Here is a 144179-nt window from a genome sequence, read left to right as displayed (position 1 = left end):
ACGTTCTTTTAATTTGTGATTTCTTATTGTAAAATGCTTAAATCTAAAAATTTTCTCAGATAACTATTTGCCCAAGGATCTATGCTATAGGATATAAATGTTTTTTAAATCGTTTTCACAGTATTTTTATAAAAATTTCAGCTTGTAAACTGACGCTAAAGTGGAAATTTACAAAACCTGTGTGGACTTATCTTGATAGAATTCTTAAATACTAAACTAATCGCAATATTTTCTCAATTAACTATTTAGACGACGAAATTGCCTAACTATTTATGCCTATAACATATTTGTAGTATTACTGGTTAATGATTGTAACGAGTTGAAAAAGTACTGATTTTGCGCCAAACGGCGTAAACGCTCTTAATGTTTTAGCTTCCCTTCAGTAGGATATTTAAATTCATAATGGTTGTCACTCGAGAAGGTATATAGAAATGTTTAATGTTGGATAGTCATAATTGGCCTACAAAATCTACTAAAAAACATTGTTATTAGATACAGATTTATATTGTGCTGTGTACTATCCTTAAATAAATAAATAAAATAAAATAAAATAAAATATATACATATATGGATGGAGTCGAAAATAAGCATATCTACTACTTTCTATATTTCGCTTCTCCTACTCTCTAATAGTAATAATGCTTTGTCGATTTTTTTTTCATTTAATTTAATTTTCAGTTGAAATCCACAAACAAACACCACAAGTGCCTATGTTTGTAAACAGTTTGAACGCGATTGACTAAAATATGTAAGACATTTATTTTACTATTTCTAATGCTGTAAGTTCTTACGGCTGAAGTAGGTACTTTCATAGCGAAAATAGGATATTATGATATCGTTTCATTTCCATAAATTATATTGATAAACTTTTATAAAAAAATATCCTGATTTCAATACATTCACTTATACCAAACATCTTTTTACATTCTAAAATAAAACGTGCAAAACTTCGGAAGGGTTAAACGAAGCTAAAAAACCATTGAAAAATGTATGGGCAAGGTGTTTCATGATTCACAAAGAATGTTGATTTTTCCGTAGGTGTGTCTGCTATGTATTATTCATTATTTCGGCGCTGTATTTACATAAGCAAATTGGTGGCTGCGTCAGGATTATGGCACAATGTAAAATAATGCAGTAGGCTAACTATCTTACACTGTTAACTAAAAGTCAGTAAGTCAACATAGTAATTTCAGTGAAAAACGGAATCTACACGTATAATCTACACTTTACTTCTAACCCAACTAAATAACATTTACCTAAACCTAGACCTCCTTGTATCGTTCGTTTCAGCCGAAAGACGTCCACTGCTGGACAAAGGCCTGCCCCAAGGATTTCCACAAAGACCGGTCCTGCGCCACTTGCATCCAGGTACCTCCCGCGACCTTCACCAGATCGTCGGTCCACCTAGTGGGAGGCCTGCCCACGCTACGTCTTCCAGCTCGTGGTCGGCACTCAAGAACTTTCCTGCCCCAGCGGCCATCAGCTCTTCGAGCTATGTGCCCCGCCCACTGCCACTTGATTTTAGCGATTCTGCGGGCTATGTCAATCACTCTGGTTCTCCTACGGATCTCCTCCTTGTATAACAGATTTAAAAAAACAGAGATACCTTAAATGAACTATTTAAAAAAAATCGAATTCCGAAATTCGATATTCCCGCTCGATTTGAAACAAAAGACACGAGACCAGACAGAAGTTCATTTAACGTTGAACCTTACTGATTGTATTATAGTTAAGCACTTAACATCATAATAATTACTATAGCATAATTTAAGTAAATAACGGATGTTATTTTATCCCAAACAAGTTAAATGTTCATTGTCTATAACCGAGTACTTTTAGGCTGAGTTGCACCACCTAACTTTGACCGTAACTATAACGATAACCGGTGTTTTTTGTATGGAGTTTGACAGATTTTAGACGTTTGTCAAAGTAAAAGTAAGATGGTGCAACCTAGCCTAAAAAAGTAAAGTTGGCTTCTAAAACTTTTGGGGGAAATTGAGTAATAATATTTTTTTATCGAGCGGATCTTCTGAATATTCGTTCATTGTACTCATAGTGTGGAATTAGTTTTTTGCCTTTGAGCCTTTTGGGGGAGTAACCGCGCGAGTGCGATTGCAGCTCTCGGGCCTGCGGAATATAATTATGTAAACGTTTCTTTCTCTTTCTGATAATGATTTATTTTCATTTCAATACCGGTTATTAAAAAGTTAGTAAAAATTTATATTACGGGTTTAGAACATTTGCAGCTTGAATGTTTTATTTAGAAACGTGTAATCATGATGTTACGCCAAAAACATTGGTCCGTGTTTGGCGTTTGATGATTTATGAAACTTGAGCTTTGTATTTACAAAGTCAGACCATAATAGTATAAGATTCATGAGTAAGTATGGAAATGACGTCATAATACTATGATACTATGTCTTAATGGAAAGAAGTAATAATTATCTTTACATCATTAAAGCTATAATTACTATGGTTTTGTCATCAATTATGATGAACTAATATGTACGAGTGCCTATAAATGTGACCAAATGAATATTATTAATTGAAAAACATAATGTGCTTACGAATCGCAACTTACATCCGATCAAAGCTATTGTTTCAACATCAGTAAAGTGCTTCCAGTCCCAATCATACGGCATTGAGTAGAGCCAGCAAATTGGATAGCCCGTCAAAAGACTATCGTTTCAATTGGTCAGATTTTGCAACTACAAGCAATTTGTTCCTATTCAGAGCAATTTTTCGCACAAAGACGGGAATCGAGTGAATTTGAATCGCGTTTAAAACAAAACGGTGAGCGGCGGTGATTTGGAAAGCACGAGTTTTTAATATTATTGCCATTCGATTTTTGAATCGAGTAAATTGTTGCTAGAATGCAACGTGATTTTGAAAACACATTTTATAAAATACCTAATGGTTAACCTTTATGACATCGCCGTATTTTGAGATAGGTGTACCTAAGTAAATTAACCAATAAACCGTTTTTATTTACTCAAACAAACATATTCTTCAGCAAGCTTTAGTACGCCGTAGGGTATGTAACAAAAGTCAATACGTGAATAGCTTCAGAGAAAAAAGCTTGTGGCGGTCGACATCAACAAGAGTGATCTTATAAGAGTTATAATTTTTGAAAAATAACCCTACAAACAGGGTAATCTCTTTACCTATAGCTGTTATTTATTTATCTATTATTTATTATTACTATGTAATGAATCATTGTATTTCAATTAGTAGTTAGTAATGAAAACTAAACAGTTTTTATTTCTTCCTGCAAAGTTTGCACAAATGTAGATAAGCAGTTTGAAAATTAGGCTTACGATAATGCTACCTACGTTCATGAAATTTATTTTGGCATAAAAGTTTAAATAAATAAATGATATTATTATTATCACAGACATGTAGTGAAACTGAGTAGTAGGGCGGTGCAGTGGCGCGGGTGGGGTGACATGTGACGTAACAGAGATGTCACGGTAAATGTCTGAAGCATTCGGAGGTCTCTGACGTTTTGAAATAGCAAAATCACTCTCCCACATCGTTCTGTAGGAATTCACTCAGTTATACGCTATACCTGTAATGGCTCTACCGTATATACCCCCAAGCCGCTTTCGGCTGCAGTGATTACCAGAAATTTCTTTAGTCCGCAGTAAGAGGACGTTGGCCTAATATGGCTACAGTAGCCAATCTTTATAGAAAACGTGTGCGAACAATGACGACACGTTAGACACCGTTTATGTAGTTTTAAAAGATAGCCGCTGGTGGTCTGGCTTTAAGAGCATCGCGCTTTAAATCCAGATCAGATTTTCGCTTCTTCGAAATCGTCAACTTTTTTCTGCACCAGCTCTACATTACCGTTATAAAGACTTCAGCTGTGTGTCATAGTCTTATTTATTTATTTATTTAATTAATTAACAACAATCGAGTAGATTAATCAGTACTTATTATCTAATAATTTAAATTGCCGCTATCGCTATAACATAGAATAAAATTATGTTACCTTGGAGAATTCAGTCAAAGAACAGCAGGAATATGTAAACGGTTCTATCTACTACATTATGTGTACGCAACGTTCTGGTAATTGGCATATTGGTTCTTGCATTCGGAATTGCGAACAGAGGAGGTTGCCGGCACCGCCATACGTACCGGTCCGGCACACAAAGCGTCATTGACTGCAGCACGACCTGGTTGTCCACGTAATAATTTGAACAAATACGTAGCTAGGCTTAGATCTCGTCTAACTTCTAGTTTGGTGTACCCCACCATCCTTATAGCACCAGACTACACAGAACCATATCAAAACACAAAATCGATTCAGGGCTTAGGAATCGGAATGAATTATTCAACGCGTCCTATTTATAAAGTGGGCGCATAAAGTTGTTACGTGACGAACTGGAATTCAGGATGTCCTGGCTTTTCAGTTTTGTTACACGGTTAGCAACCATTAACGCACTTCGGGTTCTATGATGGCACTTCGTACGCGTGGATCCCGTTTTACCCCCTTCATCTATCTTACGCGGTTTAGATTTTTTCATACAAATGTTTTTTCCCGCTAACTCTCGTTCCCGTGGGAATTTTGCAATATCCTGTTGTAACTAAGCTTTAAGTTTACTAAGGTACCTGCATGCCTCAAGCGTCTAACTTAAGCGGTTTAGATTTTTCATACAAAAGAATTTTCCCGCAAATTCCGGTTCCCGTGGGAATTCCTAAGTATACTATAACCTGCCCAGGAGTATGAAGAATAATTGTACCAAGTTTCGTTAAAATCCGTAGAGTAGTTTTTGTTTCTATAAGGAACATACAGACAGACAGACAGACAGACAGACAGACAGACAGACAGACAGACAGACAAAAATTTTACTGATTGCATTTTTGGCATCAGTGTCGATCACTAATCACCCCCTGATAGTTATTTTGAAAATATATTTAATGTACAGAATTGACCTCTCTCTCTACAGATTTATTATAAGTATAGATTTAAAAAAAAAAGTATGGTTGAGATTTATGGCCAAGCTGATTTTTTATGCTTGGTACAATAAAAAAAACTATGCTGTGCTTACTCAAATTCCACTGAGTGTCAAAGGCCTAAATTATCATTTACAAATTGCTACCAAACCAAGAGAGATTTAGTACTTTAAAGTTTTCATAGATAAACAAAACAAATTGTTGATGTCATTTTCTTAAACCTTTTTATCATAAGAGTTTTAAAGAACTTTAAGGTACTTTATTTCTCCGCTGCCCTGCGGGACGACTTAAAACTCACTTTTGATTTAAGCGTCCAGAATAAACTAGAATAACTTTAGATTTCACCTAGTGTAGTTTTAAAAACGTATCTCCATAATGCCCCACGTGAGCTCATTAGTCAAGCTAGAGGCGCCCAAAGTGACGGATTCCACTTTGAGCACCCACCCAAATAGCGCCTGCGGGAATAGCACCTGGCCTATTTTACTTAGAGCACCCATCGACCCAAAAATAAATTTAATTCCATTTATTTATGTAAAAATCAATTTAATTCCATTTACTTTCATAAAAATCAATTTGATTCCATTTATTTTTATAAAAATCAATTTATTTCCATTTATTTTTATAAAAATCAATTTAATTCCATTTGTTTTTATAAAAATCAAATTAATTCCATTTTTTACAAAAAAGAATTTAGTTGCATTTGGAATTCCATTTATTTTTATATCGATAGATGCTCTAAGCGAAATAGGCCAGGTGCTATTCTTGCAGGTGCTATTTGGACGGGTGCTCAAAGTGGAATACGTGCCCAAAGTTTGGAGCCGCTTGGTATGCGCAGCCCGCCGCAACTTGTCCCGGGCTGGAGCCCTACTTGTCTCGTGTTTAGAGTTTTTGTTTTGAAAGTTTCCAGCCGATTTATGGAGTTGGAGGGATTTGTGATAAAGGCCATGCTTGGGATTTACTTTGACCTCGATTGTGAATAAAAGAAAGAGAAAAAAAATATAAGCAAAATAAAGTAGGTACTTATAATAATAAATAATAATAAATCTTTGGACAATTTCACACAGCGCCAGCTAGCCCCAAAGTAAGCAACTTAATGCTTGTGTTATGGGTGCTAGCTTAACGGATATACTACTTATACATATACTTTTTTTTTTAAATACATAAATATTATACATAGTCACACCCAGACCCGTCACAGAAATTAAAATTCATCATTTCAATTTCTGCCCGGCCGGGAATCGAACCCGGGACCTCTCGGCATAGTAGTCCGTTCTGAACCACTACACCAAACGGCCGGCAATTATATTATTATTATTACTTTATTGTTAAGAGCATTTGACGATTTGTAAGTACTAATCCCATCAAAAACAATACTTGTCAAAAAAACCAAGTCTCGCAACTCAGTTGTTCTACGGTAAAAAGTTGTGAGATCCATGTAATACCAAGTCCAGGCCAGGAAATCTTTAACGTTTTACATAAATTATTGACTTGGCCATCGCACTAAATAATTTAATTTACACGTGTTTTCATGCGATGGCCAAGTCAATATATTTATGTAAAACGTTAAAGATTTCCTGGCCTGGACTTGGTATTACATGGATCTCACAACTTTTTACCGTAGAACAACTGAGTTGCGAGACTTGGTTTTTTTGACAAGTATTGTTTTTGATGGGATCTCATTTCTTTTTGTATTTTGTAGACAGCAGTTATGTATCTAGAAAACTGGACCGAAATTGAAAAATTTTACTCGACTTGGCGGTTGCACTACCATGCCCCCAAATATCATTTCTTTTTGTATTTTGTAGACAGCAGTTATGTATCTAGAAAACTGGACCGAAATTGAAAAATTTTACTCGACTTGGCGGTTGCACTACCGTGCCCCCAAATATTTTAGTTTTTCCTTGATTCATACACCAAACACTACTTATATTCCAAATTTGAAGCTTCTAGGTCTGCTAGAAGTGCCTTAGAGTTTTGATGATCGGTGAGTCAGTGAGTCAGTGAGTCAGTGAGTCAGTGAGTCAGTGAGTCAGTCAGTGAGTGACAAAATTAAGTAACTTTGACCCGTTATAATTCTTAAACTACTGGTTCAAATTGAATGAAATTTTAAATATACCGTGTCTTTACAATGCCTGCATAGCTAATGAAAATTCAGCCTTCTAGTTTTATCCACAACGAAGTTACAGGCGGTCGAAAATGGCCTGAATTGCTTCGAGAAAAGGATGGTACGGCCGTGCCGCTTTTTTGCTCGACTTGGTGGGGGCACTGCCGTGCCCCCAGATTTATTAAGTCTAAACAAATAAAGATAATTTTGATTTTGACTTTTTGTTACTTTTTTTTTAGCTAAATAGGATCTCAAGTTGAAGACAGATTTAATATTTGTATGCAAGTACCTCAGTTTGTATAGAAAACACGAGCGGCACTTCACACTGACAACGCGTCGGCGCGCGTGATTTTTTATATGAAAATCACGCGCTCCGCGGCGGAGCGCGGCGCAGTGTGATAACCGCCTAATGTGCACATAACGATAGTGTAATGTCTATCAAAACTTTTGAAAAACACGTGTAAAGCTCACCTTCCCGATATGCAACAACTTTAATTTGGCGACTAAAACTGTTTTTTTTTTTAAGTTTCTGCGAATCTTTTTTATTATTATATTTCGAAAAAAAAAATATCTTGTTTGTCAAGATAATTCGAACAATCGTAAACTAATATTTACATCAATGATACGAGTAAGTAAATGCAGGAAGATTTATATCGAGTGTCAGATTAAAACTTAACCTCGTTCAATTTCGATTATCTGGGGGCACGGCAGTGCCCCCGCCAAGTCGAGCGCGAAGCAAACACTGCCGTACCATCCTTTACTGGAACCATTTCGCCGCATTTTCAGGCCCCTATTTGAGAACCTCTGGATAAGACCACAACGCAGAAATTTTCGTCATCTAGTAAGCTATAATCACATACTTCAAATCCAAAATTTCAAGCCTGTAGGTCATTTAGTTCCGAAGTTAAGCGAAAGCAAAGTTTCGTATTTACGACACTCACTCACTGATAAATCATCAAAATAGAACTAGTACTTCCCGTAAACTCAGAGAGCACAGAGTTAGGGTTTAATGGCCACATAAAGGGAAAACTATAAAAACTAGGAAAATCGAAGATCTGGAGTAACACCACATTCATAATCAATACTACTCCGGCACCGTGGTGTTCGCATGTATCGCTCGCCACTAGATGGCGCTAGCACTAGCAAGCGGTGTCCAGAGCCCCGATTACGGTAACTTTTAACGTCTCCAATCCAGACACGCTTCTCGATTCTGCGATACGATTGGTTGTTTAACAGCGTACGTCAGCTGTTTTGACCAATCGTATCGCAGAATCGATGAAGCGCGTCTGGATTGGAAACGTGAAAAGTTACCGTAATCGGGGCTCTGATTTTTTTCCTTTCTAGAGTCCCCCGTCGATTAAGTTGAATGTTATGTAATTTGCATTTCGTTAATTCCGTTTATTATATTATAAGGTTCGCTAAGGTTATGTTATTTAAATAATTGTTCATTCGTTGTTCGTTGTCCATTTTAAGGGTCGTTCGTTGTCCATTTTAAGGGTCGTTGAGTTTATTTGTGTTTAATATCGTAAAAAATGTCGATAAAACGACGACGTTAAATAATTTTGCCACTTTCTACAAAAAGAAGTGAAATCCCACCAAAAACATTCTGTAAAAAACTAGCCAAGTCTCGGTGGAGCTGCTTGTTTATCTCTAAAAAGTAATGAAATCTAGACAAAGTCGTGCCAAGTCTATGGTTCCTTACTGCGATTTCTTTATTATTATACACTCGACATCAAATAAATCGCACCTCCCGCGACAAGCATTTTCAAACGTATGCATCCCCGCTTCCACCAATATTGGCACCATTTAAAAGCCTAGTTCTAACCTTCATTTCATTAAAGGAAAGGTTTTTACCCCAAAAATGTGTCTTTAGAAGGATCCAGAGTCACTTCTTCAAAAAATAGGTAGTTACGCTAGAGCCAACTTTTATGGCTATAAAACTGTTAAGTTGGGATTAATCGCTATCCATCTGTTAAAGAGGACACGTGAGATCATTATTTGGTTTTATAAGCATAAAAATTGGTCTCATTGATCCCATAGGTGGGCCCAAAGTGAGGTCTCTTTTCAAGTCACATTTATGGTATATGATAATGATTTATTTAGAAATTCAATGTGTTTTTCTTTAAGGATATTTATTGGGCTTTCAAATAACACCAATATTGTTGGGGCACCATGATTGTGTCAGAAGAAAATCTTTAAAGTTCGCGTCGCGGAAGGTGCGGTTTATTTGATGTTGAGTGTAGTTAATGTTGTGTGACTTGGCCGTTGAAGGGTACAAAACGAGGTGCTCTATGACACAATTGCACCAATCGGTCGCTAGAACCGCTACCTACCGCGCCACTTGGAAAACGTTGATTCAACAATAACCAGTCAATTGTAGGTTAATAAAGCTGCGTATTTCAATAATACTTATGTAATTATCTTAATAAAGATTGTTCAACGGCCAAGTCACACAACATTAACTATAATAATAAAGAAATCGCAGTAAGGAACCATAGACTTGGCACGACTTTGTCTAGATTTCATTACTTTTTAGAGATAAACAAGCAGCTCCACCGAGACTTGGCTAGTTTTTTACAGAATGTTTTTTCGATTATCTGGGGGCACGGCAGTGCCCCCGCCAAGTCGAGCGCGAAGCAAACACTGCCGTACCATCCTTTACTGGAACCATTTCGCCGCATTTTCAGGCCCCTATTTGAGAACCTCTGGATAAGACCACAACGCAGAAATTTTCGTCATCTAGTAAGCTATAATCACATACTTCAAATCCAAAATTTCAAGCCTGTAGGTCATTTAGTTCCGAAGTTAAGCGAAAGCAAAGTTTCGTATTTACGACACTCACTCACTGATAAATCATCAAAATAGAACTAGTACTTCCCGTAAACTCAGAGAGCTGAAATTTGGTACAGAGTTAGGGTTTAATGGCCACATAAAGGGAAAACTATAAAAACTAGGAAAATCGAAGATCTGGAGTAACACCACATTCATAATCAATACTACTCCGGCACCGTGGTGTTCGCATGTATCGCTCGCCACTAGATGGCGCTAGCACTAGCAAGCGGTGTCCAGAGCCCCGATTACGGTAACTTTTAACGTCTCCAATCCAGACACGCTTCTCGATTCTGCGATACGATTGGTTGTTTAACAGCGTACGTCAGCTGTTTTGACCAATCGTATCGCAGAATCGATGAAGCGCGTCTGGATTGGAAACGTGAAAAGTTACCGTAATCGGGGCTCTGATTTTTTTCCTTTCTAGAGTCCCCCGTCGATTAAGTTGAATGTTATGTAATTTGCATTTCGTTAATTCCGTTTATTATATTATAAGGTTCGCTAAGGTTATGTTATTTAAATAATTGTTCATTCGTTGTTCGTTGTCCATTTTAAGGGTCGTTGAGTTTATTTGTGTTTAATATCGTAAAAAATGTCGATAAAACGACGACGTTAAATAATTTTGCCACTTTCTACAAAAAGAAGTGAAATCCCACCAAAAACATTCTGTAAAAAACTAGCCAAGTCTCGGTGGAGCTGCTTGTTTATCTCTAAAAAGTAATGAAATCTAGACAAAGTCGTGCCAAGTCTATGGTTCCTTACTGCGATTTCTTTATTATTATACACTCGACATCAAATAAATCGCACCTCCCGCGACAAGCATTTTCAAACGTATGCATCCCCGCTTCCACCAATATTGGCACCATTTAAAAGCCTAGTTCTAACCTTCATTTCATTAAAGGAAAGGTTTTTACCCCAAAAATGTGTCTTTAGAAGGATCCAGAGTCACTTCTTCAAAAAATAGGTAGTTACGCTAGAGCCAACTTTTATGGCTATAAAACTGTTAAGTTGGGATTAATCGCTATCCATCTGTTAAAGAGGACACGTGAGATCATTATTTGGTTTTATAAGCATAAAAATTGGTCTCATTGATCCCATAGGTGGGCCCAAAGTGAGGTCTCTTTTCAAGTCACATTTATGGTATATGATAATGATTTATTTAGAAATTCAATGTGTTTTTCTTTAAGGATATTTATTGGGCTTTCAAATAACACCAATATTGTTGGGGCACCATGATTGTGTCAGAAGAAAATCTTTAAAGTTCGCGTCGCGGAAGGTGCGGTTTATTTGATGTTGAGTGTAGTTAATGTTGTGTGACTTGGCCGTTGAAGGGTACAAAACGAGGTGCTCTATGACACAATTGCACCAATCGGTCGCTAGAACCGCTACCTACCGCGCCACTTGGAAAACGTTGATTCAACAATAACCAGTCAATTGTAGGTTAATAAAGCTGCGTATTTCAATAATACTTATGTAATTATCTTAATAAAGATTGTTCAACGGCCAAGTCACACAACATTAACTATAATAATAAAGAAATCGCAGTAAGGAACCATAGACTTGGCACGACTTTGTCTAGATTTCATTACTTTTTAGAGATAAACAAGCAGCTCCACCGAGACTTGGCTAGTTTTTTACAGAATGTTTTTGGTGGGATTGAACGTTTCTGAGAATGTTTCTGAAAATGTTTACTATGAAATGTTTTCAGAGTTCCTATTAAATTAATTAGCGTTAGATATTACAAGGAATAGATAATAGGATTTGTTACGCAGAATTTAGGATAAGTTTCTTAAATAAATAACACTTGTTTTCGTCCGTTTGAAGAAGGATAAAGAGCTTCGAAGAAATTCGAGCTTAGTTGATGAATATTATGATTGGGAACACTTATCTCTGTTTTGTTTATATTTTATAAAAAATGGCGTGTCGTCGTCAATCAATGTTCATCATCATTATCATTTACAGGACGCCCATTGCTGAACATAGGCCATTCGAACCTTTACCTATTTGTGTTAAAGTAAAGTACTTAGACCATATGAGAAAATATGAGTTATTGCCAAAAAGTAGATAACATTGTTGGTGGTCACGTCGAGACTAAATCTAGGCCATTGAAACATCTCCTTGCTTGATGGACTGATGATCTCACAAAATAGCTGAAGGTTGGATGAGAAACGAGAGATCGTTTTACACTCTTCTTTCTTTGCTTGTGCATATTAAGGTGTTTTGTTTTGCCCACAATCTATTTTATGTTCTAAACCCAGTATATACTTTGAAAGATTTATACTAACTATCATACAAACGACCGCTTATATACCTAATTCAAACATAATAATAAACCTTTTGAAGTCGGTAAAAAGCCGAAAACATAGCTTAAACCGACCTTTACGAGGTCTGCTCAAACGCTGATAAGCCGATATAAATACGGTGCTTTTGGTAATATTCTATTTTTTCCCACAATCCATATTTTGTAGATCCATTGAATAACATTATTGAAGGGTACGGTTTTTAGAAGGGATTTTGGTGTGATATTTTTTTTCTTCTAACATCTAAATAATAATCTTACTGTAGATTCAACAAACACGGCTCTGTAGAAAACATTATTCAAAACTATTCAAGCTTTTTTGCCATATAATTGGTACACATCTATCATGATCTCTAAAGATAGCTTTAAGACGTTATATTTCGACTTAAACATTGCTTTAAGCAAGGCGAAGTTAATGCCACATTCTATGCATTCTCTGCCACATTAGCTTTTAATTAAATTTTTGATTTGAGAAAATTTTCAAACCTTACAGAGCTGCAAAATGGCAGCAGTCTGACAACCAATTTGCTGTCAGAATACACAAAAGTCTACACCAAGCCCGTTCATCTGGCCAAATCGTCGAATTCGCGTGGATTAAGGCCCACGCTGGATTCGACGGCAATGAGGAAGCAGATTCGGCAGCTAAGGCCGCTGGAAGACTGCAAAAAACACCTGACTTTCAAGCAGTACCCATCAGCCTCGTAAAACACCAAAACAGGCAAAAATGCAAAGAGTCGGCTGAAACTTTATATATGGACCCGAACACCTGTATCCATACCCGATCTCTCCTGCCAACTTTTAACACCTTGCAGCAGTTCTTAAAGATCATTCGGCCGGACTTTGCCATTACCCAATTGCTAACCAACCATGGTTACCACAAGGCATACCTAAACCGTTTCCATATCGTCGCAGATGACCGCTGTCCCTGCGACGACCAAACCCCGCAAACCTGGGAACACCTACTTACTCATTGCCCTAGATTCACCACACAAAGATTCGCACACGAAACCACTTCCCGCCCTATAATCTCGAAGAAATTACCAGTAAAGAAGACAGTACTCCAATTGCAAGTGCATTCCAATAGCACTTACTTACAAAAAAAAAAAAAAAAAAAAAAAATACTACATAGCTTTGAAATATTGCATAGTTTTTTTAAGCTGAAAAGCTTTGCCGACTCATTACTGAAATTAGATCGCATTGCTTGAAATAAAAGGTTCAAAATGCTTATTAAATGCAAATTGAGATTCTGATTAAGAAGTTGTTTAGCATTCTTGTGGCTTGTAAACATTAAAACAGTTTATATTATGGTCCAAATAACCTAACACTTCAAGCAAAAAACAGGGCCGTAATAAGAAATAAAAGTTAATTTCGTCCACGCGGCGAAAAGTAATCAATCATGAATACGTATAAAATGATTTATAACAACGCCAGCTGCATGGTTTAGCCTTAACAACTCTTTTCTCACGAACTTTATGAATAACTTTCGTCTTTGTTTGGCATTTAAATACACTGTATAACAACAATGTGTTTATGCGTGAGTCACTATAAAAATAGAGATTGGACTATTTTAATTTGTCAAAACAAGTTATTTTTGAGGCTTCAACAACAACGACAACAAAACACTGAGTTGCGATCCCATCGAGTAATCGTTCTATTAAAATGACCCTTGTGAATACGGATTTAGAACTGTTTTTTAATGGTATGACTTCTGAACGTCAGCGAGATCTTGACTGTCAAAATACGTGAATTAGGCCACTGTACAGCCGTGAGATTGTAGGAGGGTAGAACAGGACCACTGATTCTCATTTTTCGGATGTCGTAAGAGGAGAGAGAGGCAAAAATTGAATCATCAGGCCTCCTCGGCCTGTCTGCTGGCCTTTGCCTCTAGTAAATTAAAACAAACGTATTACTGAACCACATTAATGATCATCATCGTTTCAGCCAAAGGACGTCCACTGCTGAACATAGGCATCCCCCAATGACTTCCACCATCCCCTAATGACATAAATTCTGCGTACTATGTGCCCTGCTCATTGCCACCTCAGCTTGCTTATCCATCGGGCTATGTCAGCGACTGCAGTTCGTTTACGGATCTCCTCATTTTTTTATTCAATCTCGTAAAGAAACACCGAGCATAGCCCCTCTACAGCACGCTGTGCAGCTTTGAACCACAATAAGAAAGTAAAATGATTTCTCTATTAAAATCTTTAAAAGCACAGATACAACCATCACTTCAGTTTTAATCCGTAAATTGTCCCGTACTTATTTTACTATACATCGAACAGAAATTACATCAAGTATTTACCGAATAAAATTACACGTCGAACAAAGCGTAATAAAGTTGGTGTGTGCAAAAAGAAAATTGTCCAGTGAATTTCCAGTGAAATTACACGAATGTTTATAGACGGTTGGAAGGCAAAGTGAAATTATGCATACAGAATGGTAGAGTCGGACCGGTCAATTATTATGTTTGTATTAAAGCAGCATAAAAAGAATACCGTTATTTCGATGAGGTGAACTGGCAGTTCGTTCGTTCGTTCGTTTCAGCCGAAAGACGTCCACTGCTGGACAAAGGCCTCCCCCAACTGGCAGTATTTATCGGTAATTATTTGAAATACGATCATTAACATTTTCTTTTGTGACTGTCGAATATTGAGAGAAGACAGATGTTTTATTTGCTAAAATACAAAGGTATGAGTTATCTAAGCTGGAATATTTTAATTGGAACTTATCAGAAAATTAGGTCATGTCTCTGGTATAGGTACATTGTCATATCCAAGCGAAATAATTAAATTACCTTTTCTGTTTAGTGAGGGACATTACTTTACTCACATTGTTCAATATTCAAATTGAATTATACCTCATCAATATTACTTAGAAGGCATGATCACTTGCTGACTGCTTGACTTGTAAAAGCCTTTTGAAAATTATCAGTCAGATAAACTACAACAGATAAACCTATAGATCTCGGATAGACAGATCAGGCAAGCAAAATCAGCGTAACCAGCAACCCATAAACGTAGCATTTTATATCGAATAGTTATCAATGTCTCTGAGCTCGGACAGACAGATTTCGTAGACGAAATCATTACCAGCAACTTAACTTTATCGCTCTAACTGGCCCTTAGCAAAATTCAAAAAACCAAATACCTTTTCAAGGGTGCTTTAAACTCGGATATTACTAAAAACACCACTCAACCTAAGTCACGAGAGATAAACCTCGCCGAGCATCAAAATCTCCAAAGGCGCCTCAATCTCTTGCTCCTAATTACACAGGGAGGCGCCCGCGATCTCGGGAACAATGTTCTCATTCACTTAATAGTACCCATTACTCCCCTGAACAAGACATTACAATTATGTAGTTAAAAGGCTAACGTTTGTCGGGCGAATTCTGTAGCGTGCATAGTTCCTTGGTATATTTTCAGTGATACGCTAAACGGTAGTCATTTATACAGAAGTACTTAGAGGATGGTCACGTTTTATGATGCTATACAGGATGTGATCGATGATGTACGAGTATTAAGAATAACTGAGCCTACGATAGAAGAATAGAATACGCCTTATTTGTCATAGAACAAAAATAACAACAAAAAATAGCGATAATAAGAATAACAAAAATCTTGTGACAAAAAGGACGCCCGCTTAGTATATCCAGCCAGCTAAGTGCGTGCCTTTACACTGATTTTTGGGCGCCTTGGGCATACAAAAGAACGATGTTTTATTAATACGACGATTGTTAAATAAAGATATATGATTATGACAGTATAATAGCACCTAATTTGAACAGGTAAGTTTACATTTTGAAAAATTTTGGCAATCTCTAAAAATTTGCGAAAATCGAGATAAACATTTAATTTCACTTTCTATTTTCCCATAATGTTAAAATCACAGCTAACAGTTACTTTGCTTTCCAGTTTTTCTTTACCAGACATGAAAGCCTAGGATGCGCACCGCGATAAGCGATTATCACGGAATTTTATCGATTTTATGCATTTTGACGTCGATAAGAGTATATCACGGCGTGCATGCTGAAGGAAACTTTAGAGTGGTAGGAAATGCGAAGTAAGACTAGCAAATCTCGTGATGAAAGGTAGTTAGAGCTCTACTGCATTACCATTGTTTGCTGTACGGTTGTTGATAATTTGCTTGCGCGGGCTCTAGCAGTATGCTTTTAAAATAATAATAGATGTACCAAACCAGCTTTTATAATTAGCTAATCAGTAGGAAAAAAATCGTCTAAAAATAAACCTAAACTCTGTAGTATTTAGGTAGGTCGTTGTAGTAAGTAGGTGTTCATTTACAATAGCAATGTTTAGTCTCATCATCATCATTATTTCAGCCAAAGGACGTCCACTGCTGAGCATAGGCCACTCCCAATGATTTTCAAATCGCCCGGTTAATAGCGGCCAGCATCCAGCACCTTCCTACTACCTTCGGTCGTCGGTCCACCTTATGGTTGGTCTCATTATGCTGTTCTAAATGACAAGGCTTGATGATGGGATGGGGAAAGATGTCATCGGAGTCTTCCAAAGTCTAGGCCTTAAAGTTGAAGTCTTTTGATTTGGTGATTTTTTTTTGTGTACCCAATGGTTATGAATTTAAAAAAAATAATTATTTTGTGGATGTGTACACTGGTTTATTTAAGACAGGCAACATTTTTAACGGAAAAATTCTTCCACCTCAGCAAGGGTCCACCTCAAATAAAAGATAAAACTGTCCCAAACAATTCATAGATAAATTACACTCACCTTAAAAACGCCTGGAAAGAGACAGGCGTATTGTTAGAGCGAGAGCGTCCCAGACATTTATCATTAAGGGTAACAATGCTTTTTGCGGGATTTCCTTCAAGAATCCACCAGATTAATGAAGGTGGCAATAACCAGGGATGTTATGGATATCCGTAGCCGTAACTGAAACTATCGGATATCCGAAATAAAAAAATATCCTTAACCGTAACCGAAACCGATTCAAAAGTTTCGGATAGTTTCAGATAAAGGTGGAGTCTAAATCGTAATATTTTTTAATATTTGTTACTTGTCTGGCATTCCCTGGCACCAACTACTATCCCCGTCTGTTTTACCTTTATCATAGGTGTCGTCATCCCAACTAATATTATAAATGCGAAAGTAACTCTGTCTGTCTGTCTGTCTGTCTGTCTGTTACGCTTTCCCGCTTAAACCTCGCAACCGATTTTGATGAAATTTGGCATAGAGATAGTTTGAGTCCCGGGAATGAACATAGGATAGTTTTTATCCCGGTTTTTGAAACAGGGACGCGCGCGATAAAGTTTTTCTGTGACAGACAAAATTCCACGCGGGCGAAGCCGCGGGCGGAAAGCTAGTAGTACATAAAGTGGTTATGTGGGTCACGCAGCATCTTGCTATTTAAATTTTACATTTTTAAAGTTCTAATATCCGTAACCGAAATCATCCGAAACTTTCGGATAATCCGAAATGATTTCATAATATCCAAAACCGGTATAATATTATTGTAATATCCGTAACCGTATCCATAACCGAAACTTCATATCCATAACATCCCTAGATAACGGCCGACCATCCGATAAATAACGAAATAACGCACGCTACCTAACGACTGAGATTAATATGGAACATTACGGTACGTGGGATAAAATAGGAGAAATATTTCTCCGGTTGGTGACTGATTTCGGGAGATTAGACTAATTGTCTAAGTTAAGAAATCGTTTTGTAGGTACATTATCGATTGATCATAATCAAATGTTGTCTGAAACATAATATGGGTAACGAACACGTCCAATGATAGAACCTAAACCTAGGCGCAGACCACCAACTTTTAGTTGGCCGATAGTTGGGCCCTTTTAGTTGCATTTGTATGAAGAATCGACTGATACCAAATCGGTGAAGTATGCGCACTTTCATACATATCTCATACTGATTAACAGTCCAACCCCAGTATTGGTCAACTAAAAATCGGTGGTCTGCGCCTAGGCTAAGACGGTTAAAACATATTCTAGATCGCCTGAAAGACAGCTTTTAAACTAGTTCAGGCTAAGAAGTCTGTGACTGTGAAAATGCTTGTTAAAACACTTGTTTTAATGAGCAAACAATTTATTTACAAATCTTTAGCAGACAAAGTTTAGACAGGCCAAACATAACATGTGGGTGGGCCACATGATAATTTCAAACCGAAAAGTTATAAACTATGTTAATATGGCATACTTTTTTTGCATTAGTATTTTAACAACGTTAACAGAAAATAATTCAAACCTAGCGACAGTCTAATTTCACCCTTAAGAATAAGCAAAATAAAGAAATTAAGATTCGTTAAATTGCCCGGTGATTCGAGTAGAATTTCGAAACTTTGTTAATGGCGAAAATTGCTTGCAATCAACCTAATGGCCAAGTTCTTTGAAGGTTGTCGTTTAAATCGCCCTGATGAGGAGATAGGTTTCAAAGAGTCTGCTTTTCAATGAACATTTTTTTCTTTTGAGTAACTTAATGCCTGTAATTTGTTTTTAAACTTAAGATGAATCATGCTGACAGTCTAGTTGTATGGATTAAGGCCACCGACTTTTAGTTGGCCGATAGTTGGATCGGCTGACGCACATTACACCGATTTGATTTTCAAAGAAATTAAAATCGGGCGCAACTATCGGCCGACTAAAAACTGGTGGTCTGCGCCTAGGCTAATACATCAGACTGAGCATTTTTGTTTCAAAATAGCACCTTTTACCATAATAGAAGATGAAGTAGGGTTAAACTTGACGTAACGTAGTCTGATCTTATAGGCGTTAGACCTAATGAACCGTTATGCGCGTCTGACATACCTCGATTCGATGGAATGCTATTCAGAGCTTATTGTGATTATTACCCACTAAATTGAATCACAATTGAATTATCTTACGAATTCACTTAGTCAACACATTTGGACATCGAATCCAGGATCTCTAAGTCAGCTCTATTGACTAAGAATAAGAATAAGAAAAACTTTATTTGACACAAAAAGAAAATAAAAATCAGAACAAAGGGACTTAAAACTATACACGCATATTTTTGTGCCAAAAAGGCGCCCGCTCAGCATTAATCGAGCCACGCGTGCATGCACGCGTGCCCCGACGCTGGTTTTCAGCGGGTGCCTCTTTTGAGGACACATTGAGGACATAGGACAGGATCTCTAAGTAGTGGAAGTATACATCATTATAACCGTCTTACTATTAGACTGAGGTGTTAGTTAAGGTGTCCGTTAGAATATTACATCATCATCATTAGCATTTCAGCCATAGGACGTCCACTGCTGATAGTATATTATATGTCAAATACAGATGGCACAACCGAGTTCTACTTCTTAAACTCTTGGTTTTGATTGCTTTTTTCTGTTGAAATATTCAAACCAAATCAAAACGTTTCTTCCACACCACATAGGTTGTCACACTGTATATTTTTTATGCTTGCCATCACGTAATTAAAAAAGTTCCGTACATTTGCGTTTAAAAACATCAACTCAAATATTTTCCCAACAGCAACAGTCTCACCAGTGAATTGAAAGCAATTAACAAAATGGCAAAGAGCCGTTTTTTTCGTTTAGAAAATAATCTCTTAACGCAAGACAAACGTTCCTTTTTTCGCTGTAAAATATAAACGGCTCTTTCAGATAAATTTGGTATTTTTGAACAAAATCGCCGCTTTATGTAAGTACTACATTGTTAACACCTAAGCTTTTTTAAAAGAACAGCCATTTCAATCAACACTATTACTATTATTTGTTTTCAGAAATTACTGTCCAGCTGTGAGATTTCAATTCCGAGGGTAGAATATGCTCAAAACTACTATTTCTGTGAATATAGTAAAAGGCGACTGATAGACCAAACATCAGGTCTTCCTAACTCAGCTGGTCAGAGTAAAGATTGTAAACCAAATTCTCTATTTACTTCTGCATAAAAATATAACCCTCCTTCTAACGCAGATGGGTAATTAGAGAGCGTCTGAACAGCAATACCTACCCATTTGGTTGCTGAAACTACTCGTACATAACAATGTGCTTACCAAGAGTTTACGTTAGGTGTGCTAGCTAGTTACTGCGTAAAAAATGACATGAAAAATTGTGCAGCGCCCTTAGCAGTTTATTTCTAGAACTAAAAACTTCTTAGAATTTTTTGACGCACTCGCTAGCGAGCACACCTAACGTAAACTCATGGTAAACACACAGAACTGTACAGTACATAGAACAGTCTATGCACATGCAAAAACTAGGTATTCGTTATGTGTGCTTAGTTTGAAATTGAAATGGATCGACGAGTAAACCAGACGAAACTAAGAAGGTTCAAAACTTGCCACGGACCTCTAAAAACTTAACCTCTCACAAATAACTTTAATGGACGGTATCGAAAAGTTTTTCCATTGAAATACGCAATAGAACTCCCTCAGTAATATTGCTCACTTCTATTAAAAAACTTTTTTTTTCTGTAACTTCACTAATTGCTATAAGGAAATTCACGTCTGAAACAGATGCCTTAATTTAAAATTAAAACTTCTTCGACACAAATTTTAATTAGTTTCGAAGCAATTTGAAAAAATATTGATTGTTCAATGAAGGTCTTACGCAAAGGTAAAGCTTTTCAACTTTTCTCCGGATGTTTTTTATTGGACTCCTTAGAGTTTAGACGAAGGAATAAAAAGTTTTAAACTTTTATGGCTGGTAAGGTATGGTATACCATCGGAGCTAAAAATATCTTATATATTTATCGTGACATCATTTTCACTATTGTTGACAAACTAGATTCGTAATTATTGTAAATCTATACTACCTATACTAATATTATAAATGCGAAAGTAACTCAATCTGTCTGTCTTGTTTTCACGCCTAAACCACTGAACCGATTTTGATTTAGTTTGGCATAGAGATAGTTTGAGTCGGGACTCAAACCTTTACCTATCCTTTCCCGGGGGAAAGGACATAGGATAGTTTTTATCCCGGTTTTTAAAACAGGGACGCGCGCGATTAGGTTTTTCTGTGACAGACAAAATTCCACGCGGGCGAAGCCGCGGGCGGTAAGCTAGTTGAGATATAAATTGTCACTGGAGTCTAGGTGCAGTGTTCATGGAATACCATTGTCATTGAGCCCCTTTTTATCAGCCAAACAAAAGTCTATAAAGATACTCGATATCGCTGGGTGCGAAGTACTAGGTGGGGGTAACATAATCGATCGCAGCGTTCATGGTGGTCAAAAGTAGAAATAATGTAAGCTCTGTCATCAGATGTATCTGTCAATGGCAAAGCGATTCTACATAATACATTTTAATATCATTAATTAATCGCATGAAAAGGGTCCTACTGGGAACTTAAATAAAAGAGTGGACTGTTTTTCGATAAAGCTGGTTTAATAGCCGTTTACAATTTGGAAATAACTAGACTATACAACGTGGTAGTACAAAAATGAGTCACAGTAGTTGTTGTGCACAGATGTTTGCCTTATGATGAGAGCGTGAATTGTTGAACTCTGCCCTTGTTTTGTTCTTAATTCTTCTACATCTCGGACTTGTCCAGCCAATACCACCAACTTTCCTTTAAATACGGTTTGTGGTTGGAATTTGATATTGTAAAACTCACAAACCCGGTCTTCAAAACAATACTCATTTCGATCTGAAAACGATATTTAATTTATTACTAGTGATACAGGAACATTTAAATATATTTACTGTTATATAATGAAACCGTTAAAGTAGCTTTTTCTTTTTGTTTTACTGTAAAACTACAACTATAAATAAAGTAAACAAACCCTGACACAATCAAAATTAAAAACACTTTTTGGACTTACCTCATTTGATTTGAATGACCAAAATTATTTCAAAACCTTTTTTTCCACCCAAATCGTGGTATCACACTCAGAATACGGAACAAACCAGAAACCGTCAACGGGCGTAAATGTGTATTCATATAAATTACTCCGAATCGCACTAATTTGACTTTAGAGCAATTAGTCAATGGCCGGCGCGCGCATTGTTTACATATCCGTCAGATTGACACTTTATAATTAAATTATGCCGTCTTGTGCCGTTCCAACATGTAAGAATGCTACTGGAATTACGAAGAAAGTGCATGGGATCATGTTTTATCCGTAAGTAGCACATTTCCAATTAATTTTAATTAAATAATAATTTTCAAAAAAAATCACGGTTGTATTTTATAAGTGTTGCCACAGGTCAACGGAATATTTTACCCTACTTTTTTATATTGAATTACATTTGTCTATAAAAAATTCACGCGTTAATTTTGTTAGCGTTACCACAGAATAATGGAATATTTTCCCCATCCTTTTTGTTTTAATTAGTTTTTAGTGTAATTTCATCCATGACATGACAACCTGATTAATTAAATTAAAAGTGCCACTTGTGGTCTAAACTGAATAAATATTTTTGATTTTGATTTGATTTTAATATTTGAATTAATTTATAATATTACTCCCTAAATAATGAGGAGATAATAAATTACTATCGTGAATTTCATACTTTCCCATTTATTCAAAAGTAAGGCATTGGTATCAACAGATCAGCAGCAGCAATATTTGTATATTTAATAATAATTTTAAGTAATTAATTATTATATGATCAAACGAACTTACCAAGTGAAGTTCGATCTGAATTATCCTGTTTTCGCCGAAGAGATTTATTTTACCGTGTAGTACCCCTGTACGACAAGCCAATCCGCACACAATATTCAGCGTAGTAGTAGTAAAAAACAAAAGAGCGGGCAACCCCACCCCTACCACGCTGTGGGCTCGGTGTCCGAGCGGTCTCATTATATTTAGAGAAGAGATGACATTGACGTTTACCTCCAGGGAAGAAGATATAGAAATCTTCGGGTTGGGAGGGACCTTAAATCTCTTCGGCGAAAACAGGATAATTCAGATCGAACTTCACTTGGTAAGTTCGTTTGATCATATAATTATCCTGTTTTCGCCTCCGAGATTTATTTTACCGTGTAGATGTTTAGAGCATGGATCAACAATGTCCATGTTAAATGGTTAAGAGAGTAAATGTCAATGTACTAAATACATAATAAAGCAATATTTTTGTATTATAATCGTATTGCATCACTTATTCATAACAATAACAAGTATCACGGTCTCAACAAGATTTTGTTCATTATAGAGTATTATTATATACATTTATTTGTACTTCTATTAACTGTTAAGTACGACTACTGATTGTAAAAAGTTGCCAAGACAGTTGACAGAGCATCCTGTCTATCCAGCACACTGGCTAATTGTGTCAACGTTGACAGCGGCGCAAACCGCAGGCAATACTGCCGCGTGTCGCGTGCTGTGTGGGCCGAACACCCTCGTGTCGACACTCCTTTCCTATATTTATCCAGTTTCATCTCAGAACTGAGCTTGACGATGGTAGTGGTTAACGCCGAATCGATCACAGTGACTGCAAGGCTAACATTCTGATTGTTGTAAAACATAAGCTCACTTGCATTTTAATTAAATAAATAAATAATGTGGTTAATTAAAACTTATTTATTTATTTGGATACAGTTTGACCAGTATTCCAAAACAGTATTAATTTGGATTCCAAGTAACACTGTTGCGAGGAAAAAAGTTTGGTTTCTATTTAATAACACCTTTTAATAGCAATCTTTTGATTCTTGAAACCTGACCTATAAATTATAATATTTATTTAAATAATTATATATTTCAATAAATTATATGATTTCACTAACGATATTGCTAAGCGGTGGTTATTAATTTAATGTTATTATAGGATGCACCCGACTTTAGAATATGCTAATAAAATAGAGTAAGGTAGGTACAATGATGTAATTGAGCATTGTAAAAATATTTATTTGTCAGTCATTTGGTGTAGTGGTTTCGAAACGGACTACTATGCCGAGAGGTCCGGGTTCGATCCCCGGCCGGGCAGAAATTGAATTGATAAATTTTAATTTCTGTGATGGGTCTAAGTGTTACTATGTATAATTATGTACTTATGTATGTATATAAAAACGGTATTTAAGTATGTTTATATCCGTTGTCTAGGACCCATAGCTTTGCTCAGTTTGGGACTAGGAGCGTAGTGTAAAATGTCGAAGGAAGGATATTTATTTATTATTTGCGGAGTGTATAGCGGAGTCTGGTACGTTTTGTTTGATCCACGACTGCCAAATACAAAACTCACTGCCAAGGAAAGGTAAGCTTAAATGGGCAATATGGTACTACTGATGTACCTGTTGCCCCAGCATTCTATTTTTTTTTTTTTTGTGAAAAAACGTATTAACGTCTAAAAAAAATGGTCGCCATTCTAAGGCGAATTAATTGGAATTAATTCATGTTAATCGTGTAGAAATCTCTACGCCAGACGATAAAATATGAATTATGACTAAATATCAAACAAAGTTCAAGAAACAAAAAATAGGTTTATGTCATGTACTGAAACCAAAGCGTCTAACATTTTCTGAGACAATATTAAACCAAGCTCCTACTCCGTGTCTTTATTCAGACACCTTGATTCAGTCAGCTTCAGTATTATGACTGTGATGATTGAATTTTTATAATCATGCTAAGAAAAAATAACAAAATACTAATTCTCAATTTATACTTCATAGAAAGGGAAGAAAGACTCATTCATTATTATGAGTTTGTGGCAGCGGTATCGATTCGTAAAATAATATCGCATTATTTTTTGGTATTATTAAAAAATGTCCTTAATCTAAACTAAAGGTTACAAGTACTGGTAGTACCTACATAATACATAGTTTATTTTATGTAGTTGATTCGTTCTTTGACTGACCAAAGTCCACTAGTCCGGTTGTTATTACAAGCGGCCCGATTTCTTTTTTGATGCGTCAATAATTTTCTATTACATTGATTACAATGTAATTATTATTGTGTTATATTTATAAAAACATAATTATTATCGCTTTAACGCATAATAAGATACTTTGCTTGTCTAAAAGATTTAGCAAGATAAGAAATGATTCAATGTATTTCATAATGTCGCATCTCTTCTTATGAGAATTCTAACGTTATACATAAATAATTTATACGAACCAATTGTATACTTTTTTTTTTTTTTAGTAAATAAATAATAATAATGATGATAAAGCCTTACTTTGTAAGACTATCAATAGTATTATTAGCATTAATCATACATTGATTAGTAGGTACAAACCTACATAATAATGTTTTTCCAATACAAGAAAAAATGACGTCATCTTATGTACTGATACCGATACAGTTTAAGGAAGCTCTTAGATTTTATCTATTATTTATAGATACAAGCTGGTGAGACGTCATGAATAAAAAAAATAAACTTTGTAAAAATATCAGGGCTAAAGAAAGGCCGCAAAGAGACAAACAAAAATGTTACCTGTTTGTTCAGATACAAAACAAACATCCGTTAAAATAAGACCATAATTCTATTTGCTTTTCAGTGGCTATCGTGTTTATGTAATAAACATATATTAATAAGTTTCTTTAAACCATAAATGAATCTTTTGTTAAAAGTTTAATTGCGGTTAAAATATCATCCCTTTTGAAGTGCTTAAACCACATAAACTTTGTTTAGCATTTTATATAAACGCTATCTAAGTCCACCACACAGATCACTATATATGTAGGTCCACCATCTAGGAACATTTTTTTTTTTTAACAAGTGGGTAATCTCAGAATGTACTCGTGTCGACGGATGCGATTAAGAATATTCTTAATATCAACGTCTCTGCGCCGACGTGTATAGTTATTTGTTATTTATAATTATATGTTTACTCGCATGGTTATGATGATTATGAAAAAAATCATCTGGGTTCGAATCGGGAATCGAATAGGTATCTCGGTACAATAAATTCTGTAACCGGATATTAGGTACATTGCATTTAAAATAAAAATATTTTAAGCGGCCAGCTCATACCTGTACATAGATGGCGCGTCGTCTAGGGACGCGGGTTACCTTGGTGTTCTGGTCGGTCTTTAATGGCGCTTCCCGCGTTGCGCTGGCAGCGCTGGGCATGTGGCGGCGGCGGCGCGGCGCTGCGGCGTAAATAACGGCGCCTGCGCTTGTGGAAGGCGGCGTGGTTGCGCCGCGGGCGGGTGATAGGTCTTAGCCCATCATACCATATAGCAGGGCGTAGCTTGTCGGTACGGCCTCTGTATAAAGCCTCGATTCACACAGTTATGCGAACGGCTAAAGCTTAAATTATATATTCAGTGCAGCAGCCTGGATTAGTTGTCATATCAAATTATACCTCTTTTCCCGTTTTAGAGGATTATAATGAGTTATAGTTGTCGACCGTCGATGTAATTGGTCGACCGACCGGAAATGTAGAAAGATCTTTGTAAGTTTCCAACAAAAAAATGTGAGACTGATAAGTACTCACAATCACAATGTCAGTTAATATGAGTCGTTGCATAGAAAAAACGACATATTGTCATACTTCATATATAAAGTAGGCATTTATTTCCACTTCGACTCGGTTCGGTCAACAAACCGGCCTAAGGTTTATTTAGGATCTTTTATTCTGACCTTATAATAGCAAGTAATGAATATACATAAATGCACTTTGAATTTTGATCTGATACTTATTTCTTTCTTACTAGCCTTTGTATTTAGACCAATATCGATTGGTGTAATGTATAAAAATACGAAACAACAAAATTATTCAGTTACCCTTTGTAGCATTAAACAATGTGTATGGCCACAGGGTCATCGGTCGTTATAAAAGCAGGCGGAGGCTCGACTGGGGCGAGTGCGTCCGCGGCGCCGGGTCATCATACTCCAAGACGGTTGATGGTTCATAAGGTGTAAGGCCAAGAAGGCAAGCTCTTAATGTGGGTAGTTTCGTACAAACGCAACATTTTTCTGTATGAGCTCATTATGTTCTGTTTTTACGGCTTTTAAAAATGGCCGAAAAGAAGATACTTAACTCGTAAAAGTGAATAATATTACAATACCTGGCTATCTCGGTAGTTAATATCTCGTTTTTACTCGCTAGAGCAAAAAACGGCTACTGGTTAAAAAATAACCGAACATAAAGTGGCTGCTGGTTAATATCTCGTATTAACGCTACTGGTTAAAAATGACCCGCAAAAATGACCGAATATAAAGTGGTTGCTGGTTAATATCTCGTATTAACTCGCTAGAGCAGAAAATGGCTACTGGGTAACATCTCGCATTACCTCGGAGAAAAAAATGGCTACTGGGTAACATCTCGCATTACCTCGGAGCAAAAGAATGGCTACTGGGTAACATCTCGCATTACCTCGGAGCAAAAAATGGCTACTGGTTAACATCGCGCGTTAACTTGGAGCTAAAAATGGGTCAAAGTTACGCGTCGTGTCACAACGCTTATAATAAAAATGTACGAGCACTTGCACAAAATAGTTGTTACAACCAACCTTGTGTTGGGTCTAATTCTCGTCACTACACTGCACAACTTAAAATAATTACGTTTTATGTCGGTAAAAACGTCCTGGTGACGTCACTTAAGCATTTTTCTTATACTGCGTGCGGTCGTTGCGCGTGCGCACAAAGGAATGAGACCGCTCGGACACCGAGCCCACAGCGTGGTAGGGGTGGGGTTGCCCGCTCTTTTGTTTTTTACTACTACTACGCTGAATATTGTGTGCGGATTGGCTTGTCGTACAGGGGTACTACACGGTAAAATAAATCTCGGAGGCGAAAACAGGATAATTGCTTACATACTTACTCTGATTTTCTTTCAGGATACACAGCCAGAGTTGCCTCGCAATCAAATTCAAGTATTGGTGATGTTTTTGATTTGGATTCTGTTTTTGACTCCAAGAAAAGTTAAACTAAAAGCACTACTGCGCCGTAAACAAATGTTTTGTTGTCGATATGTTTACATAATAAAGAACCTTTCTTTTTTGTTTTACTTGGCATTCTAAAATTTATATTCGACTTTTGTAATTGACTTTTAAATAACATATTATACCTTACATGTAGTATATTACACTATTTAATAGAAATAAATAATCATCTACACTTAGTTACTTCGGAGTAAAAATTAAATTCATAGGTAGGTAGATACTATCTATGCCTATGACCATTCATGTCGTCTCGTTCTATCGCAAAGAATCACCATTTGATGAGAGCGAGAGCAAAAACGGAAATGGATAGTTAACACTGTGGCCGTGTGTACTTATTTCACTTACTTATTTTTTACTTGTTTAACATCTCTTTAAAAAATTACATAATTTTACCCCAAAAATGGGGGTGTCACACGGCGCTAGTAACACTAAAGGGGGTAGAGGGGCGCGGGAGGGGAAGTATTTTGGACACAAGTTGCCGCGTAGAAATGTTATCGAACACTCCTTCTGGTTTGTTCTGTATTCTGAGGTATCACAACAATTTATTAGTTGAAAATATTTGTTATTTTTTCATTTCGATATTTTTTCACAAGTATACGACCTAAATGTCAATGTGACAGAGCCCACAAAGTTGTGGACGCTAGTTGGCGCTGTAATCGTGAACAGAGCCAATAAAGATAGAACAAAATCTACAGTTTAGTTAGTTTAGAATTTTGAAATAGTTTAATTTTCTGACAAACCAATAAAATTGACAAGCTAATTAAACTAAATCAACATTCATTTAATACCCGTTTAATCTGACAGCAAAATTATAATTTCAAACCTTCCGATTTTACCTTAGCCCTTCAAAAATTGCTGATTAATTCGTCTGAATGTAGCGCACTTTAAAGGGACAGGTGAAGTCTAAGAGCGCCACAAAGGGCCATCCATTATTTTGAGGGCCTCCTCTTGTTGGCATGAATAATTTTGTCAGCAGATGTAATTTTGCGGAATAAGAATGGTATGTTTAAATGGGCACATTCCGGGTCTTGTGGACATAGGAAATTGTTGCAAAGAAAGGGCTGGAAGGGTACGATATTATTTGAAAATATTACTAATGTGAGGATTATGGGAACTGAATTGGAAGGTAACGGTGTATTTGCCCATTTTGTTAGCCTTTTAAGGTTTAAAGCAATATTAGAATTGAGCGTCTATTTGACATCAGCTTCATCTCTGTTGGGCAATTTAATGCAATATTCAGTTCTTTGTTTAAGCCTACCAGTTCCAATATCACTATGTAGGTAATGTAAACTTTGTGTACTCTTATAGGCAAATTCCAAAAATCCTTTCACTTCAGTTAACTATTGAAAGTATAATAAAGACAAAACAGTTTTTAGTGCTCTTATTTTCGTTACATATCCTACAAGATTTTTTATGAAACAAGTAGCACTAACATGTAAATGTATACGTTCGTTACCCACTATTTTAATGAAAACGTGGAGTGTATCTCAGCCGCTTGATCATCATGTAGCCTGTATTCCAGTGTAACCATTGATAAAATATAAAAACTGTGAGTGTAATGAATAATCCCACATTCAACTTTTTCCACATTTAATGACGCAACGGGCCCGAAATAGAAAAGCTCGTTATTTCTCTTTGAAGTGTATACTTATGAGGCAGAATTTAGCGTTAGGCTTTATTTACGCAAATTCACTGTGCGTCTGTGCCAGAGTGTTTATTACACAAAATGAAATAGAAGATATTTATATAAGGTTCATAGTCCTTTAAACAAATTGTTATAGGTACATGTCCCTGTAAGTAGGATCGTTAGAACTTAAATGAAAAGAAACGCGACAGTCGTTTGGTCGCAAAAAAATTGATGATGGAAAAGTAACAAAACTTGTTAATTGTCGACAATCTTTCTTAAATTGATGTTAATTAACCAGACTGAGAGTAATGAAATCCAAATAGGTAATTAGAGTTCAAAGTTCTCTTCTAAAAGTGTGTACGGAATATTCCAGACTATTTACCTTAATTTCTTTACTTACTCGGTTTTGAACATTCTCTTTGATCAACAGATCAGGTCTTTGGCACCTTGTCCCTAAAATAGTTTATTAACTTGTCTGGCATTCAAATGAGATCCAAAGAGCCGTGAAGTTCTTGGATAAGTGTATTTGCCACGTTTAACAACTTTTCCAAGCGAGTTTTATGAAAACCTGGATAATTAGGGTATCGTACACAAAGGTGCCAAAGGGAATTTAATAAAGATCCGGTATTTTTGTGACAGGGCAAACAAACAAATAAGGTCGTGTCTTCTGAACCATTAAATAGCCTAGAAATTTGGAATCATCTATCTATACTAATATTATAAATGCGAAAGTAACTCTGTCTGTCTGTCTGTCTGCCTGCCTTGCTTTCATGCCTAAACCACAAACTATTTGAAGAAATTTGGCATAGAGATAGTTTGAGTCCCGAGGAAGGACATAGGATAGTATTTTTATCCTAGTTTTTGAAACAGGGACGCGCGCGATAGAGTTTTTCTATGACAGACAAAATTCCAGGCGGGCGAAGCCGCGGGCAGAAAGCTAGTTTTTAAATAAAAACAAAACAACTAACTAAAGCTCTTAAAGGTAGCAGGAAGGCGCTAGACTGCAGCTCGCTATCAATCTGGATATCATTGCAGGACGCATGTTCAGCAGTGGACTGGACGTCCTGTGGTTGAAATAATGATGATGATAATAAAATTGATGACGATGATCTAACTGAAGCACAGCCGCTGAAAAGAAATGTGTTAAAAATGTAACGAATTTTTACAAGCTTTTTAAACGCGAGCCCAACTCCCACTTGGCTGGATTGTTTATTACTTTTTACACCAAGCCCGTAGGGCGTAATTGACTTAAATCAAGCACCTCATCGTAAATAGCCATTTTATACCAAAATACGTTCAAGCTGTAACCACACAATTTAGAACAGTCCAGTCGTCAAAATTTATCAGGGAATTTACCAATTTCCGGTGCAAAATTGACTGAGCGGAAGTTCATCGGGTACATAATCACCCTGTATTTATAGTTTGACCTTTATTTACGGCCTATTTAGATAGCGTATCGGCTGATTGTTAAGGAGCCGGCACTTCTACAATGGCTATTTATTATTTACTTAACTCTTAACAAAAAATACTAGGATCAAGAAAAGTCTCTTTATGAGTAGGAACACTTTTCAAAATGCGTGCAACTTTTTAAAAAGTTTTATCCCGCGAAATTGCCCGCGTGGATTTCAGTTTGTCAAAGAAAATCTTATTGTGAGTTCAGCGGTTAAAATCATGTTGGTATAATCTTAACTTTTTTGTCAAAACCCTATTATTTCAAAATTTATGGAGGTACGGGTCTTAAAAACTTTTAGCCTCTTTGAATTAATTTAAACAGGTTTTAACGCGATACGCGGATAAGTAATATTGAAACATTACCTGTATTTGCCTGACGTTTCGACCGGGTTGCACCTATCTGCGTATCGTGTTAAAACCTGCTTATATTAATTCAATTATGCAACGCAAAAGTTTAAAATTAATTTTAGACTTCTTTAAATTCTCTCAAGTTTTTTATAAAATGTTAATGACTAAAAAAAAATTATTGGAACAATCCTTGCACGTTTTATAGAAGCTTTCGCTTTACAAACAAACTCATCTTTCCTAACAATATAAATTCAGCCTCACCCTTAAACTGCAATTTAACTTCGCTATCGAGCGGTGCAAGCGAGTTCAACAATCAATTTCCTACATCAAAGGTCAACTGTGCTCAATCCGAACTGTTTATTACCCTATCAATGTACAGATAGGGTTCAAAATTCAAATGCGTCTAGATCCAGTCGATCAAACGATGGTGATCATCAGTTACCCCAAAATAACTGTGGGTGTCATAACTGAATTAATGTGTTCAAGTGATTTGTGACTTGATTGATGACTGGTCTGATAAAGATGATTCAATAAGGTTGGTTTTTATTAAATCAATAGCCAGCCATCCATGCCTTCTTCCGCTCCAATATTTACAGATTTGGGTACGATTCCATGATTGGCTTGGGCATGCTGTAAACTTGTTGTTGATTCAATAATTGAGTCATGTCAGAGATACTTATGGCTCGAAAAAATTGATGACAAGATTGTTATTTTGCGCATTTTATTTAAATGAAATTATTAAATTAATACTTGAAAATAAATAATAAGTAATGTGTAATAAAAGTAATGGTGCAAATATAAGTTTACTACTATTAATATAATACTACAAATGAAGCGTGGGTGAGTCCTATTTGAGATCGTCAACTGTAAGATTGTTCACCCTTTTTTAAAGATTCATCAATCAACAAAATTCAATTATTTTTAGTTACTGATTACACTTTAAATCGAAGCGATTCCACCACGATACATCCACGTATCGCATGTCTACAAGCCGTTGGTTTTCAATTCGTGACCACTACGACAGGTGTGTATACTGCACGGCAAACGGCAAAAGTTTGATTGTGAACAACTGTTCGTGTATGAACAAGTTATAAACTTGAAACTTAGTGCACACGTTTGTTTAACTTGGAACTGGAGTTTATGGGAGGGGGCTGGTCGGTTTTGGGAAGGTATAAATTCGTATTCACGACTTTTTGGCGCCTTTTTGGTCGTACACCGCATAAATAAAGGTTGAAAAAGGCGCTGGATGCAGGTTGCTGCCAACCGGCCAATCTGGCCTTTAAGTTCAGCAGTGGACGTCCAGTGGCTGAAATGATAATAATAATGGTTGCTGACGTGATCATTCCGTTTATCTTTACAGCGTCTCTTTGGTAGACAAACGTGGAAAATTATCATAAAAATCTAGGACATACAGTTGTGCCTACCTTAATTAAGCTGAAACTGTTTTAGCAACATTACGAAACCATCATTCAACAACAAATTCTAAATCTTACAATCATCTATCCTCAACAATATGTATGTGGTCTGGTCATCTAATGCGTTGATGTTTAGGTAAGCATCTTTATAGAGGTGACAAAATTGACATGTTCATTATTTCCAATGTTCTTTTTTACATCCAAAAGTACGCAAGGGGCATATTTTTCAACGTAAAAATAAAGTTTTGTTTCCAGGAAAATAAAATATGTACAACTTTTCATGCAATTTAATGGTCCCAATGGTTTACCGAGAACATTTGCAACGACAGGAAAACGCCATTACTGGACTTATTGACGAGCTCTTTATGATAGCAGTAGCGTTTACCGACGACCCCACACTAGAATTTATATTTATAAATATCCTGAAAACAAAAGCGTGGGAGAGTAAATTTTTATTAGGAGCACACGCTTTTGTTTTTTATTTTTTTTAAACTTTAATGATTTTCATAAATTGATTGGTACTGGCCACTCTAATCCACATCTAGACATTCCTTGTGTAATAACTTTTATTCTTTGGATATAGTTTTTTTTCTAGTTAATTTACAAAATCCAACATTTTCGTAAACTAACTAAATTCGCTGACATAGCCCGATAGACTAGCAAGCTGAATTGGCAATGAGCAGGGCACATAGTACGCAGAACTGATGGCCGATGTGGCAGCAAGGTTCTGGCGTGGAGGCCACGTACAGAAAAGCGCAAAGTGAACCTACGACCTTATAAAGGTAGCAGGAAGGCGCAGAATGCATGTCGCTATCAACTGGAGGTCATTACGGAAATCATTGCGGGACCTATGTTCAGCAGTGGACGTCCTATGACTGAAATGATGATGATGATGAACATTTTTGATATGAAAAATATAGATGAAGATAATATTTACGAGTCTCAAAATATATTGTTTTAGCTAACTTGTGTTTGTTTCACATAAGCTGCCAATTTTATACAAGTTTATGTCAATCCAGTAGACAAAATTAAAAGAGAAATAAAACGTGTCCAATTACCGGTCCCTTGGATCAGCGGAGCGAGACTGTAATTAGCGTCATGTGGTCTTTCCGACGGCAAATTTCGTCACAGACACCCCAACAACCCTATTTTAATGGCAACAAAGTTCCAAATCAAACAGCATGTTAATGTTGCCATATTTTTCGCACAAATTTTCGCTCGATATTTTAATGAGATGTTGTGTACAATGTGAATAGATTCTTATGGAAGGATAACGGTCTCGTTATTCGTTATTTTAATCATTATGAAATTCAATATCGTTTTTTGGAAAGGATAAAAGAGTTATTGAAAATAATAGAGATGAAATTATATTGAAAATAATTAATAACCCCGCGAATAAATTGGTTGGAGTAAATACTGTTGCTATAAAAACAATTTGAGAGTTTTATAAAAGAGCGATACAAACTATATTGAACTGATCTTCTATCGAAAATGCGAATATATCTGTTTGTTTCTTATTTTTTCACGCTAAAACCACTGTAATAATTTAAGTGAATGTTGATATTCAGATGGATCCAATCTCAGACGTAGGCATAGGTTGTTTAGAATAAAACAAAAGGGTCAAAATAAGAGTACTGTTTCGCAAGTAATTTAGCACTTCACGTTTGGTAATCGGCAATCCATTAAGTATTTTAGTATCATCAAACGCATATTGCAATAGACGTCTATTCGACGTTTTAATTAACAATTCAAATACATACTACATAATTTGGTTAGATCAATTATTCTAACATTTGCAATCTAAATGTAGCAGCATCCGTTTATTGAAATAGGTATTGCTCTTTCACCACTTAATTTGGCAACCTGAAACCCTTATTATGTAACTAAAGTATTATTTTAATAGCAATTTCCTAAAATTAAGCTATTATTATCGAACTTTATTAAAATTATAGCAATTTTAGGCCTTATTTTACGATTGACCTCACAATTTTGTTTTGATTTCATTGAGAGTAAAAAAACAAAACGCTAAAAAACTTAACACTGGCTTTAAATGGGTTTTCTTTTTTGTCAGTTGGTTGGTTCCAACATCTATTTAAAACACAACCAAGCGCAGTTGTAGGGAAGTAGAACCTTAACTTCGAACTCCTCCTATGTTCTTCTGATTAATGTCGTTGCGGGTCCAATGACGGTTTTACTTTCCGCCGGGACAAACTTGACCTTCAGTGGTCGGGTTTTTATTGGTGATCAAGGTGTAGATCCTGGCTAAACAGGAGTTTCAGCGGTGGGAATGAGAGGTGGGAATAGTCCCGAAGCCCAGTTGAACGCTACATTTTTGGTTAGATTGCTTTAGAATACATTTGCAACAAGAGACATTCAGCAGTCACCCGCAGATTCCATCAATGAAGGCATTTAGCACCCAATCGCTATCACTTGAAAAGCGATTGCTATTAGCATTAGATAATAAAGGTGTCGATTACAACATCGCTAATTCACATAATGTTTTAATCGCAGCTGAAATGAAGCGCTCACATGCAATTAATGGTTTTCATAGTGAATTCAATTACATTTACGTCTGCCGTCGGACCACACGTCCGTGTTACATTATTCCATTTTCAGGACGTTGCGATGATAACCGCATAGTGACACATTCATTTCAATTCAACGTATCACGCCGCATGCTCAGAGTGATTTCCCGCACATTGGAGGTTTAATAAACAGTTACATTATACACGCTTTGTGGTCTAGATCTAAAATCGTATTCTCGATTTGATACGCCACCTGCCTTCAACAGTGGGCAGTGATAATGAACAATGAAAATGCATTTTAGTCGTCGTTCAGCCGAATGACGTCTAAAATGCATGATTTCCACAAATATCGGTTCTGCGCCGCCCTTTTAGTATTTTCAATCCTATTTAAAAAATAACTGGAATCGCAAATTGTTTCGCGTGACTCGTCGTATAAAACCCTTCAATTTTAGTTTCTCTAACGATTTATCAATTTGCAAAGAAAGCATAACTCATAATAATTTATATTATTACCTATATCACTAGATGCATAGACAGCTTATTTTTTACAAAAATTCCCAGAGACTTGAAGTAACTGAAAAAATCTAACTCATCATCATCATCATCATCTCAGCCATAGGACGTCCACTGCTGAACGTAGGCCTCTCCCAAAACTACCGCGTCCTAATTCAGTACAGCGCCATCTATTGATAGCTGAAGAAACTAACCAAGTTTAGATATGTGCAACCTTTAATAGGCTTGTTCATTGTGTACTATAATAAAGGTGAAGATAGATGAATAGGTATTGTTTAATCAGGAAGTTCGGTCCAGAAAAGTGTTGTTGTACGGATCATGCACAAAAAGTCTCATTGCGTACATACGCCATAAATAAAAGTTCTCTATAACCCTCTAATTAACCGATCCAGCCTTTACGTGGTAAGAAAATAACAATTGACATAGAGAATAGTAGGGTTACTTCAATAACAACAAAAAAAAAAGAAGTTTTCGGTTTTCTTTTTATGTTTTCTAAATATGAGATGTGTAAACATTTGTATTTGTTACACAAAGTCGTCATAACAACAATATTGCCAGTATTGTAATGTCTCGACAGTTGGAGGTAGGATAACCTGTTCCCCTGTGGTCCCGCTTCTATTTACGGCCTGGTTATCACTTCCATTAGATACAAGCTTAGAGCTTCTTCGTTGTGGATAAACTAAAAAGCTATGTCTAAACATAAGGCCACGTTGTTTAGTTACAAAACCAGTCATATAAGCGGAGCGGAGAGGTGATGTGGAAATAACGACATCTTATTAGTTATTCAAACACTATTATCTCCATCACTGGGGCAGACACCGACGAGATGGTCAGATGCGGTGAGAAAGACTGTGGGCGGAAGCTTGCATGGGCGGTCCACACAGCTTATGACCGCAGTCTGTGGAGGAACACTATGTGGTCGCGATCCTCCCTCATCGGTGAGGGACCGAGGAGGAAGAAGATTTCCTCGCGTCTCTGCTTTGGTGAAAACCGGGCTAAAGTACCTAAGTTTATTAGGTATAGCTTACCGTACCAATTTCAATTGTGAGCGAACCGTCAACCGTAGACATAGGTGCGCTCGCGCGTGACTGCCGGAACCACGTGAGCGCTTTTCATTGTTTATTTTTATTGCCGGGACCGAATTCACGCCAAATAAATGTGGGACCCTTGGGAGGTTAATTAAGTTCTTGGCTTTTACGGCCCCCAGCTGCGGTGCCCTAATGAGTGTAACGGATAAGAAAATTCACGTATTGGAACGTGCGGCGTAATCACAATTCACTTGCAGAATTTTGATGGCTGACGTTTTATGGGTTGCCGTTGTGGTTACGATTTACGACCTTTTATAAGGAAACGTTTTATTCATAAAATTAAGGCTGTTTTATACTTGTATTTGATATTCATTTCATATTTTGAGAGTAATTTCAAGAGTTCAAGTTACCCAATGTATTCTTGTAAAACCCAATCGACTTTTAATCTTAGCATAGGCCTAGAAAAGGGGATGAAAACTTGTGCTAAGTCTCCATGAACCAGGGGGATCTCCAGATCGAGGGATTAAAATCTATCTAACCACTAGTGGTATCTTGGGTCGATACCTAGATAGGTGAACCCTGAGGTTAGGACCTTGTAAGCTTAGGTATTTAATTAAAAATAAGCTGAGCTCACAAATGCCCTCAGACAATATTCAACATTACAACAGATTCAAAGTCAAAGTCAAAGTCAAAATTTCTTTATTTGTTTGGACTACTAAATAGTTCTTACAAATCGTCATTTTGCTCTTAAGGAGCCTCTACATGTCTCATAATCTTTTTACCCTACCAGCGCTTCGAGACCAACATTTGGCAAGTGCTGAGAAGAAGCGCCGCAACAAACTCAGTCACCACTGTCTGCCGTTTAATATAAATAAATAGAAATAGTAGTAGTAGGTACATTCGATTCAGGAGCAGTTCACTGAATTTACCATGCATTCTTGTATGGTGAATCTTATAAGAATGGGTATACAAGATTGCGTGGTATATTAAACAAGGTAGTGACGTGCTAATATCTAGACTTACATATCGCCCATTTGCGACGACACTGTGACATCTCGACATATACGATTTTTTGTTTTACCGAAATTCTGAACCGCGATCTTGCGTTCTTTTATCTCCAAAAACAGGGTATTTGTTACTCCAAAAACAACAATACTATGAGAGAAAGAGACAAAATATTACGTTATAGCGCTGGCTCGTTCGGCGATCTAGTTGGCTTCGACACTGTGACATTTCAGTTGCCACCTGCGCTTTGAGATGTGAGGTGCTCTTCGTTTTTAAGAAAAACGTGACATCTCGAGGATACCGCGGTATTGATGACAAAGGTAAGTTTTTAAAATATTTTTATTTTATTCGACAATGTGGCACGTCATACTTATCACAGTGTTCTTCTAAAACAAAAAGCAAAGTAAAAGATAAATTATTTATATGTCACGTTATTCTTGTAAGAAAATCGAAGTATCATCGGGACATTTAACTAGTAACGTTGTAGATGATGAAAATTTTTCCTATATTGGAAATATGTTGTAGGTCATTTGTTGATGTTCTGTTATTGCAGAATACATGTTATTGAAATTGAATGGTATATCTACTTGTCACGTTGTATACGCTAAACAGTAATACTAAACTCCAGATATCATTACAGATGGGGACTAGCAATGCAAAAAAAGCAAAGGTTGACATTTGTGGCGATGCACTGCCTGAAGGAATTCCACAACCTAATCCGACAACATGACTATCAGCGCTATGCGAGCGCTGTGAAAGGGTCTCTTTGAGCTACAATAACGTCGGAACTAATATGAGTAGATATAGACTGATAAACATACATTCGTTTTGAAGAATAGTTCAAATACTAGAAATACATTGCAAATAAAACATAGGACTTATACGACTGTCTGTTTTTACAGACACAACAAGCAAAATATTTTATATTATCATACAATAGCCTTAGATTAGCTTAATCTAAGACGATAGCTAACAAAATTATCTATTAGTAGAAGTATGCTAGAATAGCAATGCGTTGGATGACCCCAGATATTTATTTATTTATTAATATGTAATTATTCAATGTTACTTAGCTGTATTGGCTGTGTTTTGCTTTCTGCAAAAAAAGGTATTTTAATGTTTTAATATAATTACAGATCATCAGCAATTGATGGAATTTTATCGCATCTTGCCCAAATTTACTTTGGCGGGCGCAACATTGTTTTGTATAATAATATTGCAATAGGTATAACTATTGCAGAAAAACTACGCCAATAAAATGGCTACATTATTTATAAAATAATAGTGGTTGTTATTTTTCACTATTAATACATTATTTAACCCTTAATTACTCGCATGGGGTCAAAGCATTTTTGGATTCAAAAATGAAGCACTTGGCGCGGCCCGATTTCCTCCGCGCCCCCGGTAGCTTCATAAAACACGTCTTAGTTTGTATTTTGATAGCGACTAATTCACGGGAGTGGAAGGATGCGTCGCTGCGCTCTTGAGTGGTGACCCCATGCGAGTAATTACGTAACTTTTTTGGAAGAGGTAAGTTTTTTGTTTTATGTATTTATTTTGTGTATTATGAATAATATTTGTGTTATTGTATATTCAGTGAATAAATGTTTGTTATAAATGTGTTTTTACAGCTCTAAACAATAAAAATATTGATAAATTCAGTTTTACTACTACTTTGTCTTTTTTTTTTTCAGAGTTAGTAGAGATAGGAAAAAATAGCAAATTGTGCAATGGTTGGAAGATATTTCTGATGAAGAAGAAGTTGGAAGGTCAAGTTCTGAGCCAGAATTAGATGAAATAACAAAAAGTGATCATTATAGCGCTAATGAGATCGAGCAATCCTCCGCACAATCAAGTGAATCGAAAATGCAAGAAATGTACAAGATTTGTGTGCAATGATCACTCTGAAATATACTGTCAACAGTGTAACAAGAATGATTCGGAGAGTTCCTAAAAAATACTAGTATTACCTATGATCTTAGTATACCTAAGTACAAATTGTTAATTATTGACAATTATTTTAATTTAGCTTGTTTTTGTATAATTAGTAAGAAATTCATGTTATTACCTATAGATATTAAAGAATAAATAAAGCATTTTTATAATAATATAGTTTCATTTACTTATAAATTTCAGTATGTATTAAAAACTACTCACACAATTTGGGGTCATCTGTGACCCCATGCGAGCAGTTATGTAAGATTCTTTATGCGAGTAATCAAGGGTTAAATATCTTTTATAAATTTAATTTTAAATAAGTATAAAAAATTGAAAGACCCTAAAAGGTACCAAAATGTCCTTTTTTGCCATTTTATGCGCCGGAGACGGCGATTTTTGCATTAATAGTTTTAGGATTGAATTGTCATAACTAGTCTGTTAAAAAACATCTATTTACTAACCTAGTAGGTACCTACAATTTTTTTTCTGCATACATACATACTTAGTACAGTTTCTCTTACTGTGTTTTTTTTGTAGTAGTTTACGAGGTTTTACTTTTGAGAGTTTTTCGTTTATTTTGATAAGTATTAGGTTTTAGAATAAGAAAACTTAATGTGAACTTAAATATTAAATATTGTATGTATACAACTGTCTGTCTACTTATATAATATTTTTATAAGTGAAATTTAACATGGCAAAGCGAAATATTCGCCTGTTCCAATAATTACCTCATTTTTACTGATTGTAATGTTAGTAAAATTAAAAAAAAAATTTCAAGATCAACGTTTTATCTAAATAATGACTTATATAAATATATTTTTTTATATCATCTACAACGTGACAACTGAACTTGCCATCTTCAAAATATTATTTTTTACTAGAATAACGTGATAAGTTGTCTCTTTTTTTTTCAATCGCTATAATTTCATCAATTTAGACGCAAAGTTATGTCTTACTATAAATATTTAAATTCATTAGTAGTTAATCTTTAAACGTTTCATACACAATTAGGTAATCCTAACCTTATTTTAAGAGTTATGGTCATTCAAAAGTTAAAAAGTCGATTTCTGTAAAACCATTGTTTTTGATATATCACAGTGTCGTCGCAAATGGACGATATTAAGATACTAGTAGAAATGACTCGCATACATAAATTTGAATAACTTGGATTGACCAGTCCCCGAAAGCAGCGCCTGTTCACAGACATGACGAGTGAACCAGCCATCGCTTCACTCGACCATATTAGAGGGAATGTAACGACCCGCCTCACTACGCCACCACCCCAGAGACATTTTAGTGAGAATGACAATTCCAAGTTATCTCTTTAAAATAAAAAACTAATAATAAAGCTAAGTAACAGTCCAGATTGAGAAGCATGACACTATAACATTTGAGAAATTATTATGAGTTTATACATTACTTTTCATTTTAATTCTTTTTAGTGCGAGCATGAGAGGACCATAATCCTACTCCCAGGATGACTTATCATTAAGAAAATCTCGAGTTGTATAATAGGCTTTTTTAAGCATGTGATCTTTAACTATATCTTTAAATTTATTATACGGTAGCTCTTTATATTTATCAGGGACTTTGTTATAAAAATGGATACCTTGTCCCATAAAAGAGGCAAACACTTTATTAAGTCTAAAAGCGGGTATAGCCAATTTATTTTTATTTCTAGTGTTAATTTGGTGAATATCACTTTTCTTTTTGAATTCAGTAATATTTTTTTGAATAAATAGAATACAGTTTAAGATGTATTGTGAAGCGGCCGTGAGAATGCCAATTTCTTTAAACAATTCTCTAAGGGATGCTCTTGCTTTCATTTTATACAAGTATCTTATCGCACGTTTTTGCAAAATAAATATTGTTTCAAAATCTGCAGCTTTGCCCCATAGCATGATTCCATATGACATTAGGCTATGAAAGTAGCTAAAGTAGACTAAGCGAGCTGTTGAAACATCGGTTAATGACCGTATCCTTTTTATTGCAAAAGCCGCTGAGCTGAGCTTTCCCGCCAGAGTTTCTATATGGGGGCCCCACTGGAGTTTTGAATCCAGGGTAATTCCCAGAAATACAGTAGAGTCCACCAGATCGACCGCATTATTATTAAGTTCTATTTGAGTACTAACCGTTTTTACGTTAGGCAAAGAGAATTTTATACATTTTGTTTTCTTTGCATTGAGTTGTAAATTATTTGTAGTGAACCAACTTAAAACTCTTGTTAGTGCATTATTTACATCGTCAAAGTTATTTTTACTTCTGTCGATATTAAAAATCAAAGATGTGTCATCAGCAAATAACACGATTTCGCAAGAGTCCTTAACAAAATATGGTAGATCATTAATGTATATAAGAAACAAGAATGGACCCAGAATGGACCCCTGCGGAACTCCCATTTTCACAGGTGACCCAGAAGACAAAACACCATTTATGTCAACTTTTTGAACTCTTAAGTTTAAATAGGATTGTATTAAATCCAAAGCCGAGTCCTTTACCCCATAATAGTGCAGTTTGCGAATTAGCGTTTGATGTTCTACGCAGTCAAAAGCCTTTGAGAGATCACAGAAGACCCCTAGTGCATTTTGAGAATTCTCCCAAGCCTCGAAGATATGTTTAAGTAGTGCAACCCCAGCATCGGTGGTGGAACGACCCTTGGTGAAACCATATTGTTCACCATGAAATAGTTTACTAGAGCCAAAGCGAATCATAAGTTGCTCCTGTATGATTTTTTCAAAAATCTTGCTCAGAGCGGGCAAGATAGAAATGGGTCTATAATTGCCAGGGTCGGTTTTGCTACCAGACTTAAATAATGGCATTAGTCTACTATGTTTCATGAGGTCGGGGAAGATTCCCTTCTCTATGCAATTATTGAATATTATCGCTAACTGTGGGGAAATTATATCAATAATGTGTTTGACTATCTTGACAGAGATGCCCCAGATATCAGTTGTACTCTTTACGTTTAAAAGATTAAAAGTTTTAGTGATATCTAATGGAGTAATATGTTTAAAAGAGAAGTGCGAGTCACAGGGTGTCACGTGGGTCTTCAATATTTCTTCGGCCTCGGAGGGAGATGACTTTAAGTTGGCAGTTGTTGCTGAAGCTATATTACCAAAAAATTTGTCAAAAGCTTCCGCTACATCCCCATCTGCAGATATCAAATCATCGTGAACTTTGAGAGAAAAGTCATTATCTTTTGGTTTTAGTTTACCAGTCTCTCGGTTGATAACATTCCAAGTTTCTTTTATTTTATTACTGGCGTTCCCCATCTTGTCCCGAATATAAAAAGATTTAGCCATGAAGCAAACTTTCTTAAAAAATTTTGAATACTTTTTTACATGCTCAAGAAAAGATATACTATTATTATACTTTTTCATGCCATAAAGTTCATATAACGTATTTCGACTTTTGTATATTCCCTTGGTAGCCCAGTCACTAAACTTTGATTTGGTATTTGGTTTTAATGGCTTTACCGTAAAAACTTTGTCATGTTCGGTTTTAATACATTCGAAAAGGTTATTGTAAAGAGCATCTGGGTCTCCCTGCACATACGGGACTAAATGCAATTTATTTTCAAGATTATTTTTAAAACGTTCTAGACGACTAATGGTTACAGGTCTACATACGGCATTTTTTTTACTTTTATTATTCAAATTATTACAAATAAATTCTACTTTAATACCACAGTGATCTGACGTAAGATTGTGTATGACAGCTTTATTGTCAGGGACACAGCTTAATTTCCTGATCTGCAGGGATTAATTTCCTGATCGCCACATGCATCCCCAAGCTAAGTATTGAACTTTCACGACAGAAACTCTGTTATTACAGCTTACATGATAGATCGTCATCGATCGAAAGTTTTATTTTATAAGAAAAAGCTCGTATTTGAAAGTTAGGATAATCCAAATATTTACCTATGTATTTACATAGATAACCTCATTCTATTAGAATCAAAGAATTTCACGATAATAACATCCCCAAAAGCTATTTTGTATGCTATGAAAATTATTTATCCAATACTTCCATTATTGTATTTTCTCATTCTTAGAAACCCGCAAGCAAAATGAACCGAGAAACGTTGCGAGAATAAAAAGGATTCCGTATTTACTAAGTATATAATATTATGAAGATAGCTGTAAGCGCGGATAAATCAGGGGCTTTTTGTTTTTGTTTTCCAAAAGAACATAGTTCTGGAAGGGAAGTTATCTTATTGTGGTCCTTAAACGGTTTCCTTATCTACCGTGGCTTTGAGTCGAGGTGGGCCGTCATTTTGACGTCGAGGTGACGAGGGTTGGGATAAAATTTAATTAGAGCGCACGCGAATCAAATGCTTTGGATGATTTGAATCCATGAGGCGATGTACAAAAAAGTGAGTCAATAGTGACTGAGCTTTCAAATATTTATGATGAACGTTATCAAATGTAGTCTCCCATTAACCATCTTTCAGCGGTTTCATCCATCGATCAATGCCATAATTATTATAACTAAACGCCATCTCTCACTATTCTAAGCGTTTGACTCTTCATATTTTATAATAATGAAACGTTTTGAATGATAAATAATTAATTCACGAATTCAGTGCACAATCATTGGTTTATTTGGCCATGCATATCGAATAAGCAGATTTTCTGCTTAATAAATAGGTTTATTTCAACAATGTAATGATCATTACTTGATCCTAACGGTATTTCGCGTACAATAACTTCAGGTTTAATTGGAAAATTGTTTTTAAAGCATGTTTTGCAACATAATTTGCCGAGAGAAAACCCATTTTCATAATTGATTGGCCAAATATTTCGGGCGTTATTACACTACTATTTTAACCGAGAGATTAAACAAACCGATAATTATGAGTAAAGATAACTGGTGTAGTGTCTGTAGCGGCGCATATTAAACCACCCATCAGTTTGATTAATGGCTAACCATAGTACAAACTTACTCGCAAGATTGGATTATAATATAATGCTAAATGAAGCATTTATTACATAGATAATAGATAATGTTCTCTTTTTAGATAGATATCAAAATTAAATTTATTTCTATTCCATTTTGGCATTAGTGTCATTTTATAGAGTGCTTACCATGAGTTTACGTTAGGTGTGTTAGCGACTCCGTAAAAAAATGTCATTATACGTATGGCAGCGCCCCTAGCGACTACTTTCAATAAATAAATTCTTCATAGATTTTTTTGACGTACACACAACACACCTAACGTAAATTCACGGTAAGCACACTGGAGTCGAGTCTAGGTTTCCTGTAAGTAAATAATTCCTATTTAATTTTTGATTCAATGGTAGGTACCTATCTTATTTATCTGTTTTCCAGAATGAATATAATCTCTAGGAATTCAGTATTTACCTAGTCTAGGTATTTAGACTCTTAACTAGTTTAGTGATGTAATACTTAGAGCTAACAGAGTTTCAGGTTGATAATAACATTAATTTAATAACATCAAATTTCTCATAAAAAAGCTTACTGTTAATATCTAAGCAGTGTTCTAAGAAGCAATTCATATAGGTTCTTAGAAATTCCTCTTCATTAAAGTGATTATATCAAGGGCCTCTAATGACTCACTGGTATTTGAATACATAGAATAAAAGGAATCTTTAACATGAAATAATGTTATTATGAGCAAAATTTATCATTTACGCGTGTATCTTGCTAACAAAAAGGCACACACCAATTACCTACTGTTTCAATGTGCTACATTTTAAAGGACAAAATGAAACCTTAGTTTCAAGTTTTTATTTTGATAAGGAAATATTTTAATTTGTTATGCTTTTACAAAAGATTCTTCATACATGATATTGTAAAGCTAATAAGTCAACTTTCTTTACATCCAATTAGAACAGTTAGGCTGAGTTGCATCATCTTACTTTGACTTTAACAAACGTCAAAAACCTGTCAAACTCCATACAAAAAGCACCGGTTAATCTTAAAGTTACGGTCAAAGTAAGTTCGTACAACTCAGCCTTAGCTGTGGCTTTAGTCATGAATGCGTTTTCAGTAGATGACATACGTATTTTTTAAACAATCACAAACTATAATTATTGGAAAAATTATTCCTATTTCGTGCTAAAATTATAGTATTAACTAAATTCAATGGAAGGGGAAAATTATCAAGTTAATTCTGTTGAGAATTGCTTTGTATTACTTTTAAGTTACCGACTCCATCGACATAAAAGTAAATTTTTATTTTTAATGATCCAAAATTACTAAAGATAATAAAAATTTAAAGGTCTTTTAATCTGTTTTTTGCTAAGTATCTGAATTAATAAATTCAGTTTAAAGTATTTTAAGTTCTGTAGTTTGCTAGCAAACATTCCGCCGATCTCTACCGCCATTCTAGAAAAATGTTTTAAACTCGAGAATTTAAATTCTGCGTACATTTTACGTCTTATTTATCTGGGTATGTCAAACTCGCAACTTATGGCACCGGGTTCGAGGCATTCCTCGCGCTCCCATCACGGCGCCGTCGGAGTGATACGTAATCGGTATGCCTTTGAGACAGCTTGGAATTTGTACCTCTACGAACTCTACGTGTATACATTGGACTTCCTTGATTTTTGATGTTTACAGCATTTAACTTGTCCACCTTAGTGGATCAGTGGGCTTACCATGAGTTTACGTTAGGTGTGCTCGCTAGCGACTGCGTAAAAAAATGACATTAATTGTATGACATATTGTGCAGCGCCCCTAGCGGCTACTTTCAAGAAACAAAATCTTCATAGAGATGTTTGACGTACTCGCTAGCGAGCACATTTAACGTAAACTCATGGTAGGTACACTGGTAAGGTAAGTTACTAAAAAATACTTACTGTTGAAATGTCATTAAACTACACTAAAAATATGATTTTTTTTAATTGTTTGTTTATATCGAACAGGCTTGAAACTACTGGACCGATTTATAGAATTGTATCACCATTAGAATTCTACATTATTTCTGTTGAACATAGGTGTTACGAAGTTCGCCAGGTCACATAATTAGTTTATTTTAACACTAATAGGATTTTGTTATTATTATACTTTTTCGCATTGTACTTAATAGCAAAAACTCGGCACAAACTGCCTAAGCTAAAGGCTGTAGCATCTGTAACGGTTATAATAGTGCGATTTTCCAACCTAAATTTACAATTTTCCGGACAGGCATTGCTTTAACTGAAGGATATTATGAGCCTCCATAATAGTCGTCTGACATGGTTTAACCAAACCACTTAACGTGCTCTCGGTACTGTAAAATCATCTTTTATTGGAACATCAAATTGGGTCACGTCTGACATATCAGAGCAAAAGATTCACTTTCCTGTATTCTGTCTAGAAATCTTGTGGCTTGAGAATCAAGCGAACTTACTTTCAATCATAATGAAATTAAAACTCATTTTAGCATTTATGTACCTAAATTATAACGAAAACAATAACGCAATTTCCACCCAAGTTAATTGGAAAGCCGTACCCAAAACAATTTCAATGTGCCCAGAAAAAACCTTTGGCAAAGCCTCTAAATGGCGAAATCAAATCAAACAGTTGGCCGGTCGACGTGTGTAAATCGAGGATAGGCCGGAGAGACGCGGCCTCCGCGCCCGTGCACACCCAAATTGGATTACTGGACTATCCGAAGGACTAAAATGTGGCCGCAAACAAATTGCTTGTGTCAGTTTAATAGCCGAGTGACGAAACAAACGGCAGACGAGTTGTGATGGCGCGACGTTTCAATTTTCTATTTGGTGTAGGTACTTAGTTTAATTTTGACCTTTATTTTACATAGGTCATCTAGTAAATAGCAGGCTATTTTACTTTATTATCGTGATGTATGTAACTTTACAACTATTAAAAATTAAGATCAACGGGTCTCAAACGCGAGATTTACATAGTAAATTAGTACTTACAGCTTCACATTACTGGACTATCCGAAGGACTAAAATGTGGCCGCAAACAAATGCTTGTGTCAGTTTAATAGCCGAGTGACGAAACAAACGGCAGTCGAGTTGTGATGGCGCGACGTTTCAATTTTCTATTTGGTGTAGGTACCTACTTAGTTTAATTTTGACCTTTATTTTACATAGGTCATTTAATAAATAGCAGGCTACGTTACTTTGTTGTCGTGGTGAATGTGACTTTGCAACGACTAAAAATTAAGATCAACGTGTCTCAAACGCGACAATTACGTGGTAAATTAGTACTTACAGCTTCACATTACTGGACTATCCGAAGGACTAAAATGTGGCCGCAAACAAATGCTTGTGTCAGTTTAATAGCCGAGTGACGAAACAAACGACAGTCGAGTGGTGGTGATGGCGCGACGTTTCAATTTTCTACTTATTTGGTGTAGTTTAATTTTGACCTTTATTTTACATAGGTCATTTAGTAAATAGAAGGCTATGTTACTTTATTGTCGTAGTGAATGTGACTTTCAACTACTAAAAATTGAGATCAACGGGTCTCGAACGCGAAGTTTAAGTAGTAAAGTAGTCCTGAAGCCAGCCAGAACGTGTAGCTGTACTTCACGTTCTGGCCTGTGATATGATTACTATCCGAAGGACTAAAATGTGGCCGCAAACAAATTGCTTGTGTCAGTTTAATAGCCGAGTGACGAAACAAACAACAGTCGTTGTGACGTGGCACATGGGTTATCTCATGACGTTTCAATATTCTATTTGGTGTAGTTTAATTTTGCCTTCTATTTTACACAGGTCATCTAGTATGTAGTTAATAGCAGGCTATTTTACCTTATTGTCGTGGTGAATGTGACTTTACAAGAACTAAAAATTAAATTAGTCTATTAAGTACTCATACTTATAGGTACGAGTACATAATCTACCCTCAGATTCAAATTCAAGTTTTGGTTGTGTTGCCAACTAAGCAATGAAGAATGTTCACTAATTTTGTTTTTTAGCTTTCTGTATTCTCTGTTAAAAATAAAAAATACACGTGAAATAATTATTTCGATACGTCGATTAGTTTCCAAGATATTGAATTTTAAAAGTGCGAGCGGCGGCCGGCCCGCCATTTTATGCGCGTGACGTCATATTACAGTGACTGGCTCTATTTGTATGGGTGGAATCTTGCAAGCTGAATTAAGACCCACTTCCAGGCAACCGATTAAGCTGAAATTTCGCAAACACATGTGATTTGGATGACCATGCAATATTATGATGACATGGAGCTGATCTGATGATGGAGCTGGAAGGTGGCCATAGGAACTCTATAATAAAACGACTTAAATGCATCGAGTTTGGGCTCGTTCGTTTTGTATTGATGAGTATTTTAATTCTATATAGTAATCAGGGTCTAATGATGGAGCTGGAAGGTAATTCGCAATAAAACGACACAATCGCATCAAGTTTGGGTTTGGTTTAATTTTAATTTCTGTGATAGGTCTGGGTGTTAATATGTATAATAAGTTTGTATTTACAAAAAAAAAATGTATTTAAGTATGTTTATGTCCGTTTTCTAGTGAGCGGACACTGTGAATGTACGTCACGCAGGGTCACGTGACCGTCGGCGGGACTCAATATTTAAGCGAACTTTGAATGCCTATAAAATCATAACTACTGGGTATTTTTGAATGAAATAAAAAGTAATGGATTTATAAATGTAAAAGCTTAACTGTAACATAGGTTTCAAGTGATTTTGCATACCTAGTAACATTCTCAATTGAACTTGAAAGTTTAAAATCTTATCTTCTTCTTTGCCCTAGCCCTTTCTTTACCATTATTTGGGGTCGGCTTTCCGTCTTATATTAAACAAAAAAGAAATTGCATCCAGTTCAGTTATTTTCAACTAGGCGAGCACAAGAAAACACACTGACCGGTTCTTAAAAGCCATTTTCTAAAAATAGTTACTACTTTCTCCAGCTTTGGCAAAATTACTTCATATCTCGCGAAAACCTACTTACTAACCTTAAGAACCGCCCACGTATTACGAGTACATTATTAGTTACGAATAACGACGTTAATATCGTTAGTTACTCGTACTTAATAAGTAACTATTTAGACTACAAAGATTGATACGAAATTAATATTATTTACGTCACTATATTGTATTAATAACCTATTACGATTGGATTCGGTCCAGTATTCGATTCTCAGGTAGGTGAAATAAATGTGTGCTTTTAAGAAGCCTGGGCTGGGCCTTCGATTTGGTTAAACTATGACAGATGCCTGTGGCAGCTGAAATCTGACACCAAGATGACCATACCGATACCTCTGGGCTCAAAGGTCGTAAAGGACAAAGTACGACTTTTCAGGAAAAGCAAAAAACGTTTTTTTATTTTTTTATTCGACGATAACTTTTTTGTTTTTTGAGCTATTAAATTATGACTTATGAAGAAAGTGCTTAGAATTCACAGCATTTGCCGAAGAGGTATTGAAAAACTGGACTAGAGCTGTATTTACTGAGATAGATTTCCTTTACGCCCTCAAAATTACAATAAAAAGACCTTTACGCCCCTCAAATATTCGTCCTAGGCAAGTTACTCAGGACGTAAGTCCATTTTTATTTCACAAAACTACAAAACTAAGGTAATAAATGACAATTTACATAGTTTTGTAGGTTTTCATGGGTAGTAACGGGACACCCAGGTAAGGTATTATGAAAGGGTAAATTCCGTACCGCGCGGGAATAACTTGACATGTCATTTTTGCGTACTTTTCAGGGGAGCGATTTTAAAGTTTAGAGTTCTCTGGTAAATCTGAATTAATGATAATTGATATTTTTATGATTGAAATAAGCTAATTTGATGCGTATCTGTCGATTGGCGTAAGAATTTGATTAAATTATCTTCTTAATCTATTTAAAAAAAGACTTGTCAAGTTGTGTACCGACGACTTGTCAAGTTATTCACCAAAGAAAAACAAACATTTAAGGTGTAAAAATTGGATTTAAGTTAATTATTTTGAATGAAGTTTAAGTAAAAAAACAAAACATAAAAATAGAACATATTTTTATCACTTTTGCAATGAAATAGTAACAAATTTATTAGAAAAATCAAATATAATCGCAGATTATGATTGCTTTTGATCAGATAATTGTACGTTTCCTTAAAATTAAAAAAAAAGACAAATAAAAGAACAAAAGCCATGCTTCATAACAAGCACAATTAATTTTAATTATTTTAGGCTTACCATTAAGCTTAAAATAATTAAAATTAACTGAAATATTTTTGCGTAAGGTCGACACGCCTTTTCGCGTCCACAGTCCAGTTCACGTCCAAATGACGGATCACTCTAGAACGAAAGCTATTGCTATGATTCCCTGAATGTATGACAGGTAAACCCACATTAAAAAAATCTTATAGCATGCTACCGTTTTTGCCAAAAATAAATCCCACGTGAGCAGGTGCGCGTTTCAAGGTAAGTTTTTAATATATTTAGGTCTAGTTTGGGATTTACCGCAGTCTCTAAGCCTTAACCATGAACCATACAATACGGATAATGATATCGGTGATTGTACTTTATTAAATGACACTTAAAATAAGGTGGATGAGAATTTACTACAATGAAATTTCCACTTTGCGTCAGAAGTGATCGCGGTCTGGTCTAACTGGGTCTAAGATATTAAAATATACAAAACAATGCATGTTGTATATTATTTGAAACGTTATTTACATGACTTATCTGATCACACTGAACACAAAGATTTTTTTCAGTACTTAGGCCTTTTCCTGGACGCTAATACACGCTCCAAATGTAGCTTACCCTTTGTGATAGCCAATTTGCGTCCACATTATCACGACTATTTTCTAAATACAGACGTTGTAATAATATTAAAAAGCAAACTGTGCCTAGAGAGGAGACCATATTGCAAATTGAGCCATGTTATTGAAATTTAAAAAACAGAAATAAACTAAAATATATGAATGTTTATAATTATTAAGTGTGATACATACCTAAATATTTTGAATATCAATTAGTAAGATTTTATCTATATTTTTTTATTTCCATGCTGTTATTAGTGATTTTGAATGCATTTTTTCTATAATATTAATATTACATAGATATTAAAACTTCTAATGGTTTAGAGCAAGTTTAATACTATACTTATAAAGACTAAAGAGAGCATAATGACAACAATTTTTCGTTCAAAATGATTACGAAAAATTGTATATTATTTTTATTCCTCAAATCTACCAACTCACTAAATAGACGAGATCTGGCGTATCGACCCTACTTACCTCATCATTATTCCTAATTAATGTCATTGAAGTCAATAGACTATAAAAAAATATCCGGAACTTAAAGTTGACCTAAAAGTTTATTATTAGATTTTTTACTTATATTCGGTTGTCAAACGAAATCTTAGTCTGTTATGAAAAAACATAAGTAGATAGTACCTACCTATTGACTAAACTTATCCTTCTACTTTCAACTTGCTATTTAAACGTTCATTTAGTTTTAAAGTATTGAAGATAGTAATAAAAGTAGGTAATAATTAACGCTTAAATTTATTAAAAAATACTTTCAGGGGTTGCAAAGTAAAAAATATTTAAAGACGCTCGAAATCCTGACAATGTTATATTTTAACAACTGCTAAAACACATATAAAAATATGATTATACGAATGTAATAGCTGGATAACTCCAAATATCCAAACTCTTGACAGTGTGCATAACTAGACAACTGCACATATCATTGATGTGTTTAGTACTCAGAGAGGATCATAACTTGATAACTGTTTTTGTCAAATTAAAAACGAAAATCCATAAATGTATAAGTCGAGATATTAACAAATACATGTTCTGACATACATTGATAAATCGAAATATAAATGTTTGTACGAATAATATTAATTGGATATATCGTTATGTCAAATATTTATTGCCTAAATTGGAGATATTTACTTGTGAACAAGAGCTGTATTTCAAGTATTTTTGGATATTTCGAGTTGAGTTTTTTATACCAGAAGGGTATAAGGTAGAGGAAACGTTTAAGCTAATAAAAAAAAAAAGTGCAGGTCGAGATGTCAAGTTATTCCCGCGCGGTACGGAATTGATGATTTAGCTTAAATATTTAATATTTTATGGTATTTCATATGTAATATACCATTTCTTCACATATTTTTAATTAATTATGGTCTTTTAAATGTAATAAAATGATTTTCCGTAGCTTCATAATTTAATGCACACAATTTATGAAACTATTTAAGTAGAAGTTTTGATATCTTCGAACAAAAAGAAACTATTTCCGATATAAAAGCGAATTTAGAAAATAAATATTATGACGCTTTTAAATGAAACTTCATAAATGTCTACTTTATAGAAAAAACCGAAACCAATTTAATTTAATTTTTTTATTTAATCATTATTATTGTTTCGAAAAACTACAAATAGCGGAATTAATTCCATAGGGCAGTCTGTCCACCAGTTGACCTTATCATAATGCAGATAGAATTATAATTATTAATGACAAACGAAAACCAAACTATATTTATTCTAAATTCTAAATAAATTAAACATTATTAATTCATAGTAGCTTAAAATTATGTCATTGCACTTGGTATAAAAGTAGAAAAGTTAGGTAAGTAAGATTACAAGTAGAAAGTTTTTCATTCCAGTAAAGTACATCCACTTACTTTACTCCTACATAATACCGTTTTTAAAAGCCAATTATTTTTAATATAAAAATATAACTTCGAAAAAAACTGCATTCACGCTTTTTAGTAGATTAAGTCTCAACATAATTATATTTTCCCAATGTTGTGTAAATATTTTTCCTACTAGTTATTCTTTATTAGCTAATCCAAATAACTTTAGAAACTATACTAATTTATTAATTGTAACAGTCAAAACTCAAAAGTGGTTTTGACCAAGGGCGTTAGTCAAAATTACTAGAAAAACATTAAAAATAATTATAAAGTGTAGTATTTGTGTGATTTGTGCATACAAAATAATGACACCTAAGGTACTACAGTAAGGTGACTTTTTTTTCTCATAATATTTTTAACAAATCTAGCTTTTTCATTTTTTCAATTTTTATGATGACTATCCTAACTTAATTAGGTAATACGTTATTTTATAGCATGTTTTTATTTTCTTAAATCATCTTTTAATAAATATCTTTTACCTGACAAATACCTAGTTTCTTTAAAATGAGAAATAATAAAAAGCAACAATACTTTATCCGATGTGGGTAGATGTCATCATTTTATAATATGTACAAATCACATAAATGTTACACCCTAAAATAGTTTTATTATATATTTTTGATGATTTTTAGGTTCCTTCGTTTGTTCCAAATGCACATACTTAAATACTATAAGAAACGTCTATAAAATTTACCTTTACAGTTATTTTAATATCCTCACTGTGTAGATTTTTAAAATATTTGTTTAGATAATCTAAGGGCGTAAAGGACAAATTATTTAGACTTGGGTATGAAAATGTCAGGTTGTATAGGACAATAGATATACTACATGTACATTATACGCCCAAAAATTTGTGTTTACTTGTTCTTTACTACCATGGTAACTGTACTAAAAAATCAAATGGTATTTACATCCCAATTTTCACGATGAATTCTGTTTAGCTTATCAAATATGATGGGTCGTAAAGGCACTTTTTTTGGGAATTTCGACACACTAAATATACAGATCGATAGAGAATTAAATTCTGAGTAAAACTGTATAAATAACTCATTTTCGGTATTTTGTCCTTTACGACCTTTGAGCCCAGAGGTATCGATTACGATCGAATGTTAAAGTGACTCAATAATCGATTCTTAATAATTTTCACACAACATTATTCAAATTGCAACAAAGACGTGTTGCGAACTATTTGGCTATTTTGGGTGACTGTACCAGCTTAAGTAGCTATTTATCTTAAAAACATTTACAAACATCTTATCAAAACCACGTTATCCTTAAACCAAGAGGCAAGTTAGGCCAAGTAAAAGTTTGTATAAACGAAGCACTCTAAGTCTGCGGGCACGAAACTGGCGACGGCCGAGCGATGGCGGGGCGACGCGACGGCGGAGCGGCGGCGATGCATTCAACAACATGGCCAGTATACAGGGTGTGGTTTTGTAATACAACCAAAAAAATAAAAAATATTTTAAATTTTCATGGAAAAATCCATGAAATCAGGAAAATGGTATTGTTACGCGGGGAGCTGTCGGCCACTCTCCCAGAGCGGCGGCCGCATGTGTTTGGTGGTGTAGCAGGGTACGCGGGGGTGGTGCGGGCGGTAACAAGCGCCGTCTCGAAAGTTTTAGGTGACTTTTGAACAAGGTTTTTTACGAATAAAGTAATAGTTATTTTTTTTTTTTGTAATTACTTTCATGTGTACCTACTACCATATCCCTGAGATGGGCGTTGTTTTACAAAACCACACCCTGTATTACGGTGACGCGCACGAAACGGGGGGCGGTGGAGCGGGGCAATCGCAATACTACTCCTCATCGCCGCCTCTTCGTCGTCACGTCGCCCCGCCATCGCTCGGTCGTCGCCCCGCCATCGCTCGGCCGTCGCAAGTTTCGTGCCCGCAGACTTAGCTAAAAGCTAGCAAAAATATCCGTGTCCGCTCCACAATCTCGGACCCGTAGTTTCGGTTTCCTTCCTGCTAGTAACGTCTACCTAACGTTTTTGTAGTCGATACGGTCGGTTAAAGTGATAGTTAGCTGAAAATGGTTTCAGAAGACGTTTAAAATGCTGATGATACGTTTAAAAGCATGGGATGGTATGGAATATACGGATTAAAACTATAATAATAATAATATTCATCTGTATTAAAAGATTTAAGAGCTGCCAAGGACATTATCATAATTATAGCTGAAATATTATCTTTTCGGACATTCAACTGTGAGAAAATTAATACTTTAAGTTAGATGATTAAGATGAATGGTTTGAAGTCTCTTTTATAGTGTTTTTTTTTCTAATAATTAGGTGTTTACTTACTCAAATTTTTTTTTTTTTTTTTATAAAAAATTAATTTGTAATGTTATTATTAACGTTATTTATTGACATCTAGCAAATTTGACTTAGGTATTTGATTACTAAGCAGGTGCTCATTGTAATTAAGTTATCATAAATCAGTCTGCTCGTAAGTATTGGTATTAAAACATCAATAGCTTATTACGTACAAAACGGAACGTAAGTAGACCTGTTTAAAAAACGACTGTAAAATAAGCGAGCTAATAGAAATGATGAATGTGTGTAAAAGGAGGATATTAAGCAAAGCCTTCCTGCTTTATGTATTCGATCACGCCTTTCCGCACTGTGCAAGCAATTTTAGATACTCGCCGTTGCAAGCTAAACTTATTTACTAACAATTTAGCTGCTATTACCGTAGCTACGAATAAATGGTGTGCATTACCTTTACACGCAACTGAAAATTGCATTATGAAATCAGATTTATAGTCCAATCACGATTTTATGTGTGGGAAGGTAAATAAGTAAAAATACTGTACTTTTATAAAGACAGTGGTTTTGTAAGAGTTTGTTTAGTACATTAATGGATGGATGTCACGACGTTATGTTAATTGTATTAGGTGACGACTACAACGTTTGAAATCCCATTCATCACCTGGTGTGTGTGTGGGAATTTTTCTAAATGGTTTTTTTTTCAGTAAATTTCCCACTAGTGACCCAAAAGTGGCGAAAGTCAAAGCTAGGGGTGACGACAAGTACAAAACGTAATAGAACGAGAGTATAAAAAGGGTGCTTTTCTTGCTTGGAATCAATTAAGAACTTTTTCTTATTCTAACCATAATTACTATCTGAGTTTTCTGAGAAGCTGAAACCAATTTTAACAAAGATAGCTGGACGTTGTTTAAGATATTTTTATTCACAAGAAATAATATATTTCCTAGCCTTCTACGTACACATTTGCAAATTCTCCACAGCGAGTTCACAAACATTCGCAAACAGGTCCAGGTAATGGGTGTACAGAGAAAACAGCCTATAATCACAGCGCCTGCAATAAAACTATGAAACTCCATTGGAATATTCCAGGACGTTATCTGGAATGTCGGGCTTACCCTGGCTTAATTGTCCGCCGCTTTATTGTTGTGATAACGTTTTACGATTATAAAGTTCTTATGTTTTCTTATTAGGCCAGTAGAATTAAACACAAAAATTGATTAAATCGGAAATAATTCCTACAAAAGATTTTTTTGCTTTAATGGCTTCATTCGTTGCCCATTAAGACTCTCCTAAGTTTTCGACTTCGACGGAGTTGTGCTTAAGTGGTGGGGGCCCCCGAAAGGGGCGTTTTTTTCGGTTTTCCGGTTATACCGCGTAAAGGACTTACCCTATCGAAAAGTGGTCTTCATGACGGTTGAAGGGCACTTAATCCTGCATTGAATAAGACCAAATTCAAATGTTTTGGACAAACCGTTCCCGCGCTAAAGTTCGGAAAAGTAGAAAATATACGTATAATTAATGACCCTCTCCACGTCCAATGGCTTGTTACCCACAGGCTTCCAAGTCTTGAAAAGGGCCACCTCAACCAGTGTAACCCTATCAAGACTTACGAGCTTGATGCACCTATCCTTGTGCGTCCCAGCCGTTCCTTAACTGCGGTTGGTGCACCTCTTCCTTGCACTCTCCTGAACGACTCTGTGTTACCTCCTGTGGCTGTCCCTCTTCCTTGCAGCCTCCTGCACAACTACGTTGCCTAGCCGTATGCCTGGTCCAAGGTTCGACGCCACAAAATCAACTTCGCACGCGTGAAAATAGTTTAAATACTATTTTCCGTGCTTGCAACATTTTTCTTTACTGCTTCGGCTCTATTAGTCGTAGAGTGATTGTATATATCCTATAGCCTTTCCTCAATTTATGAGCTATTCAACACAAAAATTATTATTTCAATCAAACTAGTAATTCTTGAGATTAGCGCGTTCAAACAAACAATCAAAAAACTCTTCAGCGTTTTAATATGAACTTGTTGTTGTTGATTTTTGGCGTCAAACCTTAGACCAGGCATACGGCTAGGCAACGTAGTCGTGCAGGAGGATACAAGGAAGAGGGGCAGCCACAGTAGGTAACACAGAGTCGTTCAGGTGAGTGCCAGGAAGAGGTGCAGCAACCGCAGTTAAGGAACGGCTGGGACGAACAAGGATCGGCGAATCCAGCTCGTATGCCTTGATAGGGTACACTGGTTGAGGCGCTCCTTTTTAAGACTTGGAAGCCTGCGGGTAACGAGCCATTGGACGTGGAGAGGGTCATTAATTATACACATATTTTCTACTTTGCCGAACATTTGCACGAGAACGGTTTGTTCAAAACATATGAATTTGGTCTTATTTAATGCAGAATTAAATGCCCTTCAACCATCAGGAAGACCACTTTTCGATAGGGTAAGTCCTTTACGCGGTATAACTGGAAAACCGAAAAAGCGCCCCTTTCGGGGGCCCCCACCACTTAAGCACAACTCCGTCGAAGTCGAAAACTTAGGAGAGTCTTAATGGGCAACCAATGAAGCCATTAAAGCAATAAAATCTTTTGTAGGAATTATTTCCGATTTAAAAGCTAATTCTACTGGACTATATGTCTTGGAATAAAGGACAATGTTATAATAATATGTCTTAAACTAATATTATTATGGGCACAGGTTTTAAGTAACGAGATTAAATAGACAGAACTTGATTTCAAACCGAGATCTTGCGTTATAGTTAGATGGGAGTCTTAAAGGCCACCTTCTATCAACGGGAACGCGTGGTAAGTAACTTGCTTCTGAATGTATGTAACTTCCTACTTTTTTATATTTTTAAACCGGCAGACAGTGGTGACTGAGTTTGTTGCGCCGCTTCTTCTCAGCACTTGCCAAATGTTGGTCTCGAAGCGCTGTTAGGGTAAAAAGATTGTGAGACATGTAGAGGCTCCTTAAGAGCATTTGACGATTAGCAAGTACTCATTTAATTAGTCTAAACAAATAAAGATCATTTTTATTTTGATTTAGTAATCTCCTAGTTCCAATTTATCGCTAGACTAAATTCATGAAAATGGTTACAGCTAAAAACGACAATACAAGTTACTATCGCAGTCACAATATTGCCATGAAAAATAATCTTACTTCTGGTGTACACGTGAAACGCCAAAGAAAGCTTGCCTATGCCTAGCAGCTGTTCATACGTGTCTTCCAACAGAATGTCGTCTACCGTTCTTTTTATGGCAAACATAGAAACATTCTCCGTTATTTGTCCTATGGTGAATCGTAAACATTTGCCTATAAAAATAATTTATGGCCCAAGTATACATGTCACATTCAATATTCCCTGTGAAAGGTACCGCTGAAGGTTATTATAAAAAACGAAGAGAACGCGAACGTTTATGTTCAGGTAAATCATTTTCAGATTCCTCTTTTTGTCCAATATTTTAATCGCCTTGGTAAAAATAGAAAAGAACATAACAAAGGGAAAATTAATGCTTATTTTTGCGAGTGGGCGTTATTTTGTTCACATGAATTGATTTTAGAAAGTAAAGGTTCATTAAAAGGGACTTATTTAACATTTAAAGATGAAGGGTGAAAGCCTTAATTTTGTCGAAGCTAAAATTGAATTTTGCACTAAATTACTAGGAGGCAAAATACAATTTCCCTTACTGATTGCAAATATTTCTCTTGAAGCCACATTGCATCGCGTTAGCAAACTCGTTGTATAGTGAAAGTCATCGCTTCGGTTCTAGTTTTAATTTATTTTCAGTGTGAAATTCCGCTATAATGCATACAAAAGTTACACAGGGGGAATATTCTAAGCTTAGACCTTCATTCTTAATTTTTAAACACAGTCATGGCGTCACAAGATTCTAAACGTGGTCTTCGACGAATCGTTAGAAGTGATTCATGAGAACAGCGCATGTTTCTATTTTAAGAAGGTTCTCAGAGAGCATAATCTCGAAAAGAATATTACTCCCACATTGGTGTCTATAAATCAATCAATGATTAGGTAATCTTTTTGCAGGCCCAACACAATGACTGTAACTATACAGTAGAGAGCTTTTTCTCAGAATTAACCCATATCACTGTTCCACTTGTAGATATCAAACTATAAATCCTATGAATATTCTGAAACTCGTAATACTAAGTAATAGTAGATTCTATCATGTTAAATTTGTTTTAGATTTCGATTAGCCACCATTTTTTTAAGCTTGCGAAGAATTTTAGTCATAAAATATTTTTTGCCATCTATAATTTGTTCATTTTCAGTTTATGTTATCTCCTATCCTATGTTCTGTAGGATAGAAATTAATACGCGAAATGGGACAGATTTTTCTGGTTCTCTAATGGTAAAAATTTTCATCCAACGATTACTTTCCCCTAACTATACTAGTGTGGCGTATCAATACCTAAAATAAGATTAGGTACATTAAAGGAAAATCACTTACCTGCGAAGCCAAGCAGGATCGCCTTCAGCCAGATCTCGAATGGAGCCAGGACGGAAGAGGAGAGTCAACCCGCTGTATTTGAGAACACGGCACTTCACGACCACTAAGGAGTTTGTAGCACATCACTACTTAGAACGCTCACTTTAGAATCAGTGTTTAGTAGTTCAGCATTTTAAGCCGAGAGTAGCGAGTGCGATATACTCGTAAGTAATTAATTGTTTTTTACAATGAAAAGCCAAAATAACCAATTTTAATTTGCATTCATCAAAATGTTCTAGAGTCATTCTGTCGTAACATTCCAGCCAATTTCGAATACGGAGAACGACTCGGCCCGAAGTATGAAATACAACTGACGGTCAGGTGACGGTCGGTAAAAAATCATAAGGAAGTCAATACAAAAACTTTTTATTTGAAGATAATTAATTTTAAATTATTAATTTTGTGGAAAATACTTACAATACTTAATCACAAAAATTAAAATCGTAATTTTAACAATACCGGTTGCGTGTAACCTATTAATATCATTTTAAAACTCTCACTGATACGTTGCTCACAAAATTGATGTTAAAGCTTTCTGAAATTCTAACGTCCCTTTTATAAGAATTATGTCTACTTATCTACCCTCAAGGAATTATTATAGCGTGTATTTTTTAATATCATCCACTTACTTCCTGTTACGTCACAATATCGACGCAAATATTTGCGAGGCAGTCCGCCTCATTTCCCAATCTCCCAATAACAAATCATACAGCTTTATTAAATGAAAGAAGTTTATTTTTGCGTGAAATCTGTTTGATATTACAAAGCTGAAATAAAAACGTATATTCTTTTATGTCTAGTCTACCAAATTCTTTCATGCCTGTATTGAATTGCTAAAATATTTTGTGAATGTTAGCTCTAATAAATTATTATTAATAAACGAAGCTTTATCATTTCCGTCAAATAAAATGTGTAGTAAATAACAAGATCCGTAATCACAAACATTACTATGAGGTCTCACAGTGCTCGTGGATGAACAGGGTCCAAAAACCTATTCATATACAATATTTGAGTGGCGGAGTGACACACATAGACCAATCACAGAGCTCTATTCAAGATGTGCGTTCGACTTCGCACAGCATTGATGCTTCACTAAAGCAAGCATAATTTGTGAATACGAGTGTAAGATTTTAAAGATATCTTAGTTTCCATATTTAAACTTGCGATCATGGTTAGTTTCATTTGCTTGCATTGTATTTGAATAAGATTACTAGCTAAGTATGCTATTAGTGTCATCAGGAATACACGGAAGGCCATGGCAGTGAGAATAGTGAGATCCATACATTATTATAACGAATTATCAGAACTCGATTCAAATTCAAGCCTGTGTTGTATTGAATTCCATTGTTTGAATCAATCAAAAGTTTTAATCTGTTCTTGAGCTTAGATTCATACTTGAGATTCGTTTCGTAACACGGCCCTAACAGATACTGTATGTACTTACCTTGATACTCACCCAGCAAAGAGGTAAGTACGAGAAATGTCAATAAGTTAGCGAAACATCCCTTTGTACGCGTATCCTTTTGTCAAAAAGGCAATCAACTGTGAAACAGGTCAATATTCTACGTTCTTTGAGCATCGCGATATGTTTAGGAAAACTGTAGTACTGATTAAAGACGTGACTGAGTTAGAGATAGTGTATGGACAAGAAATACAAAAGCGAGGTCCAGTTGGAATATTGCTCTGTTCTTTCTACGCATACACAAGTGGGCATTTAGGATTTTTTTGTCATTAGGGCCCCGAAGTACTACGGTCTGAGTATTTTGTGCCAGTGCGCCGTATTCTAAGATAGCTTTCTTTTGTCATTGGCCTTATATTGAATTGAATGATTGTCGAACTAAATTGGGCAGTAGGGTGAACTTAGATTACTATCTCAATGTACTTCAGTTCACACAGAAATTAAAAATAAGGACAGGCCTTTGAGAAACAGATATTAGGCATTAACTGACATTTTAGGTTTGTTCTTAATAATAAATTCTTACGATTTATAATGCTCAGAACTTATTTGTATTTGGTCCTTCAATACGCTGCATAAAATAAAACTGTACCATAAGGATGATTACCAATTCAAAGGAATGGTTCCTCATTTACTGGGTATTGGATTTCAACAACTGAGCTGAATCTCAATGCTTGTCTCAGCGATCTGCAGTGTGCAATGCGCATCCAGTTTTTTTGTTTTTTTCATCGGAAAATTAGATGACCTCTGTGCGAATAAGGCACTCGTTCCACCGTTGACAAGGAAGGTCTGTGCGAATAAGGCACTCGTTCCACCGTTGACGATAAAGGTAATACTAAAACCAATGAAACTATTAACTATTTTCTCACTCAAAAAACGTGTTAAAAAGTAGAAAATACTTATAATTACTGACTGGTTGCTCAGCGATTCAAAATGTGTCTTGGCCTCCAATAGGAAATGTCGCCACTTTCCTCGGTTATAGATGCAACAAGAGCTGTATAAATTCGCTGAAATATAAATTCGCTGAGCGGTCTTGATAGTCGCCATGAGACTATTCAGCTTGCATTCTACTCAATACTCATTGACGTGCTTTGCGTTTTTGAGAGAGAAAATAGTGATGTTAGTCGCTTCCTCGTATCTCTTCCTTATATCGTGGAGTCAAAATGTGCTGCGTCATACGCGTCATGCGATGAACTATGACGTCACGGTCTACGGGACACGAATGCGCTTGTAGTCGTCAATCACGCTTGACGTAATGGTTCCCAAGCGGCCCAATGTGTGGATGGCATCATGCCGTAAAGTAAAATATAGTTGGTTTTACCATTTGGTTGATTAAATTCTACAAGTATCTATTAAAGTACCTGATAAACGTAATGAGGATTGTGTAGTAATTTATAACTATAATAGGGTAAGTCCAGGATAGATGCCCCACTTTTTGAAACAGCTCTGTAACTCAGTCAGTAAGTTTTTATCACCAATTTGACCTTAGTATCTGTAAACTTTGGTCTTTCGTCTATGATATTACTATAATTATTTTAGTTTAAGTTATACCGATTCTGAGTAAATACCATTTTAATTGACCTCTAAAAAGTGGGATAGACGCCTAATGTGGGGGATAGAAGACTTACTGTATGATTGCTTCAAAGGATAGATGCCTGATGCAGGGATAGATGACTCGTTAATACAGTTTTTGAATTCTAAGGATCAAATTCATTTTGAAATCAAATAAGCCAAGTATTATTATTTAAGATTATTTGTTATTAAATGAATTAAAAATGAAATTTAATATTTTTTATTAAAAATAATACTACTCCTTCTAGCGCAGTCGGGTAAAAAGGTAATTCGATCAGAAGGGCACCCTATTTATTACTTTCCTAAGGTTAGCCGTACTACATTCTTTTTTTCTTCTTACTTGCTACCTGTGACAAAAAGAGCAGGTTAGGGTAGATGCCCCTAGGTGCATGGGACATGGCCCTAAGGGCATCTATACCCAAAAAAAAATTAGGCAACTATCCTTTTAGCATAGGATAGGTGCCGTTTTTAATAAAAAATATAATAACAATTAAAATCGAATTAAACATATCTATCCCATATAATTTATAAGATAGTCTATCAAATCATATAAAAATCTGCTTCATTTTACAGCTGACAAAAAAATTATCCCTTAAAAAATACTTACCAATATTATTTCGACGCTCGCTAAGGTCTGGCCGCGGAAGATTTTTGCTCTCACTGTCTAAACGAACGCACTCTTTGATGGTTTGCGAGGCGAAAAGTGGTACGGGGAGGTCCCTTTCTATTATACGTACTATAACTTTAGGCTAAGTTGCTTGTAACATAGTGTACTTAAAATCGCGGCACCTATCCCACTGGGGCATGTATCCTGGAATTACCCTATTATACTTTGTCTTATTCATTTTGTAGTTTTGAAGATCAGTAGATTAAGCTGAATTTCAAACTTTAGATGTAATTCTATCTGAGCAATTAAGTTTTTAAAGTAAAGAATCTAGAAATTGCTTAATTTCAAACCTCTTGGTCAGGTCATACGATACCTTTTAAATCCACAACTAAACTAAAATAAATATTATGGTTTCATCTAGATTTAGGTTGATCCTAAATAACCAAAAGGATAGATCTTTTTTGAAGGAGATGTGAATCGTAGCAAACTTCTCATTTTCCGACAGACCTAGATTAGGAAAATCCTTGGAAATCACATTATAGGCTAATCCTTTCCCGCTGAATAGTAGTCTTCACGTTTACCTAGATCCCTCTTAATTTAGAAATAGCACGTCCTTGTACCTTACACGTGGTTTCACTGGATTTAGGTATTTTATCTAACACTCGTTAGGCTCCAGGCCTTTTGTCTTTGTCTATTAAAACTAAGGTAACGTTGTTCGCCTAAATAATGACAAATGAAAGACAGAAATAAAATTCATGTTTTACTAAGAGAAGATTGTAAACACTTAATAAGTAGGTAATTAAAGATTTGAAATTGAATTTGAAAAGGAGCGAAAATGTTCATGGAAATTGATATTTATTTTTTCTATATTTCCATTGGTGGTCTGGTGGTAAAAATAACAAGATTAATTGCTGTGACTCCTTTCACTATAAATGGTATAACCATAACCAATCATAAAAATAAAGTAAATAAACTTTCAACGAAGTTAGCTGAGTACCTACTTCTTTAATATAGTCCCTCGCTGTGTGCTCAGGGTTATATCCAGTTAAAAATCTGAACACAAATCATAATATCACATCACTTTTGAAGACCATCATGACACTTTAATACCTACCTAATCGTAAAATGCTGACAACCAAGTAGATAGTTACGTCATGTGCCTTTTTTCCTTGAAAACAGTGTAACATCAAAAAAGTTGAAACAGTCGTTCTAAGCAAAACCCGATATCGGTTGCTGACAACCCCAAGTTATATTATGACCTGCCGCCTTTTTCATGTCGTGCAAACCGTGACATCCGATGGGCGGAACATTGATATTTTAAGTGCCCAAAATTTTTCCCGAATAAGGCATTTCAAAGATTCAGGTTATTTTCGTTACGCTATAATTATAAATAAAACATTTTTGTAAGAAGTGTCGATAAATATTTCGATAGACATTTTTAGTAGACGTTCGAGTATCGGAAAAATAATTATACATTTTATTCGTCATTGTGATAAGTACAAGCTATTTAAACAAATAACTGTTATTTGTTTCAATAGCTAGAGCCTACACTTTAGTTTTTTAGCTACAAAATTATTTATGACGTTATATTATCCACACGCAGTGATAAAGTGCTCCACCGAACGACAAAATAAATCTAACCTAAAAAATATCACCATTCCTGTAAAGTTTCAAAAGTACAATGACAATTTTTGTTGCATGAAATTGACAGTTTAATTTAAATTCCTCGGCACAAAAATTGGTCTCTACAAATAAAATGCAAAATAAAAAATCCTTTTTATTTTCAAAACAATCTGTACTCATCAAGTACAATAAAATTCACCTAGCGTCGTTTTATTAACAATGAAAAATTACAAGGTTTTACATTACAATATTCGATTTTACGTCGGGCTACGCCTTTGACCGGCAAATACAAAATTGAACTTAATTAAATAAATTACCGAATAACATTTATAACTTAAGTAAATTAATTATCACAGACATGTACATTCATTGTGTTCAGACTAAACCACAGTTTATTATAAAACAAAATAAAACTTCTCTAAAATATTTCCTTAAAGATAAAAACGAAATGCCTACATTAATGCATTTAGTAATTTTAATTTCAAACGTAATTTGCAATTAAAAAGTTTGATTTTATATTTTTTTCTCAATCCCTTGCAAATCGTATATTCTTGAAAATCGTATCACCTTTGTCTCTTCAAAAATAAAAGGTAGGTAAGCAAAGCAATACAACACTGCAGTATGAACTTTTCTCACAGTACGCCAGTGCAAGTTACGGGAAAAAATGTCTCCGTGAAAAACAAATGAAATTCCTGATAGCGAACGTGTTTGAATCTCTTCGCTCAGGTTTTAAAAAATGGAATTCTCAAAATGTTCTTTGAATAAATAGGGCAAACCAAATAAGCGAGTCAACCTTTCAAAAAGATTGCTACTATATCAAATGAGGAATAAATTAACCTACTTTGGAGTTTTATAATATTGGCAAATAGTATTTTTTTTTTATACAAAATGACTTTCAAGTGTTTTGAATGGTGGCTTAGTGTGAACATCCTCTTAACTACAATCAATTAGTTAAGAAATATTTATAATAATGGCGAACTTTATTACCATTAAATTAATAAATAAAATTATACGTTATACAAATGACATCAATAGTTTTTACTCTGAATTTATAATTTTTAAATAATTGTGGTATTTTTACATGATATTAAAAAAAGAGGTTTATTTGATTGTTATTAATAATATTGACATAAAGTTAAAAATTGTAACAAAAACATAAAGAGCTACATCGTATCTTTTTACACTTTATAAACAAACTACCAAAAGGTAGTTAATCATATTATACAGAGAGCGACAATACTTATGTTTGACATTAGCAATTATTCAGGCTTTACAATATCAGAAAGAAATAGTTACACAAAAATAAACTCAACTGCAGCTAATTATTGTTAGTATTATTTTAGATTTTTTATTTATATTATTTTTTTATAATGCGACACGTCGTATCTGGCACATGCTACGCGTATTACGCACTATCACCCGAACTTACACACGCCCATCACTAATCTAAAATAGTTCTTATTTCGTGTCCATTAAATTTGCTTTTCAATGATTTTTAATAAGAATTGTAGCTCTCGTATCACTTTGATTTCAAACATCTATAAACTATGCATAAATATATACAGTAGGTAGTAACACAGATTACCAATTGTTTTTTTAATATGATAGGTGTATTAATATTACAATTACAATTCTCTATCTACACATATCAGGATCATTCAACATAATTTTATTGGATATGTTGTAAGTTTGACGTAAAAATATTATTTTATATCTAAAAGTTAACGTATTTGAGTTATCCCACAATCATTTTTGGACCAAGCAATAAACGGACAAATGAAAAAGTTAAAGTATAATAAATATTTACAATAAGACATACGATTAAGTATATTATATTTTATACACAATACATTGAGATGTGTTGATAGAGTTTACGTTACAAAACGATTCGAAGCCTATTTAGTAGGTATTCACATGACTACAAGATTGTTACACATTGAAATTGATATTTTCCTTTATACTGACGTAAGAAGAAAAAAAAAGAACTAAATAAATCTAAACTATGACATCAAAAAACATACTCATAAAAATCATGGAAGTTTTCACACAAACAAATTATAAATAGAAAAAAATTGGGTATACTAATGCCCATTTTACCGACAAGCCCCTAAGTAGGTATTCCCTAGAGCTAAACTAATTGGTTCCGTAAATTTGATACTTACGTAAATTCCACGAATAAGTAGGTATAAGTAGGACCAATGAATAATATTGTGATTAGATGTTACCTAGAATTGACTCGTTGCTATGGAAATCAAACTATCGATCCTCTAGGCTTAGGGGATACGTAACATCTAAGTGGTGATGAAAATTAGATTGTTCATGGGATCCACAGGATCCCTAACTAAATGCCTTTACCTTATGTTTAGAGCTTGTCACATTTAAAGTCCAGTAAAATGATCTCGTTTCAACTCAAAAAGGATTTAGTTCTTTAATTGAATTACTTATTTTTTAATTATTATAATATTAAAAAAAAAATCTTACGCAGTATTAAGGAAAACCTCTTACGAAGCAAGGGCAGTTTAATAAGTTGTTTTAGAAATATATTGTCGATATGTTCCACCGGAATCATTGCTTTACGAAACAGGTATAATTATAATTTATTTACAGTCTTCACGTTTTTCTTATTAATAAAAATATCTAAAACCTCTATAAGTTAATACTAGTGTCGTTCAGTTGTTCTTCGATATCCAGTGAAGGATTTAGTTTGTCTGGCCGATACCTGTTACAAATAAGTAAAATTAAAGTGAAGATCTGTATTGTTAAAAGTTGTAAATTTTTGGTTATTTTAAAGTAGTTGTTTTTTTTTATTTAATATAAATGTTTGTATTAACGAAGATACTTATTCATGTGATAAAGGTATACGAGCAGAGTCGCATTAGGGCGGAAAATCCACCGTATCTAGATATCGAACTTCGAATGATATAGTAAAATTACTTTTTTTAACCCTTAACTGGTATCGTGGGGGCCGCGCGGCCCCCACGCATGACGTTTTCTTTGATTTCTAAGAAGCTACACATCGTGGGCAGCCAAAATTTTTGGTATTCTCATTTCGGCGTTACTCGCGTCTGGTGCAGGCGTTTCAGCACTGCATCATTCACTAGGACGAATATATGCACGCGTTGGGGTCCGCGCGGCCCCCACAATACCAGTTACGTTAGTTTTATTTTCAAGACAATTTTTATTTGTCTTTTGGTTTTTTTCCAGTATTGATGGCTTATAAGTGATAAAACAATAGAAGATACCTAGAACGAAGTTTTTGATTCAAAATTAGTGATTAGTAGCATGTCAGAAGAAGGATATAGTGATAATAAAATTATAGGTCATTGTGAAGACTCAATAACCAATATTCGGTCGATAATGAGGATATTGATTCTGATTTTCAAGTTTTTTCTTCAGAGAGTGAAAATGAAGATGTTGTAGGACCTAGTAAATCCGGCTACTGTGAAAAAATAAATACAAGTGGTCTGAAAATCCACTAGCATCTGCTAATGTTAGTCAACATAATATTTATGTTTTTATTTTTATAAAATGCTTATTATTTTTATTAAACATTACATGAAAACGTTATTTATTATTAAGTTCACATTATTATAGATTAATTAAAATAATAATATTCTTGGTTATAACTTTCTAAACAATAGGTTACATAGACATTTGTAACGTAAGAAAAATATTACGTAAAAATTTGTTACTATTATGTAATGTCTTGAAGTATACAGGGTGTTAGGTAAATGGGTATATGAGCCGACACTAACCCATGTTAACATGGCCATATAAATGGTATGGTGAAGTCAGAAATTTGATATCTTCATTTTAATTATTTTAATTTTCATACAAATCGGATTTCATAAAATTTATTTGTATGAAAATTAAAATAATTAAAATGATGATATCAAATTTCTGACTTCACCATACCATTTATATGCCCATGTTAACATGGGCTAGTGTCGGCTCATATACCCATTTACCTAACACTCTGTATAAGTAAGAAGATTTAATACAGTAAAAACTAAATGATTACATAGAACAGGCCTGATATACAGGGTGTTACTTTGCATTCTTGCCATATTTACAGAGGTAACTATATTACTGATACTGAACACAAATCCGTTAAAAAATAATGCCCGAAAATTTTGATTTTTAATTTTGAATATTTTATTTTATCGACAATCTGTTAAACACATCACTAACTATCGTAACGCATGCACATCACTTGTTAGCGATGGCGATGGAGCCTTTTTTTACTTTTTATTGTATTTTTAAATATCTATTGCAATCTACTGTCTTTAAAATGTCTTTTTGACACTTGTAAAAAAACTGAGAAATCCATCACATCACATCACATCACAAATAATACAAAAATGACTGAAGTGTATTAAAACAACGAATAATTTAATCAAAATGGTGCTTGGAGTGTCTGCAAGACGTCTTAAACGAAATGCTTGATGACGTACCTACCCTTAGCGTTACACCAAATGCTCTACTACCAGCAGGATGGTGCTCCCCCACAATAAGGACGTCAAGTGCGCGAATAATACGTTTGGTGAACAGTGGATTGGACGAGGGGGTCTGGATCGTGGTGGCCAAGCTACCAGTAGATCCTCGGACCTAACACCAATGGACTATTATTTTTGGAGTGACTTGAAACGACCTGGTAGGTATGCGCAGAAGAGATAAAAAGTGTAAACGTGTTAGGTACGTGAAAGGATTGTTTCAGCGAAACTGTGAGACAAAACGTTTATGTGTTGCGAAAACTAAAGCGAAATAGGTACCTACGCTTCGCAGTGCTAGACTGTGCCTTCATCAGAACGGAGGACACTTTGAACACTTGCTTCGCAGTACGTAAACTTTGTAAGTAGGAACTCATAAATAAATGATTAATTGTGAATAAGGTGATTTCATTTCATACTTAATTTATTAATTTGTAAAAATAGGGAACAATGTTATAAATTAATTAAAAGCCTAATAATGATGACGTATTTTTGACGGTCCTAAGCCCGTAAAGTAGAATCTGAGAGTAGAAAGGAAAATCTAAAATCAACTGAAGAGTAGGTATTTTAAAATAATTATTATGACTGGATAAAAAGGCTGGTACCCAGAGCCATAAAACATCACAGATTAATAAGAACTAGGCCACGCCCACTAGGTTTATTCCACTTGCACCTGTAGAAAGTGCGAGACAAAATTGGTTTATTCCAATTTGTACTGCAAAACCAAATTTACTAAAAACTCAGTGTACTTTCTTTATGGGAGTCTCTTGTTTATCTTAAATAATAGGTATTGGTCCCTACTTTTATCTCTGTGAATATGGCAAGAATGCAAAGTAACACGGTGTATATAATTTATGAGCATTTATTCAAGTATATAGGTAAAACATGCTTGCTAGAAGCAAACATAGTATGGGGGCCGCGCGGCCCCCACGATACCAGTTACGTATGTCAAATTTACGATACCAGTTAAGGGTTAAGTAACAAGCAGATTTCAAATCAAAGTAACTAAAAGTTACGAGTAAGTTAGTCAGCACTTTTTTTACATTATTCATGACGAATTGTATTACTTTGAAGTAATCCTACTATCACGTGATCTTCATTCGTTTGTTCGTTCCACCTAATACCGTCCACGGCTGGACAAAGGCTTTTCCCAAACATTTCCACAACTATAACTATATTACCAACCCCTTTATTAATAAAAAATAAGACCCTTCACCGAAAAGGAAAACCACTCATATACCCATATAACTCTACTAATTAACCGTCTCGTTATTTTCAAATACCCCCAGGGAGAACACGATTGATCTGTACGAAATAATGAATGAATGGTTGCGAGGGTAGTTGAGATTGATGGTGGGCAACTTACTTGGATCGTTTTTTTCTTCTTACAGTATTTACAGGTGCGGTCTCCACGCACAGAACTATCAGTCTACTGCTGCATGAGTACCTGGACATAAAAAAACAATCAATTGTATTATTTTTAACATTTAACGAAGTTGTATTAGGACGTAGCACATTTATCAACCCGGAAAGGGATCGTAACAATATCAACTGGAGGCGGTCAGTATTCTTTGTATGAAACTCCATACTGCAACGAACACTTATCCGCACCGTTAGGGCCATATTTCACCGGGACACCATGGCGGCGCAACCAGTCGCCGCTACCAACAAAATGTATGCAGCTTTGCGCAACCAAACGGACACCAGGTGAGTAACTCTCTATAGAGCTGTACCTACATAAAAGAGTTAACATTTCAATTATTTAAAAAGAAATTGACATTACTATTGAAAAACAAATGTTATTATAGGTACTATAGACGATTTCCTGAATGACAAATTTTGAATTTTAAAATTAACTAGCTGACCCGGCGAACTTTGTTCCGCCTTAATGGCAATAAATAAGCAGACTTTTTTTTTTAATTTCGAACGGGATAAAAAGTATCCTATGTCCTTCTCCTGGCTCTAAACTACCTCCCTGACAATTTTCAGGTAAATCGGTTTAGCCGTTCTTGAGTTATAAGTGGTGTAACTAACACGACTTTCTTTTATATATATAGATTTAAAATCTCATAAAACATTAATCTGACATTTCTATGCCACATGGCAAAATATGATGGACCTTTATTGTAATAGTTAAGACCTTATCACTGTACCATATTTTAAGAAATAAATCATTTGAATTTGAATTTATAAGCACTATATTCCCAAAGTACGCCAACGTTTTGTGGTTATTTGAACTGCAAGCGATTACACAGATGACTTGCACATTAAACTAAATATTGTAGCAATTATTTTTATTTTTTAAGGACATTTAGAAATAAAATGTCGAGCTTACGATTTTAATAATGGCTACGTAACGAGTACATTATTAAACAAACGAGATATTTTTTAGATTTATTAACTTTTTTTTTTACTTTATTGAATAGGTTTATTTAGTAAAAGGTAAAAGAAATAAAATACAATCGCAGTAAACTAGGTTAATTCTATAAACAAGTGTGATTTTATACGCTTGACTGCTAACTTCTTATTTTCAGACGTAGTAAATAATTTTATAATTTATTCGAACGCTAACTGAAGCTAATGCAATAAATCCAACACCAACATTTTTATGTAAATCGTGTTCTACTTTATACATATCAGTTTTAAAATAGAACTTGCTAGAATAATATTTTTTTCTCTGCATAAAATATAAAACGAAATCGTAAACAGTGAAGTTCCTTTTGTTTTTCTAGAGCAATATTTTGGACTGGTTTAAATTTCACTGTGAAATTATATCTAGGTACTTATTGGAAGTTACTCGTATTTGGTATTATTGTAATGATATTTGAAATATTCACAGTAATGTATGTCTGTTCGTAGGTATATGTATAATGTTTACCCTCATAAACTAGCAAACCATCTCCATTTAAAAAAAAATCTAAACCAACCATTTCTTGTGAAATCTGGACATAATATTTACAATTTTACATGTATATTTGAATTTTCACACAAATAACACCGTAAGCAAATAAATATTCCAATTTTCCCATTCCAATTAGACCAGTGCAAACACTGCATTCATAGAAATCATACAGAGAAAGGATTCCAGGTTGGTTTTCCCAAGAATAATTATGTATTCTCTTTGGAAAATGCAATAAAGCTTTGACTAAATAGACATCTTAAATAGAAAGTAGTGCACTAAAAGCTTAGCTTTGAAGTTTTATGTAATTATATTTCGTGTGATTTAAGTGTAATTGTCTCTTTAATACTAGGTAAGTATACAATGTTGATTTTGAGAGATATGAAATTCAATAGATACTTAGTCTGAATATATTTTAAGCACACATATTTGTATTGTGAGGGAATCTAACCCGGGAGCTCTGGCATTAGTGGTCTGAGATGCAAACGAAACCAAACAGTCGTTTTGGATCTTACAACGATGAGGTTCTACGAAGTAAACTAAATCAGTGTTTTTCAACCTGTGGGTCGCGACCCCCTGGGGGGTCGCGAAGCCTCTATAGGGGGGTCGCGAGAGGTCGTAAAAACTACCTCAGTAAAAAAAAACTCAGCATAAATGTTGTATAGATTGAAAAATTCGGTCCCTACAACATCTTGGGGTGGGGGACCTGGAGGCCTGAAATACAGGGTGACCCTAGTTTAGGCTCCAGATCGCACACTCAGAACAACAATTGTATTCTTCCAAAAAAAAAAATTTTAATGTACTATAATGAGTGTCTGATAAAATAAACAATTTTTATTTATTATTTATTTATTTATCTTCGTAAAAGGCATGAAAAAAGCGAACGGGGTCGGGGGGTCGCAAAAAATTTTTTCATGCTAGGGGGGTCGCGTCATGAAAAAGGTTGAAACAAACACTGTTCTAAATAATGATGGTGGCAATAATGCAAAGAAGTCGATTTTGGATCTAAAAACAAGACGATAGAGTTCTAAATCAATGGTAGCTACATAATTATAATGCAAAGGATCGTGTCATCGACGAAGACGCGCCCCACCATTCTTCCGCTAATGTTTGAGTGTTATCGGTACACGCTAAATTATCCATGAGTGCACAATTGCACATGCACACTACAATAATGACGCTCGGATTGCTCGGATCAAACTTCCCGCAACTCGGTGCGTCTTCGTGGATGAAACGATCTATAAGTGTTTTAACTCACGTCTCTTGGTCCAACAGTTTGTTGGAGTGCAGCGAGGAGGCCAGGCCGAACTTCTCCGCGTTGCTGCTGTGCCACGCGTCGCAGTACGCGTCCATCGCCGGCTCTCCGTTGGGGTTCGCACCGTGCCAGACCGCTTTGGTAGGCCTGCGGGAAATGGATGCTGTTACGGGGTATTCTATCGTCAACTTTCCGCCCAATGTAAATCCTGTGTATTAGGGATCAAGCCTGCATATAAACTCGTCCTTTGAAGGGTAAATGTCTCGGGGTAAAATCTGATTGTCGGACTATCCATGGCATGAGACACAAAAATATGAGGAGCTCCAAGGTGGAGTTCCAAGGAAAGTATCAACATCACTCCAGTGCAAAGAGTGTATCAAAGAGAGTAGTTAATAACATTTGAGTTATCCTACCATCAAATCGCTTAAAATGTCTAACATAGATGAGGAATCTGCAAAAAGACTCATACATACCACGCAGGATCTGTAAGCTCATTTGGCTAAAGCTGAAGATTCGTCGAACAAATCTGCTTTATTTGTTATGTAATTGCTAGCTACCTACTTCCTAACATAAAAATAATTTTCAAAAATAGTCCTTATTCTCTATTACATACCACGCAGGATCCATGAGCACATTTTGGCCGCTAAAGCTGAAGATCCTCGGCGCGTGCGCAAACAGCGCGCCCGATCCGTCGAACATTTCTGCCCATGAGTTGAAGAGGACGTCCCCTCGAATGTTGACCACAGGGGTCGCACGGTTGGCCCATGACACTATGGTGTCCATTGTTTGGACCCTGAGGACAAGTACTTAGATGAAAAAGAGCAACATCAAATAATAATGGTTCTTAATTTCCAATGTTTTGTTAATTAATTACACACCAAATTAACAAAAATCTACTCTCGAGTGGGCCCAGTTGCAGGAAGAAAAAGTATTTAAAAATTGAATCCAGCGACTTGGACCCAATTAAAAGTGGGCCAGGTCACTGGAAGACTCCAATAATGCTACTGGGCGTAGATACCTACTCATAGTAGGTAGTTTACTACCTACCTACAAAAACCCTATAATTATAATACAGTCTGTAGCTTGGCGCTTTGTTTCTCCATTGTGATTGTATATGTACCTACTCCCCTATACTTACTGAAATCGATCATTGACTTCCAAAGGTCAAGGGTAACGACCAATACAATTTACAAATAAAAAGATTGTTATTTTTACGCCAAATAAAATATTACTACGGGCCTATTGTTTCTGTAACAAAACACCTACACGCAAATTTGCTTTGAAATTCTTACGATTCTAAAAAAATAACACGCATTTCTATTTTAATTTAAGTTTTTTTTTTTTATAAAATGACTATCTATAAATTTGCCAGTACCTATTGGCTCTGTGCACGATTACAGCGCCAACTAGCGTCCACAACTTTGTGGGCTCTGTCACATTGACATTTAGGTCGTTATTTGTGAAAAAATATCGAAATGAAAAAATAACAAATATTTTCGACTAATAAATTGTTGTGATACCACGATTTGGGTGGAAAAAAGGTTTTGAAATCATTTTGGTCATTCAAATCAAATGAGGTAAGTCCAAAAAGTGTGTTTAATTTTGATTGTGTCAGGGTTTGTTTACTTCATTTATAGTTGTAGTTTTACAGTAAAACAAAAAGAAAAAGCTACTTTAACGGTTTCATTATATAACAGTAAATATATTTAAATGTTCCTGTATCGCTAGTAATAAATTAAATATCGTTTTCAGATCGAAATGAGTATTGTTTTGAAGACCGGGTTTGTGAGTGTTACAATATCAAATTCCAACCACAAACCGTATTTAAAGGAAAGTTGTTAGTATTGGCTGGACAAGTCCGAGATGTAGAAGAATTAAGAACAAAACAAGGGCAGAATTCAATAATTCACGCTCTCATCATAAGGCAAACATCTGTGCACAACAACTACTGTGACTCATTTTTGTACTACCACGTTGTATAGTCTAGTTATTTCCAAATTGTAAACGGCTATTAAACCAGCCCTATCGAAATACAGTCCACTCTTTTATTTAAGTTCCCAGTAGGGCCCTTTTCATGTGATTAATTAATGATATTAAAATGTATTCTGTAGAATCGCTTTGCCATTGACAGATACATCTGATGACAGAGCCTACATTATTTCTACTTTTGACCACCATGAGCGCTGCGATCGATTATGTTACCCCCACCTAGTACTTCGCACCCAGCGAATAAAATGTTTCGTCAAAATAGTAATAGATGATGAATCACACATCTGTGAATACTTTACAAAAAGGTTTTTTAAATAGTCTACAAGGAAATCCTGAAAAGTATAAAATCTCCAGTAAATCTTAAAAACTTTAATTTTGCCTTAACCTTCGCACGCGGAAAATATCTCCCATCTGAAAGATATACGGCATCTTTAGATTATCTGCCCGCATAATTACCTGAAGTTACCCTTGTAACTTTGACCTCATCTCAAAATAACTGACGGTGAACCAAACACATAACACACACACCATACTTTTCAAACGGTATTTAACGGTATAAAGTAAACCCACGAACATGACCGAGGAAACTCTGTGCAGATTCTGCCATACAGAAGAAGAAACGGCCATGCATGTTCTTTGCTCATGCTTCCCGCTTATGAGCAAAAGAAGTATCCATCTCGGGCGACACATCATGCACCCGGATGAGATAGCAGATATCACGCTCCAAAGAATCTGGAAATTTATAGACTCAACGGGACTAAGCAGTGAACTCTAAAGACAAGGGCTGCCACAATAGATCAAACCTGGTCGAGTTGGCGCAAATAAAGGCCCAAAAACCAATAATAATAATAATAAACCCACGAAAGTAAAAAATCCCCAGTAAATCTTAAAAAACCTTAACCTTTCGCACACCAATATCTCGCATCTGAAAGATTTGCGGCATCTTTAGATTATCTGCTTGAAAGTTACCTGGAGTAACCCTTGTAACTTTGACCTCATCACAAAACAACTGACGGTGAACCAAACACATAACACACACACTTTTCAAACGGTATTTTTTTAAAGTAAGCTCACGAAAGTAAAAAAAATCCCCAGTAAATCTTAAAAACCTTAACCTTTCGCACACCAATATCTCGCATCTGAAAGATTTGCGGCATCTTTAGATTATCTGCTTGAAGGTTACCTGGAGTTACCCTTGTAACTTTTTGACAAACGGCGCATCGCATCGATTAGGTGAATTAGATTTCTAAACCCGAGCTTTCCGGCTTTGTATGGTTTGGAACTTGACGGCCTTTGAAGGAGGAAATTCCCTGATACTTTTCATTTTCAACTAGGTGTGCCTCTGACTTCGTACGTTTGGAAATCGTTAGAGTATTTTTTCTTGTTGCAAATTTTTTCATTGAGTTTCGCTGCTATTAGTGACGTAATAGCAGCCTTCCTACATACGAGTAAATGGCCTATCCAACACAAAAATACTTTTATCATTCCAGAAATTAGCACTCAACCATCTTTAATGGTTATTAAACAAACTCTTCAGCTAATTACTCGTATAATATTGTAAGTATAAATTATGTTAATATTTTACTCAAGGTATTTAGGCTTTATGTAATTTAGTTTTAGGATCTAATTAGTGAATTAGACCCGTGAATTAGTCGGATTAAAATCAAGATCCATTTTATCACCAAAACTCCGAAGACCGATTTAATGGGGAACAATCTCGAAATCGTTCGCTAATGTAGCAATAACGAGGAGTAGAATTAAGTCGCTATTATCTCCCCGATAACGTGTCAGCACATCCTCTGTAAGGGTTCTGCTAATGGCACCAGACTGGGGAAATAATATGTAGTTACGGAATAGTCCCCTCATGTGGAAAATAATATGTTTTGCATTTTCGTTTGGGTGGAGATAAGTACGCTGAACTATAATGGGCTTCATATTACTTTAGCGGTCACTGAAAACGAGACTCGTCATACTTATATTAAAATTTTATGTTAGTATCTATACCTATTTTGGCCATAATGGGTATTTAAACGTTCACAAGAATTACGTTGGAGAAATTAAAATACTCATTTGTTACTTGCCAACTGACGGCAATTACTCCCCAAGGAGTATGCATAATTGCATAATGCATTTCCACAGAGTGAACAAAATAATTCGATCTGTTACACCTTGAAAATGTTGGCTAAACTGCTGTATTGCCATCATAACCTGCAGAGTCAGCATTTTCACGATGCAGCGAGCCTGAACCTCCAGTTCGGAGGCGCAGTTCAGACCGGGCATCCATCCAGTAAGGACCTCTAACTTTCGGGCATTCAAAATAGAGTCAGTTCGGATATTCAAAGTAAATTCTGTGTTTAAAGTAAACGTATTTCAGTTAATAAAAAATAATTGTTTTTTAAAAAGACATTTTTATATCCCGTCATAACATTGGTGGCAGCGGTGGGATGTAAAAGTGCATCTCAAGGACGTCTCCAAGTGTGCAAAAATAATCAGCAGTGCCACGCATCCATCATCGTCATCACCCGAACGCCCAGTGTCCGTCATCATCATCATCATCGTCATCCCGGTTTGGACTCATCATCATCCAGAGGCCGGAAGTATCCCGGTTCATCCAAAGCCGAAATTATCCCGGCTCTCCAGTGGTCGCGCATCGCTCTTCTATATCCCGCTGTATCCTGCTCTGCAAGTCGTGTCTACGTGTCCAGTGTCAACGAGTTCAACTACAGTGTTCCAGTTCCAAGGTCAACACTTCGAATCCCGTTTAGTGCATCGTAAAATGAAGTGCATCATCCTGTGAGTTAAAACAACTTTTTATTTACTTCGGTTCAAGATCTAATTCAGTGATAAATTCAACAACATCCAGTGAATAATTTTTAGAAAAATAACTATATCATAGCATTAACATTATTCATTAGAGTAACAACATATTAAATAAACTTTGTACTTAATTAATATCTGTTCCTGTAAGTAAGTGTTAGTCAAAACAAGCGTCGCCTCGTCCGGCGCCCACGCATTCACATACCTTCGTTATCGCTGTACTCGCCGCTCGCAGTGTCTTCAAACCAGGTGGCTAAATTAAACAATATTTTTATACAGGGTCTCTTCGTAAATTTATTTTGTTTGTGTGTCGGTTTTTATTACAGATTTTCCTCGTGAATTTTACGTAATCATTCAATTATTGTGCTCTTATATTATTTTTTGTCGTGTTCATTGTTTTCAGCAAGTTAAAATATTTCATAAATAATATTCATCAATTCAGTAATACATTAAATTAAAAATGCCGCCAAAACCAGAAACCGAAACGTCAGAGGAGAAATTAGACATATCAGTTTTGTTCAAATTTATTAAACCATTCGACGGAAAACGCGAAAATCTAAATTCATTTCTAAGTAACTGCAATAATGCCAACTCTCTCGCACATTCAACACAAAAGCCGATTTTATTTAAATATATATTGAGCCAGCTCGAAGGCAAGGCTGAGGTAGCTTGCTCTATAAAAGACTTCGACAGTTGGGACCAGCTCAGTGAATTCCTGAAAACCCAATTCGGAGAAAAGAAGCACTACACTCACCTCCTTGCTGAATTACAGGAATGTAGGCAGTCAAATTCTGAGCCCGTTAATCAATTCGGGTTACGGATTGAAACTTGCCTTTCAAAATTATTAACAGAAATCACACTATCCAATAAAAAATCAAAAGAATTAGTCGGAAAAATCGCTGCAATGGAAGATTTAGCTCTCCATACCTTCCTTCTGGGATTAACACCCAAAATCTCAAATATTATCAGAATGAAAGAACCCGCAACATTAAATGAAGCCGTAAACCTAGCCATTTCAGAAGAAAAGATCCAAAAATTGATGACCCGCCATAATCCTGCTCCTGTGGCCGGGCCATCACCGCGTCCCCGATTTAACAATACGGGAAATAATTTATTTAGACCCACAATAAATAATATTCAAAATCCCAATCAAAATCCCAATCAAAATCCTAACCAAAACCCAAATTTCTGCAGATATTGCAAAAACCAAGGTCACACAATTGAAAACTGTCGAAGGAGAGAATACAATAACAACCGCTTCAAGTTTTCTCAAAATCCGACGCAAAATTCCAGTCGTCCAAGCTTTAATCAGAACCAGAGATCTAGAACGTCTCAACCAGCGCGCGTTCATTGCGTTGAAAATTCCGAATATCCTGATCCTGAAATTCAACCCTATATTTATGAGGACACAACAATTCAACAGCCCGAAGACGATGACCAAATCCCAACAAATCATTTAAACGAGTAGTGGGCTCACGCAGGTGTCTCGTGCAGCCCAAATTTACGACCTTAGCGCGACCCTATTCTATCAATGGCACCATCAATCATACAAAAATCCAGGACCACACGGGTAACCAGCCCCAAGCAAGTGTCCAATCCTACAAAATCCAGGACCACACGGGTAACCAGCCCCAAGCAAGTGTCCAATCCTACAAAATCCAGGACCACACGGGTAACCAGCCCCAAGCAAGTGTCCAATCCTCCAAAATCCAGGACCACACGGGTAACCAGCCCCAAGCAAGTGTCCAATCCTCCAAAATCCAGGACCACACGGGTAACCAGCCCCAAGCAAGTGTCCAATCCTCCAAAACCCAGGACCACACGGGTAACCAGCCCCAAGCAAGTGTCCAATTCTCCAAAATCCAGGACCACACGGGTAACCAGCCCCAAACAAGTGTCCATTCAAATATCAAAACAGAAAAGTATATACCCACAATTCCTAAATCCTGTAAGGATACAAACAAAGAAGTCTACGAAATCCTAACTGATCCTACAAAAAAATCGTTACCACATGTGCTAATCCAAACATCAGTATCTGATATACCTCTATGTCTACTAGTTGACTCAGGTTCTTCCATCAGTCTTTTGAAAAGAACTTCAATTCTAAATCGACCCAAAATAATCAGAGAACCTATTCAGATCAAAGGAATTGATCCTGTAGAAAAACCAACTCCAACTCTTGGACATCTAAATTTAACTCTTTATTTGTCTGATAAAATCCCTTGTAATTATATTAATTACAAATTCCACATAGTTAAAGATATTCACCTCCCCTACGATGGAATCATTGGAAACGATTTCCTCAGCAATTTAAAATGTAATATTAATTACAACAAAAATATCCTTATGATCAATCAATTCAATTTGAATCTTTACTTCAATGACCCCGTGTACGTGATTCCACCACGATCAGAAACCGTCATTGAATGTTCCGTATTAAATCCAGATGTAAAAGAAGGACTTGTTCTTGACCAACATATTTCTGACCAATTGTTTGTTGCAAATTGTGTAACAAAAGTAAAACAAAATCACAGAATCAATATTTCAATTTTGAATACATCCGAAAACCCAACAACCGTTAACTCGAACCTGAAACTAAAACTTACTCCCTTGGAAGAACCTATCAAAGACAATGTCGAACCAATTAATTCTCAATTCTCTAATTCCTATGACTGTTTCGAACGGACACAAAAAGTTCTACAACTCCTCCGTACATCTCATATGAATAAAGAAGAAATTGAAGCTCTTCATGAAATCTGCTCTACGTATTCAGATATTTTTCATCTTCCTAACGAAAAACTCACCTATACTGACGCTATAAAACATGATATCACGACAACTTCTCAAAATCCTATTCACGTCAAATCGTACAGATTCCCAGAATGTCACAAATCAGAAGTTGATACTCAAATCAATAAGATGCTCAATGATGGAATCATCAAACCTTCCAATTCTCCATGGTCATCCCCTATATGGGTGGTCCCCAAAAAGCTCGATGCATCCGGACAACGCAAATGGCGCGTCGTTGTCGATTATAGAAAATTGAACGATATTACCATTGGTGATACATATCCCCTACCTCAAATTAATGAAATATTAGATCAACTTGGAAATAGCAAATATTTCTCAACCTTAGACCTAGCCTCAGGTTTCCATCAAATTAAATTAAATGAAAACGATGCGCCCAAAACAGCATTCAATATTCCTCAAGGACATTACGAGTTCACCAGAATGCCCTTCGGCCTCAAAAACGCACCTTCAACCTTTCAGCGATTAATGAATACCGCCCTATCCGGACTCAATGGTATACAATGCTTCGTTTACCTTGATGATATTGTCATTTATTCACCAGATTTAAACTCACACGTAAATAATTTAGCGTCAGTATTCCACAAACTTCGGAAATTCAATTTAAAACTACAACCAGATAAGTGTGAGTTCCTCAGAAAGGAAGTCACTTATCTTGGTCATGTAATAACAAATGAAGGTGTCAAACCGAATCCAGACAAGATTAAAGCAGTTACTGAATTCCCCATTCCTGAATCCCCAAAAGATGTCAAATCCTTCCTCGGGCTCGTTTCTTATTATAGAAGATTTATTCCAGAATTTTCAAAGATTGCCAAACCACTTACTTCTTTATTAAAGAAAGACGAACCTTTTATATGGGAAAATCCTCAACAACTTGCTTTCGATGAACTGAAGCAAAAACTTACCACTGCTCCTATCTTATCCTATCCAGATTTTAGTCAGCCATTTAACCTTACCTGTGATGCATCCAACCACGCGATCTCCGCAATCCTGTCCCAAGGTCCCATTGGAAAGGATCAACCAGTAGCATATGCGTCTCGAACCTTGAACAAACCTTGAATGTAATTACAGTGTAACGGAGAAAGAATGTTTAGCAATCGTGTGGGGAACTAAAGTCTTCCGTCCATACTTATATGGGCACCGTTTCAAAATTTTAACGGATCACAAGCCTCTCAAATGGCTCTTCAATTGTAAAGATCCTGGATCAAAATTAGTCCGATGGCGACTTAAACTCGAAGAGTTTGATTATGAGATCGAATATAAAAAGGGTAGAGTTAACAGTAACGCTGATGCGTTATCCCGCTATCCAGTAAATCCTGTACAACATTCAACTGAGCCACAGAATTTTCACAACGATGATCCTCCTGCTTCTTCCAGTAATCGAGATCCTCCACTTAATGATCCAGCACCATCCCAAGATCCTTTGCTCGACATTAATCTTGATGATTTCGGACTCCTTGAAATCAGCCCTCATAGTGATGATCTCAACGTTGATTTCGACGTCTTAGAAATTCCCTCTCCACAACCTGATACCTTACCTGTCGAAACACCAGGTCCTGCCGCTCGTCCACCACCATCAGCCAATACCGGTTCTCCCGTCTCGTCACCTTCTCACGCTACCGCACATGAAACAGAAAATATAAATATTAATGAACATAATGTACAAAACAGTAACTACAGTCAATTTCTTAAAGCAATTGGAGATAAAAATAAATCTTTTGACACAAACATTTTGGAACATAATGAAAGTTTAACTAAAAGTAACTGTTCAATAATACTTATCCCCACTTCATTGGATTTAGATGACTCAAATCCGTATGTGCAAGAAATCTTATCCAAAGTAGATGATCCAAACTCCTATGTTGCAGCTGAAAAAGAACTTTTTAGATATCAAAAAATCCCTTGTAATAATAAAATATATTATTTCATTTTCACAAAAGTACATTACTTTGACGAAGCAACTTACCCCGATATATTCCGAACATTAGAAAATGTAAAAACTGAACTACTATCCGAGGCTCATGTTTCACAATTCGCTATATCAGATTTCAAAAATGCGTTTGAAAAACATTCTTTTGTCAAAATTTATAATATGCTAACATACCTTTTTAACAACACTTCTGTCTCTGTAAATATATACCATAACAACATTATTTATCCTACACCCAGTGAGATCTCAAAGATCATGAAAGTGAACCATGATATTCCTATTGCCGGACACCTTGGTACTGAAAGAATGCTCAATAGAATTAGAGAAAGATATTATTGGAAAAACATGAAATCAGACATAGAACACTACGTAAAAAACTGCTCAGCCTGTCAATCCAACAAAGCCTTAAGACAGATTAATCGTGCACCCATGCAAATAACAACAACATCCACACGTCCTTTTGAACGGGTTAGTCTCGATATAGTAGGTCCCTTGCCTGAAGCTGGACTTAACAAGTTACGATACATACTCACTCTACAGGACGATTTAACAAAATTCTCTATAGCATACCCCATTTCCAACGCAACAGCTGAAGAAACCTGCGAATGTCTAGTTCATTTCATATCACTTTTTGGAATTCCAAAGTCTATATTAACTGATCAGGGCACAAACTTCACTGCAGAACTTTTCAAGAAAACGTGTGAATTTCTGAAAATAAAACAAATTTGGTCAGCTCCATACCATCCACAAACACAAGGTGCTCTAGAGCGGAGCCACAGTACCCTCAAAGAGTACCTTAAATCATATGTTAATGATAATGAAACCAATTGGCATAGATTTGTTTATACAGCCATGCTCTCTTACAATAGTGCAGTTCACTCTACAACTAAGTTTACACCATATGAATTAGTTTTTGGGCACAAACCCTTCATTCCAGATTCAGTATATGATCTACGAGAAGACCTCACATACCCTGAATATATTAAAACACTTCATCACCGACTTAAGGTTTCCCGCCAAAAAGCAATAGAAAATATAACATCCTCCAAAGAAAGATCTAAAACATATTATGATCAACATGTCCGTGCAGTGAAGTACAAAATTGGTGATTTTGTTTACCTTAAAAATCACCCCCGGCTAGGCAAAGCCTTAGCCCCGATATGGAAAGGGCCGTATAAGGTCGTAAAAATACACGGAGGAAACACCTTATCGATACTTATCAATCGTCGACATGTGAAGCATCACTACGACGAACTGAAGCTTGCAAACCCAAGCTTAGTTAGTTAGGACTGCCCTTAAGGCATTTTATTTTAATATAAGAATTAGTCTTAACTAATTCTCTCCTTCTATTATATAATTATAACATGTAGTTTTATATTATATTACAGAACGGTTTCAATCAGCCTCACCATTGTCGCTTCAGATATAGTGCAACAGATAGACGAGAATCCAGGAATTTACTTCGACCCAATTGGAACAGTTAGAATCACCAGTGATGACCTTCACGTTTTGGTTCCGGTAGACATAGCATATATAAAACCTCACATAGACAATATAAATTCCATCCTGGGAACTGCTAGGTATCTTTGCCAACAAAATGATTATATTTCAGATATTGAATGTAATAGTTTATTACAACCCCTGGTTTCAAGACTCAGTGACATAAAACGAGATTATAGTTCTATCTCACATTTGATTTCAAATCGCGATAAAAGATCAGCCTGGTTCGCCGGAATTGGAACCGCTTTTAAACAAATAATCGGTACAATGGACGAAGACGACGCTATTAAATATGGTAACGCCATTCAAACCCTTCAACGTAATGATAAAAAACTTGCATCATTACTTAAGGACAACATCTTAATGACTAGTACGGCACTTTTGCATTACAATGAAACCATAACAGCCATTACCGTAAATGAAGCACGTTTGAATGACGCTATTGAAAATTTGTCAGCTAGTGTTAAGAACCTATCTGTAGTTTCTAATAAGTTAATAATAGAATCCAAAATGGATATAGTCTGTAATGAACTATACTCAAGTTTACTTACTTTATCATTCAAAATTGACGATTTGGTTAATGCAATAATGTTTACTAAAAGTCACTCTCTTCATCCATCTATTCTTACACCAAAACAATTTTATGATGAATTAATAAATAGTGTCAGAAATTTACCGAAATACCAAGAGTTGCCCATAAGTCTAAGTTTGGAAACTGTTCATAATTTAATAGATGTTTCAAAATTAAATTGTTATTACACTATAAATAAAATTGTTTTTGTAATTAAAATACCATTAGTTCATGGAATTGAGTATAATCTGTATAAACCTTTACCGATACCAGTACCACATAATAAAGAAAATCCAGATACATTTGCCATGATTGTGCCTTTCTGTAATTATGTAGCTGTAAGTAGAGATAAGTTAACATATGTATGTAGCAGAGATATTGGGGAATGCGCTAAACCAAATAACCAAGTCTATACAGGGTGTCCCGTAATGTAACGTCAAGCCGGAACTGGGTGTTGAGGCAAGTTGTGCTGGTTATCAGAAAAATATAAAAAAAAATCTATGTGTCATATTTTAAAAATAATAGGCATTTAAAAAAAATCAAAAAATTCTACTCCAGGTGACGGTCCTTTTGCTCTTGTTGCCACAAATCTTCACTTTTTCCAAATTTTTTTTTTGTTATGTAACCCTGAATAATGCTTCTCTAAATTGTTATCAAAATTACAAAACCAGCTGCTCCAGCTTGGATGAAAAAAATACATTATTCCCAAAAAAATTTTCAAAATAAAAATTTTGCCTAGTTTAAACTGCCTGTACTGAAAAAAAAATGTACTACGCGAGTGTGGCAAGTGACGTCATAATTTGGCGCATTTAGTAAGGATTCCAAAATGGTATAACACTTGGTAAATTTTTGCTGTAATTGTCGACAATTTTTGTTTTTTTGGAAATAGTCTCGTTTTTAACTTTATCTACCTTGGTTAAAAATTATTATTCTAATGTGCCCAAAATTCAAGTTTCTGTGACTGCCTACCGTACAGTCAGTCACAAAAACTTTTGTCACCATGACAGTAATTAGTACTGTGACAAAAGTCACCCGTGCGCGCGCGCCTTTACTACCTGCTCTGCCTGCACTTGTACTTGGTAACAGGGATAATAAGGATATGAAGTTTCGGTTATGGATACGGTTACGGATATTAGAATAATATTATACCGGTTTCGGTTACGGTCACGGATATGAAATCATTTCAGATTATCCGAAAGTCTCGGATAATTTCGGTTACGGAATTATTAGAATTTCAAAAATGTAGGTATAATACAAATAGCAAGATGTTGCGTGAGCGTGACCCACATAGCTACTTTATGTACCAACTAAGACGACACCTATGTATGATAAAGGTAAAACAGGCTGGCATATTAGATGGTGCCGGCGAATGCCAGACAAGTTAGTAACAAATATTAAGATTTAAGGTACAATTATTCCAAGACGGGCCGCAGACCGCAAACTGCAACCGCAAACTGCAAAACTATGAAATCGGCAGCGCGGCATTGCAGCTGCGGCGTGTATACTGCAGATTTCATAGAGTTTTGCAGTTTGGCCTTTATCCGAAACTATCCGTAACTTTTGAATCAGTTTCGGTTACGGTTATGGTCATTTTTTTATTTCGGATATCCGGTAGTTTCGGTTACGGTTACGGATATCCATAACATCCCTGCTTGGTAAGATGGCCCTCTCCGTCCCCCTCATACCTTTTAAAATGGCTTCTCCACCTCACTTAAGCCAGAAACTTGAATTTTGGGCACATTAGAATAATATTTTTAACCAAGGTAGATAAAGTTAAAAACGGGATTATTTCCAATAAACAAAAATTGTCGACAATTACAGCAAGATTTTACAAAGTGTTATACCATTTTGGAATCCTTACTAAATGCGCCAAATTATGACGTCACTTGCCACACTCGCGTAGTACAATTTTTTTTCAGTACAGTCAGTTTAAACTAGGCAAAATTTTTATTTTGATATTTTTTTTGGGAATAATGTATTTTTTTCATCCAAGTTGGAGCAGCTGGTTTTGTAATTTTGATAACAATTTAGAGAAGCATTATTCAGGGTTACATAACAAAAAAAAAATTTGGAAAAAGTGAAGATTTGTGGCAACACGAGTAAAAGGACCGTCACCTGGAGTAGAATTTTTTGAATTTTTTTAAATGCCTATTATTTTTAAAATATGCCACATAGATTTTTTTTTATATTTTTCTGATAACCAGCACAACTTGCCTCAACACCCAGTTCCGGCTTGACGTTACATTACGGGACACCCTGTATATGCGGCGATCTAAACGTTTTGTCTGTACAACATACACCTATTTGTGAAACTGAAATGTTATTAAAAGTAGTAAATAAATTGCCGCAACAATGTAAATCAAAGTTAATTTATGGTCAAATAGACATCTGGCAAGAATTGAAGGGCAACCGATGGATATTTGTTGAAAGTGAACCTACTAAACTTACCGTAGAGTGTGGTTCCCAAGTTACAGAGACTAAATTATCAGGTACAGGCATCCTTAATTTACAATCTGGATGTATTGCCTTTTGCAAGAATAGAGAATTAATTGCTAAATCTAATTTAAATTTTACAATAAATATAAAATATTCAGATTTTAATTTAATTAAAGATAACTGTTGCAATGTAGAAAAGCTTAAATTGTTACAAGAAAAAACGAAACCTCTTAAATTAACTGATGTTAAATTGAAAAAACTTTTAACTGTCGATAATAACCAGATAGTAACAGATGTTGATAAAATTTTAAATGAACCTAGCCCATTAATTGAATATGATTCGCATTACCCCATTCTCACTTATTGTGTAACTATTGTAATCTTTATAATTTTAATTTTTATATTTTATAAAAAGCTTATTAGTAAATGCCCGAAATTTAGTTACAAGGTTGGAAATAACTCTAATAGTAATGATAATGATTCGGAAAATGCTCAAGAATTAGCAGAAATACCTGCTCCAAGAATTAGAATATTATCCTGAAACTTCGCAAATAGCGTAAGTTTCATCTTAAACGGGGGGCTGTTACACCTTGAAAATGTTGGCTAAACTGCTGTATTGCCATCATAACCTGCAGAGTCAGCATTTTCACGATGCAGCGAGCCTGAACCTCCAGTTCGGAGGCGCAGTTCAGACCGGGCATCCATCCAGTAAGGACCTCTAACTTTCGGGCATTCAAAATAGAGTCAGTTCGGATATTCAAAGTAAATTCTGTGTTTAAAGTAAACGTATTTCAGTTAATAAAAAATAATTGTTTTTTAAAAAGACATTTTTATATCCCGTCATAACAGATCGATACCTAGGGAAAGCATACGAGTGAAGAGAAAAATTCCTACTGCACCGACTTTAAAGGGCCTACGGTTGAGTAGGTCATAATAACAAGCGAGCGTTGTCCAAGTTAAGCGTACCACAGCAACGCGAGCAGATCGCCATTGCCGGCGCGATCAAAGGCCAACAGGTCGCGCAACCTATGACAGTTCACGCGACCTGTAATTGGCCTTTGATCGCGCCGTGATCGCGCACACACCATGCGATGGCGATCTGCACACGTTGTTCTGGTTGAAGCATTAATCTGCAAACGAATGCGAGCAAAGTTCAGGTCGCGAGCGAATATCATGCATTAAAAAAATTCTAAGCGATGACGTTTACAGACTACACCCATTCTTACCTCGAGGACACGAACGCGCGAAAGTTTCCCTCCAAGTTAGCCCTCTGGGCTTGCCTCCTGCACTCGTAGTTGGTGCTGCTCACTCCGTGCATGTCGCCCGTGTGAGGCTCGTTCAGTGCTGCCAGTCGCAACTGGTGACAATGTTGCCATGTTAAAAACCAAACCTCTGGATTCGGATTTTTCTGCATTGATTTTGATGAGAAATGAACTTGATGAAAATAACATCAATATTAAATACACAAATAAGTATACACACGTTCTACTTAGCTGAAAAGCTTAGAAAAGAGCTTATTTCTAAATTGCAATTAGGTAAGGACTTTAGATTTGCGTGACATAAATATAATTTATTTATTTTAGTGTATTTGTAGTAATAGAAAGCAAATAAAAATCAAATTTCTATTTATTCTGAGTGATAATTCTTACCCATGACGTCACTAGTTTCAATTTTAAATCTTACTGGCTGGATGAATAAAAATAAAAAATAAAATAAGGAATTCTACGACATGACATACGAAGTTGAATTTCGAACACATTCAAAAGTTCTGAAAGTCGTTAACCCTTGCCGCACCTTCCTTTTATCGGAGTTCTGATACATAGCCCGCATCGTCTGAATGCGATCGCTCTCGAATCCTCATCAATCACTGACCGACGCTATAGTAATTCAAATACAGGTTCAAAGCCCATATTTATGATAGGAATTAACAGAACTTAACATTATAAATGAATAAGTTATAGAATAGGGCAATTTTATATGTCCAATTTGGTAGCGCTATTCACAAGTAGTAAAATAATACTAAATTAAATAAAATATGAATTCTGATAACTTTTAGTATAGGTGAAACGAGTATTTCTGGTCATAAATATAATAATATGCTAAATATCTGAGCAAACGAAACAAATGAAAGAAATTGTTTTGGAATAGAACCTACACATAATTAATCTACTTAACTTTCAAAGAGTTACACAAAATCACATTTACCTTCCCACTCATTAGGGACCAGATTTGTAAAACCGGATACTGCTATAGAAATCTGGCCCTTAATGAGTACCCAATACGTATAACATTCGTATAGAAGACTAGTACATTTCTTATTCACATCTAGGATTTCTCCGAATCCAATCCAATTTCTTCACGTCTTGGAAACTAAGTACATACAGGCTCGTTAAGGTCAAAGCTCTATCACAAGCTCTAAGCTAATCAACGGGCAAAATAACCAAGGCCCTGATTGCACTGAGGGAATTCTAGTCCCTTTGTTCCTATTTTCCCACGAAATAGGGTTACGCACCTAAACAATTAAGTTGGTTGAGGGCGTCAAAATCCAGTTTATTAAGTCGCGAAGGGGTTAACTTGGGCAGCGATGGATCAATACATAAATACGTGAAGGGATATTCACATAGCTGTGAGACGTGATCGGGGCCTGTTTTGCACATGCGTCATTCGTACACTATGCCTTCAATCATTCAATATGCATGCAAAGAATATATTTTGTCATGGAATAATAGGTTTAACACTTTCTCGATACTACAAGGATTTAGTCGCATTAAGTAAAACTGTAGAAAAGCTGCTATACTACATAGGACGAAAAATGAGAATACAATATAAAGCATGCAACAAGGACCCTCTGTTATGTAAAAGGGAGTGATTCTAGTGGCTAATATAGGTACCTACGTACTTTTTGCATACAAATCAGTAGTCAAAAGTGATTGACCAAATAGTACAGAGAAAGGTTTTTTTTTGCGTTGGTACCCTACAAAAAATGTTTGCAAGTAATGCAAATAAGTTTGTCAAAAACTTACCACCGGTCCTTCCACCAGCTGATTTTTGTGATGAACAAGACTAGACGTTTCTAGAATGTTCTGTATTGGCACTCTTGTTGGGCTGTTGGGTGGCGTGTGGATAGCTAGAAGTGATCCCATCTAGAACAAAAACAATTAGCATCAACTTCCACAGTTCCTACTTAGTAACGCTAGTTTAAAACTTAGTTAAATTGCAGTGTTGTTTCAAATTACGCGACTCAAATGGCAAACAAGGGTGATTATCAACAATGTAGGAAAGATTTCGAATAGAGTTTAATTATGTTTATACTTAGATATTATTGCGAAAACAAATTATGACTTTTTAAGACACGTGTTTTTCTCACACACGTACCTAATGTATGAAATCACAAAGTTTTCTTTAGTTAATTCTAGAAAACGCTTCTAATTTGGAAGTTTATCTAGTTTTACTTTTTATGGGTTTCATTTTTAAAAAGCCGCAGAAAAATAATAGGTACATGGTGCACACGGGGATTTACTTGAAATATCAAAGTAGGTTAAATAAATTTTACAAATCTACCGTTTTATTAATTTAAATACGATTTATAAAACATAAACAATCTACTAAAAACTGAGGAGATTATAACTTAAACAAATGAAGCTCAGCCCTTACTCCCGAGTATATTCTGTATCCAGTTACAAAGAGTACGGTCCATTTAGAACTTTAATGCGAACGCATTAGAGCGGATAATATTTACAGTTGATTCTACACGGAATGGTTTTAACTTATTCAAGGCTTTACCCGGTGGGACAAAGAATAAGTTCCTTTTAAATAATGCTGGCAAAGTAAAAGAGGTTGCTATTCCCAGTAGAGTCGACTTTATATTTTTTTCTCTTTGTTAAAATATTTTTTCAGATTAATCATACTCATGAGAAAGATTGTTTCGACGCAAAATAATCTTTCATTTTGTTAAATTACGACTTGTATTTCACTAATAGGCTCTGATAATAAAATTATTAGAGAGAAATGAGATTTAAATGAAATGAACAACAGACATTGGAGAAGGTATTTAGGTTTTGAGTTAATTGAAGACTAGTTACTAGACGGTTATTTACCAAAAACTAGGTCATTTAAATAAATGTATCCTTTTTCAGTTTCAGTCTTAAAATTACAACAAATTACTGTAATGGAAGAATACGTACTAATAAGGACAACCAAAGACCTTAGTTATTTACATTAAAGGTCATAGCAGACTTATGAACTCGGTAAGAGATCAAAACCGTATCGCCTTTCGCACGCGCTCTGTCAACCGCAAGGCGAAGTGTTTACGTTACAGTGCGGATAAGCGTGCGTTGCAGTATAGAGTTTCATACAAAGAATATCCTTGGGGGAGGCCTTTGTCCAGCAGTGGACGTCTTTCGGCTGAAACGAACGAACGCATATTAGATACTGACCGCCTCGAGTTGATACTGTTACGATCCCTTTCCGGGTTGATAAATGTGCTACGTCCTTTAAAAAACGGCACTATACGTGTTATATTGACAACTTTGAACCTTATTACACCACATTTAAGCTATTAACGATAATTACAAATATCACATACGAATGGGGCATTAAATAGTACCTATTTTAATACCACAACTATAAAACAATTTCGTAAAGCTGACTGTCCATAGCGGGACATTCCAATTAGTAGAATTACTTCATAATTATATACCATAGCGCTGAATTAGTCATTCATGGAAACATTATTTGCCACTCTAATATATTACTGATAGTAGAACTATTTGAAGAATCATACGCGTATTATTAAACACGCTGATTGTCCTAGCACATACTCAAATGATATAATTTCATTTATGAATATTTGAGGCGTGAACCCGATTATTATCTGGTTTGGTACTTTATGAAAATAGGCCTATAATCTTTTCAAGACTTTTTTATTAATGCTCTAATTTAGTGATAGTTTATATCAAAACTTTAAGATAGAAATAGTCATATCTTAAAAAAACTGATTTGTCTTGGCTGATTGTAGTTCTCAACGAAGTAGGATAATCCAATATAGGTACCTGACAAGTAGTTAATTGTTAGGTAGTCATAAAAATAAAATGAGTTTTTCACAATTAAATATTATTTTTTATAACATATTATTTTTCTTGCTGGTCAAAAGCCTTAGAATTTCCTTCGCTGCCCACATCCAGGCGCTACCCGCGACCTTCTTCACCAGGTCGTCGGGGCACCAAGTAGGAGGTCTACCTACATTACAATAAATCAGCGACTCAAGGCGTAACTTACCGCCACGTACTGCCATCCAGTGTTGACGCGAACCAGCAAAGCTTGCTCTTGTATCACGTACGCTAATGTTCCCAAAGGTGTGTTCGCTCCCAGCTGAGAAAATAAAACATACATAACATTTTTGCTCAACATAAAGACACAAGTAATTTCAAACGAAAATAAATTACGTCTAGAGACGTTTATTGCTGTATTTTCTTTCTCTCATGACAAGAAATTAGTCTTAAAGCCTTAAATCTAATTATAATGTTTTAACCAAGTAGGTAACTAACAGGTATATAATTCTTTATGTTATTTTTATGATTGCAGCTACCATAAAATGCCATAGCAAAAATGTTGATTCGGAAAATCCAATACGCCTTGGTTCCACGAGTATTTTTGGCGCGGCAACCTTCCAAAGGTATATTTAAAGAAGCAGGCAAGTATTTAGTATAAATGGAATAAAAAATAAAAGCTAGATTCATCGCTTTAATAGGATTCCGACCGAGGGAAAATAGCTCTAAGTCACGGAACCGTAGTGCAACACTCCACCCGCGAAACAACTAGATACTTTTGTATAATGGCTTATTAGTAAGTCGATAGAGATTGTTTGGATTGGAATTCCACGGCATTTTATGGCACTTTCATTACGGTTTTGAAGTGGTTTTGGAATAATCAGATGATTTTGTTTTTAATCGGAAATGTTGTTCTAAGGCAGGGAAAGTAAAAAAAATTTTTTTGAAATCGTTACACAAGATATTTCTAACTAATTTCAATTTTCACTCTGGTAAGCAAGACTTTGTTGTCTCGTAATCTTTGTTAGTCACATTATTTACACAATGGCGTACTGAGCACATGCAAAGTCGGCCGTTTGGTGTAGTGGTTCAGAACGGACTACTATGCCGAGAGGTCCCGGGTTCGATTCCCGGCCGGGCAGAAATTGAAATGATGAATTTTAATTTCTGTGACGGGTCTGGGTGTTACTATGTATATTATGTATGTATTTAAAAAAAAAGTATATAAGTAGTATATCCGTTAAGCTAGCACCCATAACACAAGCATTAAGTTGCTTACTTTGGGGCTAGCTGGCGCTGTGTGAAATTGTCCAAAGATTTATAAAAAAAAAAAAATAAGTGTGTATGAAAGAAACATGAGCTATTCGTGATCTCAACAAAGTATCACTCGCCCAACGAATAACACCTAAGTAAGTGTTAATAAACTTACCCTGAGTAAGGAGTCGGTAGTTTTGAATATGATAGTCCCAACTATAGCTCTGCCATCTTCGTCATCATCGAATTCCGAGTTATCTCCCATTGGATCTAAGAAACCTAAAACAAAACGATATAATTAAAATCATAGCTCTACAAAATGCTAAAAGCAAAAAGATAATCAACATCTAGAGAGTGGTTTAATCTTAAAGTAATTTTCTGTAAGAGATTACAACAATAATTAATTTGTCACAACTATTTGTCAGTTGAACAAGCTGTCACTAATGTATTGTAATATTTGCTTCCTACAAGAGTTGAACCCAATACAAGCAGCATGTATTAATTTGTATCCTATTACGCTAACTACCACTCCAGGAAGCAGTTAAACAACAAATATGCTTTAGTTACTAAAAATAACTCACACAATAAGAAAAACTCTAAGGCTGGGTTACACCATTTTACTTTAACAAACGTCTGTCAAACGCCATACAAAAAACACCGATTATGGATAGTCGCGGTTTAAGTAGTGGTGCAACAGAGCCTAAAGAAATAAAAAGATAAACTGTTTGTCTTTTGTTTATAAATATTATTAATGAATGAGTACCACGTGCACGTAAATACGCCTCTTGTAAATTAGATTTTCAGCTCGTGATAATTAATTCCTTGTTCAGTAACAATGGTCAATAGAGCGCGAAACTTTGTATTTGATACTCCATTGCGTTTAATTTATGAATAACTAACAGGTTTATTTGGTTAATAGCATATTTCGCTGGCAAATTAGTTTATGTACTAACCGTATGACTCTGGGCGGAATTGCACTAAGTGGTTTAGATTTCGCAGAATGTTGAGCGGGTTGCGTTGTTTTCCTGTTGAAAATATGATTAGAATAAGAATAATAATAAGAAGAATAATATTTTTATTGATGTAATACATACACTGTAACATTTTATACATATACAAAACCCTGGCTCCTAAACTAGTGTAAACTGTATTTCATTTTTCAATTTAATAATTTACATAAATTCTTAACTGAAATTAATGTAAGTTCCTATGTGTATTAAAACATTTTACAGGACATACATACAGGAAAAAAATTTCCTAGTTCAGGCACACGTATAATTTTACCTTTTGTAGCATAAGATTAGCCTAGAGTTTAAACTGTCAAATAAGTTATTCAATAAAGATTTTATTTATTTATTTATTTATTTATTTATTTATTTTAAGAATACTATGAACACTCTTTTCAAATATGAATGAATGAATAATGGAAATCAACCAGCAATCAATGATGTAATTATTGATCCATTATGTTTTGACTTTTTCAATGCCTAAGTAAAATTAATTATTTTCGTAAGCTTGATTTATGACAAAACTTCAATTTTTTTATATTAATATTGAATACATACTTTTACTAAATTAAAAATGCTATAGTGGGCTTTAAAAGTTCAATGTAATCTCTTCTGCGCTAACCATACATGAACATGAAGGTAAATTAATTCAACCTCCCGAACCCATCGGTAATAAAGGCAAATTGCTAATACGCGCGAAACAAAGGTCCGGAATCAGGCTATAAAAAACCAATTCGTTATTCATTGAAAAGTTCTTAATGCTCACCTGTGCCCGGCTCCCGCCGATTAATCCCTGGACTATCGGTCAATGTATCGGCCGGGGCCTCATAAGGGCCGCCTGCAGGGCCCGGGGGCCCCGGGGGCCCCGGAGGCCCAGGCACCGGAACGTATTTCACATTCGACGCCGGGTTACCAGCCGGCCCAGGGGGCCCCCTCGCCCCTTCTTTCCCCGGCGCGCCCGGGGCCCCGTCGTAACCCCGGTCGCCTTTCTCACCTTTTATCTTTAAATAAATGGACTGTCGTTATTCATTTGTTTCGTGGTCGCAACTCCCAAGACCTTTTCGTGGTGTTTTTCTTTTTTTTGCCGGCAAACGATTCGATTAATGAGCCAGATACATCAAATAACGCGAAATTCTTTGTAAATGTCTTATTGAATGCAAAAAAGATAAAGACATCGTTTTGGAAACAAAGTCACTTTATTTGATCTTATTTCTGATCCCATTTTTGAAGTTTTCTAATTCTAATTTATCGTACCAAATTATTTTTTGCCAATTTCTGCTATTCTTTTTTATTCTTTGTATAGTCTTTGTCTTAACAATGTAGGTATAATAACATAGTAAATAGAACCCATCATACAAGACAAGTAGTAACCCAATAGCTTACCTTTTCTAAATCTAATGGATTTAATCCAGAATCTCCTTTTTCGCCTTTAGGCCCTGGGGGTCCCGGTTGGCCGGCAGCCCCAGGTGGACCCTGTGACAAATACTTGAAATAAACCTTTTTTGTCTCTTTAGCGCAGCAAAAGTGATGAAAAATAGTGTAACAATGTAATGTTGGGCTGTAAATATAGGTTTTATCATGTTACAGTAAAATATTTAATAGTGATATACCTAGGTGTCTGATGCCCGTTTTCACCATCAATCCCTAATTTTTAAATGACCTATATGAAAACAAAATGCCTGTTTTATTTGTTTCCATAGGGGCTATTTAAAAATTAGAGATTGATGGTGAAATCGGGCACTAGTCAAACAAGAATGTTCTTTTTTGTCGTGAGTGACATTACAACAAGAAATACTTATGTAAGGATTAATGCATTGTATTAGTGTAATGTATATTTTTTGATACACTATTTTTGTCAAACATGGTAGTATTTTGTCTTACCGTCCATCCGGGCAGGCCTATGTCTCCTGAAGGTCCATTAGTGCCAGGTGTTCCTGGCGGGCCAGGAAGACCTGGAGGACCTCTGGGCCCAGGTGGTCCAGGGTGGCCCCTTTTACCCCGTGGCCCAGATTCGCCTTTATCTCCCTAAAAAGAATACATTATTATGATCTTTGACCCTTAGTAAATAGAATACTAGTAATTATGAAAAACCTTTTTTTGTTAAACAAAAGGTTGATAATTTTTTTTACCTTCGTCAATACAAGCGCTTCGTCCCTTGATATTGCCAGTGGTCCTGGGGGACCCGCTTCTCCCTTGTCTCCTTTAATGCCAGCTGGACCCGTCAGGCCCTGGGTTCCAGGCAGTCCAGATGGCCCGATGTCCCCTCGCTCGCCCGGTTTCCCGTCATTACCCGGGAAACCCTGTGGTCCTTCCATGCCTCTCGTACCCTTTTCACCCTAGTATTATATAACAACATTTATTATACCCGGGAACATTAATCAAATCAGCAATAAAAGTGTCAACAGCCATGCTGAAAGCATTTGAATAATTTGTAATATCAAGTCAATATATTTTATGTTAATTTGTAGCTTAAATCTCTAGAGATTTCATTCATTTAATCAACTCAACGATCTGCAAATGTAATAAAAAGTCTCATTATTGATATAGGAAAGTCTGCTTCTAGAATATAATTTCAATTTATTAAATGTGTTGTACTTAAACGTTATTTTACTGAACGTAACTTAAGATTTATTCTGACTTTTGTTTCTTAAGTCAACGAACTAACTTTGGTAAAGTTGTTTGTAGCCAATCTTTGCGAATTGTAATACCGTCTCAAGTTCCCTTATAAACAATATCACTCGTCGAACTTTTATAGATAACGTTTATTGAGACTGAATTTTAGTTCAGTAATTGATGTAAAGTTTTGTAAGAATAATTAATAAAAAACCTGTCAGGTTACCTTATCCCCCTTCTCCCCTCGGTCCCCTTTCAGTGCCTTCAGGTGTTGTGGGTCTCGAACCGCTGCCAAAATTACGTACAACATCATTTATATTCAGGATCCGTTAGGAAAAACCCATAAAATGAAGAAAGTTATTAGTATAGATATCTGGAGCATGCTCATAAAATGTTACTCAAAAGGTAGTAATAAAATTTGAAGGACAGTTTCTAAATATCGTCCTAAAGGAGCTATTTAATGAAGATCCAGTGGACTACAAAATTATGTACCTACAAAATTATGTTCTATCAACCCTTACCCATGTTGTGACATGCAATAAATAATTTGAATTTGACTATAATAGGGTTAGTCGCTTTTTAGAAGTTAGTAGTAACTCATTTGGAGATTTTATTTTTGAAGTTAATTGATTACTTCGTTCAAAAGTAAATGATTGACTTCGATTCAGAAGTTACAAATTAATAATTAAAATTCTGCGGACCCAATATAATAACTTATTATTAAACTTAGGTAATTTAACTTCCAACAATCGAAAGTTCAAGTTATAACGAGGTTTTGCAATATTAATGAGTCTATGGGCGACGGTAATCACTTACCATCAGGTGATCCGTCTGCTCGTTTGCCTCCTATCACATAAAAAAAAAAAAAAAAAAAAAAAAAAAAAACATAGGGATTGGGCTTTAAAACCAATCACCTTGTAGGTGAAATACTTAATATCGAAATTACTGTGTCACAAATTAAAAGCCGATATTTTATGCTCATCTAAGAAAGAAAATAATTATCTTAAAGTACATAAGTATAGTTGAAGAAAGATCATTATCATAGACAAACTCACTAGTTACTATAAGAAAAACATTGAAAGAAAAAAATTATGGAGAAATATTTAGGTCAATGAGAATAAGTATCCTCGTAACCCAAATTAAAAGAACCTCACTCATCTTTGGACAGGTTTTGGCGAGGGTACGACCCAACACAGACAAATAAATAAATAACTAAGAATAACAAATGCCTTAAATAATAATAAATATCTCAATATTGATACTGAATTCGGAAAACTCACCATTTCTTATATTATCCGTTGTAATAGCATTTTCTGATACCGTTGTTGGTACAGGCATCGGAGGCCCGGGGGGACCGGGCAGACCGCGCGCACCTAGAGAAATAAATTAAGTTAGTAATATACAAAAGTTCTAGCTAAATCAGTCCTTGTTGCTACAGGGGTAAAACATGTTTTTAAATAAATCAGATTAAATAACAGCTTCGTTAGAATAAGTCTTTATTTCTAATGTGATGTGTATTAATGAGAATATTTGGAAATACAGTTTTGGAATCATATTGGCCCGCGTTTGGCCCACAATGGAACCATATTGGCCGTAACCACGACCCTCGAAACTAAAACATAGATACAAGTGTGTAATTACATAAGTTTCAAACTTTAAGGCCAACTCCAGAAAAAGTAAGCAACAACTTGCTTAAATAATTTATTGAAGAAAGACCCGTATTTGATACTTACATGAGCGTTAATATTATATTGTAATTAGGTACATGAATTAGAAATGGAATTGTTTAACAATCTTTTGAGCATTCAATACTTATTACTTATGTAGGTATACTCTTAACTGTGTAAGAAAACATTCAGTATTTCATCAGAACGCTTTAAACATCAAATAAAAAAACACATCAGAAGCGAAGCGGACTCAGAAATAAATAAACAAACCTCTTAACTTTCGATCTGAAAATAAAAAAGTAAGCGTCGACCGTAAAAAGGAACGTCAATAATAAATAAAAGCTGGCGTGCAGCGCGAGGCCTTACAAGGGTCTAGTGCGAAGAAATAAAGATTTTCCAAATCGTTACTATGAAGCCCTAAAATCTCGCGAACGCGTTCTTTGCGAATAAATAAGGGTCATGGTGAACATAAAATTTGATGGTCGAGTTAGTTCGTACCTTTTTCGCCTTTTTCAGCTGGTCGGCCGTGGGCGCCTGGCAGGCCGGGCGTGCCGTCTCTGCCCGGCTGTCCCCTTTCGCCTTTAGCACCATGTGGGCCTCTGAGGCCTATGAAACCCTGTAACATAGTTATAATGTTAAGGGTCGAAGGTAACACTACGTTACGAGGGTCAAACCGGGCTCTTATTGCATTCGGTCCCGTTTATTATCCAACCTACAAAATTAGTGACGGTCTGCGAGATTTCACTTTGATTTTGTTAGTTTACCTCCATTCTCTAGTACGTCGTAAGTAACTGGATTATTTCCCCCACCTGTTTTCGTTTGTTACGTTTCTCGCTGCGAAAATTCGTCTAAATATCACGTCTAATGAATGGAGTATGTTTTTAGCGCGTGTACATTTTTTCACTTGAGCGCCTTCAAATACGGATTATGTGGAATTCTTTTTATGAGTCTTAAATATAAATACTAGTGACTTATGTCTCCGTATCATTCGCAGACGCACGTGTTTTGATTTAGTGAAAACAGATAATACTCGTAATAAAAAGATGGTGATAAAAGGTAGGTAGGTATGTACCTACTTGTGACACAAAAGGTAAGTAGGTATACCATTTTTCCTACCATGTTACATTTTGGGTCTCTTATATTATGTATTCGTTGTCAGGTATTTCAGGCAAGTTATTTTTGACTTTAATCAAAATTAATGAAGTTTGTTTGTTCAGGACATCATGAATTAATCATAAGAGTTGATTTATCAAACATTCTGATAATTACTTCTACTAAATTGCTCTAGACACGATAGGATCTCACGTTCGAAACAACACTGAATGAGTGAATAAAATTATAATTATTATTTTCTGGGAATACTCCGTCACTTTGAAACTTTTTTATTCTAATCAAACACTCGTATAAGTTATTTAATTATACAAAGCAGAAGTAATTAGCATAAAATAATATTTAGAGAATATTAGAATCTAAAATACTTGTCTTACAATTTCATAAAAAATATAATTTAATTTTACATAGTTTCACTTACCCTTTCACCTTTGTCTCCCTTCGGACCATGTAATCCTCTTTCCCCTTTATTTCCTTGATATCCCCTTTCGCCTTGAGGACCGGAAAGTCCCATTGGTCCCCTTTCCCCTACAGGGCCAGGTAAACCACCGTTACCAGACCCGTATAATACCGTTGATTCCTAGAAAATAATGTTATCGTTTAGAATAGTAAACAATGTAGTTGCTGACAAACTTCAAGGCTAATCAGAGTTAATTAAAATTTTGTGTGCTCATATATCATCCAAAAGGGATATCTCTAATCTGATATAATAATATAATACTATTTCTTTTCTTTATTGAATCTCTAACTTATTGAATTGGAATTTCGAGTTATTTGCTCTCATACTATAAGACCATAAGAAGACCCAAAGTCACGCAAAGGGCTTTTTCACACCATGAAGTCAAAATGTATCGATCAAAATCTTCATTAATTTTAAGCATTACATTTTTATGTGTAAACCTAATTTTAAGTAAGACAGTTTTTGCATGCAGCAGTGAAAAGTAAATCATAGGAACAAACCATGAGAGCAGAAGACACTGGTCCAGGAGGGCCGGGTGGACCTGGTGGGCCTTGGAGGCCTTGGATACCATCAAGGCCAGGTTCCCCTTTAGGCCCAGGCTGGCCTTCAGGGCCCGGTGTGCCCGATTCTCCCCTTTCTCCTCGATCTCCTTTTAGGCCTATGGGCCCTGGCGGACCTGGATCACCCATTTGACCCTACAAACAGAAAATATTTTCAAAACGGGGCAAACAGAAAATACTATTCAAACTACATAAGATACCAAAGGCTTTTTCAGACACGCGACTCGTAGGTATGTAGGTACTACACATCCTATAAATTGTTTCTGACTTTGGATGAAGATTACGAAATATAAAATAAATTGCAATGATTATGATAATGGTAAGAATTTACATGATAACAAAGTTGTCGATGTCCTGACGAGAAACAAATATTTTTACAGGTTTTCATTGACGTACACAAACGTGTGAAAATTATCGCTGATATTAATAGAGATGTCTGTACAGGAGTTTGCTGATAAAAAGCGTATTTCCAAATATTGTCGGACCAATTTTCACTATAGTTTGTAAGCAACAATTTGTCGGGTCCCCCGATAATTTGTGTTGTCTCGTGAAAAACTGTAGTAGTAGCGAAGTGATATTTCCCTCGGCGCTTTCTTAAACAATGTACAGTGACAATGCGTGTTTATAGTGATCCTGGGTAAAGTAACCGGAACTGAAAAATAATACGATGGAAATGGGGATTTACTCGACCTTATTTTGTAGTGAATTGGGTCAGTATTTTATTCGTTACTGATACAAATGAAATACTCTTACTACATTCGGCAGGGAGAAAACCCATTAATATTAAATGGAGTAAATCCGATTTTGGTCAATAAAAACATTATGAGGTATACATCTAGTATGACTGATTTAATATTCAATTTAGATTCAGCTAGAGGTAATAGAAAACTATATTGTTCTCTAACGACATTCCCAAATGAGATCCTAAGAACTTTATTGTCTTTTGCTTGTCTTTGAGTGAATTTGTTACTAAATCAGCGTCGGATTTGCCAAAAACATCGTCATCATCAAGTGATTTTGTTTCTAGTTCTCTACTGCAGGAGTATGACCTTCTCTATTTTACCAGAGAAAAAATTGAGGATATGGCCCAAACTCTGCACCCTAACTAAACGGGATAAGGCCGAATACCAGTTGCCAATATAAAAGAAATCATTCAAAGGCCTATAATACCTACTGTTGTCCATAAAAGAAATCAGATCTACATTCTACATTTATAAAGGAGAAGATTAACTCACGGTCTTCCCAGGTGCTCCTGTGGTCCCATCAGCACCAGTAGGTCCTTGTGGACCGGGGGGTCCTCTCAATTCTGGTGTGGTCTCCAGGATCTGTGAGACATCATTTGGGGAGCACCTGCAGTATCCCGGTGACTGTATCTAAAATAGGAACGAGAGTCAGCTTTTGTAAAGGTTTACTCTTGAATGTTAATCAAGGGTTTACTTCTTATAATCTACTGACTGGTGAAGAGGGAAGCCTCAGGGATTTATTCAGCCTTTAATTCAATTAATATGAAGTTATCAGTGTGAAGGTATAGCGTGGTATCTGACTAATGACTGACTTTGTGAATCTCTTCTCAATAAGTGTTTATTTATTGCGCCTCTTGTAAAAAGAAGTCTTTTGAAACTGAAATAGATAGCATATTTGTTATTTCTGATAGAAGCGATAATTATTTATAAAAAGCACTTGGAATTATGAAAAAGCACTTAACGAAATAGAAGGTGTCAACTTTACAACTTTCAGAAACACGGGTAACAAGAGCCTCGTGATTATGGTAATCTGATCAAAAGCTTCATTCGAAACCAAATTCGTAACGTTATCTCCAACGTCTTTTGTTGATTCACCCTTTTGTTGAAGTGAATGTACAATACTGAATAGGCTGAAGCTGTACAGTGGTCTTTTGAATGACCACTTTAACTCTTAGGTTGTTCAGTATAAGGAGTGTTTTGGCGTGATTGTGTACTGACTTTGCCCGAAGTCCGGATCGGACCAGCGGAAGGGCCGGGCTATTCGCACCGTCACCTGATCTCAGTTTAGATAATACACCCGTTTTAATGTAAATAATGTATACAGTTTCCGTTCTTGCATATGCATATTAAGCTTTATTTCGGCTCCTCACGGTTCCGTGAGTGCGAAATTTGGATTTTTGGCGCGATACAAAGTGAATTAGTGAGGGGGAAGTTTTCGCGTTTTATACAAAGCTGGGAAACATCACAGCAGTGTGCTGGGCTGTATATCGGCTTTTATTGTGATGTCATTACCCCTTATGTAGCTTTAATTTTTTGTTACTTGTGACTTTTTAGTGTAAACAAAAAAACTTACCGATTCTCCTTTTTCCCCGATGTAGACTGAAATGGAAGAGCAAATTAAATAACTCATTTCTGGCAAGATTAAAATAGCATACGCTTAGGTTTTGGTAATAGATAATTAAGATGATTCAATTAGAACACGTTCTGGGAAACTTCAGCTTTATGAAATAAGTTCACTTAGCTTGCCTAAAGTTTTTGACTTCAAGATCAAATTACTTAGGAACTCTTTGACATCGTGTATTCGTTTTTAATGTAATCCTAGGAATCGTCCTTTGATCAACAAAATTAGATTTCAGGTAATGCTAAGTACCAGTATACCGGTAATTAGAGGTGTCTGTTTTGGCATGTTCAAGGTACTTTTACTAAAAGTTTAATAAAGATTTATATCCTCACATAATACCGAAATGTTATGTGAAATAAGTTTGTTTTCTTAAATGTTTTACATGTAAATATTTATGTAAGCGTTTCCTTAAAATATTTAATTATGTTTCATATAAATTAAACAATCTATGTACAGTCAGTCAGTCGACAGAGTATCAAAAGTTTTTCTTGCAAAATCGCACCTTAATTCAACTAAATACGAATCAGTGTTTACCTTGACATTTGGTCTGGTCATAATTCTGTATCACTCCTCTTACCGTATAACAATGTCACACCACATGAGAATTTCACACGAGAAAAACATTTCGTAAATATGAAGCCATCTCCAAGTTAGGATAAGTAAGTAACTTCCGGTAATGTGTCAAGTGAGATTGATGTATCGGGGGAAAATATATGAAAACCTACTTACATGGGGAAGAATGTGACACTACAGGCAGCCGGTTCTCCTCAGGATTTACCTGTAAAAGAAATTTCATGTGAGATACTTTTTATAGAATGCTGGAATTGTAACAAGATAACAATTTTGTGCTGATTTGCTACGTGTTTTGGGGAGGTAAAAGTTTTTTGCGTTCTCAATTTTGCTGGTATAAAGGTCGCTTGTTAATGAAAGAAGTCACCTCTAGTGTATGGTAATACAGTTTGATTAGCATCTCGTAAATGTGTATACTCAGTGTGTTTAATGAAGGTAGGTACAAATATGGCTGAAATTTTAAATAGGTAAGGTAACGTGCTTATTCCTAACGATGCAATTAAAAACACAGTAAGTACAGGTAACATCACATTGACTACACGTTTTTGTTACAAAATATGAGCTATTACCTCCACATAAGTGTGGAATGGTACGTTACTCGTATTTCAAATATCAAGCTACTGTTATTAATATTTAAACACTTTGAAACATTTTCAATCTTCAAGCAGGGTTTGCGTAATCGTTATAAATACCAGGTCATGCCCCTAGACCTAACTAGACAAACCTTTATACGCTTAGGCTGGGTTGCATCATCTTACTTTACTTTGACAAACGTCAAAAATCTGTCATACTCCATACAAAAAACACCGGTTATCGTCATAGTAACTGTCAAAGTTAGGTGGTGCAACTCAGCCTAAGACCAATAAGCTTGGGTTGCACCATCTTCGTTCGTTTGTTTTAGTTAAATGACGTCCACTGCTGGACAAAGGCCTCCCCAAGGTTTTCCACAATGAACGGTCCTGCGCTTCCCGCATCCAGGCTCTTCCGGGACCTTTACCCGATCGGTCCACCTAGTTAGAAGCCTGACCACGCTACGTCTTACTTTAACTTTAAGTAACGTCAAAAATCTATCAAAATTCATACAAAACGGTTAAAGTTAGGTTGTGCAACTCAGCCTAAGTAATTTTCTACTTAAATATAATACTATTATACCTCAATCAGACCCTGAAAAGCCAGTGTAATCAATACAACAAGTGGACAGCCCCCTAATGAGATTATGTCGTGTCCCAAAGCATTCAGTTTCGCTCGTTGTTTACCTTCACGCCTCCAGATAAGATGGAGGGCAATGTTTATGTCTCAGATAATTGACGGAATGTATAATTAGAATTAGGGGAACGGTGTTTAAATGAACACTTCTATGGTGATTTTTAGGTAATGTTTAGTTTTAGTGATTTGTCTTGGAGGTGAAGTTTAATATGTCGTGGGAATGGGTCAATAATTCTAGTCATTCTTTATGAGATGTGCTCGTGGCATGAGTTTTTAACTTCACTTAATAGTGCCTGTGAATAATATTGTGATACCAAATGCGCTTAATTAGACCGGCATAATTAACGATAATCAAAAACATCTGTATTACTATTATGGAAGCAATAAACTTGAACTAACTATTGAGTAGATTTAGATTTATGTGTAATCATACGTCTGTAATCTTAATATTACTAATATTTTAATAAATTCCTGGTTATAATATTAAAAAATAACAATAATATTCATAGATCATCCATGATATAAATAGATGGAAAACTAACCTGTTATTTTACGGCCCATCTTTTCGCTATTTGCATTCACTTAAGATACGAAGCCAGCTTATCCTTTTCATAGATATTTGAGGCAGAATCTGGGGCAGTGGCCCGGTTCAAAGTAAACATAGTTGAACTCTTTTTAGAAACAACAAAGTGTACCATTGAGCGTGTCGTAGGTCTACGACAAAGACCTTTGTTTTTGCTGTTTCTTTCTTGCAGAAACTTCGTGTTTTGTACTTCTTGGCACAATCTGTTTTAGCTAGACAATTACTGTCTAAGAATCGTATTGAATAAGTTAGTTTTCCTGCTTTTATTTATCTCTTAGTCTGATTTATATAAAAGTTCTAGCATTCTCTTTGGGTTTAAGTTCAAACATCGGTAAATGCATAAATTTTAGGATGACAGAATAGTTATCAATTTTAAAAACAAATTAACATGAAAATAACTCTGTACTCAAAGATTCAGACACAGTCAGGTAACAAAATAAACTTTTAATATTTGTATTAATGTGTTTAATTAAATACAACTATGCATACATAAATTACTAAGTATTGCCACTTGCATGCTGACGGCATAACGTTTCCACACTACTTCTCAGTCGTCACCTCATATTAGTGCAAGCCTCGCGTACTCTCTCATACCTACAGGCTGTCAATTTAAACGAAAGCGTTATAATATCCCTTTATACCAACACCAGCTGTGTATCCGAAACTTAAATGACACACTAAAATGAAATAACCGAATAAAAATTACAGATAAAACTAAAACTTCACTAGCCCCCATAAATTCCCTATGTTTCATTCCACAAAATGATCACGACCCTCAATACTTAGGGACAACTTAGAGATCCCGAAAAGGATACAAACAAACCATATAAAGCTGGCTGAATAAAAACCTTCTGGATTTGAGTCGAGTCACGCCCAACACTCAGCATGGCTCCAGTATCAGCGATACAGATAAATAATTCATACTGTTCAGTACGGTTGCGTCGATATTAAAACAATTCTCCTTGCGCTTTTTCGGATGTTCGGGATTAAGGGGAGCGAGACGGTTCAGATCCGTAATCCTTTGATATGGCAACACGAGAATTCTTTCAAACAATAATTCTGGATTGAATTTGCAAGCGGAGCGATAAGTCTTTATCGATACTTGTTAACACCTAACTACCCAAAGCTGAATTAATATGGTTCAAAACGTTAATATAACAGAATAAGATGCTACGACACCATGCTGAGTGGATTATACCTTTTCAGTATCATTGTACGGACGACAGCACATCAACCTTAACACAGTGGCGTCTTATCTCGTTGTAATACAGGCTATTTTGCAACAAAAATGTATAGGTTAATATCGACTCGACTGTACATGTATATTAGTCCAGTAGAATTAGCTTTTAAATCGGAAATAATTCCTACAAAAGATTTTATTGCTTTAATGGCTTCATTGGTTGCCCATTAAGACTCTCCTAAGTTTTCGACTTCGACGGAGTTGTGCTTAAGTGGTGGGGGCCCCCGAAAGGGGCGCTTTTTCGGTTTTCCAGTTATACCGCGTAAAGGACTTACCCTATCGAAAAGTGGTTTTCCTGATGGTTGAAGGGCATTTAATTCTGCATTAAATAAGACCAAATTCATATGTTTTGAACAAACCGTTCTCGTGCAAATGTTCGGCAAAGTAGAAAATATGTGTATAATTAATGACCCTCTCCACGTCCAATGGCTCGTTACCCGCAGGCTTCCAAGTCTTGAAAAGGAGCGCCTCAACCAGTGTAACCCTATCAAGGCATACGAGCTGGATTCGCCGATCCTTGTTCGTCCCAGCCGTTACTTAACTGCGGTTGCTGCACCTCTTCCTGGCACTCACCTGAACGACTCTGTGTTACCTACTGTGGCTGCCCCTCTTCCTTGTATCCTCCTGCATGACTACGTTGCCTAGCCGTATGCCTGGTCTAAGGTTTGACGCCAAAAATCAACAACAACAAGTTCATATTAAAACGCTGAAGAGTTTTTTGATTGTTTGTTTGAACGCGCTAATCTCAAGAATTACTAGTTTGATTGAAATAATAATTTTTGTGTTAAATAGCTCATAAATTGAGGAAGGCTATAGGATATATACAATCACTCTACGACTAATAGAGCCGAAGCAGTAAAGAAAAATGTTGCAAGCACGGAATGCGGTATTTAAACTATTTTCACGCGTGCGAAGTTGATTTTGTGGCGTCGAATCTTGGACCAGGCATACGGCTAGGCAACGTAGTCGTGCAGGAGGCTCCAAGGAAGAGGGACAGCCACAGTAGGTAACACAGGGTCATTCAGGAGAGTGCAAGGAAGAGGTGCACCAACTGCAGTTAAGGAACGGCTGGGACGCACAAGGATAGGCGCATCAAGCTCGTAAGCCTTGATAGGGTTACACTGGTTGAGGTGGCCCTTTTCAAGACTTGGAAGCCTGTGGGTAACAAGCCATTGGACGTGGAGAGGGTCATTAATTATACGTATATTTTCTACTTTTCCGAACTTTAGCGCGGGAACGGTTTGTCCAAAACATTTGAATTTGGTCTTATTCAATGCAGGATTAAGTGCCCTTCAACCGTCATGAAGACCACTTTTCGATAGGGTAAGTCCTTTACGCGGTATAACCGGAAAACCGAAAAAACGCCCCTTTCGGGGGCCCCTACCACTTAAGCACAACTCCGTCGAAGTCGAAAACTTAGGAGAGTCTTAATGGGCAACCAATGAAACCATTAAAGCAAAAAAATCTTTTGTAGGAATTATTTCCGATTTAATCAATTTTTGTGTTTAATTCTACTGGCCTATATTAATTTTTAAAGATTTGTCTTTAAGTGTAATGATACTAAATAAATATTTTTTCTTTCTCTCTCTTTTTAATTACGATTAAGTATTACAGTCTGAAATAGGTATTTGGACAATTTGGGTATCCACTCATAAGCCAGTAAAGTTTTAAGAGTTAACTTTTTAATCTGAACCGACTTTCAAAAGTCTTTTGCATAAAAATATCTTACAGTCTAATGTTGATGGACTCTAGAAACGTTTATCTTTAAAAATATCTGTCTCAGAAATTTAATTGTGCTTGCTCTAATAAGTTAGCTAGTTAGGTATAGATGAATAGGAAATGTAGTGTGTGGCTCTGTAAATCCATTGATTTAGTCCCAACTTAAGTTTAGCCTTGGCCTGTGATGCCGCTTGCATGGATTTAAAAGGATTATCGTGCTCCTATCGGAAACTGAGGGCAAAAAGCGGCGCGAACCAAGCCAAGATACTCTCTCTACCAAAAATCGTCAAAAAATAGTAATTGTTTCGAGGTGAATGCGTAACAAAAAATCTTACGATTGTCTGCTACGTAAATTAACGTCTACAGGTAATTGTACTTACCTCTTGTATCACCTTTACCCACGGATATTTACGTCTTTTTGAGTCTATCTATCACTGTCCCTCATGCTGACCTCTCTTTTTGCGCGAAAGGCATAGATAAAACCTTGTATAGAGTAGCCCTGATCACTTGTTTATTTTATAGCCAATACGGCCGTTAAACCTAATAGCACTATCACCTGTAAAAAGTTAACCTTTATTTACACAACAAAGCTCCTAGAGCTTTTATAGCTGTAATTTATATTACCGCCGATTTTAGTGTGATAACGTAAAAATAGCATAGCGTGTGCACTATTTCCACAACTTGGCTTACTTTTGCTATCGTTGTTGTTCTGTCACATTGTATATCAAATCGACTGATAAAATAAAGTAAAAGAATAAATGCAGTTGACCTACAAACAAATCATGTGGCACATGACTCACATACATAATATAAAATAACACTGGGTCGTGACATAAAAATTGAGTTTTTTTAAAGTTCCTGCTTCATTTTATCCCACCTAAAACTGTACTTATGACAGAAATTGGTACCTACCATAAAACAATTAGAAAGGTACTTTTTTTGCTTGTTTAATTTTATTAATGTCAAAAGATATGTGTTATGCGATGTGCCCCATCTCTACATAATTATGTCGAGTCTTTTTATGATATATAAAATCTGCCTCCGATACATATATTATAATAATATACCAACTACAGGTAGCTGCTCTGTTCCCATACACGCAATTCGATTATTAACGATAATTCCTTTCCTATGCCTACAAAAATAAGTATAGATATATTTATTGTCTAGATACGATAAACGTATTCCAGTTCGGAAATGATTTTGTGAACGTCAATATCATTCTAATTATACTTGTTCAACTTTAACGGCCTATTGTATTGTAACACATTAAGCCCATTAAGCTGAACTTTTTTATTTTCATACACAGGTCTAAATACTTTTGGTATACTAATAAGTAACAATTTCATTTATTTAGTCGTTTATAGGACTGCAAATAGTATTTTGAAAATGCTCTATCAATTCAAAAATTAAATAAAACTATAGACACGTTTTCAAAGATCTTTAATAATTTTGTTGTAAAATATTATTTGATCACTGCGACACCTTAATCTACGACGGCATCTAAATTAAAATAGGCTCTTTTTCAGGGTTACTTACACGGGAGTATATTCTATTAAATTAATGTCTATCAGTAAAATAAAGGTATCGTTATAGCCAGAATTTACGTCAATGTCACACAAGAAAACGTTACAATTGAGGGACGCGCGGGGACGACTCCCCGCGCTTTTGTGCTGTGTTAAATTTATTTAAAAATGAGGCAATATAATGTGAAAGTTATTATCCAGTGTTTTATTTATCACAATATATCTACCGGCCTCTAATAGTAGATATTGTTGGAGACCTCTTTATTTAGTTTTAAGATTAATTCATCATTATGTATTAGCAGCTACTAACGCCTGCCTAAATTTAGATAGCAACGTTTTTATATTGTCGCACCTATGTATCTTCCACATATTATACTAATCTGTCACATTATTACACACGTACTGATTGTAACTGGTCTACGAGTTTTATTTTTTATTCCTGAATTCCGTAAAAATCAGTCAAGATTCACAACATGGTCCAGATCGAGCGGATTTTAAGTGAAGACTAGCACTGAGGAATAAGTGAAATAAGTAATACCGATCTCTGCGGCAACCTGAGGAGCACCCAGCATCGTGGAGCGAGAGGTTATAATACAACCGCAAGTTATTGGATGGATAATCGCCTTCAATCAATGCAAGGACTAAATACAGTGTTAATCAGTGGTATTTCATTGTTATTCACCCAACACTCAGGTATTATTTAGTTAATTAAGTGACCAGATAGTTAAAATCAGGTTAGTACCACATTGTTTCATAGTGCGTCATAAATAGGGAATAAAACACAGTTATTTCATTAAATAAACCTAGATATTAATTAATTCAAACGTAAAATCAATAAGTAAATAAATTCAAAACTGTACAATCATTAAAAACCGTAAATTAAACTTAAATTATTAGGGATAATATTGTAACTAACTAAGCACATAAGTAAAGCAATAATCAAGTGTATTTACAATATTTACAACATTATCTAGACCTAAATTAATCCCTATTATTGTGTAAATTCCAGGTCTGCGACACCTGTCTTCCAATATGACCGATAAGGATCTAAGAAAGCGCAGAGGCAGTTATAAAGGGAGATTAACGGTATTTGGTAACTTTTTATCCTCTTTAAAACTTTCTGAAATAACACCATGTCAGGCAATGGAATTGCAATTGCGTACTGAAAAGTTAGAGAACTTATATACTGAATTTGATAGTGTACAACAAGAGTTAGAGTTAATCTCAGAAACACCTGAAATTGAGGCAACCGAAAGAACTAATGTCGAGACGCAATATTTTTCACTGTTGGCTAAAGCTAAATTTATGCTCAATTTATTTGCTAAATCACAAGACGACTGTGAATCAAAATTAAGTCATAGTTCGGTAAGTAATCAGATAGTCAAGTTGCCCACAATTCAACTGCCAAAATTCACTGGATTGTATGACAATTGGTTGGAATTTCGCGATACCTTTTCGAGTCTCATCCACAACAATGATAACATTGATGAAATAAACAAATTTCACTACCTTAGATCGTCTTTGGAAGGGTCAGCTGCTGTTGTAATCCAGGCCATTGAGTTTTCTGCACAAAATTATAAGATTGCATGGGATCTCTTATGTGAGCGATTTGATAATAAGAGATTATTAATTCAAAACCACGTCACAGCACTTTTTAATCTTGAACAAATCACACAGGAGTCCTCATCTTCATTGAAACGCATGATTGACTCAGTAAATAAAAACATTCGAGCACTAAGTTCACTAGGAGAGCCTGTTGACAGTTGGGACACGTTACTGATTCATATTATCAGTCAAAAATTGGATACTAAATCTTTCCGCGAGTGGGAAGAATGCAAGGGACGCTTCGATAAAAATGCACCAATCTTATTTAGTCAATTTAAGGAATTTTTGCGCAATAGGGCTGATTTAATCGAAACGCTAGAATTATCTCACAATATTACTATACGCCGAGGTTCCACAAACGCTCAGTCTAATAAAAACAACACAAAACTAAAAGCAATGGTGTCACTAGATAACACAAACACCAGCTCATCGTCACAAAGTTGTCCTAGATGTAATGGCGATCATAATCTAAATACTTGTCCACAGTTTTTGGCCCTGAGCATCACTGAAAGATTATCCGCATTACCAAATTATAAGGTATGTTTTAACTGCTTCCGACGCGGTCACTATGCCACTACTTGCAGGAAATCGTGCTGTAAAATTTGTAAACGCAAGCATCATACGCTAATTCATTGTACCGATTTCAAACAAAAGACGTCGAGCGACAACACAGCTGATCGTAGGAATGCACACGATAACTGCAAGGACGAGTCGATACCTACGACTAACGGTAACTCGGGCGTTACGCTGGCGGCGAATATCTCCGCGCATTCAAATACATGCACCTCGACCGACGTCCTGTTGTCAACTGCTTTAGTGAAATGTTACGATTCACATAATAAGGAATACGTCGCACGCGCACTCCTCGATTCCGGCAGCTCGTCGTGTTTAATGACCGAGAAATTATGCAAACAACTTAACTTGCCAATTGCTAAGGTGGATAGATCGATTTACGGCATAAATAACTCATTAACTCATATAGGTAAAATGTGCAGCGTTCATATTAAATCATTATCAGAGTCCTATTCATGCGAATTAAAATGTTTTGTGCTCCCAAACATAACGGATAACGTCCCAGCTAGACAGATAAATCTACGAAACATAAGTATACCTACAGACGTACATTTAGCCGATCCTAATTTTCATACTCCCGCTGAGATTGACTTGATTATAGGCGCGGATCTGTTTTGGTGTTTATTAGGATCACGAAAAATTAGTTTAGGTACTAACAAACCAATTCTTTATGAGACCAGACTCGGCTGGCTGGTTTCTGGCCCAATTAACGGCGGCTATATGATGGACAGATCAGATCCTGTTATGTGTAATTTTACCAAAGTCGACAGCTATCAAAGTTCTTCTGATTTATGCAATTTAGATGACATTCAAAACCAATTAACGCGTTTTTGGCAGCTCGAGGAGGTCAGCCGTCAGTCATCAAGTTATTCTATCGAAGAACAAAATTGTGAAGATCATTTTGTCAAAAATATGACTCGCTTAGAGGATGGCCGTTTCTGTGTTAAAATACCTCTAAAGAATTCTCCTGAGGTCTTAGGCGACTCATTACAAAGAGCAAAACGCTGTTTTTTATCTATGGAACGCAGAAATATGTCCCAGCCACCTCTTGACAAAATGTACAAGGAATTTATGTCAGAGTACATATCTTTGGGCCATATGTCTGAGTCTATAATTGATAAAAATAAGATTAATTATTTTTTACCTCATCACGGCGTATTGAGAGAACACAGTTTAACTACCAAGCTACGCGTAGTATTTAATGCCAGTGCGCCTACTACTTCCGGTATGTCCCTAAATAACTTACAGATGGTAGGACCAACCGTGCAAGACGATTTACTGTCAATTTTAATCAGGTTTAGACTGTACAGATACGTATTATCAGCTGATGTGGAGAAAATGTACAGACAGGTGTCTGTACATCCCTCTGACAGACACTTACAGCAAATCGTCTGGCGTGATGACATGTCAAGTCCACTTAAGGTGTATGAGTTAAACACCGTCAGTTATGGCACAGCAAGTGCCCCGTTTCTGGCAACAAGATGCCTGAAACAAATCGGCATTGAATGTAGTGACAAAGATATCTCTGAGGTTATTATTCATGACTTTTACGTAGATGACCTGCTGACTGGCGCTGACCAAATCAACCAGGCCCTTTCAATACGCAATAAGGTTACTCAAGCTCTTGCTTCTGCTTGCATGCCATTGAGGAAGTGGAGGTCTAATGAGCCAGCCTTGTTGTGTGATAAGCAAAGTCAGTCACCCTTCAATTTAAACATTGAAGATTCCGACGTTCTTAAGACTTTGGGCTTGAATTGGCAAACGCAATCGGATGAATTATGCTTTCCAATTAATATTCCTTCCCCAACTAACAATACAAAGCGGGAAATGCTTGCTATTATTGCACGGGTTTTTGACCCACTAGGATTGTTAGCTCCGTGTGTCATCAAATTAAAAATCATGCTGCAAACACTATGGCTTAAAAAGGTAACTTGGGATGAGCCACTGCCAGCTGATATTTTAACAACATGGGCTTCACTGATAAAATCCTTTCCAACACTAAGCAATTTACGAATTCCTCGTCGTGTTCTTTGTGACTCATATGAGCGGATGGAAATGCATATATTCACCGATGCTTCGGAACAGGCCTACGGCGCTGCTATTTATATTCGCAGTATTAGTAAGAATGGTCAGGTACTTGTACAGCTACTGATTGCCAAAAGTCGTGTCGCGCCCATCAAGCCTGTTACGATTCCACGTCTTGAGCTTTGTGGTGCTTTGGTGGGAGCGAATCTCTATGTAAAGGTAAATGACTCGCTGCGCATTCAAGCCTCGAACGTATTTTTTTGGACGGACTCCATGGTAGTACTGGGTTGGTTAAAAATGCTGCCTATTAAATTAAACACGTTTGTGCGCAATCGTGTTGCAGAAATCATTGACAAGACCCAGCCCTACACATGGAGACACGTGCCCACGAATGTCAATCCTGCGGACTTACTTTCGCGAGGAGTAGACGCAAATGATATCGAGTCATCAAATACATGGTGGTCTGGCCCTACTTTTTTATTACAGGACGAGTCGTCATGGCCTTGTATTCCAGGCACCATAAGTGATTTACCTGAGCTGAAGACAAATGTAACTCTTCACTCGAACTTTGATAGCGACAGTGCTGATAAAATAATTGATTTTGAACGGTTTTCTAACTTCGCAAGATTACAACGCACTATGTGTTACGTGCTTCGTTTTATCAATTATTGTAAGGGAAGTTTAAAGCGTTCTACACACCTTAGCAGTGACGAATTACAAAAATCATTAAACCAAATTATAATTCAATCTCAAAAGGAATCATTCCCTGAATATCGATTACTACAAACTGACAATAAACTACCTCATAAAAATCAACTTTTAAAATGGAACGGTTTCATGGATGAAAATCAGATTATGCGTGTCGGTGGTAGACTTCAAAATTCCGATTATCCCTTTGAGAAAAAGCACCCAATAATATTACAGTCCACACATCATTTTACGAAGCTTTTATTTAAATTTGAGCACATTAAGCTAATGCACGCGGGACCGCAATTATTGTTGGCTACCGTAAGAGAGACTTACTGGCCTTTAGGAGGTCGTAACTTAGCCAGACTAACATATCGACAATGCGTTCGTTGCCAACGTATGAAGGGGCAAACAGTTACCCCTCAAATGGGAAATCTCCCATCTAGTCGATTGTCCCCTGCAGATTACCCTTTCCAAAACGTAGGTGTTGACTACGCCGGCCCCATCATGTCCGCTAGTCGCCAAGGTCGTGGATGTAGACTTGTAAAGGTTTATATTGTCATTTTCGTGTGTTTTACCACTAAGGCGATACATTTAGAGTTGGTGGGTGACTTGACGAGTCAAAATTATCTAATGGCGTTGCGTCGATTTATTTCTCGTAGAGGAAAACCTTTAAACATTTACTCCGACAATGGTACCTCATTCTTAGGAGCTTATAATGAGATCTCTAATTTTTTGAAGGGCAGTTGCGATACATTGTCTGAATGTGTTGCGAGCGAAGGAATTACATTCCATTTTATACCTGCTTATGCTCCGCATTTCGGTGGTCTTTGGGAGGCAGGTGTCAAGTCGACCAAATTTCATTTAGTCCGAGTGTTGGGAAATTGTAGACTAACTTACGAAGAGCTTAACACTACGCTAGTGCAGATTGAAGCGATTCTAAACTCTCGCCCACTCACTCCTTTGTCATCGGACCCGGAAGACATGATGCCCCTCACGCCTGCTCACTTCATGATAGGAAGACCACTTACTTCCCTGCCAGTCAAGGACCTTCGTGACCACTCCAATCATCATCTCACACGGCACCAGAGAGTTGAACAACTCAGACAACATTTTTGGGAACGGTGGAACAAGGAGTATGTGTCTGAGCTCCAACAGCGAGTGAAATGGCATACCACCAAGGATTCCTTGAAGCTCAACTCTCTCGTCGTCATCAAAGATGATAACTTGCCGCCATTAAAATGGAAGCTGGGTCGTATCGTGGCGCTGTACCCGGGCAATGATGGTGTACCCAGAGTAGCAGATATCAAAACCTCAACTGGTGTTGTCCGCAGAGCGTTTTCGAAGATCTGTACTTTGATTGAAGATTTTTGTTGAAAGGCTAGCTTTCAACGGCTGGGGGCATGTTGGAGACCTCTTTATTTAGTTTTAAGATTAATTCATCATTATGTATTAGCAGCTACTAACGCCTGCCTAAATTTAGATAGCAACGTTTTTATATTGTCGCACCTATGTATCTTCCACATATTATACTAATCTGTCACATTATTACACACGTACTGATTGTAACTGGTCTACGAGTTTTATTTTTTATTCCTGAATTCCGTAAAAATCAGTCAAGATTCACAACAGATATCTATAATATACTATCACGTCTTATTTCATCCGACGCATACTTTTTTCTTCCACAAACAGCTTCACAGTGAATTACATTATCGCACGCTGTCTTGTTTCCACGAAAATTCCTTCTGATCCCCTAGCCAAGTTATATAAACGCAACACTGCTTCAGTTATTAAGCACTTAGTATGCGGGTGGAAATCCGCGTACGTACTACAGAGGATGCGGATTTCTAGATGGTAGGTATGCCTTTGTAGGAATTTGTTTGACTGTGTCTGAATTTTTAGTATGAATATTTAAATATTTATTGAATTAGGTTGGTTTTTTATATTATAATTAAATAACCCTTCGTGGTGTTACGAGTGAGAGTCCTAAGATAGTCCAGCGGCAGCGAGTTTCGAACTCGCGTTCCTCGGATCTCGATTTAGCCAGTCATAATACCGACAACTACGTCAGATTGTCACTTAGTTGCTTTACAGAAGATCGTTTTAAACAATATTGCATGATGTTATTCATATCGTTAATATACAATGTCAGTCAGTCTTACAAATTGTTAATATTAAAAACACTACATTTTGAACCAGAGTGCAACAACACACGTCTTTCCTTACACTAATGTAGACGATACATTATTTAATTACCAATAATGTGGAAACTTATTATTTGTGATTGTGTTATTTTCAACCTTAAGTATAGTCTCGTTCCAGACGTAGACTACGCGGGAGCTCATCTTCGAAGCTAGAGCGTTAAACTGGAAACCTAGAGATTTAGCATACATGGGTGAACCAAAAGTGCGCGCGAAACTCGGTTCATGCACAGCTTTGAGCTAAGCTACTAAGTTTTGCTTCTTAAAATGAAGGCATTAAGTTATAAATCAGTTGAGGAAACTCATCGATTTGTATTGTTAGTGGTCATAATGAATTATATGAGACGCGCCGTACCCATGGGTTTTTGTCGCCGTATATTTTCATCCTATACAACTTTAAAGTGTCTTAAGACTTTTTATTCAAGACGGGTTAGCATTTGACCCAGTTAATATGACGTCCACTACCCAGACCACCAAGCAGAAACAAAGAATTATTATTAGAACAGTTATTAAGGCTTGTTTATTATTCATAGTCTATATTCGTTGTTTGGTCTACAGTTCTACACTCCCCCGTTAGTATTCAACACATTTTCACCCTACTTTTCGTGAGAATGCTTTTTCTGAATAAAATAGCGGTCGACTAAACGCTTTGTTTCGGCTAAAAGGGGAAAGTGCCTTAATTACTCACAAAGTAAGGTCTAAAAACACATATAAGTGATGCTATTCGCTCAGCTAACGTAGAATAATTAAAGCAGACATGCCATCCATTAAATAAATGTTCAGCTTAAACGAACACTTAAAAGAACTATTTTTATCAGTGCGATTTTAAATAAGTTATTCTGCTGCCTTAACAATAGACTTAAAGCAATTTGTGATACTTTTTTTTAAGTGAGTCACTTTCAAGGACTTGACTCTTTATAGTGCATTGCTTTTTGACCTTATTGTAAGAAAATGAGGTTCAAATTATGTTGGCACTGTTTGCCCAAGCCAAAGGCTTAAATTGTCGATTCAAGCATCTTTTATTTGTCTTCATCGTTAAATTAAAGCGTTTGCAAACAACCTTGACCTTAAAGCACGCACTTGTTCACAAGCGGCCGTATTAAATAACAGATATATCATAATTTTGCTTGTGATTCGGACGGGGCCGCTAACCCCATAAGAAATGTATGAATACGACACGTTATGGGGACAAGCGCGTAAGTGTTAAGTAAACACTTTTGCACGCGAGTATGTAGCTCACATTTGGCTGGGTTTAGTGGAAGTGAGTTTAGTGGTTCAGTAGAAGTATAATTACTTAGAACTTGAAGAAATTTAATAGCTTAAGGTAAGAATGACCTACAATACTTCGCTTGTCGGTCGAAAGCTCTAGCCGCTCTCTCTTTTTCAGTTGAAGAGTTTTTTTGATCTTTTTTAAGATTATTAGTAATTAGTCCCGTTAGCCCCTCGTACTAACCTAAATATGCTTGTATCACGAGTGAGCTCACCACAATAGTCAAGCGGCGGCGGGGACCGAACCCGCGTTCCCCGGATCACGAGTCGGCCAGTCCGACCCCTTCAGTAGGCTATGGTGGCTTTCAAGTTGCTGGCATACCTCAACTTCTTATCAAGTAATATTTTTCATTCTAATTTATTTTACATTTAACAAGGTGGAGAAGGCAACCTTAACGACCATATTGCATTAAGTTTACGCAGTTACTTGCAAGTGAATTTACTGTAAACTCATGGCAGCACATAGAACAATTCTTAAATTTGCTAACTCTCTAATTCAATATGACTGGTTTGGCTGTTCTCTCTACGCTATCGTAAGGGTTGTTGTGGCTGAACGATAAAGGTAAACAGTTATGTTGTTTTTGTAAACATTGTTGGCGAAATGTTTTTCTGGTGTAACCTTTAGCATTTTATCGAAATGCTGGTGGAATCAAAGTAAATACTACGATCACCTTTAGGTGTAATTGAAATTGGTTATGTTTGCGCTTCGATCGAACAGCTTTTTTGATTTTGTGAATGGGATAACATTAGGTACATGGAATTTTATCCCTATTGGATCTACAGTAAAAACATTGTTTTTCTTACTTATTGTAGTTAATTCAGCTATCGGATTTACAAAAATGGTAGCCGTTGCAATGTAGTAGAAATAAGGGACTCTAATTTCTGTTAGCCTAAAGGCTGACTGGCATAGAATACCTTGTAGAAATAAGTTAAACTTTGGGTCACATGAATCTTTATTTAACATTTATAATAATTCTCCAAAACTGTTAAATTTATAATAAAAGCACGCCTAAAATCACTATAACAGTAATAAACAACAAAACTAAACTTTCAAATTAAAATTTAAACGCTCAAATTACTTGCAGCATTTAACCGAGACGTGCGTCGAGCTTAAGTCAACAAAAATATTGCACCAGTCCTGTAATTGGCTTTTCGGCTTTGTTATGAATAAAACAGGACAGATCCGAGCTGCTCGAGTCTCCGTATAGAATTTTAAATTTCCTCATGTTTTAAATTAATTTAAAATCAACTTATTCTGAAATGGTTCAAGCAGACACCGGTTGGCATACAAATTTACTTTTTAAGTGCAAAAACATGGATGGAGAAAACGCTCGCTCCGCTCTTTCTGTTATCAGAATCAAAATCTGCGTAATGGTTTTATACACGAACACTTCGTACTTTTAGTGTGGGTTTTTAGTTGAATAATAAAAGTGCAGTGAGATTCTAACATTTTTAACGCTACGAAAATGTATTGTAGTATTTCGTAGCGGCGAGGCGTACTACGAAGTCAGTAGAGTCGTAGCAAGCTACGAGAGATTGTGCCGTAGCTACAATGAAAAATTTATTTTTTGATATGTTCTAATCTTAACTAGGTTGTAAGAACTATTATCAACGCCTTTTAACTCACAAAAGCTCAAAGTACCTTCAAGGAAGAAATAACCTAAGTATTTCATAAAAGTTAACGTCTTCACTAAATTGGCTTAACTATCAATTTTAATGGCGGTTCTACAGATATTAGTAGCATTCGATTGATTCTGTCTGGCTCGATTCGGAACGTTGACCTCGATTAGCAGACATTTTAATAGTTAGCCAATGAATCGAAAAACGCATATTAATAAGTATTTAATATAAAATTGGCCCACTTAGCTATGTAGTTGTAGTGTAAACTAAAAAGGTTAACTAATAAGCAAAAATATCACTTGAAAATCGCACCAATTTGGCTAAAACTAAATTTTAGAACACTTCAGGCGTATAATGTATAGAAACCGAATCGCTCCAAAGAACCTGCTGTTACAAATTTATATCCCTACAGTAGCACCACGGTCTAGTGGGTTTCGCTGAAATAAAACGTTTCGTCGTTGCAAATTCCAATCAAACGTCCCCTGGCCTTATCTAACTACTTGCAATTTGTTATTTTACGGTTCACTAGCTCCAGAGCTAAAATAAATAAGGATTTTAAGCTGCCAGTAAAATATTGATGAGATTGTAGTGAGATTAACTCTCTCTAGTGGTGGAAAGTGTGTCGATTTTGTATAAAAAATACAATATGGTTACTCGTTTGAGGTTCAAAATTTTATCAGGAGAACGAGGAGGGATATTAATGTCCTAAAAACATGAATAAAGTTCATTGGAAGCAAAGGCTATCTTTCTAATTTTTAACCAACTTCATAAACACCGATTATGGATTTATTCTTGCGTATTTGGATAAATTATTTACTTTATCGAGCATTTATCCTGTTACTTAATTTATAAGTTAATTGTGCATTTAGAGTAGGCGCACACCGTTGATTTTTCGTCGGCCGATAGGGTAAGTCCAGGATAGATGCCCCACTTTTTGAAACAGCTCTGTAACTCAGTCAGTAAGTTTTTATCAACAATTTCACCTAAGTATCTGTAAACTTTGGTCTTTCGTCTATGATATTACTATAATTATTTTAGTTTAAGTTATACCGATTCTGAGTAAATACCATTTTAATTGACCTCTAAAAAGTGGGATAGACGCCTAATGTGGGGGATAGAAGACTCACTGTATGATTGCTTCAAAGGATAGATGCCTGATGCAGGGATAGATGACTCGTTAATACAGTTTTTGAATTCTAAGGATCAATTGCATTTTGAAATCAAACAAGCCAAGTATTATTATTTAAGATTGTTTGTTATTAAATGAATTAAAAATTAAATTTAATATTTTTTATTAAAAATAGTACATACTACATCCACCCGAAGTCGGGTAAAAAGGTAATTCGATCAGAAGGGCACCCTATTTATTACTTTCCTAAGGTTAGCCGTACTACATTCTTTTTTTCTTCTTACTTGCTACTTGTGACAAAAAGAGCAGGTTGGGATAGATGCCCCTAGGTGCATGGGACATGGCCCTAAGGGCATCTATACCCAAAAAAAATTAGGCAACTATCCTTTTAGCATAGGATAGGTGCCTTTTTTAATAAAAAATATAATAATACTAAAAATCGAATTAAACATAGCTATCCCGTCTAATTTATAAGATAGTCTATCAAATTATATAAAAATCTGCTTCATTTTACAGCTAACAAAAAAATTCTCCATTAAAAGATACTTACCAATTTTATTTCGACGCTCGCTAAGGTTTGGCCGCGGAAGATTTTTGCTCTCACTGGCTAAACGAACGCACTCTTTGATGGTTTGCGAGACGAAAAGTGGTACAGGGAGGTCCCTTTCTATTATACGTACTATAACTTTAGGCTAAGTTGCTTGTAACATAGTGTACTTAAAATCGCGGCACCTATCCCACTGGGGCATGTATCCTGGAATTACCCTAGTTTAGTCGGGCAGTTGATCAGTATGGGTATTATTGGGTATGTATGGGAGTGCGCACACTACGCCGATTCTTCATACAATTTAAAATCGGGCACAACTATCGGCCAACTAAAAATCAACGGTGTGTGCCTACTCTTAATCGGTAGAAAATAGAAATCAGTTTATCGAGAAGCATTTAAAAAGCTTTTACGTCCGTCCAATAATAAACCTACTGGGTAGTCTACGTAGCTTACTTTCCTGCTAAAATGTTAAATGCCGATTGCTGTACTGTATTGTGGATTAAATAAATACTCACAGCTCGATGTGTGACAAAAGACGTTCGCCCTTGCAGCCTCGCGCTGACTTTCGCTGGCGTATCCTCGTCTTCTCTTTTGGGATCGAACCACCCAAAGGCAGCTCCCACCACCAGCACAGCCCCCAAAACCATGAGAGCCAGGAACCCACCGATCGCCGCTTTAGTCGTCTGAGATATAACCATCGCCATTTTGAATCACACTTATCACCTCTCTGTCATTATTTTCACACTTTTATTTTTTAAGTTCGGCATTCTTTTGTTACATTTAAAAACATCGCGGAGGTTTGATTCTAATAACAAAATTGGTGAGCACTTTTCACGGAACCTGTAACAATGAAAAAACATTTCAGTATCTTATCAAAGAATATTTAATATTATATGAGTACCTAGATAACAATGTCAAGCTTAAGCCGTAGGTAATAAAGAACAATGACCTTAGTTACGGATAAGGTTATTGCCCTCTATTAAAGTTTCTTACAACAGTTACCAACTTAGTAAATAATAATTGAAGGGCAGCAAATTGTTCGCTAAACGGTAACGTTATAATTAAAAAACCGTAGGCAGCAAAAAGATAATGGTCAAGCAGTGCCTTATTTTATGATTAAATCATGAATAACGTTATTTTTAAAAATAGTATTTTATTTTCGGTTACGGTCAAAGAACTTTACAGGCCTCTAACATTTAATAGCAAAGCAGAATCGATACAAATATTCGTAACTCGCAACATAATTACTAAAGTTAGTCCAACTTAACCCTGTCAAATCTATTCAATATCAGCCCATAATACAATTCAAAGGATCTCATAATACCTGGCTCAATCTGCAATGCAAATGACGGCATATCGCAAAATATCACTCTCACATCTAAACCTCTATGCAAATGATGTATCCAAGGTATTCAATTTGCGTCAATACGGACCACACCAGGTCGGAAGGGAGCGCGAGCCATTGTATGCAGCCACGATAACCCAGATAGGCGGCTTTATAACAACGTCCTTGTAATTGTATGTTGGTAGTATGGCTGACTCGATGTAACACGACAGTAAATACTTTGTCGAAGTCTGTAGAAAACGTTCTTTCTTCTATCTGTCAGCGCATTTTGGTAATACATTTTTTTGATTTTGAGAGCAAGAATTTAATTTCCGCCTGACACACTCCATCGGCTGTCCTTTTTTCAGTGCTATTTTGTATCAAAAAATGTACCTACAGTCTGACGTACTGTCGAATGTATAGGGACATAGACACACGTCTTGCTGTCCAAAGAAAAAAGGTGTATGTGGATTAAATACGAAAGTTTTTATCCGAAATGAATCCGATACAAAACTGAAAGGCAAACCACTTTAGGGCCTACCCTCCTTAATACTTTCGCAACCAGATAACTATAAAGCTTTGTAAACCCAACTGAAGTAGGCTTACCCAAAGGACCCGAGCCATCGCAAATGTATACATCACAAAAGGTGGGACGCTATGAATAAATATAAATGATGCGGGCGGTCATTTTCAGCTCCTGAAAATTTCTAAGATGACACTTATCCTCAAGAGCCACTAAGTGAATTATGAATGATGAGAAGTATCTCAAAGAGCAGTAATAGCTGCTGTGATTGTGAATAAGCAGGTTAACTTAATCCCCCTTACTAATAAAAGTTACACCCTAGTTGAACTTTGGCTAAAATTGACATTTAGGCTGGGTTACCATCTTACTTTAACTTTGACAAAAGTCAAAAATCTGTCAAACTCCATACAAAAAGCACCGGTTATCGTTATAGTTACCGTTAAAGTTAGGTGGTGCAACTCAGTCTAAGTATGGAAATGTAGTTTTAATCCACAGTTCATTCTATGTGTAACTTTTTAATAAGGGGGCTTATGTCTATGCTTAGGTTGTTAGATGAATAAATCAAAGAAATCCATACCAAGCAAAAAAATCATTTTTATCCCAAACAATAAAATAACACAAGGAAGAAACCTTTTTTACGTTTTGAGAGCAAAATAAAAGTTCAATAAAACCCAAGTGTCGCAAGTTTTGGAATTTTTCCATTTGTCAATGGCACCACTCAACTTATAAGAATAGTAGTAGATGAAATAAGTCTTACGCAGAGCTCGTAAGGGTCACACTATTAATGTCGGTCTGTGACAGAAAATACCCTTACGGATAATTTCGTGGGTCAGACAGGGCTAACGGAAACTAAAAATAAGTTTTTGTAAAAGATTTAAGAGTATTCAAGTTGTAAAGCCAATTGTTAGAGAACAACAAAAAGGTTTTTGTAGAACAAAACTTAGTGTAAGATCCGTTTGTAGGACCGTTTTTGACGGTCATAAGTGCCAAAATATTTGTCACAGCTGAATAAATATTTTCCTAGGCACGACACTTAGTATAGACCTAATATTGAACATCAACATTATGGACTATGTTGCTGACTTACACTCTTATACGTATCCTTATTCTATTTCTATTACATCTCAAAAAAACATTGAGCTCTGCATGGCTTGCCACACGATTCTAAGCTTTCTTACGTATTACGATAGCACACATTCGTAAACCCGTTAATCCCGCAAAAAGAAGCCAGGCAGAGCACATATAGAATCTGCACCCGCACGAAAGTCAGATGGGCTTCTCAAAATCTGATAAGACTCAAGGAATCAGTACTTGAAAACAAACTTCTGTGCATGCCCAGTGACGACATGCATACGGAATGTAACTTCACCAAACTATATTCCGTAAACATACCTCCTAGAGACAAATGGCTAGAAGGCCAAATGTCATTTAAGGAAGGTAGTCACGTCTGGTACACGGACGGATCCAAAAAGGAAAATAATGTAGGTTGCGGGATCTACGGAGAGAGGCCTAAGCTCAAAGTTAGCCTAAACATGGGGACTGAAGCCTCAATCTTCCAAGCCGAGGTCTTTGCCATAAACAAATGTGCAGAGATAAACTTGGAAAGGAAGCTCCAGGATCAACACATCTACATCAACTCAGACAGCCAAGCAGCACTGCTGGCCTTAAAATCCTTCGAATACACGTCAAAATTGGTGCAAACATGCACCGAGACACTAAATGCACTGGGAAATACCAACAAAGTAACGCTTACATGGGTACCAGGACATTCGAATATAGAAGGAAACGAAGTAGCAGATGAACTCGCCAGAGATGGAGCCGATAACCCTCAAATCGGCGTAGAACCGTTCTGTGGCATTACCAAACAACGAGCCACCACGCTACTAACCGCCCTCTGCAAACAAGAGGCTATTGAGTGGTGGAAGTCTACATCGGGACAAAAACACTCAAAAGCACTCATTCAGGGATATAGCAATAAAGTAACTAAGGAACTGCTAAAGTTCAAAAGATACAAAGCCTGTGCAGTGACTAGAATACTGACCGGCCACTGCAAACTAAACAAACATAAATCGAACATGAACATGACCGAGGAAACTCTGTGCAGATTCTGCCATACAGAAGAAGAAACGGCCATGCATGTTCTTTGCTCATGCTTCCCGCTTATGAGCAAAAGAAGTATCCATCTCGGGCGACACATCATGCACCCGGATGAGATAGCAGATATCACGCTCCAAAGAATCTGGAAATTTATAGACTCAACGGGACTAAGCAGTGAACTTTAAAGACAAGGGCTGCCACAATAGATCAAACCTGGTCGAGTTGGCGCAAATAAAGGCCCAAAAACCAATAATAATAATAATAATAAACCCGTTAATAATATGTAGGTGAAGACCCTACGTACAAGACAAGGAACAGCCCGGGCTTATTACGTAAAACGCGACTGCTACTAATTGCGTAACAGTTTGTCAAAGCGCACGAACGCTCTTTATTACGTTCTATACCTCTAATCCCTATAGTACCTGGGTCTTTGGGTTCGTATAACAATGAATTTATAGAAAGCCTCTGTTTAGCCGTAGGTTAAACTATGCAAATAATTGAAAGCCGTAGTTAATACACGGTAGTTAACTTTAGAAAGGTCTCGAAGTTAGTTAATCAGTGATCGGATTTGACATTAGTTAGTTGATCAGTTTTGTGCCTACCAGGGTAGGTTATAATATGGGAGAGTAAATGTACATCTTATTATTTGAACTTATTTGCGATTTGATACTAATTCAAAATGAAACTCGTGCGCCGACTGAAGGGTACAATTTAGAAATGGCTACCTACGTAACTTAACCCAAAAAGAAAAATTACCTACATTTTTCGAAGTTCATGTGAAAAACCTCAATAAAAACGGGAGGGTTAAAACTTGACCTACATCAAAATAAACTAATAATGGTATGCGATACCCCCGTACCTTTACGAAAAGCTTTATCAAGTTCCTTTAGTCCAGTAGAATTAGCTTTTAAATCGGAAATAATTCCTACAAAAGATTTTATTGTTTTAATGGCTTCATTGGTTGCCCATTAAGACTCTCCTAAGTTTTCGACTTCGACGGAGTTGTGCTTAAGTGGTGGGGGCCCCCGAAAGAGGCATTTTTTCGGTTTTCCGGTTATACCGCGTAAAGGACTTACCCTATCAAAAAGTGGTCTTCATGACGGTTGAAGGGCACTTAATCCTGCATTGAATAAGACCAAATTCATATGTTTCGGACAAACCGTTCTCGCGCTAAAGTTCGGCAAAGTAGAAAATATACGTATAATTAATGACGTCCGTCCTCTCCACGTCCAATGGTTTGTTACCCACAGGCTTCCAAGTCTTGAAAAGGGCCACCTCAACCAGTGTAACCCTATCAAGGCTTACGAGCTTGATGCGCCTATCCTTGTTCGTCCCAGCCGTTCCTTAACTGCGGTTGCTGCACCTCTTCCTGGCACTCACCTGAACGACTCTGTGTTACCTACTGTGGCTGCCCCTCTTCCTTGTATCCTCCTGCATGACTACGTTGCCTAGCCGTATGCCTGGTCTAAGGTTCGACGCCAAAAATCAACAACAACAAGTTCATATTAAAACGCTGAAGAGTTTTTTGTTTGTTTGTTTGAACGCGCTAATCTTAAGAATAACTAGTTTGATTGAAATCATTATTTTTGTGTTGAATAGCTCATACATTGAGGAAGGCTATAGGATATATACAATCACTCTACGACTAATAGAGGCGAAGCAGTAAAGAAAAATGTTGCAAGCATGGGAAATAGTATTTAAACTATTTTCACTCGTACGAAGTTGATTTTGTGGCGTCGAACCTTGGACCAGGCATATGGCTAAGCAATGAAATCGTACAGGAGGGTACAAGGAAGAGGGGCAGCCACATTAGGTAACACAGAGTCGTTCAGGAGAGTGCCAGGAAGAGGTGCAGCAACCGCAGTTAAGGAACGGCTGGGACGAACAAGGATAAGCGAATCAAACTCGTGAGCCTTGTTAGGGTTACACTGGTTAAGGCGACCCTTTACAAGGCTTGGAAGCATGTGGGTAACAAGCCATTGGACGTGGAGAGGGTCATTAATTATACGTATATTTTCTACTTTGCCGAACTTTAGCGCGAGAACGGTTTGTCCAAAACATATGAATTTGGTCTTATTCAATGCAGGATTAAGTGCCCCTTAACCGTCATGAAGACCACTTTTCGATAGGGTATGTCCTTTACGCGGTATAACCGGAAAACCGAAAAAACGCCCCTTTCGGGGGCCCCCACCACTTAAGCACAACTCCGTCGAAGTCGAAAACTTAGGAGAGTCTTAATGGGCAACCAATGAAGCCATTAAAGCAAAAAAATCTTTTGTAGGAATTATTTCCGATTTAATCAATTTTTGTGTTTAATTCTACTGGCCTACTTAGTTTCTGTACGATTGTTATTTGAGAACGGAAAAATTGACGTAAATAAATAATACCTCCTTGACCAAACCTTTCTCAAACCACCTAAAGGAAATGAAAAGTTAAACTTTCATTGTTCGCTGCCAGTTCTCTTGCAATTCCATTTGAATGTATACGTAAAGCTTTGTACACAATACTGGACCTTGTTACATATTAAGTTAGGTAAATTGTATAACCTTACTAATTTACAAATCCAGTAGCTATGTGCAACTAGCAGCAAAACGAAGTGAAATAGATTTAGACAGATTATTGCTTTAGTTAACCTTTCCACCCTTAAAATAAATATAAAATTGATATGGATAAACCAATCAATGCCTCAAGACTGTTCTAAACTTGGTAAAGAAGTTATGTTTTTAAATACCTAACGTCTTTAGACGCCCAAAGCCGTGAAAGGATTACACAGCGTGTGACTTTTTTACTCTTTATTATTTCGCACCCTTAATAATGAATGGGCACAACTCCAAAATTCAGTTTTTTGGGAAAAGCCAAAAAACCAATCGGCGGATCGCGGTTTTTTACATAATTGGCTCTAAAATCTTTATTTTATCAGCTACAACTTTCAAATTAAGCATACTTCATCACTGGTATCTGTTATATAATTTGACATAAGACATTTTTGAAAATATTGATTATGAGTATTTAAAAAAATTGTTTAAAAAAATATTTCAAAGTTAGGCCTTTATTTTACTATTTCTGTTGTTGTGATTTTGGGTATTACTTGTACTTGTGCCCATCTAATCCTTAGGCTGAATTGTTTTATATGGCATATTCCCTAATATTGCTCTCTAATATTTAAAAATAAGTGTATTATTCGATTTTTATATTGATTTACGCCCAATAACATTGGGGACAGTTATTGTGCGGTACAGTAGCTTATAGCCAATTCAGTATAAGAGCAGGGTGCTGAATACTAGAAAATTATTAGATTATGTCGAATTAGATTAAAATAAAGACTATTAGCTATTTCTCTGAGAAAACCGACATGAAAATACTAATTTTATGCATTCAAAATATTTTTACTTAGATAGATAGGGACTCTTACCCTATAAAAAATATGCTTTTCATCAAATAAAGAAAAAACCTACAAAAACTTTTTCTGTAAGGTTTTCTGTTATGGATTTATTCAGGATAATCACTTATTAAAGTCCAACAGCCAGTACCTTGGTATCTTTTTTCCACTATCCTGCTGTCCTGGTGGAAGGAACCGTTCTCCTTGTCCCTTACTATAATCACCCACATTATGTGGGAATCAGTTCAAATGGCTATTGTAAAAAATACAATTTAATACTCAAATTGGCGTGTGTAATTTTTGAAGGATTTTAGCAACCAATTTTGAACACCAGAATATCCATTCTGGTGTTCTAACATTCCCCAAAAAATATTTTACTACTAAAGCACCTTAGCCATGCTTCAGATTCAATTTGTGTTATATGGTTTACAAATACAGTCTTTTATAAGAGCACGGATTTGCAGTCCATCGAAGATAGCTGCTTTTAATTTTTCCGTACTCATCATCATTTTGCTTTTGATCATTTTAGTGATTAGAAAGCTCAATACATTAGGGTGTCCCGTCGTTGTATGGGAAAAAATTTTTTTTGAGCTACGGTTACGCAAGAGGTATCAAAAGTTGCGTTTTGACATATAGATTACGATTAACATTAAATTTAATTAGATATCTGTCATCTTGAGGCCTCTACCTGTCCTTGAACAATTTTAAAATTGCTATTTTAGGGGTTCCTAACATAAACTATAAATAATACAAAAATAGCGTTTTTATGAGATTTGAGGGTACACAATGAGTCACAGCAAGGTTTAAAATAGTTTAAAAACCAATTAATGCATAAATACTTTAAAAACAGAATTGGCTTTTTGACCAGAATTAGGCATTTACGCGCGCGATTTTAATTTATTCCTAATTAATCCATGGGTCAGCCAAGAGATCGATTTAATTTGAGAATACTCAATTCCCTTCTCACAGCAGGTTAATAATTTTATTAGGCTATTATAAAACAATGATTGGCATCTCTAAGTAGAAGCTAACAAAAATGGCAGTCAATTTTAGAAAATCAACCATAACTTGAAAACCATTTGTCCGATTACATTACTTTTTTATTTAAATCAAAGCTCTACATGTGCGCTTGATATTTTGTAGTATAAATTGTATCGATAAAATCAACCTTTAGTTAGTAATTAAAGGAAAATTGAATTTTTTTACAGTGTTGTGATACTACTTTTTAAATCATTTTTTTACAAAATGTCTTATACTCTACTAAAAGTTTTACACGAGCCAAAGAAGTGTATTAAATTGTCTTTAATTTGATATATAACATGTATGCGTTTCATAACTAAAAATATATTTTTACTTCCGTTGAAGTTCACCATTGATAAAAAACTGCGTACAGAACAAAAACTTCAGCTAGAAAGTGTATGTAACGTACATAAATGTTATTTATATTTCCGTACCGCGCGGGAATAACTTGACATCTCGACCTGCACTTTTTTTTTTTTATTAGCTTAAACGTTTCCTCTACCTTATACCCTTCTGGTATAAAAAACTCAACTCGAAATACCCAAAAATACTTGAAATACAGCTCTTGTTCATAAGTAAATATCTCTAATTTAGGCAATAAATATTTGACATAACGATATATCCAATTAATATTATTCGTACAAACATTTATATTTCGATATATCAATGTATGTCAGAACATGTATTTGTTAATATCTCGACTTATACATTTATGGATTTTCGTTTTTAATTTGACAAAAACAGTTATCAAGTTATGATCCCCTCTGAGTACTAAACATATCCATGATATGTGCAGTTGTCTAGTTATGCACACTGTCAAGAGTTTGGATATTTGGAGTTATCCAGCTATTACATTCGTATAATCATATTTTTATATGTGTCATTAGCAGTTTTTAAAATATAAAATTGTCAGGATTTCGAGTGTCTTTAAATATTTTTTACTTAGCAACCCCTGAAAATATATTTTTAATATATTTAAGCGTTAATTATTACTTTTATTACTATTTTCAATAGTTTAAAACTAAATTAACGTTTAAATAGCAAGTTGAAAGTAGAAGGATAAGTTTAGTCAATAAGTAGGTACTATCTACTAATGTTTTTTCATAACAGACTAAGATTTCGTTTGACAACCGAATATAAGTAAAAAATCTAATAATAAACTTTTAGGTCAACTTTAAGTTCCAGATATTTTTTATAGTCTATTGACATCAATGACATTAATAAGTAATAATGATGAGGTAAGTAGGGTCGATACGCCAGATCTCGTCCATTTAGTGAGTTGGTAGATTTGAGGAATAAAAATAATATACAATTTTTCGTAATCATTTTGAACGAAAAATTGTTGTCATTATGCTCCCTTTAGTCTTTGTATAGTATTAAACTTGCTCTAAACCATTAGAAGTTTTAATATCTTTGTAATATTAATATAATTTAATATAGAAAAAATGCATTCAAAATCACTAATAATTAATAACAGCATGGAAATAAAAAAATATAGATAAAATCTTACTAATTGGTATTCAAAATATTTAGGTATCACACTTAATAATTATAAACATACATTTATATTTTAGTTTATTTCATTTTTTTAAATTTCAATAGTATGGCTCAATTTGCAATAATTATGGTCTCCTCTCTAGGCACAGTTTGCTTTTTAATATTATTTACAACGTCTGTATTTAAAAAAAATTCGTGATAATGTGGACGCAAATTGGCTATCACAAAGGGTAAGCTACATTTGGAGCGTGTATTAGCGTCCAGGAAAAGGCCTAAGTACTGAAAAAAATCTTTGTGTTCGATAAGTCATGTAAATAACGTTTTAAATAATATACAACATGCATTGTTTTGTATATTTTAATATCTTAGATCCAGTTAGACCAGACCGCGATCACTTCTGACGCAAAGTGGAAATTTCATTGTAGTAAATTCGCATCCACCTTATTTTAACCCATTTAGACCTACCGTACCCTATGTGGTACGGTATATTATTGAATATATTTTGAAGTACCAAACTGTTGTTATTTTGTAAAAATGATTGTGACAGTAAGCTTAAAGTGATTATTTTACATAAAAATATTTAAAAATGCGTTTTAACAGGTGGTTTCGGAAATATTTTTAAAATTCCTCGACAGAAAACAAAAAAAATATTTACAATGTATTCAAGAAGGTATATTTCATATTATTCATGGTAAATTATATTATTTATCAATTTTATTTCAAAAATAAAGTACAATAGATATCATAACTACGAAAAAAATATTATTGAGATTATTTTTATACCATTTTTTCTAGTCTAAAATAGGTGTACCCTATAAGGTACAGTAGGTCTATGCATAAGCAAAATCATGCGAGAAAATGTAATTTAATTTTTATTATTTTTCATTGTTTTAGGCTATTGATGCTTCACTTGATTGCCACAACTCTAGAAAAAAAATATAATTTCAGCAAACAAAGCAATTTTGGTATTTTTTTACTGCTTTCTTATCAGATGGCCGCTAATGGTGATCAGACTGACGAAGATTCAGGCGATAACGATAGTGTCAATGTAAATAATTATCCTCAGAGTTTTCTTCGATGGATTTGCTAAATTTCCGTCATCGTATTGTTAAATGCGGTTATTGATAACAATAAACGTAACAAGTCAGAAGAAGCCAGGTCTTCTTCAGCTATCCTCACTAACTTTGGAGAAGGTAGGAAAAAAGAACCAAATGTGATTAGTGCCACATAAAACGACTTACAAGCTATGCCAAGAGTAATACTGGTGATTATGTGATTTTATTTTTATTTTATGTCATACAAAAATAAATAAAAACCTGCTTTGAACAACTAGTATGTTTTGCATGCATATAGACCTACTGTACCCTATATGGTACGGGCTCCCCACGGCCCCCTTTTTATGGATTATTTTTTTAAATATTTTTTTCATGATTTTTATGCTTCCTTTTGTAAGTTCTTGCTGAGAAATCAATTATTATTTACAAAAATAATTATCGGTCTAAATGGGTTAAGTGTCATTTAATAAAGTACAATCACCGATATCATTATCCGTATTGTATGGTTCATGGTTAAGGCTTAGAGACTGCGGTAAATTCCAAACTAGACCTAAATGTATTAAAAACTTACCTTGAAACGCGCACCTGCTCACGTGGGATTTATTTTTGGCAAAAACGGTAGCATGCTATAAGATTTTTTAATGTGGGTTTACCTGTCATACATTCAGGGAATCATAGCAATAGCTTACGTTCTAGAGTGATCCATCATTTGGACCTGAACTGGACGGTGGACGCGAAAGGGCGTGCCGACCTTACGCAAAAATATATCCAGTTAATTTTAATTATTTTAAGCCTAATAGTAAGACTAAAATAATTAAAATTAATTGTGCTTGTTATGAAGCATGGCTTTTGTTCTTTTATTTGTCTTTTTTTTTAATTTTAAGTAAACGTACAATTATCTGATCAAAAGCAATCATAATCTGCGATTATATTTGATTTTTCTAATAAATTTGTTACTATTTCATTGCAAAAGTGATAAAAATATGTTCTATTTTTATGTTTTGTTTTTTTACTTAAACTTCATTCAAAATAATTAACTTAAATCCAATTTTTACACTTTAAATGTTTGTTTTTCTTTGGTGAATAACTTGACAAGTCGTCGGTACACAACTTGACAAGTCTTTTTTTTAATAGATTAAGAAGATAATTTAATCAAATTCTTACGCCAATCGAAAGATACGCATTAAATTAGCTTATTTCAATCATAAAAATATCAATTATCATTAATTCCGATTTACCAGAGAACTCTAAACTTTAAAATCGCTCCCCTGAAAAGTACGCAAAAATGACATGTCAAGTTATTCCCGCGCGGTACGGATTTAATAGTATGCTAAAACTATTTAACATGTCAATTAGTATTCTGTTTAAATATAATATTTTAAAGATTTTTGGCTAGGTAGTTTTTACCTGAAAAAAATGAAAAAGTATATTACTACTATATATTTGCTAATTTTTTGTTAAATATATGCTAAAAGTATGTAATATTATAACAAAAAAGTGCGGTGCGATACCTTACAGCAATAAAACCTCAACAGAAATAATACCAACAGCCTCGCCGAAGAAGTAGAAAATTTGAGAAAAACAAGTCAAAATATGAATTCTGCGAGTTCGAACCAAACCCATTCCTCATTGGAAACAGTCTGTCATTGCCTGCAAATCATATCTTAGGGTTCCACTGCCACTGTTATTACAAAATAAAATGAAATAATTGTGAAAAAAAATATAATAGATTACAAACAGTGAAGGGCTGATTAAGTGATTTTTTGAGACATAAAAATGCCGGTAGAGCCCTTGAAACATTATTTTATATTTTTTTAATTATTTTTACGGTAATCTACATCTTATGACGCAACTTTTGAGGGGTCTTGTGTAGCGAAAATATAAAAAAAAATATTTCGGGACACCCTACAATACATATCTTTGGCCCTCCAAATAGAAGCCCTTTACGTCCTGCTTGACTTCAGTATTGCAAAGAGTCTAGGTTTACGACGATATTGGACACCCAATATTTATTATTTTGTACAATTTTTATCCCAAAGTATGCTTGGTTTGTTATCACAAACTCCGTGATCTTTTTTCTTTGCTTTTGTGTACAATATTTGCCACATATTAATAAAAACTGTTAGTGGTGTTAACACAAGATTTCATTACGAACTCATATTTTTTAAGACAAAAAGCACTTTAGAACTTAAATTTAGACAAACTGAAAATTTCAAGGTCTAATAGCTGATCAGTAAAATTGTAGTAACTTAATACGTGAAAAGATAATTTTAAAATAAATTCGATGTATCCTCAGTCCTCAGAATCTGAGTGATTAATTAGCATCAATTTATGTGACCGTAATAAATTAATGAACAATATAATTAAAAATTATAACACTATCATATTAAAGTAATTCACCTTTTGGGTGACTAGTGCGTTTATTCATAAAATAAACAAAGAAAAAAGCCAACCCGAGCCCCGAGCGAACGTTAATAGCCTTAACACGTAGGTATGTCTCTTATTTTATTAATCATTAGTTTATTTGTCGGGAAGTATTTCATAACCACCGCTTTATTTCTTAGCATCGCGATAAAACATTCTATAGGCTCCTAATCAACCAATAGGTATGAAAATTAATACCAAGAAGCAAATTACTTTTATAGGAGAGTTGTAAATTTAACTACAAACACCCATCCATGGTCCGCCTAACTAAAGTTAAAGTTATATTTTATAATTTTCTATGATTAACGGGACTTTATCAATGTAATAAAAATGAAAATGTAACATATTATTAGAAATATATGGAATTAATTAGACGTAGCTCACTAACACTTACTTAAAAGTTTGTCACACAAAGGCACAACTCCAAATTGGACCACAGTCGCGGGGGCCGGATTCGACAAATATCGGCATGTCTCTGATTCAGCCCTTCTAGCGGGAAGATAGACAAAAGTATGGAAGGGGCACAAAATGTAGAACTCTTTTATCTGATCATTGTTTTCGATTTCTGTGAAAGCCATCTTGTAGAACTGACGAAAATGTGCCTCTCTAGTACAAAAAGTAAAAAACCAAAAATTTTGAGTTGTGCCCCTATATTATTAAGGGTGCGATTTGTTCAGCATTATCCCTGCCTCTTATTTATAGCGAAGCAGATTTAATTATTGTCCATTCGCAACAACTCCGATTTTCGGCTTATTGCCCCGTGTGACCTCAGCTTAAGAGCTTTTCTTTGAGAGTGGACGGTCACAAGAAGTGGTTTTGTCAATATCGTAACATAAGAAATGTATGAACGATAGACATGCAGAGACGGAGCGAAAATTGTTTCAAGTCCCAAGTTGAATTCGTATCGTCTGCCCTCTTTACGTATGCAAACTGCCTTAAATCGAATAACACTCAGATGCCTCCGTATTTTGTGAAAATTTCAAACGGGAAAGTTGGAGATTTTGTAGTAAGATATCAAACATTCAGCGTGGTTCGCGCCTTTGGAAATATATTGCGTAATGTCCATGCATATTTGATCATGTTCCGTTTAAGTTACGAGCGAAATGATTGCAGATATTTGGATGGGATAGGCTTACTTTGTATCTATCTGATGTTTGTCTTTCAAGCCCGCCCGAACGGACGACGCCGCGAGCCGCCCAGTCTGCTTGTGACCGTCAAGCCGTGAGTACATAATGTAACTCATTAAGGCTTGGTATTTCTGCTAAAGTAGGTATTTCGCGCTGTCAAAATCTGCGCGCGCAATACTTCGCCGAAGACAGCGCGCCAAAGAGCTCTCGCGGCTACACAGTATAGAAATACGCAGTTGGTTAGGTTAGGTTGACTTCCTTCGGGGTGCGATGGTGAGGGACCTCCCCGTGGTGCATCCCGGGCAACGTCCGCGTGCTCTGCCACGCGGGCGGCTGACTCCTCACCGGCGCGGCAGGTCGCGTCAACTCGGCGGGCCTGTCGGGCAACCCGTAACCCCCCAACGGAGGGGGGCCGGGAGCCCCGGCTACGGAAGTCGGGGTCAAGACAAGGAAAAGTCTATAAAACCCCTAATCCCAAGGTCTGGCGGGGGCTGAGGGGACGAATGGCTAGAGGGTATCTAGTTGCTACCCCGTCGTGGAGCGAGGGTGGGGCAGCTGCGCCCGTAAGCAGAGTATATGACATGGACACAAATAAAACTAAACTACCCCAGGGAGGTACCGGCAAAGCTGGAGAATCCTCTGCCGCTACGGCGGTCACGGCCCACGTATCTGGGGGGGCCGAAAAGTGTTCTGTGTCGACATCGGCGATTCCGCCTTGTAAGGTCACACTGACCGAGTTCGATAGTCGGCTGCGAAACATGTATGCAGCCAAACCCAAACAAGAACCTGTCGCCAAAAGGACGGTTGAGGCCGCCGCGGGACCATCCTGCAGTGTGACTCCTGTCCCAGTAGGCTTGACACCAACCCGGATTGACGTCAACCCGGACTTGATTAAAACGGCAAAAGTAGTGGTTGAGACTGCGTCGGCTCTGTCCGATGATCTGACTCCCATTACCCGTAGCCGATCACGGCTTGACAGAGACAACTCCGTCACTCGAGCAGGAGCCAAGCGGCGGCTCGAAGAACCGGAGGAGTCGCAATACTCGGACATAGAAACTGATCACTCTGCAAGGGTGGATCGTTACATACAGAGATGCTTCGAAGCTGACACGGACGACTCATGCATGTCGACCGAGTCGGCCCCATCGTTTATGAGCGAGAGAAGCCGCCTGTCATCACGGGGCAGTAAAAAGCCGCGAGGACGCGGGAAACCCCCAGCATCAGGGGAGTTTATAGGCCTTAAAGAACGAATGGCCGAAGCCAGATTGCTTGCTAAAGAGCAAAAGGAGGAAACTGAGGAGCTGACCTTGCGGCTCACTAATAAAATGAAAACAGCGCGCCTTCGTGCGCAGGATCATGCTAACGTACTTACCACAGACGAACTTGTGCAAACAGTGCGCACTAGTGCTCAGGCGGTATTTAACTGTGCGGGCAAGTGCAAAAACTTGAGAGGTACGGAGCAGGGCGCGTTTAAAGAAGCCGCTCTCACAATAGAAGCGGCAATTAATGTGCTCGCCGACCGACCTCCTGACGAAGAAATTCACAGGTTGAATGTGGCAAACTCGCTCCTTAAAAAGGAGATTGAGGAGCTTCGTCAGGAGGTTAACAACCTGAAGAATGAACGCAGCAAAGCTACCTCCGCCAACAGCATTGCTCCCTCTCGCGTCTGTACTACCCAGGTGGAGGAAATGGAGAGAGATCTCATGGTACGGATGGGGACCATGATGGATGCCAAATTGAAGGGCATAGAGGATCGTCTCCTTCCGGAGAAACGTCTCCGCCCCTCTCTCGCGTCCGACAAAGTAAAGGGACCGGCACCAGCCGAAGTATCCTCACCCCCTGCTGCGACAACATCCATTGGCCCTGCCACACGGACTAAAACAGTTGCGCCTGCTACTCTAGCGGAGGCAGCGGCGGCTCCCTGTGCGAGAACTACTCGTTCCGATAAGGTGTGTTCCGACCCCAAGACGGTGCCTACACTATCCCCTGCTTCCTCGGCAGCCGTGGCTCCTGCGTCATCTGCATCGGGGGGCCGCGCTCGAAGAAAACGGGGCAATGTTTCATCTGCCCCCGCGCCTTACCCAGTGGCTCCCCGCCCCTTGCCACCGCCGCCAGCGTCCATGGATGCCGGCTGGTCTGAGGTGGTAAAGCGGGGCAAGAAGAAGAAGAAGAAGGGAAAAACTACGGCCCTCCCAGCTAAGCCGCAACCGGCCAGAAATCAGAGAACCGGCCCTGGCCGCACCAAGGGTAATGCGCGGAGGGTGCGCGTCCCACGGACAGCGGCCATAGCCATCACTATGACTCCGGAGGCCGCCCGATGTGATCCACCTCGCGACTTTGTCTGGTTCTTGCACATGGCCAGACAGCAGGTGGATCTAGCCGAATTAGGCATAATGGACGGCCTTCGGTTTAAACCGAGTCAGTCAGCCACAAAACTCTTGGTTTTATCCAGCTCAGATGCAGAGGAAAAGGCAGACAAACTGGCAGCCGCTCTGCGAGCAGTGCCAGTTTTCGGAGAGGACACGGTAACCATTAGGCGACCGATAAAGTCCGAGGACCTCCGTCTCACGGGTCTTGATGACTCCACCGGGGCAATGGAGGTCTCGGCAGCTATCGCGAGTAAGGCGAACTGCCCACTGGAGGCTATATCAGTGGGCAAAATCAGTCAAGCCAGAGACACCCGCAGTGTCATAGTGCGGGTACCTGCTCAAGCAGCGAAGGAGCTGGCTAAGAACCACCGGCTACTGATAGGGTGGGCTTCGGTGCAGATAGCCCTGCTTAAACCGAGGCCGTCTAGGTGTGTCGCCTGCTGGGGCACTGGCCATACGGCCTTCAAGTGCACAGCTGGAATTGACCGCAGTGGATTCTGCTTCCGCTGCGGAGAAGAGGGCCATAAGGCCAAGGTGTGCTCAGCCAAGGAACCCCGCTGCCTTTTATGCGTAGCGGCTGGGAAGGCGCCGGAGCACATTCTGGGGGCAAAAAACTGCCCCCAGCCGCCGCAAAAGCCTAAGTCGATGCCACAGAATGGCACGGCGGCTAACCTCATGGAGGTGGACACGGGGGTGTCCGCCTCCTAACGATGAGGCCCGAAGTGCGCGCGGAGTCCCCGCGCGCTTTGGAGAGAGGGCGTCCTATTCAGACGCCTTATGGGAGAGGCTGCGGCTGTAGCACGCACCCGAACAATTTGTTTGACTCGCGGTGTGCCCCACTAAGCGCGACCAGAGGGACCCGACTGGTTTTTAGTGGGTAGGCCCTGCTCTTCTAGCAGGGAGAGCCCCACATAACCCATTGGCCCCCCGAGCCATTGGGTATGCAACTTAATGCATTTTCCAGTCGAAAAAAAAAAAAAAAAAAAAAAGGTTGACTTCCTTCCGTTCAAGCGTCACACTCACAGCACTTTCTAATACAAATCATATCCAAGTGATACAAATTAAAACAACTTTCAAAATTTTTGGGAATATATTTTAGAATCGAATAAATATATAATATAACTGCCAAAGTAAACACGGTTCAAAGAGGCGTGGCGTCACCCGACCTACCGGAAGTTCCGCACCGGCTAAAAGAATTTCAAGATTACGTCACCCGACCTATCGGTAGATCCTCGGGAGCTTGAGCGATTGGAAAAACATTTTATGATCAGTTATGTTACTCGTAGTAGCGATTATTTAGAGCTTGGATAATAAATTATAGTTGTTGCAATTCACGAAGCTTTGCATGTGGTTAATTACATTAATCAGTACACGCATCAATTTTGTTCAGTCTTTTTGTTTATTAATAAATAAAAATATCATACTAAAATTGCACACATATTTGTTTGTATTGGTCTGGGTGTTTTCTTTCCATAATTTATGTATAACGTATGTACGGAGCTCTGTATCGAAAATCACTATGAGCAATAAGCATCACACACGGTTACCTGGAGTGCATTACCGCAGCAAAAAGCTTGCCATCTTAAATGAACGGTATAATATCGAGGTTTCGTCAGTACAGTTGCGAACAAAGGTGTTTGTGTAGTGTAGTTGAGTTGAGAGGTCAGATTATTGAAATAATAAAACGATCATTTTATTTTTTAAATACATTTTAAAAATAATTTGCATTACAGATAACAATGAGAGGATGACATTGCAAGGTGGTGCCAGTCCAGTCTTAAATCCGTTGATATATGCTGCATCTGCCATGTTTTTGGCTAAAAGATTCTTCTATCTTGCAGTTTAGACTTTTATTACAGACCTCAGACAGTATTTTTGGAAAACTTTTACGCATGGTGGAGGAAGGGACGCTCTAGACACTCAAGTCTACAAGGAGTCACATCAACTTAAGTTTTAAATCCGTTGACATCTGCTGCATCTGCCATCTTTTTGGTTAGAAGATTCTTCCATCTTGCAGCGTAGACCTTTAGCTACAGACCTTAGACAGTATTTTTGTGAAAATTCGTACGCATGGTGGAGGAAGGGACGCTCTAGACACTCAAGTCTACAAGGAGTCATATGAACTTAAGTTTTAAATCCGTTGACATCTGCTGCATCTGCCATCTTTTTGGTTAGAAGATTCTTCCATCTTGCAGCGTAGACCTTTAGCTACAGACCTTAGACAGTATTTTTGTGAAAATTCGTACGCATGGTGGAGGAAGGGACGCTCTAGACACTCAAGTCTACAAGGAGTCATATGAACTCCAGTTTTAAATCCGTTGACATCTGCTGCATCTGCCATCTTTTTGGGTAGAAGATTCTTCCATCTTGCAGCTTAGACCTTTAGCTACAGACCTTAGACAGTATTTTGGAAACATTCTTACGCATGGTGGAGGAAGGGACGCTCTAGAGACTCAAGTCTACAAGGAGTCATATGAACTCCAGTTTTAAATCCGTTAACATCTGCTGCATCTGCCATCTTTTTGGCTAGAAGATTCTTCTATCTTACAGCTTAGACCTTTAGCTACAGACCTTAGACAGTATTTTTTATTATTTATTTGTGTCAGTGTGCTCTTCTAAAGAGTGTAAGACGATTGTACTAACTATTAAAATGTAATTTTAACTCATTGGTTTTGTCTCATATTTGAGGAATGTACTATGTATCATGAGTAGAGTCTTCGTTTAAAAGGATGCGAACGATTTAAATTTCAATAGGTAGACAAAATTGATAATTTTTAATTATCAAAAATTTAAGCTTTCTCCAGTAACACTGATATTATTATACTGTGACTCATCAAAGTCATCATTGTCAAAAATATTGACAAATCGCGAACTGTCACGGCCAAAAAACTGACACGCGTCCGTCCTCCGTAAGCGCCACCGCGCGACTGATTGAGATTGTCCAAGCCGTCATGGACGATTTTTTCCACATTTTTTAACATAGTAACTAAATAAGACGCAATATAAAAATTTCATCCGTTAAAAGCCCTCAAGTTATTTCTGAACTTAAGTTTAGTAAAAGATTTAGAATCTCAAATCGCTTATTTTAAAAATAAAACCATAAATAGAAAACGAATAGAGGTAACTTTGGGAATTTATTCTATCGAGTCAACTTCATCAAATCGTGTTTCCATCCGTTAATAGCCCTAGAAAATATCCTCAACTATGCCCAATAAAAATCTTAGCCTTTAATTTTACTGTTTAGTACCTCAAAAATGAAAAATGAAAACCTCATTTTCGCCATTTTCTCTGCTACCCGGCCTTAATAAACGACGCGTTAAGACCCGTGTCTTACTATTTTAGTTTATCTAGAAGTTCCTTAATTTAGTGGTTCATGGCTACCTTTGAAGATAGACAACGATAAATCTTTCCTAAACACTATAATAGGCACTTACAGGGCAGATAATGTACCATCCTAGACTGCATCCTGAGACTGCATCTCACTTAACACCAGGTGCGATTGCGGTCAAATACCTAACTTGTCATGAATAAAAAAACTACTTAATTTTTTAGTCTAGTCGCAAGCTAAAAGGTTGTCAATGTGTAATCTATTTATTTCGAATACTGTATTTACCTGTAAAGCATGGTATTTAGATTAAATTCCTTATATTGCAACATGTCACACTTTAGTACAGAAATAAGAAAAAGAAAACAAATTCATTTACCTACAAGAAACAATAGTCGTTCTTGCATTAGCATTAACGGCATTGTATTATTTGACCATTGTTCTGCATTCTGAATACACTCAGTATCTTATTTTGAGTGCGGATTCTATATACTAAAACTGCTAAAACTAGTAATAGCACTAAACTTGTAAAGTTAATAAAGTCTGAACTACATCCTACATAATAAACGTTATTAGTGCTTAACAAAGAAAGCTGTTCGGCCATTAATTTAAACTTATTGGAGAGCTTAATTGGGCTTTTAATCTGATAATAGACTGATTAGTGGGAGCGATCGACCAATAATTGCATGAACCCTAATCACTAACGGGAGTATTATTAACAATTAGATATGAAAATAATGAAATTTTATGGTGTTTAGGTACAGTCGACAGCACGTCAGACTATACTATACTACACTCGCGAGCAAAACTATGGAATCACTTACATGAAGTTGTTTCAACGCGATCTTGTGTACTAACAAATTTGTTAGCAACAAAAAAAAGTGGCACCATTTTAAAGATAATTTTAAAGAAGCCACCCCCATAAGCCACGGTTTCAGCGAACCAGCAGTGCACAAATCGCTCCCCAAGCCGCCTTTAGACCCGACCTCTTCGACTGCTGCACTGCAAACACAGTCTGAATTCATCAGAGAACAAAACTCGCCTCCATTACTCGCCTTCCCATCAAAATAAGTGCGAGCTAATTGAAAGCGTGCTTGTCGGTGACCTGCCGTCAGTTTCGAGCCTATGGCAGGCCTATTTGGAGTCAAATTATATTGCTTATATCTTAGACGAACTGTCCACTCGCTAACAGCTATCCTACAAACATTTCTGAGCTCTTGCTGGACGTCGATACCAGTCAAATGACGATTTCATAGAGAGGTTGACATGAAAAAACGGTCATCCCTCTGCGA

The 144179-nt window shown here is 36.2% G+C and overlaps 3 protein-coding genes and 1 long non-coding RNA gene across 4 annotated transcripts; 2 read left to right on the top strand and 2 right to left on the bottom strand.

The window, feature by feature from the left end:
- Positions 1-67515: 67515 nt before the first annotated feature.
- On the bottom strand, positions 67516-99449 carry LOC135077247 (collagen alpha-1(XV) chain-like). The gene is made up of 15 exons (XM_063971785.1): positions 99364-99449; positions 98310-98371; positions 97600-97806; positions 97352-97495; positions 96854-96943; positions 96237-96471; positions 95417-95488; positions 94639-94742; positions 93439-93531; positions 91185-91304; positions 89388-89518; positions 74724-74903; positions 74114-74257; positions 71323-71403; positions 67516-68185 (listed from the first exon to the last, which is right to left on the bottom strand). Exons 1-15 carry the CDS (start codon positions 99419-99421, stop codon positions 68113-68115), a joined length of 1794 nt encoding a protein of 597 aa, XP_063827855.1. The 5' UTR covers positions 99422-99449; the 3' UTR covers positions 67516-68112.
- LOC135077132 (uncharacterized) lies at positions 75485-76145 on the top strand. The gene is made up of 2 exons (XR_010258405.1): positions 75485-75687; positions 75863-76145. It is a non-coding gene; the product is annotated as an uncharacterized LOC135077132 (long non-coding RNA).
- Positions 83209-111660, bottom strand: LOC135077246 (collagen alpha-1(I) chain-like). The gene is made up of 20 exons (XM_063971784.1): positions 111643-111660; positions 104974-105022; positions 104197-104222; positions 103116-103253; positions 101821-102015; positions 101282-101440; positions 100249-100366; positions 99364-99456; positions 98310-98371; positions 97600-97806; positions 97352-97495; positions 96854-96943; positions 96237-96471; positions 95417-95488; positions 94639-94742; positions 93439-93531; positions 91185-91304; positions 89388-89518; positions 83829-83850; positions 83209-83340 (listed from the first exon to the last, which is right to left on the bottom strand). The coding sequence occupies exons 1-20, from the start codon at positions 111658-111660 to the stop codon at positions 83209-83211; spliced, it is 2208 nt and encodes a 735-aa protein (XP_063827854.1).
- Positions 111489-117355, top strand: LOC135077244 (uncharacterized). Its single transcript, XM_063971783.1, has 5 exons — positions 111489-111822; positions 112098-112174; positions 113180-114959; positions 115635-115840; positions 116720-117355. Exons 2-5 carry the CDS (start codon positions 112121-112123, stop codon positions 117353-117355), a joined length of 2676 nt encoding a protein of 891 aa, XP_063827853.1. The 5' UTR covers positions 111489-111822; positions 112098-112120.
- The last annotated feature ends 26824 nt before the right edge of the window (positions 117356-144179 follow it).

Source organism: Ostrinia nubilalis, chromosome 13, assembly GCF_963855985.1.
Source record: "Ostrinia nubilalis chromosome 13, ilOstNubi1.1, whole genome shotgun sequence".
In the NCBI taxonomy this organism is placed as follows: Eukaryota; Metazoa; Arthropoda; class Insecta; order Lepidoptera; family Crambidae; genus Ostrinia; species Ostrinia nubilalis.
Note: the sequence above shows the minus strand (reverse complement) of the source record. Positions and strands in the feature narration are given on the sequence as shown.

Excerpts from the sequence above, each read along its gene's own strand:
- LOC135077247 (XM_063971785.1), bottom strand. The coding sequence starts at position 99,421 with ATGCCTGTACCAACAACGGTATCAGAAAATGCTATTACAACGGATAAT. Across the intron at positions 94,743-95,416 it reads ATTCCGCCCAGAGTCATACG|GTTTCTTAGATCCAATGGGA; the intron begins GTTAGTACATAA and ends GTTTTGTTTTAG. Across the intron at positions 71,404-74,113 it reads AAACTGTTGGACCAAGAGAC|GTACTCATGCAGCAGTAGAC; the intron begins GTGAGTTAAAAC and ends TTTTATGTCCAG.
- LOC135077246 (XM_063971784.1), bottom strand. Across the intron at positions 104,223-104,973 it reads AGTGTCACATTCTTCCCCAT|TCTACATCGGGGAAAAAGGA; the intron begins GTAAGTAGGTTT and ends CTTCCATTTCAG. Across the intron at positions 94,743-95,416 it reads ATTCCGCCCAGAGTCATACG|GTTTCTTAGATCCAATGGGA; the intron begins GTTAGTACATAA and ends GTTTTGTTTTAG.
- LOC135077244 (XM_063971783.1), top strand. The coding sequence starts at position 112,121 with ATGACCGATAAGGATCTAAGAAAGCGCAGAGGCAGTTATAAAGGGAGA. Across the intron at positions 112,175-113,179 it reads GTTATAAAGGGAGATTAACG|TTTTTGGCCCTGAGCATCAC; the intron begins GTATTTGGTAAC and ends ACTTGTCCACAG. Across the intron at positions 115,841-116,719 it reads TACCTGAGCTGAAGACAAAT|GGCAGTTGCGATACATTGTC; the intron begins GTAACTCTTCAC and ends AATTTTTTGAAG.